Raw genomic sequence first — 144,179 nt, 5'->3', positions numbered from 1 at the left:
AGGATAGGAGGTAGAGTAGTGATGGCAGTGTTGAATTATTAGGATAGGAGGTAGAGTAGTGATGTCAGTGTTGAATTATGAGGATTGGAGGTTGAGTAGTGATGGCATTGTTGAATTATGAGAATAGGAGGTTGAGTAGTGATGGCAGTGTTGAATTATGAGGATAGGAGGTAGAGTAGTGATGGCAGTGTTGAATTATGAGGATAGGAGGTAGAGTAGTGATGGCAGTGTTGAATTATGAGGATAGGAGGTAGAGTAGTGATGGCAGTGTTGAATTATGAGGATAGGAGGTAGAGTAGTGATGGCATTGTTGAATTATGAGAATAGGAGGTAGAGTAGTGATGGCAGTGTTGAATTATGAGGATAGGAGGTAGAGTAGTGATGGCAGTGTTGAATTATGAGGATAGGAGGTAGAGTAGTGATGGCATTGTTGAATTATGAGAATAGGAGGTAGAGTAGTGATGGCAGTGTTGAATTATGAGGATAGGAGGTAGAGTAGAGATGGCAGTGTTGAATTATGAGGATAGGAGGTAGAGTAGTGATGGCAGTGTTGAATTATGAGGATAGGAGGTAGAGTAGAGATGGCAGTGTTGAATTATGAGAATAGGAGGTAGAGTAGTGATGGCAGTGTTGAATTATGAGAATAGGAGGTAGAGTAGTGATGGCAATGTTGAATTATGAGAATAGGAGGTAGAGTAGTGATGGCAGTGTTGAATTATGAGAATAGGAGGTAGAGTAGTGATGGCAATGTTGAATTATGAGGATAGGAGGTAGAGTAGTGATGGCAGTGTTGAATTATGAGGATAGGAGGTAGAGTAGTGATGGCAATGTTGAATTATGAGGATAGGAGGTAGAGTAGTGATGGCAGTGTTGAATTATGAGGATAGGAGGTAGAGTAGTGATGGCAATGTTGAATTATGAGGAAGATTGAGGTAGAGTAGTGATGGCAGTGTTGAATTATGAGGATAGGAGGTAGAGTAGTGATGGCAGTGTTGAATTATGAGGATAGGAGGTAGAGTAGAGATGGCAGTGTTGAATTATGAGAATAGGAGGTAGAGTAGTGATGGCAGTGTTGAATTATGAGGATAGGAGGTAGAGTAGTGATGGCAATGTTGAATTATGAGGATAGGAGGTAGAGTAGAGATGGCAGTGTTGAATTATGAGGATAGGAGGTAGAGTAGTGATGGCAATGTTGAATTATGAGGAAGATTGAGGTAGAGTAGTGATGGCAGTGTTGAATTATGAGAATAGGAGGTAGAGTAGTGATGGCAATGTTGAATTATGAGGATAGGAGGTAGAGTAGAGATGGCAGTGTTGAATTATGAGGATAGGAGGTAGAGTAGTGATGGCAATGTTGAATTATGAGGAAGATTGAGGTAGAGTAGTGATGGCAGTGTTGAATTATGAGGATAGGAGGTAGAGTAGAGATGGCAGTGTTGAATTATGAGGATAGGAGGTAGAGTAGTGATGGCAATGTTGAATTATGAGGAAGATTGAGGTAGAGTAGTGATGGCAGTGTTGAATTATGAGGATAGGAAGTAGAGTAGTGATGGGAAATGTTGAATTATGAGGAAGATTGAGGTAGAGTAATGATGGTGATGAAAATGACTGCAAAGGCAAATAATTTTCTGAAGCATATTGTAGTGTGATAATGAGCTTTCCAAAAATAATTTATGTGTCTGTGATGTGTAGGGTGCCACATGCGTTTTTTAGCAAGTAAAGCTGCATGTAGGATTCTGGGAACATTAGGCTTACCTATATTTTGATCGTTGCTATGACTATGAAGGTTTTGACAATGATTAATCACTGCCATGCTATACATCATTGCTCTGAGATTATAAAGTAAATTTGTGTGAACATAATTCATAGACGATGATAGAGTTTTATAAATAAGCTGCTTTATTTTCACTAGAATAACTTAAAGCGAGAGGGTTGTCACCTGTGTACACTCACGGGAATTGAGTCCTAACTGACAATAAAAACACACGCTAAAAACGCAAAGGCTCATGGGTAGACACTTGTTTGTAAACAATGACCTGCTCTGGCCATGTGACGCATGCACAGGTGACGACTCTTGGCTTTAAATTTAAATTTGTATATTTTTTAATTCACACTTTTTAATGCGTCATGATACATTTCCAGTGATTCCAACCAGAGGTTGCATTGTACCAGCAATGTTTTCCACAAAACATGAACTTCAATCTAACAATGAACTTTTATTTATTTTGGCGGGAAAACCAGACTATCTAATTTTTCGAATGTCCTATAACTTAGATGTCACAACTTATTTTTGACAGTTATGTGTACTTTCCATAAAGCTTTATCATGTGTGCTTGAAATTCTTGCTAAAAATGAATCGCTTTTCATTGAATCAAACAAAATTTATTCTTTTGACTATTAAAAAAACAATTACATTTACTTCTGCGAAATTGAGTTTTTACATAGTCATGTATAGTAAGATTTCAAGGTTATGGAATATGTTAATAGCAGATTTTGTATGGTTTCAGATATTCAGACTATGATGCAAGTAGTGATTATCCTCCTGCCCCACTGGTCTTTGATCATGGTCACATGAGTGGTACATCGTATGCAGAATCTCCACCGTCTGTAAAACAAGAAGAATCTATTGTAACTGGAGAAAGTGTACTTATTGAAAACATCTTGAATGAACCTGGTAGAAATCACCGACCCAAACAGATCGTAATTATTTTAAGAGGATTACCTGGCAGTGGAAAGACGTATGTATCCAAGCTGATAAAGGTAAATGTTATATCCTAAATTAGATGCCCTATTTCATTGGCTTCTGTATGTGCAGTGTTTTCTCCAGAATTTTTTAATATCGTTGTTTTCTTTTCAGGTATTGCTAATATTTATTTTATTTACTGTTTCACTATTACAAAACACATTTGATATAGATTGATTAGCATTATGTACATAGATGCATTTTCTACAGAATACCGAGTCTTTGATATGCAGCATGGTTCCAAAGCTATAAATAATAAATTCTCCAAGATTTTCTCACTCATCCTAACTCTCTCTTCACAATCTGTAAAACAAAAACAAAAATAAAACAATTTCAAAATTTAGTTTTTTCATTAAAATGCACAAAGGATACAGTGTATGTATTCAACATGCAGTGGACTTTACCAGATAGTGTTTATAATGTATACTTACATGTGTACCAGCAGTACTCATTGGTAGAACAAGGCCAATAGTTTCCAGCTTATATAGGTTTTGGAATATATAAAAAGCAAATCATTCTAAATCACATGTCTGTGTGGTGTACTTTGAAGAGTCATACAGGAAATGGCAGAGCATGTGCTACTGTTTTGGCATGACAGCTGGTCCATGTCCCGTAAAAACAATTTACCGTCGCGGAACAAGACGTTGCAGGGGTAATAGACTGCATCACAGGCTGCGAAGGTGATTTGGCCTGGGGAAACCCTGCTTCTGATGAATAAGTATGGCTTTGTTTTATGTTAAATACATGTAAGACCACTCTATGCATTGATTCATTAGGTTCGAGAAGCTAAAATGAGTAGTAGTAACCCAAGAATGCTATGTCTGGATGATTACTTTATGACAGAAGTGGACAAATCTGAAAGAGATCCAGAAACAGGAAAACAAATCAGAAAGAAAGTAAGTATATCATTTGCTGATTCAATGATGCTATCTCAATGACCTTACTTGACCCTGTAGTCCAGTTGTGTCAATTTATAATGATGCTTTCTCTATGACCTTACTTGACCCTGTATTCCAGTTGTGTCAATTTATAATGATGCTCTCTCTATGACCTTACTTGACCCTGTAGTCCAGTTGTGTCAATTTATAATGATGCTCTCTCTATGACCTTACTTGACCCTGTAGTCCAGTTGTGTCAGTTTTTAATTAGCTTATCACCTTGAGAGTTGAACATACTAACTTCTCTCAATTGCATGTGCATGAACATGCACTGAGATAGCATCAGCATAGTTAGAACAGTACTATTAGTACTGTTCTAACTTAACCTCTTATGTTTATTTTTACTAGGTTTTGGAGTATGAGTATGAATCTGAAATGGAAGATGCTTACAGAGCTAGTTTATTTAAAGCTTTCAAAAAGACTATTGAAGATGGATTCTTTGATTTTATTATCGTGGATGCTATTAATGAAAAAGTGAAACATTTTGAGCAGTTCTGGACATTTGCTAAACAGAAAGCATTTGAGGTATGTATTGTATTCTGATATCAATATTTAGTATATGTAATCTACTTGTAACATTTATCAACTATTATATGTAATGAACCTGTTAAATCTATCAACTCTTTGGTATAGGTCATCAACTTGTAAAATTTATTAATTTAGTTATATGTAATCAACATCAAATCCTACATGTACAGATGTATTCTGTTAACCCTTTGCGCCCCAATGCGGCCATATACGGCCGCTTATTTCTGACCAAAGATAACCCAATCCGGCCGTAAAAGGCCACCCGTTAATGCGCTGTCAAAATCCCAGTGCGGCCGTAAACGACCGGTATTTCATGGATTGAAACAGAAGTTGATTCTGATCTCCCATGATCTTTGCATGAAAAAATAAATTGTTGATGAAAATAATTAGAAATACAGGTACGTTCAGACTGAAAATTATATACGAATTGTCCTCGTACTTTTCTTGTACAACGGGTTTTTCGGACGGTGTCTGTGAAGAGCTGTGACAATTTGCATAAATAAACAAACACAGCGGCATGTTTGGTGAAAGTTCATTTATTCTACCGCAGTTTTTATCCAAAATAAACGCATAATACATATAAAATTTATATTCATCTGAACTGGAAACATTATTTAAATAAATTACCTATATAAAATGTTGTTTTTCCTTGTTGGCGAGTTTTTAATGTCGAAAAATCAGACTGTCATCGCAATCAGTCTTGCGTGCCAGCAGAGGTCAACACGTGAAAATTGCCGTAGTCGCTGGTTCCGTAAAAAAGGCATCCCAGTTTCGTTGCTATTTTTCACTGCAAGTCCTTATTTCGCCTCTGTTGTATTTCCACTGGATATCCATGTATTTTTTTCATTCACAGTGTTCAAATATCGCTTTAAAATGGGGGTTTTAAACAGGAATATCCAATGACCTCTGTAGGCCAAACGACACTGTCATCAATTACCGTTGGTTTGAATATTTAAACACGATCACTGTGTCGTTGCCCCGGTAATTCCCGCCCTACTGTTCCATATGTATATTCCTAATAAAGAATCCTGCCAAATAAGGAATACTTCTTCCAAATATATGAATAAATTACACACTAATTTGACTGTGGCTGGAATATGCAAGGTTTTTCAGTGGTTGACAGACACGATCATTCAGTTGACCTCCACTGCGTATTTGCATTTGTTTGTAAACACAGCTGACTTGTAATCGAACGAATTAAATTCCTGTCGAGTATTTTTGGATTTTTTATGCAATTATTCACAACTATTTGTGTGATACGTTTAATGTTTTAACTCAGTGATGAATTTCCAAACTGTGAGCGAACAGCAGACTGCGGGCCCCAGTACCAGGATGCAACAACAATCGGCCGACTCGGAGCTGTCATCGCAAACTGATCGTGACACAATTCTGAGATTTTTCGATGAGTCTGATTCAGACACTGAGTTTGAAGGCTTTACAGTGGAAGAAATAGACGAAGGGAGATTGAGATGTGAATTGCTATGCCAAAATACCAACTGTGGCAGTGGCAGTGACATCGATCCTAATGAACTGTTAGACTTGCTGAATGCCGATGCCGACAGTGACTCAGACTCTGATGCCGATGACATCGCCAATACACCAAACATATCCAGCACATGACGACCAGTTTTCAGGACCAAGACATGGTGTTGGTTTCGACGGGGAACCACTGGATTTTTTTAAATTATATTTTACGGACGATTTTTTTTGGATTTGTTGGTCGGGGAAACAAATAAATACGCTAGACCATGGTTTATAGTTCCATGGCTAGACATAGACAGGAAGTTACCGGGCGCGTAGACCGGCATTGGTATGAAACGGACAGAGATGAAATGAGTGCCTATTTCGGTGTTATCATAAATTAGAAACCAAGTGAATTGTAAATAAAATGTTTTTTTTTTTTTTTTTTTAAATGAAATGAAACTACAGTGTCCTAGTCTTCTTTTCCCTGTGTACATGTCAACCTACCTGGCTCACACTGAATTGGTAAAAAGTTTTGGGTAATGGGAGTACAAATATGCAAATTAGTAATGGGCCCTGCAACATTGTTGCAACAAAGTATCTATGGTGTGCAAAGGGTTAATGTTTCAATATGGCTGACTGGCAGTGATTTTAGCATAAGAACCACTTCTTAGTGTGTATTATAATGGTTGTCTGTTTCATGTCATATAATGGTGCAAACTAACACTCTTAAATAAATCTGTTTATTCAGGTGTACATTGCAGAAATGTCATCAGATATTTCATGTTGTGTAAAGAAGAATATTCATCATCGTACACAGTCTGAAATAAAAAAGGTATTTTAAACTTCTAAATTCAATTTTTTCAATTAACAAGTTCCTGATGTAATTTGGAAACGAGGACTAGTGGATTGACCTCTGTCCATCTGTCTTCATCTGTATCTCGAACACGCCTTAGCCAATCACATTCAAACTGCACACACACGATATTTCTTAGGATACATGAATACATCCATTTGTTTCATGATTTGATTCTCAAGATGGCCAGATGGTGGCTATTTAAATATTGAAATTTCATCTAAAACAATTCATTTCTGCCATTCTGGAACCTGATCTCAGTCATTTATGGATGAATTTTGCTCAAACTTGGTGCATACATTAAACTTAATGGGACCTTGATGGCACTCCCTTGTGTTTCCCAGATTGTTTTTAAAATGGCATCTGGCGGCCATTTTGTTTAAATGAAAGCTTTCAAAAGCTATAAACTTCAAACTTTAGATACATCATACATCTTGTCACACATATGCACATTAATTTGTTTGTTGACCTGTTTTCGAGATGGCCAACTGGTTGTTATTTTGATCTTAAAAATACATAAAAATCAAGCATTTTCTACCATTCCAGATCCAGATCTTGGTTTGTCAAATTATTCTGTTTTGGGAAACAGTAACAATAATTCCAAATTAAACATCTAACAAATTCTGATTCTAGAACAAATTTTACTAAATAATTTAACTTTGCTTCTGCACAAAAACTGCTATGTTACCTGTACATAGAAATATGGTTCCTAACTGTTTCCTTCCATCGTTTCAAAACTGAAATTGAAACAATTGAATGAAACAGAGATTGGTTTCTGAGTGGATTTAGAGCTAAAGCCTTCTTACTTGGAGTGTATAAACCTATTGGGATTGACTAATGTCTGATTTGATTTCTAGATACATGATGCTTGGGAATCTACACCAGTTCATTATAATAAACTTGATGTGCGATCTTTGCTGCAAGACGATGCGATTGCTGAGGTTTGTTACTTACCTATGTCTATATCGAAATCATGGTTTCTGTTGTGATGTTGTTTTAGTGATGGAATGAGCAATTTCTAAATTACTTTGATTTATTTTATCTTCTGATCAGAAACCACAAGATAGATAGCATTATTTGTTTGATATACAAGAATGCAATATTCGGGATGGAGATAACAACTCAAGTGGGCACACATGCATGCATATATAAGTGTAACAGCTGAAATAAGCTGTATGTTTAAGACAGATTTCGATGTGACCAGGGCTGATTACAGTGATATCACTTCCTGTTCCTTTGATTAGGTGGAAATGGAAGACCTTGATGAGGATGACGATGCAAAGAAGGAGGAAGAAGAAGAAGAGAAAACAAAACCCAGTGAGGAAGAAAAAGAGGGACATTCGGTAGGAATAAGCATAACATTTGCACCTATTTTAATGATAAGCAAACTGGAAATAACTAACTGAAAATGTCATTTATAAATTTGGTTGTTGAAAATAAGCTAGCCATATCAATAGAGAATAGTCACTTTTCCAGTTTGTTTTCCATTTAACCATTTTTTGTTAGCTAGAAGGTAAGTATGTGTGAGTATGTCTCGCTATCATCAGAGGGAGGGATGACACCTGATGTAAGTACTTGCATTCCTACTTTACATAACCCATCATTTATTTCAGCATATACAGGTAAGTCAGTCTCAAAGGATCCACAGATGGTTGGCATGCTGGGCAGTGGTGAGTTTAACTCTAAATTATTGTTCATATGTGTTATGTGTATTTAATGCATTAGATTGGTAATGTGTTAATGAGAGTGTGTAATGTATTAGCAAAAGTGCGTAATTTGTTACTGACATTTCGTAAATGTGTTACTGAAAGTGTGTAATGTGTTACTGAAGGTATGTAATGTGTTGCTGACAGTGCGTAATGTGTTACTGAAAGTGCCTAATGTGTTACTGAAAGTGCCTAATGTGTTACTGAAGGTATGTAATGTGTTACTGAAAGTGTGTAATGTGTTGCTGACAGTCTGTAATGTGTTAGCAAAAGTGAGCAATGTGTTACTGAAAGTATGTAATGTGTTAGCAAAAGGGAGCAATGTGTTCCTGAAAGTATATAATGTGTTAGCAAAAGAGAGCAATGTGTTACTGAAAGTGCATATTGTGTTACTAAAAGTGCGTAATGTTCTGAACATATAGCAATACAAGTATGCATATGTTAGTGAAAGTGTGTATTGTATGAGGGGAAAGTGTGTAATAAGAGAAAGTGTAATGTTATGGAATCTATGTAATGTATTGGGGAAAGTGTGTAAACGATGTAATATATTAGGGAAACGATGTAATATATTAGGGAAACGATGTAATATATTAGGGAAACGATGTAATATATTAGGGAAACGATGTAATATATTAGGGAAACGATGTAATATATTAGGGAAACGATGTAATATATTAGGGAAATGATGTAATATATTTGGAAAAGGGTGTAATGTTTTGGAGAAAGTGTTTTATGTATTGGGGAAAGTCTGTAATGTATTGGGGAAAGTCTGTTATGTATTGGGGAAAGTCTGCAATGTATTGGGGAAAGTCTGTAATGTATTGGGGAAAGTCTGTAATGTATTGGGGAAAGTCTGTAATGTATTGGGAAAAGGATATAATGTATTGGGAATAGAGTGTAATGTATTGGGAATAGAGTGTAATGTATTGGGAATAGAGTGTAATGTATTGGGAATAGAGTGTAACGTATTGGGAATAGAGTGTAACGTATTGGGAATAGAGTGTAATGTATTGGGAAAAGGATGTAATGTATTGGGAAAAGGATGTAATGTATTGGGAAAAGGATGTAATGTATTAGGAAAAGGATGTAATGTATTAGGAAAAGGATGTAATGTATTAGGAAAAGGATGTAATGTATTAGGAAAAGGATGTAATGTATTGGGAAAAGGATGTAATGTATTGGAGAAAGTGTGTAATTTATTGGGGGGAAAGGATGTAATGTATTATGGAAAGTGTCTCGCATTTTAGGGAAAGTTTCTCATGTTATAGAGAAAGTGGCATGAATTTAATTGTCATACATAACTCAGTGGACCCTGCCAATGGTACAAGTTAGGAATACGTGGTCCACTTTTTTGTACTGCCCAGTATTTGTACATAAAGAAATGTGATGTCTATATAGTGTTGAAATGAATACATTGATAGGATAGCTATCAATGTATAATGTGATAACTATATCTGGTACTTGTCTATAATTGTATAAGGGGATTGCAGGGGCCATGACTGTGGTACAAGGTACCAATTATAACAGGATTGCAGGGGCCGTGTCTAGGGTACTAGGTACCTAGTATGTATAATGGGATTGCAGGGGTCATGTCTATGGTACGAAGTGCCTATTATAATAGGATTGCAGGGGCCATGTCTAGGGTACAAGGTACCAAGTATGATGGGATTGCAGGGGTCATGTCTATGGTACAAAGTGCCTATTATATTGGGATTGCAAGAGACATGTCTATGGTACGAGGTACCAAGTATAATGGGATTGCAGAGGTCATGTCTATGGTACAAAGTACCTATTATATTGGGATTGCAAGAGACATGTCTATGGTACGAGGTACCAAGTATAATGGGATTGCAGGGGTCATGTCTATGGTACAAGGTACCAAATGTGATGGGATTGCTGGAGGGTCATTTTTATGATAAAGATACCAAGTATGATGAGTTTGGCAAGTATTGCATATATAATATGAAGTATCACAAATTGTTCTTTGCAAAAGTTTGAAATTTAAGGTTGTATAATCTTATATGTTTTTAGTTTTTAAATACATTTTTTTCAATAAAACATGTTCTCTCAGTATGTTTTAATGAATAATAATTATATTGTTGATAACTATACTATTTATTACAAGTTTTCTTCCCAAACCACAACCACAGCCAGCCCTGCAGTGAAGACTACCTGGAGCACCAGGGTCAGTGTTGTAAGATGTGTAAATTAAATAGATTTTACACACTGTCCTTTGTGTCATTTGTATGCAACTATTTAGAATATTAAATCATCCTACTAGGTAACAGTGGTCAAAAGTAAATGGGAGGATGCCTCAGAAGGAAAGCTTGGTAAGTCATGTCATTATCTGTCTCAACATACCGTAATACAGATTTTTTGTGATCTATACTTAATTGTTCAAATTAATATATTTAGAAACCTTGTTAGCCAAACCTCGTTAGTATGAATATCAAGGTTGTAATCACTGAATCATTAGAGGCCATTTTAGAAAACAAAACATTGATGCAATCTTCGACACTTGCCAACATTAAATGTACACAGGTAGTATTCAAATAAATGTTGCCATTTTTATTAAAATAATTATTGAAAATAGAGAATACAATTTATTGTACAATTAATAAATAAATGAATAAATAATTCCTGACTTAATGAATTGACTGAAGTCACATATGCGTACACATAATGTACGATTGCACAATTTCTCGATCAATAAAAAAATAAACAGGAGATAAACATCAGTTTCTTACAAAATAAGAAAATGACATCTCAGGCATCAAACTGCGAACTGACATCGAGATCTGGGACAAGTTATGCCACAGGCAATGTCCTGTTTTGGTTTTGACGCAGTCTGCAACACTGACTTCCTGTTCAGCCTGTTCAACATCTGGACTTAGTGCATGTGAAAATACAATGTTTCTGAAGCAGTTCGCCAAAGTGTTATTGTGACTTTTTCCAAGACAAATGAAACACATTGACCACGGTGAAATATTTGCCAACATTCTTTGCACTAATAATTGGCAGTAAATACAATTTCTGATCACACCATAGAACAATAGCTTTTCAAACAGTTTGTTTATCGTAACTGTTTTTTCGTTGTAACATACATTGTAGTATTGAGATTTGAATGTATTACTTAATGAAAAATTATGTTCCTTTATTTGATAACATTATTTATACCGGTAATCAAAGATTTAGATTTTTTTCTTATGGATTGAGTAGTCGTTACATTTGCAAAAATCAGGGATGAGTTCAGCCAAATGCTCTAGACAAGATCAATAAAACTCTTAAGTTTGCAGTTAGCAAATTTACTTATTTAAAAAAAATGTTTTGTAGCCTTAGAGCAGCATAACCTGAGAATGCTTTAGTGTTTTGAGAAGAAAACATTATTATACACTTATTACTTTATTCCATCATTTTATGAAAACACAATGTGTTCCAATATTGTTTAGTTTCCCACACACTCCCCATACAGTTAGCAGGTCACGGAATCCAGAAATCATCACCCAGTAATGGTGTATATGATTCCACCGTTTTTAACATGGATTACCTTAAACTTCACGCGATGCAGAAATCGGCGAGTCTGCTACGTTCCGTTTTGTTGCGTGTACGTTCTGTTTTCCGCTGTCACCTCTCGTTACTTTTGCGGCTCAAAGCATTTGCGTTGGCGCTGGTTACTGAAAAGAGCTTGTAAATCGTGTGCTAAATTACATTCAGATATTTTAGTACCTGGTAAATATTTTGATTTGCTTGGAGACATATTAACTCACACTGATGGGTGCTAATATGGACACATCAGTGTATAGTTAATATTATAAGGTGTTGTTGTTGACTCTTTTAATACCATCATATTGAGATTCAACTTTATTGATTTATGTTATTTTATTGGCAATTTTAATTATTTGGTATTTAGTTATTATACATGTGCTTGTGTGAAACGATTGCATGTTTTCTGTGAACTATCAAAGTAATTTGTTATTCCTCTCAAATTGTTGCATTTATTTAGACTTTGGGGATTATTTTTTGTTTATTTACAGACAAACTTGACGGTGTGATGTCTTATGGTAAACGTAAACGAGAGGACTCGGCTTCACAGAAGATAGAAGACTACCTCCAGTTATCGGATGACTATGCCAATAGAGCATCTCAACCAGGCAAAAAAAGGGTATGTTTAAACACCAACTTGTCTTTCAAACTTGATATTTTAATCCTATTGTATCTAGCGCCCCCTAGTGGTGAGTTTGTTGTGTTTATCCTCGGGGTTGGACATTCGGGTGTTTTCACCGTCCAGCAATCATTACGGTGAAAACAAAGGCCGATAACTCTCAGAAAACTGTACTTTGGAATATTTGTTGAAACTCCCCTGAACAGTGTAACAAGATTACATGTGCAACATATATGAATTTGGTTGCTCATGATTACTTCAAAGTTGTGTTTGTCCTGTTTCCTTGACTTTAGCTGTTTTCACCGGCTCTTCGACCGGCATTTTACAACAGCTCGCGCAAAAACCCATGGAAATACATGGTAGAGTGGTGTGTGTCTTAGCAACGTGGAATGTTCTGTGACGTAGCTGTAATGGAGATGTAATGGCGCCCTCTATTGTTCTCACATACTTGTACTTATGTAGAATCTTATGTAGTAGGGTCAGTGTTGTAGGTCCAATGAAGTAGTTCTACACTCCTTATATTATGTAAGCTTTCTAATGTTAATATGATTGGCAGATAGACGTGTCACATGTTCACATTATCCTAAAGATGTTTAATAAAATTCTTGAAAGTGCTTTTCTTAATGGTACAAAACTTTCACTTAACATGCAAGTATTTGATTCTGTCTGCACAAACATTACAATCACAGTTTGTGTTTTGATATCCAGGTTCGCTGGGCAGATATGGAGGAGAGGAAAGGACAGGAGAAAGCAAGAGCTTTAGGATTTGTTGTTGGACAAACTGATTGGGAGAAAATAACAGATGATTCATATGCGGATAGAGCTCTCAATAGAACAAAACTCATCTAAGGATGTCATACTCAAAGGTTTGTAATCCTAGATATTCTATAAAGCAGCACTAATTTTAAGGATTTTCATACCTTTTTTAACTTCATTATTTTTTGTAAATGTTTATCATCAAATCGCTGGCAATTAATTGCTGTTGTAGTAACTGAATTTGTTAGCCTTTCCTAGCACTGTAGGCTATGGAATGAGTTATAGCCACTGAATGAAGTATCACATGGTTTGGCACCACACTATTGATTTTGTTATTTCTACACCAAGTACATCATGTGTCTTGTATGCTATTGTTTTATTGGTGGTGGTTTTTGAAACATAGTAAGTACATTTGATGTGTTTCTTTTTACATTTGATGTGTTGTTTTTTTCTTATGATAGGTATGGAAGTTACTTGCTTTGCTATCACTGTAACAACACCGTCACGTTGACAACACTGGATGATTACAGAATAGATTAGATTCTTTTCAAGATAATTGACCCACATATTTTAGTATTGTCACCAACGAAGTAGCATTATGCAGTGGTTTTTAATGTGTTATGAAAAAAGTCAAAAGCTTTTGGTGTATGTGTATTACAGCTATATTTGTTTCCCAGCCAGATAACCAAAGTGATAGAGCTGAGAATTCCCCATCGACATCATATTGATCCAATGGTGTGTCAACCAACCACACAACAAACCCATTTATATACACTGCCATCCCCACAAACTCTACCCAAAGCAAATTTTTTTTCTTAACTGTACAATCTTAATATATTGCATTCATGTCTTGTGGGGTTCCTGTGGGATTTTGTTAATGGTGAGAATTCTCATCAATAGTGCACTTTCTGTCAATTTACTGATAATCTGCCAAGCCCAAAATAAGGTCACAAAGAAATGGAAAATAGAAATTCAGCAATCCAGTGTTGTCATGACAAAATGGACATCCAGTAATGTCATGAGGAAATGGGCAATCAACAATCAAATGTTGTCATGACGATATGGGCATCCAGCAATCCAGTGTTGTCATGACAAAATGGACATCCAGTAATGTCATGAGGAAATGGGCAATCAACAATCAAATGTTGTCATGACGATATGAGGATTCAGCAATCCAGTGTTGTCATAACAAAATGGACATCCGGTAATCCAGTGAAGTGGACATTCAGCAGTACATTGTTATCACCATGAAATGGACATCCAGCATGGATACACACGATAGTAATGCATCATGGTAATTTCGGGCTCTCTCCATGATTTTTACACCAAAATAAGATTTGATTTGTTGTATTTTATTTCAAAATGGTTTTAGCCTTTACATAAATGGAAATCATGTTACTAGCATTTTTTTTAAATTTCAGATCTGTCAGATTAGTGTAATAAAGTATTTTCATGTTATCTTGTATCTCAAAATCTATCTTTTAGTAAATATCAGACATCGATTCAGCCAGCACTATTTACCCCATAGACAACATATTGTATGTCAAAATCTATCTTTTACTAAATATCAGACATTGATTCAGCCAGCACTATTTACCCCATAGGCAACATATTGTATGTCAAAATCTATCTTTTAGTAAATATCAGACATTGATTCAGCCAGCACTATTTACCCCATAGGCAACATATTGTATGTCAAAATCTATCTTTTAGTAAATATCAGACATTGATTCAGCCAGCACTATTTACCCCATAGACAACATATTGTATGTCATAATCTAGATTTTGGTAAATATCAGACATTGATTCAGCCAGCACTATTTACCCCATAGACAACATATTGTATGTCAAAATCTATCTTTTAGTAAATATCAGACATTGATTCAGCCAGCACTATTTACCCTATAGGCAACATATTGTATGTCAAAATCTATCTTTTAGTAAATATCAGACATTGATTCAGCCAGCACTATTTACCCCATAGGCAACATATTGTATGTCAAAATCTATCTTTTAGTAAATATCAGACATTGATTCAGCCAGCACTCTTTACCCCATAGGCAACATATTGTATGTCAAAATCTATCTTTTAGTAAATATCAGACATTGATTCAGCCAGCACTATTTACCCCATAGGCAACATATTGTATGTCATAATCTATCCTTACTAAATATCAGACATTGATTCAGCCAGCACTATTTACCCCATAGACAACATATTGTATGTCATAATCTATCCTTACTAAATATCATACATTGATTCAGCCAGCACTATTTACCCCATAGGCAACATATTGTATGTCAAAATCTATCTTTTAGTAAATATCAGACATTGATTCAGCCAGCACTATTTACCCCATAGGCAACATATTGTATGTCAAAATCTATCTTTTAGTAAATATCAGACATTGATTCAGCCAGCACTATTTACCCCATAGACAACATATTGTATGTCATAATCTATCCTTACTAATTATCAGACATTGATTCAGCCCGCACTATTTACCCCATAGGCAACATATTGTATGTCAAAATCTATCTTTTAGTAAATATCAGACATTGATTCAGCCAGCACTATTTACCCCATAGGCAACATATTGTATGTCAAAATCTATCTTTTAGTAAATATCAGACATTGATTTAGCCAGCACTATTTACCCCATAGACAACATATTGTATGTCATAATCTATCCTTACTAAATATCAGACATTGATTCAGCCAGCACTATTTACCCCATGGGCAACATATTGTATGTCAAACTCTATCTTTTAGTAAATATCAGACATTGATTCAGCCGGCACTATTTACCCCATAGGCAACATATTGTATGTCAAAATCTATCTTTTCGTAAATATCAGACATTGATTCAGCCAGCACTATTTACCCCATAGGCAACATATTGTATGTCAAAATCTATCTTTTAGTAAATATCAGACATTGATTCAGCCAGCACTATTTACCCCATAGACAACATATTGTATGTCATAATCTAGATTTTGGTAAATATCAGACATTGATTCAGCCAGCACTATTTACCCCATAGGAAACATATTGTATGTCATAATCTATCCTTACTAAATATCAGACATTGATTCAGCCAGCACTATTTACCCCATAGACAACATATTGTATGTCAAAATCTATCTTTTAGTAAATATCAGACATTGATTCAGCCAGCACTCTTTACCCCATAGGCAACATATTGTATGTCAAAATCTATCTTTTAGTAAATATCAGATATTGATTCAGCCAGCACTATTTCCCCCATAGGCAACATATTGTATGTCATAATCTATCCTTATTAAATATCAGACATTGATTCAGCCAGCACTATTTACCCCATAGACAACATATTGTATGTCATAATCTATCCTTACTAAATATCATACATTGATTCAGCCAGCACTATTTACCCCATAGGCAACATATTGTATGTCAAAATCTATCTTTTAGTAAATATCAGACATTGATTCAGCCAGCACTTTTTACCCCATAGGCAACATATTGTATGTCAAAATCTATCTTTTAGTAAATATCAGACATTGATTCAGCCAGCACTATTTACCCCATAGACAACATATTGTATGTCATAATCTAGATTTTGGTAAATATCAGACATTGATTCTGCCAGCACTATTTACCCCATAGACAACATATTGTATGTCATAATCTATCCTTACTAAATATCAGACATTGATTCAGCCAGCACTATTTACCCCATAGGCAACATATTGTATGTCAAAATCTATCTTTTAGTAAATATCAGACATTGATTCAGCCAGCACTATTTACCCCATAGACAACATATTGTATGTCATAATCTAGATTTTGGTAAATATCAGACATTGATTCTGCCAGCACTATTTACCCCATAGACAACATATTGTATGTCATAATCTATCCTTACTAAATATCAGACATTGATTCAGCCAGCACTATTTACCCCATGGGCAACATATTGTATGTCAAACTCTATCTTTTAGTAAATATCAGACATTGATTCAGCCGGCACTATTTACCCCATAGGCAACATATTGTATGTCAAAATCTATCTTTTCGTAAATATCAGACATTGATTCAGCCAGCACTATTTACCCCATAGGCAACATATTGTATGTCAAAATCTATCTTTTAGTAAATATCAGACATTGATTCAGCCAGCACTATTTACCCCATAGACAACATATTGTATGTCATAATCTAGATTTTGGTAAATATCAGACATTGATTCAGCCAGCACTATTTACCCCATAGGAAACATATTGTATGTCATAATCTATCCTTACTAAATATCAGACATTGATTCAGCCAGCACTATTTACCCCATAGACAACATATTGTATGTCAAAATCTATCTTTTAGTAAATATCAGACATTGATTCAGCCAGCACTCTTTACCCCATAGGCAACATATTGTATGTCAAAATCTATCTTTTAGTAAATATCAGATATTGATTCAGCCAGCACTATTTCCCCCATAGGCAACATATTGTATGTCATAATCTATCCTTATTAAATATCAGACATTGATTCAGCCAGCACTATTTACCCCATAGACAACATATTGTATGTCATAATCTATCCTTACTAAATATCATACATTGATTCAGCCAGCACTATTTACCCCATAGGCAACATATTGTATGTCAAAATCTATCTTTTAGTAAATATCAGACATTGATTCAGCCAGCACTTTTTACCCCATAGGCAACATATTGTATGTCAAAATCTATCTTTTAGTAAATATCAGACATTGATTCAGCCAGCACTATTTACCCCATAGACAACATATTGTATGTCATAATCTAGATTTTGGTAAATATCAGACATTGATTCTGCCAGCACTATTTACCCCATAGACAACATATTGTATGTCATAATCTATCCTTACTAAATATCAGACATTGATTCAGCCAGCACTATTTACCCCATAGGCAACATATTGTATGTCAAAATCTATCTTTTAGTAAATATCAGACATTGATTCAGCCAGCACTATTTACCCCATAGACAACATATTGTATGTCATAATCTAGATTTTGGTAAATATCAGACATTGATTCAGCCAGCACTATTTACCCCATAGACAACATATTGTATGTCAAAATCTATCTTTTAGTAAATATCAGACATTGATTCAGCCAGCACTATTTACCCTATAGGCAACATATTGTATGTCAAAATCTATCTTTTAGTAAATATCAGACATTGATTCAGCCAGCACTATTTACCCCATAGGCAACATATTGTATGTCAAAATCTATCTTTTAGTAAATATCAGACATTGATTCAGCCAGCACTCTTTACCCCATAGGCAACATATTGTATGTCAAAATCTATCTTTTAGTAAATATCAGACATTGATTCAGCCAGCACTATTTACCCCATAGGCAACATATTGTATGTCATAATCTATCCTTACTAAATATCAGACATTGATTCAGCCAGCACTATTTACCCCATAGACAACATATTGTATGTCATAATCTATCCTTACTAAATATCATACATTGATTCAGCCAGCACTATTTACCCCATAGGCAACATATTGTATGTCAAAATCTATCTTTTAGTAAATATCAGACATTGATTCAGCCAGCACTATTTACCCCATAGGCAACATATTGTATGTCAAAATCTATCTTTTAGTAAATATCAGACATTGATTCAGCCAGCACTATTTACCCCATAGACAACATATTGTATGTCATAATCTATCCTTACTAATTATCAGACATTGATTCAGCCCGCACTATTTACCCCATAGGCAACATATTGTATGTCAAAATCTATCTTTTAGTAAATATCAGACATTGATTCAGCCAGCACTATTTACCCCATAGGCAACATATTGTATGTCAAAATCTATCTTTTAGTAAATATCAGACATTGATTTAGCCAGCACTATTTACCCCATAGACAACATATTGTATGTCATAATCTATCCTTACTAAATATCAGACATTGATTCAGCCAGCACTATTTACCCCATGGGCAACATATTGTATGTCAAACTCTATCTTTTAGTAAATATCAGACATTGATTCAGCCGGCACTATTTACCCCATAGGCAACATATTGTATGTCAAAATCTATCTTTTCGTAAATATCAGACATTGATTCAGCCAGCACTATTTACCCCATAGGCAACATATTGTATGTCAAAATCTATCTTTTAGTAAATATCAGACATTGATTCAGCCAGCACTATTTACCCCATAGACAACATATTGTATGTCATAATCTAGATTTTGGTAAATATCAGACATTGATTCAGCCAGCACTATTTACCCCATAGGAAACATATTGTATGTCATAATCTATCCTTACTAAATATCAGACATTGATTCAGCCAGCACTATTTACCCCATAGACAACATATTGTATGTCAAAATCTATCTTTTAGTAAATATCAGACATTGATTCAGCCAGCACTCTTTACCCCATAGGCAACATATTGTATGTCAAAATCTATCTTTTAGTAAATATCAGATATTGATTCAGCCAGCACTATTTCCCCCATAGGCAACATATTGTATGTCATAATCTATCCTTATTAAATATCAGACATTGATTCAGCCAGCACTATTTACCCCATAGACAACATATTGTATGTCATAATCTATCCTTACTAAATATCATACATTGATTCAGCCAGCACTATTTACCCCATAGGCAACATATTGTATGTCAAAATCTATCTTTTAGTAAATATCAGACATTGATTCAGCCAGCACTTTTTACCCCATAGGCAACATATTGTATGTCAAAATCTATCTTTTAGTAAATATCAGACATTGATTCAGCCAGCACTATTTACCCCATAGACAACATATTGTATGTCATAATCTAGATTTTGGTAAATATCAGACATTGATTCTGCCAGCACTATTTACCCCATAGACAACATATTGTATGTCATAATCTATCCTTACTAAATATCAGACATTGATTCAGCCCGCACTATTTACCCCATAGGCAACATATTGTATGTCAAAATCTATCTTTTAGTAAACATCAGACATTGATTCAGCCAGCACTTTTTACCCCATAGGCAACATATTGTATGTCAAAATCTATCTTTTAGTAAATATCAGACATTGATTCAGCCAGCACTATTTACCCCATAGACAACATATTGTATGTCAGAATCTAGATTTTGGTAAATATCAGACATTGATTCTGCCAGCACTATTTACCCCATAGACAACATATTGTATGTCATAATCTATCCTTACTAAATATCAGACATTGATTCAGCCCGCACTATTTACCCCATAGGCAACATATTGTATGTCAAAATCTATCTTTTAGTAAATATCAGACATTGATTCAGCCAGCACTATTTACCCCATAGGCAACATATTGTATGTCAAAATCTATCTTTTAGTAAATATCAGACATTGATTCAGCCAGCACTATTTACCCCATAGACAACATATTGTATGTTATAATCTAGATTTTGGTAAATATCAGACATTGATTCAGCCAGCACTATTTACCCCATAGACAACATATTGTATGTCAAAATCTATCTTTTAGTAAATATCAGACATTGATTCAGCCAGCACTATTTACCCTATAGGCAACATATTGTATGTCAAAATCTATCTTTTAGTAAATATCAGACATTGATTCAGCCAGCACTATTTACCCCATAGGCAACATATTGTATGTCATAATCTATCCTTACTAAATATCAGACATTGATTCAGCCAGCACTATTTACCCCATAGACAACATATTGTATGTTAAAATCTATCTTTTAGTAAATATCAGACATTGATTCAGCCAGCACTCTTTACCCCATAGGCAACATATTGTATGTCAAAATCTATCTTTTAGTAAATATCAGATATTGATTCAGCCAGCACTATTTCCCCCATAGGCAACATATTGTATGTCATAATCTATCCTTACTAAATATCAGACATTGATTCAGCCAGCACTATTTACCCCATAGACAACATATTGTATGTCATAATCTATCCTTACTAAATATCATACATTGATTCAGCCAGCACTATTTACCCCATAGGCAACATATTGTATGTCAAAATCTATCTTTTAGTAAATATCAGACATTGATTCAGCCAGCACTATTTACCCCATAGGCAACATATTGTATGTCAAAATCTATCTTTTAGTAAATATCAGACATTGATTCAGCCAGCACTATTTACCCCATAGACAACATATTGTATGTCATAATCTAGATTTTGGTAAATATCAGACATTGATTCAGCCAGTACTATTTACCCCATAGACAACATATTGTATGTCAAAATCTGTCTTTTAGTAAATATCAGACATTGATTCAGCCAGCACTATTTACCCTATAGGCAACATATTGTATGTCAAAATCTATCTTTTAGTAAATATCAGACATTGATTCAGCCAGCACTATTTACCCCATAGGCAACATATTGTATGTCAAAATCTATCTTTTAGTAAATATCAGACATTGATTCCGCCAGCACTCTTTACCCCATAGGCAACATATTGTATTGCAAAATCTATCTTTTAGTAAATATCAGACATTGATTCAGCCAGCACTATTTACCCCATAGACAACATTGTATGTCATAATCTAGATTTTGGTAAATATCAGACATTGATTCAGCCAGCACTATTTACCCCATAGACAACATATTGTATATCATAATCTATCCTTACTAAATATACATTGATTCAGCCAGCACTATTTACCCCATAGGCAACATATTGTATGTCAAAATCTATCTTTTAGTAAATATCAGACATTGATTCAGCCAGCACTATTTACCCCATAGGCAACATATTGTATGTCAAAATCTATCTTTTAGTAAATATCAGACATTGATTCAGCCAGCACTATTTACCCCATAGGCAACATATTGTATGTCAAAATCTATCTTTTAGTAAATATCAGACATTGATTCAGCCAGCACTATTTACCCCATAGACAACATATTGTATGTCATAATCTAGATTTTGGTAAATATCAGACATTGATTCTGCCAGCACTATTTACCCCATAGACAACATATTGCATGTCATAATCTATCCTTACTAATTATCAGACATTGATTCAGCCTGCACTATTTACCCCATAGGCAACATATTGTATGTCAAAATCTATCTTTTAGTAAATATCAGACATTGATTCAGCCAGCACTATTTACCCCATAGGCAACATATTGTATGTCAAAATCTATCTTTTAGTAAATATCAGACATTGATTTAGCCAGCACTATTTACCCCATAGACAACATATTGTATGTCATAATCTATCCTTACTAAATATCAGACATTGATTCAGCCAGCACTATTTACCCCATGGGCAACATATTGTATGTCAAAATCTATCTTTTAGTAAATATCAGACATTGATTCAGCCGGCACTATTTACCCCATAGGCAACATATTGTATGTCAAAATCTATCTTTTCGTAAATATCAGACATTGATTCAGCCAGCACTATTTACCCCATAGGCAACATATTGTATGTCAAAATCTATCTTTTAGTAAATATCAGACATTGATTCAGCCAGCACTATTTACCCCATAGACAACATATTGTATGTCATAATCTAGATTTTGGTAAATATCAGACATTGATTCAGCCAGTACTATTTACCCCATAGACAACATATTGTATGTCAAAATCTGTCTTTTAGTAAATATCAGACATTGATTCAGCCAGCACTATTTACCCTATAGGCAACATATTGTATGTCAAAATCTATCTTTTAGTAAATATCAGACATTGATTCAGCCAGCACTATTTACCCCATAGGCAACCTATTGTATGTCAAAATCTATCTTTTAGTAAATATCAGACATTGATTCAGCCAGCACTCTTTACCCCATAGGCAACATATTGTATGTCAAAATCTATCTTTTAGTAAATATCAGACATTGATTCAGCCAGCACTATTTCCCCCATAGGCATCATATTGTATGTCAAAATCTATCTTTTAGTAAATATCAGACATTGATTCAGCCAGCACTCTTTACCCCATAGGCAACATATTGTATGTCAAAATCTCTCTTTTAGTAAATATCAGACATTGATTCAGCCAGCACTATTTACCCCATAGACAACATATTGTATGTCATAATCTAGATTTTGGTAAATATCAGACATTGATTCAGCCAGCACTATTTACCCCATAGACAACATATTGTATGTCATAATCTATCCTTACTAAATATCAGACATTGATTCAGCCGGCACTATTTACCCCATAGGCAACATATTGTATGTCAAAATCTATCTTTTAGTAAATATCAGACATTGATTCAGCCAGCACTATTTGCCCCATAGGCAACATATTGTATGTCAAAATCTATCTTTTAGTAAATATCAGACATTGATTTAGCCAGCACTATTTACCCCATAGACAACATATTGTATGTCATAATCTATCCTTACTAAATATCAGACATTGATTCAGCCAGCACTATTTACCCCATAGACAACATATTGTATGTCAAAATCTATCCTTACTGAATATCAGACGTTGATTCAGCCAGCACTATTTACCCCATAGGCAACATATTGTATGTCAAAATCTATCTTTTAGTAAATATCAGACATTGATTCAGCCAGCACTATTTACCCCATAGACAACATATTGTATGTCATAATCTAGATTTTGGTAAATATCAGACATTGATTCTGCCAGCACTATTTACCCCATAGACAACATATTGTATGTCATAATCTATCCTTACTAAATATCAGACATTGATTCAGCCGGCACTATTTACCCCATAGGCAACATATTGTATGTCAAAATCTATCTTTTAGTAAATATCAGACATTGATTCAGCCAGCACTATTTACCCCATAGGCAACATATTGTATGTCAAAATCTATCTTTTAGTAAATATCAGACATTGATTCAGCCAGCACTATTTACCCCATAGGCAACATATTGTATGTCAAAATCTATCTTTTAGTAAATATCAGACATTGATTCAGCCAGCACTATTTACCCCATAGACAACATATTGTATGTCATAATCTAGATTTTGGTAAATATCAGACATTGATTCTGCCAGCACTATTTACCCCATAGACAACATATTGCATGTCATAATCTATCCTTACTAATTATCAGACATTGATTCAGCCTGCACTATTTACCCCATAGGCAACATATTGTATGTCAAAATCTATCTTTTAGTAAATATCAGACATTGATTCAGCCAGCACTATTTACCCCATAGGCAACATATTGTATGTCAAAATCTATCTTTTACTAAATATCAGACATTGATTTAGCCAGCACTATTTACCCCATAGACAACATATTGTATGTCATAATCTATCCTTACTAAATATCAGACATTGATTCAGCCAGCACTATTTACCCCATGGGCAACATATTGTATGTCAAAATCTATCTTTTAGTAAATATCAGACATTGATTCAGCCGGCACTATTTACCCCATAGGCAACATATTGTATGTCAAAATCTATCTTTTCGTAAATATCAGACATTGATTCAGCCAGCACTATTTACCCCATAGGCAACATATTGTATGTCAAAATCTATCTTTTAGTAAATATCAGACATTGATTCAGCCAGCACTATTTACCCCATAGACAACATATTGTATGTCATAATCTAGATTTTGGTAAATATCAGACATTGATTCAGCCAGTACTATTTACCCCATAGACAACATATTGTATGTCAAAATCTGTCTTTTAGTAAATATCAGACATTGATTCAGCCAGCACTATTTACCCTATAGGCAACATATTGTATGTCAAAATCTATCTTTTAGTAAATATCAGACATTGATTCAGCCAGCACTATTTACCCCATAGGCAACCTATTGTATGTCAAAATCTATCTTTTAGTAAATATCAGACATTGATTCAGCCAGCACTCTTTACCCCATAGGCAACATATTGTATGTCAAAATCTATCTTTTAGTAAATATCAGACATTGATTCAGCCAGCACTATTTCCCCCATAGGCATCATATTGTATGTCAAAATCTATCTTTTAGTAAATATCAGACATTGATTCAGCCAGCACTCTTTACCCCATAGGCAACATATTGTATGTCAAAATCTCTCTTTTAGTAAATATCAGACATTGATTCAGCCAGCACTATTTACCCCATAGACAACATATTGTATGTCATAATCTAGATTTTGGTAAATATCAGACATTGATTCAGCCAGCACTATTTACCCCATAGACAACATATTGTATGTCATAATCTATCCTTACTAAATATCAGACATTGATTCAGCCGGCACTATTTACCCCATAGGCAACATATTGTATGTCAAAATCTATCTTTTAGTAAATATCAGACATTGATTCAGCCAGCACTATTTGCCCCATAGGCAACATATTGTATGTCAAAATCTATCTTTTAGTAAATATCAGACATTGATTTAGCCAGCACTATTTACCCCATAGACAACATATTGTATGTCATAATCTATCCTTACTAAATATCAGACATTGATTCAGCCAGCACTATTTACCCCATAGACAACATATTGTATGTCAAAATCTATCCTTACTGAATATCAGACGTTGATTCAGCCAGCACTATTTACCCCATAGGCAACATATTGTATGTCAAAATCTATCTTTTAGTAAATATCAGACATTGATTCAGCCAGCACTATTTACCCCATAGACAACATATTGTATGTCATAATCTAGATTTTGGTAAATATCAGACATTGATTCTGCCAGCACTATTTACCCCATAGACAACATATTGTATGTCATAATCTATCCTTACTAAATATCAGACATTGATTCAGCCGGCACTATTTACCCCATAGGCAACATATTGTATGTCAAAATCTATCTTTTAGTAAATATCAGACATTGATTCAGCCGGCACTATTTACCCCATAGGCAACATATTGTATGTCAAAATCTATCTTTTAGTAAATATCAGACATTGATTCAGCCAGCACTCTTTACCCCACAGGCAACATATTGTATGTCAAAATCTATCTTTTAGTAAATATCAGACATTGATTCAGCCAGCACTATTTCCCCCATAGGCAACATATTGTATGTCATAATCTATCTTTTAGTAAATATCAGACATTGATTCAGCCAGCACTATTTACCCCATAGACAACATATTGTATGTCATAATCTATCTTTTAGTAAATATCAGACATTGATTCAGCCAGCACTATTTACCCCATAGACAATATATTGTATGTCATAATCTATCCTTACTGAATATCAGACATTGATTCAGCCAGCACTATTTACCCCATAGGCAACATATTGTATGTCATAATCTATCCTTACTGAATATCAGACATTGATTCAGCCAGCACTATTTACCCCATAGACAACATATTGTATGTCAAAATCTATCTTTTAGTAAATATCAGACATTGATTCAGCCAGCACTATTTACCCTATAGGCAACATATTGTATGTCATAATCTATCCTTACTAAATATCAGACATTGATTCAGCCAGCACTATTTACCCCATAGACAACATATTGTATGTCAAAATCTATCCTTACTGAATATCAGACATTGATTCAGCCAGCACTATTTACCCCATAGACAACATATTGTATGTCAAAATCTATCTTTTAGTAAATATCAGACATTGATTCAGCCAGCACTATTTACCCCATAGACAACATATTGTATGTCAAAATCTATCTTTTAGTAAATATCAGACATTGATTCAGCCAGCACTATTTACCCCATAGGCAACATATTGTATGTCATAATCTATCTTTTAGTAAATATCAGACATTGATTCAGCCAGCACTATTTACCCCATAGACAACATATTGTATGTCATAATCTATCTTTTAGTAAATATCAGACATTGATTCAGCCAGCACTATTTACCCCATAGACAACATATTGTATGTCATAATCTATCTTTTAGTAAATATCAGACATTGATTCAGCCAGCACTATTTACCCCATAGACAACATATTGTATGTCAAAATCTATCTTTTAGTAAATAACAGACATTGATTCAGCCAGCACTATTTACCCCATAGACAACATATTGTATGTCATAATCTATCTTTTAGTAAATATCAGACATTGATTCAGCCAGCACTATTTACCCCATAGGCAACATATTGTATGTCAAAATCTATCTTTTAGTAAATATCAGACATTGATTCAGCCAGCACTATTTACCCCATAGGCAACATATTGTCTGTCATGATCTATCTTTTAGTAAATATCAGACATTGATTCAGCCAGCACTATTTACCCCATAGACAACATATTGTATGTCAAAATCTATCCTTACTGAATATCAGACATTGATTCAGCCAGCACTATTTACCCCATAGACAACATATTGTATGTCAAAATCTATCTTTTAGTAAATATCAGACATTGATTCAGCCAGCACTATTTACCCCATAGGCAACATATTGTATGTCATAATCTATCTTTTAGTAAATATCAGACATTGATTCAGCCAGCACTATTTACCCCATAGGCAACATATTGTATGTCAAAATCTATCCTTACTGAATATCAGACATTGATTCAGCCAGCACTATTTACCCCATAGACAACATATTGTATGTCAAAATCTATCTTTTAGTAAATATCAGACATTGATTCAGCCAGCACAATTTACCCCATAGACAACATATTGTATGTCAAAATCTATCTTTTAGTAAATATCAGACATTGATTCAGCCAGCACTATTTACCCCATAGGCAACATATTGTATGTCATAATCTATCTTTTAGTAAATATCAGACATTGATTCAGCCAGCACTATTTACCCCATAGACAACATATTGTATGTCATAATCTATCTTTTAGTAAATATCAGACATTGATTCAGCCAGCACTATTTACCCCATAGACAACATATTGTATGTCATAATCTATCTTTTAGTAAATATCAGACATTGATTCAGCCAGCACTATTTACCCCATAGACAACATATTGTATGTCAAAATCTATCTTTTAGTAAATAACAGACATTGATTCAGCCAGCACTATTTACCCCATAGACAACATATTGTATGTCATAATCTATCTTTTAGTAAATATCAGACATTGATTCAGCCAGCACTATTTACCCCATAGGCAACATATTGTATGTCAAAATCTATCTTTTAGTAAATATCAGACATTGATTCAGCCAGCACTATTTACCCCATAGGCAACATATTGTCTGTCATGATCTATCTTTTAGTAAATATCAGACATTGATTCAGCCAGCACTATTTACCCCATAGACAACATATTGTATGTCAAAATCTATCCTTACTGAATATCAGACATTGATTCAGCCAGCACTATTTACCCCATAGACAACATATTGTATGTCAAAATCTATCTTTTAGTAAATATCAGACATTGATTCAGCCAGCACTATTTACCCCATAGACAACATATTGTATGTCAAAATCTATCTTTTAGTAAATATCAGACATTGATTCAGCCAGCACTATTTACCCCATAGGCAACATATTGTATGTCATAATCTATCTTTTAGTAAATATCAGACATTGATTCAGCCAGCACTATTTACCCCATAGGCAACATATTGTCTGTCATGATCTATCTTTTAGTAAATATCAGACATTGATTCAGCCAGCACTATTTACCCCATAGACAACATATTGTATGTCATAATCTACTGTAAAATGACTAATTTTCACTGGGTTTAAATTTCACTGATTTACCATTTCAGGCATATTCAGTGGGTTTTAAATTCACGGTTTTATCATTTAGATAATGTGTTCTATGCTAAATTTTACATATTCACTGGGTTTTAATTTAGCGCATTTTCCAGTCAGCGAAATAAGCTAAATTAAAACCCAGTGAATAATTACCCCCTTTACAGTATCTTTTAGTAAATATCAGACATTGATTCAGCCAGCACTATTTACCCCATAGACAACATATTGTATGTCATAATCTATCTTTTAGTAAATATCAGACATTGATTCAGCCAGCACTATTTACCCCATAGACAACATATTGTATGTCAAAATCTATCTTTTAGTAAATAACAGTCATTGATTCAGCCAGCACTATTTACCCCATAGACAACATATTGTATGTCATAATCTATCTTTTAGTAAATATCAGACATTGATTCAGCCAGCACTATTTACCCCATAGACAACATATTGTATGTCAAATTCTATCTTTTAGTAAATATCAGACATTGATTCAGCCAGCACTATTTACCCCATAGGCAACATATTGTATGTCATAATCTATCTTTTAGTAAATATCAGACATTGATTCAGCCAGCACTATTTACCCCATAGGCAACATATTGTATGTCATAATCTATCCTTACTAAATATCAGACATTGATTCAGCCAGCACTATTTACCCCATAGACAACATATTGTATGTCAAAATCTATCTTTTAGTAAATATCAGACATTGATTCAGCCAGCACTATTTACCCCATAGACAACATATTGTATGTCATAATCTATCTTTTAGTAAATATCAGACATTGATTCAGCCAGCACTATTTACCCCATAGGCAACATATTGTATGTCATAATCTATCTTTTAGTAAATATCAGACATTGATTCAGCCAGCACTATTTACCCCATAGGCAACATATTGTATGTCATAATCTATCCTTACTAAATATCAGACATTGATTCAGCCAGCACTATTTACCCCATAGACAACATATTGTATGTCAAAATCTATCTTTTAGTAAATATCAGGCATTGATTCAGCCAGCACTATTTACCCCATAGGCAACATATTGTATGTCATAATCTATCCTTACTGAATATCAGACATTGATTCAGCCAGCACTATTTACCCCATAGGCAACATATTGTATGTCATAATCTATCCTTACTGAATATCAGACATTGATTCAGCCAGCACTATTTACCCCATAGGCAACATATTGTATGTCAAAATCTATCTTTTAGTAAATATCAGACATTGATTCAGCCAGCACTATTTACCCCATAGACAACATATTGTATGTCAAAATCTATCTTTTAGTAAATATAAGACATTGATTCAGCCAGCACTATTTACCCTATAGGCAACATATTGTATGTCATAATCTATCCTTACTAAATATCAGACATTGATTCAGCCAGCACTATTTACCCCATAGACAACATATTGTATGTCAAAATATATCTTTTAGTAAATATCAGACATTGATTCAGCCAGCACTATTTACCCCATAGGCAACATATTGTATGTCAAAATATATCCTTACTGAATATCAGACATTGATTCAGCCAGCACTATTTACCCCATAGACAACATATTGTATGTCAAAATATATCCTTACTGAATATCAGACATTGATTCAGCCAGCACTATTTACCCCATAGACAACATATTGTATGTCAAAATCTATCTTTTAGTAAATATCAGACATTGATTCAGCCAGCACTATTTACCCCATAGACAACATATTGTATGTCAAAATCTATCTTTTAGTAAATATCAGACATTGATTCAGCCAGCACTATTTACCCCATAGGCAACATATTGTATGTCATAATATATCCTTACTGAATATCAGACATTGATTCAGCCAGCACTATTTACCCCATAGGCAACATATTGTATGTCATAATCTATCCTTACTGAATATCAGACATTGATTCAGCCAGCACTATTTACCCCATAGGCAACATATTGTATGTCAAAATCTATCTTTTAGTAAATATCATACATTGATTCAGCCAGCACTATTTACCCCATAGGCAACATATTGTATGTCTTAATCTATCCTTACTGAATATCAGACATTGATTCAGCCAGCACTATTTACCCCATAGACAACATATTGTACGTCAAAATCTATCTTTTAGTAAATATCAGACATTGATTCAGCCAGCACTATTTACCCCATAGACAAGATATTGTATGTCAAAATCTATCTTTTAGTAAATATCAGACATTGATTCAGCCAGCACTATTTACCCCATAGGCAACATATTGTATGTCATAATATATACTTACTGAATATCAGACATTGATTCAGCCAGCACTATTTACCCCATAGGCAACATATTGTATGTCATAATCTATCCTTACTGAATATCAGACATTGATTCAGCCAGCACTATTTACCCCATAGGCAACATATTGTATGTCAAAATCTATCTTTTAGTAAATATCAGACATTGATTCAGCCAGCACTATTTACCCTATAGGCAACATATTGTATGTCATAATCTATCCTTACTGAATATCAGACATTGATTCAGCCAGCACTATTTACCCCATAGACAACATATTGTATGTCAAAATCTATCTTTTAGTAAATATCAGACATTGATTCAGCCAGCACTATTTACCCCATAGGCAACATATTGTATGTCAAAATCTATCCTTACTGAATATCAGACATTGATTCAGTCAGCACTATTTACCCCATAGACAACATATTGTATGTCAAAATCTATCCTTACTGAATATCAGACATTGATTCAGCCAGCACTATTTACCCCATAGACAACATATTGTATGTCAAAATCTATCTTTTAGTAAATATCAGACATTGATTCAGCCAGCACTATTTACCCCATAGACAACATATTGTATGACAAAATCTATCTTTTAGTAAGTATCAGACATTGATTCAGCCAGCACTATTTACCCCATAGGCAACATATTGTATGTCATGATCTATCCGGACTGAATATCAGACATTGATTCAGCCAGCACTATTTACCCCATAGACAACATATTGTATGTCATAATCTATCCTTACTGAATATCAGACATTGATTCAGCCAGCACTATTTCCCCCATAGACAACATATTGTATGTCAAAATCTATCTTTTAGTAAATATCAGACATTGATTCAGCCAGCACTATTTCCCCCATAGGCAACATATTGTATGTCATAATCTATCTTTTAGTAAATATCAGACATTGATTCAGCCAGCACTATTTACCCCATAGACAACATATTGTATGTCAAAATCTTTCTTTTAGTAAATATCAGACATTGATTCAGCCAGCACTATTTCCCCCATAGGCAACATATTGTATGTCATAATCTATCTTTTACTAAATATCAGACATTGATTCAGCCAGCACTATTTACCCCATAGGCAACATATTGTATGTCATAATCTATCTTTTAGTAAATATCAGACATTGATTCAGCCAGCACTATTTACCGCATAGACAACATATTGTATGTCATAATCTATCTTTTACTAAATATCAGACATTGATTCAGCCAGCACTATTTACCCCATAGGCAACATATTGTATGTCATAATCTATCTTTTAGTAAATATCAGACATTGATTCAGCCAGCACTATTTACCCCATAGACAACATATTGTATGTCAAAATCTATCTTTTAGTAAATATCAGACATTGATTCAGCTAGCACTATTTACCCCATAGGCAACATATTGTATGTCATAATCTATCCTTACTAAATATCAGACATTGATTCAGCCAGCACTATTTACCCCATAGACAACATATTGTATGTCAAATACTATCTTTTAGTAAATATCAGACATTGATTCAGCCAGCACTATTTACCCCATAGGCAACATATTGTATGTCAAAATCTATCCTTACTGAATATCAGACATTGATTCAGCCTGCACTATTTACCCCATAGACAACATATTGCATGTCATAATCTATCCTTACTGAATATCAGACATTGATTCAGCCAGCACTATTTACCCCATAGACAACATATTGTATGTCAAAATCTATCTTTTAGTAAATATCAGACATTGATTCAGCCAGCACTATTTACCCCATAGGCAACATATTGTATGTCATAATCTATCCTTACTGAATATCAGACATTGATTCAGCCAGCACTATTTACCCCATAGGCAACATATTGTATGTCAAAATCTATCTTTTAGTAAATATCAGACATTGATTCAGCCAGCACTATTTACCCCATAGGCGACATATTGTATGTCATAATCTATCCTTACTAAATATCAGACATTGATTCAGCCAGCACTATTTACCCCATAGACAACATATTGTATGTCAAAATCTATCTTTTAGTAAATATCAGACATTGATTCAGCCAGCACTATTTACCCCATAGACAACATATTGTATGTCAAAATCTATCCTTACTGAATATCAGACATTGATTCAGCCAGCACTATTTACCCCGTAGACAACATATTGTATGTCAAAATCTATCCATACTGAATATCAGACATTGATTCAGCTAGCACTATTTACCCCATAGACAACATATTGTATGTCAAAATCTATCTTTTAGTAAATATCAGACATTGATTCAGCCAGCACTATTTACCCCATAGACAACATATTGTATGTCAAAATCTATCTTTTAGTAAATATCAGACATTGATTCAGCCAGCACTATTTACCCCATAGGCAACATATTGTATGTCATAATCTATCCTTACTGAATATCAGACATTGATTCAGCCAGCACTATTTACCCCATAGACAACATATTGTATGTCATAATCTATCCTTACTGAATATCAGACATTGATTCAGCCAGCACTATTTCCCCCATAGACAACATATTGTATGTCAAAATCTATCTTTTAGTAAATATCAGACATTGATTCAGCCAGCACTATTTCCCCCATAGGCAACATATTGTATGTCATAATCTATCTTTTAGTAAATATCAGACATTGATTCAGCCAGCACTATTTACCCAATAGGCAACATATTGTATGTCATAATCTATCTTTTAGTAAATATCAGACATTGATTCAGCCAGCACTATTTACCCCATAGGCAACATATTGTATGTCAAAATCTATCTTTTAGTAAATATCAGACATTGATTCAGCCAGCACTATTTACCCCATAGGAAACATATTGTATGTCATAATCTATCTTTTAGTAAATATCAGACATTGATTCAGCCAGCACTATTTACCCCACAGGCAACATATTGTATGTCAAAATCTATCTTTTAGTAAATATCATACATTGATTCAGCCAGCACTATTTACCCCATAGGCAACATATTGTATGTCATAATCTATCTTTTAGTAAATATCAGACATTGATTCAGCCAGCACTATTTACCCCATAGACAACATATTGTATGTCATAATCTATCTTTTAGTAAATATCAGACATTGATTCAGCCAGCACTATTTACCCCATAGACAACATATTGTATGTCATAATCTATCTTTTAGTAAATATCAGACATTGATTCAGCCAGCACTATTTCCCCCATAGGCAACATATTGTATGTCACGATCCACCTTGTAGAAAATATTCGACAATGGTACAGCCAACACCCTAAAACTAGTGGGAACAGCGCCACCAAGGTTCAAAACGTTTCATTCCCAAGTACAGTTCCAGTGTTAAAAATTCAGTGAAATCTCACTCGCCCGGTAAATTGTCTATAAATAACCCAAGTTGCAATCCCAGTTAAGTTTGTACTGGCTGATTACGTCACTGCCTTGCCGCATTGCTAAAACTTGGCCAATCAGACACTGCGTTACAAAGGGTCTTAGAATTCAGGGAAATATCAATTCATTATAAAGATATTGTAAATGGAAACAAGTGGCGAGTTATTCGTCATGTTATTTATTGTTAGTGTAAACTTTACATTTTCCACTTCTACGAAAAACAGCTACATATAGCCATTACGCTTTGAAAACGATAAATAAAATTTAAAAAAAATAAAACAAAATTGAAAGATTCAGCCAGCAGTTGCTCTTCCCTGCTGTACGTGATGGTGAGGAGAGTTTAATTTACATAAATACAAAAGAGCTATTGAACACGTCATTTGTTCATGAATAATTTAATACTTTGAAGAAATATCTTACTTATCAGCTGTTTATTGAGGGTCAAATTAGAATTTATTGGTTAGAATAGTGCTGTGTTGCTTCACACTGTTCATTTTTGTGTGATGATGAAAATGTACGATACACTACTCAAGTCACATGACCACCAACGTGACCCAATGACACACACGCACTACAGGAAATTAAATATTGTGTCGCGATGGTCCAGACTCGTATACCCCGTAGTTTAGAATATATGTGACCATCAAGGCACATTGTATTTCCCTTAGTTCGGAATATTCTGCGAAACCTGCACCTTCCCGTCAGTATGGGACCTTTTGTATAATACACTACATTGATAGCGACCAGAGCTGCTAATTCTTTGATTTTAAGATAATTGAGAATATTGTTGCAATTATTTTTTTTTTTTAAATGATAGAATTTTTTTGATATAGATGTTAATATCGTTCTTACTAGAGGATAGCCAATTGTGCCATATACTAGTATGTGTTTGAGTATATAAGGATAGTGGTAATTGACGTCATTATCTATCAATGGAAACCATTTACACTGGTAATAAAACGACGTCTTGTCTTTAGGGGCGGTGTAGATTACGATTGACACTGTTCTTAGGGTGTCCCATGGTGTATAGTTGGAAGGATTTCAGCTGATAAGAACCCAACTTCTCACTGCACTGAGCGTAATTGATGACTACAGACCACCGGCTTGGTGTTTACACTGGTCATTTTCAATCTAGCCCCATTTACAATTAAACACTTGTACTGTCGGTTTATGCCCTCCAAGAAAACAAGAGTTTGTTGTTTTTGAAGTGGAGTAACTTCTCGCACATCAATTTCAACTGGTAAATATCTCCCAGGCAACAACGTAACTTCACCTTCCATTGCAATCAGTTCTGTTGCCCTTGTGAGGTATTCCTACTTTACCTTTGATGTATATTTCACCATGAACCGTTTGATCTATGATTTCACTTATTATGTGTACTGGGCTTCATTACTGGTCCATGGGCAATTTAGTTTATTATTTCTCGAAAGAACACGTTATCTTTGTGTGCCTAAGTAGCTACATGCATTGAAATTGCGTTGTAAGTAATACCAGGAGAAAGCCGAACCCCTTTCTGATAAGACACGAATTACATTACGCAATGTACTAGTAATTGAAGACTATATGTATAAGTGTCTGTTATCCACGGTGCAGATTTCTTTCCTCAGGCCGTCCGTCTGCCATACCCACCATTTCTTTAGAGCACACGTCTACTATTTACCCTCCGTACCTTCGTCTACCCCACTCCCGTAGAACACCAGTATACTATACCCGCCATGCAGTCGTCTACCCCACTCCCACAGAAAATCAGTATACTATACCCTCCATACCGTCGTCCACCCTACTCCCGTAGAACACCAGTATACTATACCCTCCAAACCGTCGTCTACCCCACTCAAGTAAAACACCAGTCTACTATACCCGCCATGCAGTCGTCTACCCGACTCCCGGAGAAGACCAGTCTACTATAGCCATCATGCAGTCGTCCACCCCATTCCCATAGAACACCAGTCTACTATACCCGCCATGCAGTCGTCTACCCGACTCCCGGAGAATACCAGTCTACTATAGCCATCATGCAGTCGTCCACCCCATTCCCATAGAACACCAGTCTACTGTACTCGCCATGCAGTCGTCTACCCGACTCCCGGAGAATACCAGTCTATTATAGCCACCATGCAGTCGTCCACCCCATTCCCGTAGAACACCAGTCTACTGTACCCGCCATGCAGTCGTCTACCCGACTCCCGGAGAATACCAGTCTACTATAGCCACCATGCAGTCGTCCACCCCATTCCCGTAGAACACCAGTCTACTATACCCACCATGCAGTCGTCTACCCGACTCCCACAGAACACCAGTCTACTATATCTCCGTACATCCATCTACCCCATTCCCATAGGACACCAGTCTACTATACCCTCCATAACGTCGTCTACCCCATTCCCGTAGGACACCAGTCTGCTAATACCCTCCATAAAGTCGTCTACCCCATTCCCGTAGGACACCAGTCTGCTATAACCACCACGCATTCGTCTACCCCAAACTAGTCTACTAAATCCACGATACAATTGTCTACCATAACCACTCATAACACCAGTCTATTATACCCAGCTGTTTACCCAATATATAGTCATATGCCTCATCCCGTGCGACACCATTGTACTATAGCCACCATACAATCGTCTACCCACTAGGGCACCAGTCCGCCAACCCACTATGCAGTCGTCTACCCTACTCCACCCCATATGAAACCATGGTCAGGTAGTGCATGTTAAACCATAAACTGTATACGTTCTGTTGTTAAACCTCTGGCGAGAGATCGTGCTAACTAAAAGATACCTTGTTTTTACGACTAAATTTAGTTCTCTTCGCTCGTCCTTGTGTTCTTTTAAGTCAACGCGGTATTGTGACGTAATAACTCAGAGCTGTCACGTTATCGACTGTGTCTCATCTCATCTGAGTTTTATGGGTGTAATAATTAACAGCAACATGTCCAATCTGCCACCTTTAAGTAGAGGAAGGTGACATGTTCTGCCCCACTCTTGTTTTGATGTACATTTCTCTTGTCTATATCCGGCCTTAATAATTTGATATTGTATCAGTATGTTTACATTGACATGATATATACGGCTAGCTAATAATAAATATTTAGTTTAGCTTCTCTATTAGGTCTCTTTATTCGTGTATTATGGAGACAATAAATGTCAGATTTGTTGGGGAATGTTTGTGTTTGTCAAATAAAGTTATTTCAAGCTCAACAGCGGTGCAATAACATTTGTGCCAGTTCGACCTTTTTGTGAAATTTATGATGGTTCGATGGGGTCTGCGTCACTTCCCAGTTTGACCCCTCTACGCATAACGCCATGTTTGCTTTCACGGAGTATGATTTATACAATAATGTACGATTTTGCACGTTGATTTCAATAAGAGCCATTAGTACTCTGTTTAAATGTGCAGATGCTGTTCTGAAATGCTGTCAATCTTTCCTGCATCTCATGTTATTGAAAAAGTTAAATGACGTCACATTTAAAGGGTGGTGGTCGTCGCTCTGCGTCCTGTTCGATATGGGACTCGTAGCGACTTACGCAACGTATGTAAAATACCAACTTTTAATTTTAAAGTCCAAACCAGTCTCAATGGCTGTTTTTCACAGGTTTAAAAACAATTATCGATACTGTTCATTTCATGGTGGTATGAATTTGTTTCATGTAAATATTCAATCAATGGTGATTGAAAAGCATCCGAACAAATACCACACGTTTAGGATGAATGACCATGTGAAACGTCAATGATTGGAAGATACCCGATAAGACTCATGGATAATGTGCTTTACCAAATTGATTAAATTAATGAAAAGCACCTTCTGGATTTGAATGAAGGATCGCGAGGATCTTCCGGAATAAATGCTTTAAAAATATTTTATAAATTTCCATAAAACGAACTCGTACCTTCATGAAATTTACGACATAGTGAAAATTCGCTGAAGCTTGAATGTTTTTATATAAAATATTTATAAAACAGTAAATGTTTTATAAAATTTAAATGACTGTTGAAAACAAAATGACCATTCATTAATGTCTTAGCATGTATGGTAGTAAATGGAACAATGATTGAAAGAACAAAGACTCGTAGGAAATGACTGCTACAAAATGGATTGCCTTAGCTTGGATTTCCAAGGTAAATGTTTTTTTTTTAATTTCCATGAAAAGTTCATGAAATACACTGTATTATAATAAATTCAACAACATAAAATCGTTTATTTGACACCTGGTGGTATTCTCATAATATATACTGGTATATTAAAACTAGTGCCTGCCGTGCTTACCAACTATTGTTTTGGTCTACTTTTCAAAAGATATTTCTCCAACTTGAAAGTGTATACATTAGATGAGTTTTATCCGGGATGGCTGCCCCGTACTTCTGTGCCCCTACCCCACAATCTGCTACCTTCCTGGAATGGAAGATCCTACATTACGTACAATGCAAGTGACTGCCCGTAGTCCGAAACCTGTTGTACCAAGTGGTAGATGCTTAGCACACACCGCAAATAGTCGTATAATTATAAGTTTTGAATAATCATTGTGACCTTACTAACACAGACTTTATGCGATCGCTTGCTGTTTTCGATCTGTTTTGTGCCAGGTATGTTATTCGCGGCCAATTTCTAACAATCCTGTCAAATGTTTTATTCGGGGATTTTTTATGTGTATTGCTTAATTTCCAGGTGATGTAACTTATACAATTGATAGTAGTATCTACTGTGATTGTATCGCGTTCTTGGTGTTAGAATATCACTGTTGGTCGCGACGTCTGCGCGCGTTGACAAATTGGCGTATCTTATCAGAACACTGTGGGAAAGTCGAGTGGGCAAGGGGGCTCGGTGTTGTCGAGTTACACCACATTTCAGATTTTCGTATTACCATTTGGAAGTGTGTTTATGCATGCAATAGAGCAACAACTCACCCCGAACACAAACTTACAGCCCATCAAGACCAAATAGAAGAACGGGTTAATGGTTTTCAAGAAATAAAAACAACCTGAGCTTGCGAGATGAGGGGAAATCAGCCAACCGGACATGTTAGAAATTGTAAAAACAGACAGCGAATATGCGCGATCTGGTTTACATTCCCTGAAAGGTGACACTTCAGTTGACGCTTTCGGTTTGTTATAATTAAATCTGTGTACATATATTGTTCAGCCGAAGTATCGTCAACTTTAAGCCAAGGTGAGATTTCGTATCTTTCCGTGATGTGCCTCCAGTATGACCATCGCTCTTTCGACTGACCGTACATCATGGAAGGTAGCAGAGGAACCTTCCATACGCACATTGACGTATTATTTTGATATTTGGATTCAAATGTGATGTCCGAATATTATTATTTTTGTATATAATTTGTTTTATTCTGGTTTGTCTAGACTGTAGTAGACAGATGTCTCCGGTTACTTCCATCCCCAATTGATCGGACGGGTACGGGTCAGCGACAGTCATGTCGCCTGGCTGTACACCAAGCGTCTCTATATGTCAGCCAGCATACTTCCGTAGTGATACAATGGAGTGTTACTATTCTATCCCATCTCACTTTAAAACCTAATAGAAGCAGAATTGACGTCCCAAGTAGAACGGCGCTACTGCCTGTACGTGTACATACGCCAAGGTGAGGCAAATGTCAATCACTTTAGCCTATCGATATTTCCATTGCCATGGTAACTGGTATGGAACACGATGATCACAATGCCTTCTGATATTATTACCTGTACTTGAGTCTTGGCTCCTTAAAATTCTTGACTCGATCGCTTCAAGTTTTAATCAATCAAATAAAATGCAGTTTATATTATGTTTACGTGTCTGCGGAGGTCCTATGTAAACGCCAATTTCTGTAACGTTTCTTGTCACGAACTCAAATTTAATTGTTTGTGAGTTAGTTTTGATTAGCGTCATGTTACTTTTTCATCATGGATCGCATGCAAGCGTGTCTTATTGCTGTTCGTTCTACAATAGTCACTGATAGATCATTGTCAATCTGGCAGCACCAGATAGCCATTCAGACGTATTTGGTTTGTTTTTACTCACAACCAATACCAATTGGTGTAGTGGCATTACAATGCGATGTAGACAATACCGTATTGGACACGAATCACAACACATTCTTACAAGTTTAGCACCACTTTCCGGCCTGACATGTGAGCAAGTTCCAATGCATGTAGTTCCCACGGAAGTCATGGCCCTTAATCTCATTTCCTGTTGCTTTTACTGTACAATTTCTCTTCAAAACACTATCGATCGGCGTCTCTAAACGCCCCCCGAGAATCCCTCGAGTCGACACTTGGCGTGCAGAGCAAAGTTCAGCAAAATGGAAGGAAATCAGTCTGCACGCCACAACCTTAAAATTTGGGCGAATAAATAGCAACTATGATATCTCATCCAATAGCTGGCTGTTTTACTAGTTTGACAAATCACGGCTGGCATCGAGGTGAGAGTGTTAGTCCACTGCCAGTCAACCTTAGATAAACAGATAAATACATTAAGAGCCTGATAAAAATCACTTTGCAGGACGCCGCCCTGGGACACGCTGACATGAATCAATACGAATGTACTTTTTCGCTACGAACTATGACATAAGAATAAACAACTACATATTTTCCAGTGAAATGTATTTTTTTTTATCTAGTATCTGATTTGCCATGGCAACAACATCATAGTTGCATCTGTCATATTTGAACCAAACTACCAAATGATGATCACTGTATTACTATAGCTACTATTCCTGTGAATGTAACGATGACGTAATGCACAAGTAGCATTAACGTAGATATCTTAGACAATGAAACAAATGACGTAATACACACTCAATATCTACGTACGTCATGTATGTCAATATAGCGGGAACAATTCGATCATAATCACCGATTTTATATACAAATACTGGTTATTATTTTCTACTAAACAATTTCCTTTTAAACATTTTTGTTAGTTACATTGTATTACGGAATATACCATCTGGTAAATTGAAATAGTACCATATTCGTATTGCATTATTATCACTGCTGGCATGTACTATACAAAAACTAATTGAGATTTCACTTCATCAACTATTACTGTTGTCACTCTTATCATTACCAAGGAAACATTGATTCACAACGGCCCGGATGAGGGAGCACTGAGAATATATTAAACCATGCACACACCTGCGGAAAAAAACAATTGTTCGTTTCCAATGTTGCATTTCACTCGAAGGGAAAACAACATGAGTGGCTCGCTGTGGCGGGAGTCGACGGGACGTGATACATGGATATACCTTGCAACTGCCATCAAGCAGACCTATTAACGTAGCGAGTGAAGAAAACGACACGGCATGCATGACTGGTGTGTCTGCTCATAAAATGAAATTCAAGATCGATCTTTTCAGTTTCATTCGAAGTTTCCAAAAACAAGGTTTGTATTGTCAATGTTTTCTATCCGCGATAAGCTCGACTGGCAGCTTCAACTGGCTCGCCAATGAAACTTGACGAGGCAGGGTATCAATGTTTCAGCCCGTGTAACAAATCCCTTTATATGTGTGTAACACATTCACCTCGGGGACTATTAACTCCCTGGACCATCGTTTAGTATATTTAGAGAACGGGCTAGAAGAAATAATATTAAAAACGTGTACGCCACATTACTAATTGAAGTGAGTAGGTCACTGTCCCAGTGGATGCTTACCACAGGCTATCCGGTTATCACTGAATTCTATCTAAAAAGTACTTAAGAGTACCAGTTAAGTATTAACAATATTTCTAAGTATTTAGATAATGTTCCTGTATGTGTGGACGCAGCCAATCTAGCCCACGGGTTTGAAGCCGTGGAATTGAGTGGTTAAAGGCCGCTCTGAAATCACGGAATGGTTGGTGGCCGTTGAAATCTTGAGATGCATGGTAGTAGTTGTCAGCCGTTAAAATCAGAAGATGGCTTCGAGAGGTTTGCGGCCATTAACATCAAGAGATGCATGGTGATTTGTCGCTGTTAAAATCGGGAGGTGCCTGGGGTTGGCAGCCGTTGAAATCAGACAGATCAGAAGATGGCCTGGAGTGGTTTGCGGCCGTTAAAATCAGGAGATGCATGGGAGTGATTTGCCGCCTTTAAAATTGGGAGATACAGTTGGAGTGGTTGGCAGCCGTTGAAATTAGAAGAGGCCTTGGAATGGGTTGCGGCGTTGAAATCAGGAGATACGTGGACAAGATTGTCTATATTTAGAGTGGTTTATTAGGAATAATGTCAACGCTGATTTAAACCCTGTACTTTACATAATATATGATTGTGATACAAGATAAAAACATCTGGCAAAATCAATCTATGTTTCTTCTGACCTACAACGCATTGAGTGCGTATCAATTAAACAAGAAACTCCAACCTCATTCTGGTATATCGTTGGCTGTCTATGAAATGTGTGCGTTTTATAATTAAAGCTATTCTCCGTGGTCACTTATTGCTTTACACACTCTGTGTTTCTTATTTGCCAATTTGTGAAAGTACAGTGACTGATACATGAATATATATATAGATAGATATATAAATAGACACAACTGAAAAAGACAAATTCACTGAAACAGATAAAAGTTTGTTTTTTTCAGAAATACATTGCATTGCACATCACTTTATAATTAAATTGAAGCACCATATCTCGGCAAGTGATATATTAAGTAGCACCCATGGTAGACCAATGGCGGAGTTCGACGCGTCGTGTATATTCGCTGTAGTTCGAAAGGATCGTCCTTTCACGCTCGATCGTAGCACCAAATTTGGGCTCACTGTGTAATGCGAAGCAGTAAAATACAGTAGGTGGTATTTTGTGAAACCAAACCGTCACACAGACGGATTTCGACGCACGATGTTCACCGCAGTTTGTATTATATATACATGTGCAAAGATACAAAGCACGGATATGATCGTTATAGATACAGACCTCGATAATCACATACATCATTTCAATTACTCTGTACCACGTGATTTTCTGTTTGATGGTGTGTTGTCATGGTATTTTCTAGTTTTCGGATTATCCTGTTCCTTCAAGTTGGTATCGTCGTCGTCGTATTCGTCGTCGTGGTGGTCATGTTTTTCATTTTTATTCTTAGTTTGCATTTCCTTTGTGTGTCTCCATTTCATTCGACGGTTTTGGAACCATACCTTCACCTGTATACAATACATATAATTGTATATTAAGGACGAATGAATAAATTACTATATTTCCTGATCTTTCAACAGTATACTGTTGACTGTGAACTCAACTTTTGAGCACTTCCAAAGAAGTCCGCGGTAAAGCATTATTCCATAACAAATAAAAAGCATCCATCATAATTTCTCATTAATTAGTGACAACTAGGTACCCATCTTATAATAAATGAAATTGTCACAATATGTGACCCAAGGAAATGAAATACTTTTACCATAGGAACCAATGGTAAAATGCTCCTAGATGTTTTGCTCAATGTTCAAAAAGTAATTGAGTGACCATACTTTTTTTCATCTGGATGACAACAACTTAATATGGAGACGTATTGCAAAAGTCAGAGAAATCTGGCGGTAGGTTTTAAGCTGTAACAACTACCTTAATTGAACTATGCCACGGAATACGCCAAATTGAAACATGCTAGATTGTAATATCAACTAGAAAGTGTTAATGCACAATTGTTATATAGCAAAGCAGAAAAACCGTCAGATCTATGTTATCTATGTGATCAGTTTAATGTCATTCAACATTCTCCAATATATAGTATGATACAACAACACAGTGGCCATACATCACACTGACCAGTTTGTTATCAGTGTGGTATGTATTAATAAACATCGGTAAAATTCAAGTTAGGTTTTTCAGACACATTAATTACATTCGATGAGTAGTTTGTTTTGTAGTCAATATGGATGACGTTAGGTATTTAGTATTGCACGTGGCTGTGAACAGCGCGAACTACTAAACTTATTGGTTTTACTCTCGTATAAAATAATTCTTTGAAAGTATGCGCATTTGCGTGGTTAACGCAGATAATTGTACACAGTGACAACATAATCCAATGTATACAAGAACATTCTATATAGAATAGAAATAATAAATAAACAAACCGAAAATCTTTAAAATTGCTCATCTTTGGCGTGACAATATATTACCCTATATCTAACGTGTAACTCACATCGACGATTAGTGGTGTTTATACCACTCGTCTAAAATTATAAGTGTACATATATATGCTGCAGTACAAAATATATAGGTTACCTGTGCATCTGTAAGTCCAAGTGAGGCAGCGAGTTGCCGTCTGTCGGGCTTGGTCACGTACTTCTGTATTTCAAATCGCTTTTCCAGACCTTTTCGTTGCAGATTGGTGAAGACTGCCCGCGACCAACTACGTTTTCGTTTATGCTGTTGATGGTGCATTGGTCTCCATCCATCGTGGGGCGTCAGTACGGTGTATGGTCCTGTCAATCATAGAAAACTTGTAAAATGGCTTGCATTGTATAAACGCCGTCAATGATAATAATTGTACTGTAACACATGTACTGTATATCGTAATATATGCCGTCAAATAAAGTAAGTAGTAGTAGAAGCAGTGATGAACAAACATTGAAATTTACATCGAAGTTTAAAATGCTAACTAATTGCTTTTTTTAATTAATACTTAATTGGATGTCATGTTGCAAAATTCCCTTCTAAATTGAAACCATTTACATATACAACAAATGGGAACAGTTTTCAAAGCACTATTTCATCCGAAACTTTACATTTGCAAGGACGCAATTCCCCAGTTGTTGGCGGTTACTCTGCATTATCCCTAATTTACCCTAGCATAACATTGCTATATACACACACAGTATGTGTGTCTACTTTATGTTTACTATTGTGTCCAAGTATTCTCATCGAGCTAGTCTCGTTGACCACAAGACATGCAGCCACTGGCTGACAGGAAGTCACAGTGATTGGCCACTGTTGACTGACATTATACATCATGGTTTACCTAAACCAAACCTGCAAAATAAAGCAACTCGGTTACAAGGCAAATTGACTGAAATTTATGAGTTTATTCAGAAGTAATGAAGCGTCCCGTCAGTATAAACTGTTGTTTTTTTCCATCAGTTGTACAAATAAGAGTAGTGATGAAAATCCAAAACTACTACGAACGATATTACACGGTACATCACAAATCCATATTCCTTTTGCCACTTATGCGGTCGTTACGTGCCTTTAAACACCGTGGTGGTCGAGGCTTGTATTTTGTGGGTGGTTAGAGGATGCTGTTAATGAGTATGGTTTTAGTTTGGTGAAAAATAACGTTATTTCAGTCAAGTATGGTGACAAGTCATTACTGAATAATTCCGTAGGCGTTTTCTGCGCTGCCCGGAATGCATGGTGGGATATTTTCCTTTGTCGTACGGAATCACGCTTTTCATAAAAGATATATCGTGTTCTTACTAAGTTACGTCGGCGAAAGTTATGCCCGGTAATTAAAAAAAAATAATAATCCTTCGTTCACACCAGCAATTTTTACATTAGGCGTGATTATATGGCGGCCAATCGATAATGCGCACAATGGCGCTGACTTGTAGATAGACATTGTCTCGGCTGACTATATAGATTTGTCCTCTTTGTACTTCGAGTAATAACAATTCTGAACCATGTAAGATTTCATAATAATATTTATACATACACACTTGTTTGAATATGAGACTATTCTTTGTTCAGCTCTATGATGCAACCAATGGCGGATCCAGCAACATGTATTGGGGGGGGGGTCCAAACTTCGCTTAAGATATACGGAGCCTAAATTGCAGAAAAGCTATGCGTAATCCAGATTATATGAATCGTCATGCGTTGGGGGGGGTGTGGCCCCCCCTGCCCCCTCTGGATCCGCCACTGGATACAACCAATCGGCATATTTTCGAGTTTAACAACGTATGCAGTCAATACAACAACCTAAACTGCCTTAAAATTTGACACGCATTGTCAGCCTTCTTAATTTGAAAAAAAATGAACTTAAATGCATTTGACCGTGGAAATCAAATTCAGTTTAGAATGTCAATACAATACCTACTATCATGAATGGTCGCCGGTGTTGCCTTCTCCATATTTAGACCCCTTTGCGCCAGTGTAACGTGTTCTCAACTGTTTTACGCCGACGTAACTATTACATAATAGCTTTCCCGGTGCTGATACCGCTTCAAAGGGGTCAACCGTGTTTTTCTACGCCGTTGCGCGACGTAAGTTAAGTTATCGTAAGGGAGCGCGACAAACAGACGTGAACACGATCATGATAGTCTGATTTTAGAAATGACGTCACCTCGTCGACCGAGGTGGATATCATAAAAAAATACGGTTAAACGACTTCGACAAGGGATTGTATAAGAAATGACGTCATCTCGTCGATCGAGGTTGATATCATAAAAAATACGGTTATCCACCTCGACAAGGGATTATATAAGAAATGACGTCACGTCGTTGATGAGATTGATATCATAAGAAATACGGTTAAAAACGCTTCACCGATGGGATATTACAAGATGGTTACTTTGATTGAGTACTGGTGTATACATCACTAAACGAGAAGTTATCCAGAGTTTGTTCAAAAATCAACAAACTATTAATCTTGTACCTCATTCTCGGGAAGAAACTATTCAAAGAATGGCGATTTCTTTTTATAGAACAGGAGCTGTGATTTGGTTAGAGGACCGAGGACACTAAAACCCGTATGAGTGGTAACATTTTTGAAAGAAAAATAACGAACTTATGAATAAAGTCAATATATGTATAATAAATCAAAATTGTATTCATTCCCAAAAAAATCGAATAAAATAAATCTACATATGACTGTGTCTGTCAAGTTATACAGTGACTATGGACTTAACGTTACCCACATCCGGCTTTTAAAAGTGAGCGTTTAATAGTTTGACCATTGACGTCCGTAGTCAAACTGACCCTCACTCACGTCACATTCTGTGACAGATCATGTATCAATAGTGGCGTCGTATCAATTATATGACAATCGTTAATTACTATTATATAAACCACGTAACGGATATCAAAACGGAAAATAAGTCTGCTCTATCTTAGAAATGAGAATACGTTGGTATATCTGTACAGTAGTAGTGATGAAACCCCAATTACCTTATGGGTTACAACTTTCAATGTTTCAAACTGAAACCTTCCTAAAGTCGCCTGACAAACGATTGAGTTTTCGTTTTACGAACTATCAAGTGTGGCTAGGTTGGTTTTATTGGATTTCATGGGGATTTGAGATCTAAAATCAACATTCTAACTGTACAAAGTCAATAAAAGTCCGTAAGCATGCTATGCGTTGATTGATATCGGGTACGTCCAGGTGTGTGTATGTTTGGCTAAAGCGTACTGCGTGGCCGCTTGTATGCCTTATACCAACACACTGTAGCCACACCAACGTCTTCCCACGACTAAATTGTGCAGGTGTATTCACCATACAGATCGTCTGTTTAATTAGAAATAAGAACTAACTCGTGGTCCTTTTTAAACTGTAGGCCACATAATACAGAAATTGGCATTTGTGCCAGTGCATTTGCGAAATCAGATGGCCCACTGACCGCAACAAAATGTTCCCACCCTGGCTTCTCGTAGCTATCGGAAAGACGAAGTTACCTGTTTAGCCAAACTAATTGGCTTTTAAACTAACAATTCCGAGAAGTAAGCGAGTAAAAATCAGTCAAGTTACAGTACGCACATAGCATACGCCCCCATCGCCATATACAATTTACGCTCATTGTTTCTCTGAATTCACTTCAAGACAAATCATTTCTCCATTCACTATAAAATCCGGTGTGACAATGTAAGTGAAGTTTAACAGTGGCTCACTGTGTACCAACTTTCACAGGAAACATTCACAAAAATAGTCAAAGTCCAAGAAAACTTTACGTCCAATGATGATGTGATTTTGAACTTTTTGTTTGGACACAAATCCTCGCAAGCTGAATGATATCTACTAATATTACCTTGGTAACTGTAAGGATTGTGGCAGTCCTGACCATAAAGATGATGATAATGAGAAGACGATTCTATATTGTGTGAATACACCAGATGATTTGTTGTGTACATTACAGATGGTTGGGAGGCTGTAGACGGGTACATAATATTGGGCTGACAAATTGTCCGTGAATGATCGTTCTCCGATTCGTTTTCAGCAACATCTGAAACACAAAACACGCATACTTTTGGTTTTTACAAATATGTTGGTATTTAATTAAAGAATTGTCTCCTCCTTTATTGATCATGTTTTCTGTGTAGATAGATTTAAAACACTCGTTATGTATTGCTAAATTCTCTACCAATGGTTTAAAATATTTTTTTTTTTGATTTTCTATCATTAACTTCGGATGAAACAAGATTGACTGTAAAGCTGCAGTCGTTTTCCATCTAAGTATTTCATTAAAACACAAATGTGTTAAATTCAATTGATCGAACTGAAAACCTTCTTGTGTGGAGTATTAGTATGTTGACATTGATGTCAAGTGTCCACTAAACCATCTTATACCGGCCACTCTACCAGAATTCATTATACGCCTCAAAATAAGAACACGGGGCTTGTTTTGGGGCAAGTAATTATTATTTCACAAATTCTGAAATATTAGTACTTACACTCAAGTAAAAGAGATTATTTGTGATTGAAATTTAAGCATCATTTCAGTCAGATACGACCTCGCTTTGCAACTATTTGAAATGTCATATATGCTTAGATTGGAAAATAAGATTTACAGACATGATTTGTTGTAGATTAGCTGAGACGAAAACCGTAAATACCTATATCTTGACGAATATTGTGTCCGGAGTTTTTTGGTTTGACATCATCAGAAAGAATCTTGTCAATTCCAAATCCAAGGTGTATAGACTTAACGCTGGATATGCTGAGGGTTGGTTGGTCATAGTGGGTGGCCGCCGCTAATCGATGATCATCTACAGCTAACCTGTCTTGTTCCTGGTTCTGCAAAATGTCCGCTACTCCGTGTGATCTCACTTGTTTCACTTGGATCTGAATATCGCGGGGCATTGCGTCCAGTCGATGGGAAAGAAACATAGTTGGAGAAAATGCCGAGACGTGGCCGTGGTGCACACCAGTCAACATAATATCACTACCAGTCTGCCTGAGTACCAAATCCTAAACTTGAATGAGTGTACGCCAGCGAGAAATACGCACGGAAGAGTTTGGGTGTTGGTGAGTGAAACTAATCGACAAGTTTGGGGTTTTAAAAAAACTTCTGGTGGTACAGCATTGAATTAACGTGTGGGAGGAACCACACACTGCCATCTTGGCCCTGATTGGTCGGTTCGTATTATTGTTAGTATAAGGCACTTTCGTATGTTTATTGAGTAATTGTTAGTGATTATTGGTTTTATATACATGATATGATGAGACAGTCATCGCTACGGGGGAATTTCCTCGACATAGACTTTATCCTACTAGCTCCTTAACATATAGTGTTCGATAACAACGTAGCTCTGTTATTACTTGACATTATACTATCCATGCACACCGCACCCCGCGCCGTCACATCGCGTGATGGTAGCAAGTATTCTAAGTCTTCTGTTTTTTAGTGATATTATACATATTGGTATTCTGCCCCCACCCATGAAGTACACTGCAACAGCGGGAGTGGTAAAGATCATGTCTCAAACCATATGTATTAGTAATATTGGAATCTACCCATATCGCCGTGACACTAATGCCGCTATCTGTATCTGTCAGAGGTATAGAAATAAACAAACTGTCTCTCGCTGAAACATACATCAAAGCGTGAGAAGTCAGTTTTCATTTCCGTATTCAGTGTTGGCAATGAAGCCTTGTAAAAGGCCTCCTCGGCGCTCTCTCACCACATAGCTCCGTTTGCCATTGGCCTCGCTTCTGCATTCCCATGAGTCTTGGTTATCGCAGGCGAATTGGCACTGGTAATGTTTCAAAGTTATTGTAAGGGATGTACTAATGTGTTTTGATAGTCTCGCTTCATGGATATTGGAATTATCAGAAGGAGCGCTGTTACAAACATACTGGTGCCAGTTGTATCACTAAGGGTGGTCAACAGCTGTAACGTACCATTGGTAGTATTGATTCTGACACTGGCAAAATGTCGATATGGACAACTGTTACAACTTTGCGTAGCATGTAAACTTTGCTGAATACGTGCAACTCATCAACAGCCAAGGATGCAGTGAACAGCACCTTCGATAAAAAAAATACACATACGTGAAACACAGTACTATAATAAATAAAATATGTTGTCCAACTTCAATTTTTAATATGGTATTTGATTACAATTACAGAAAAATCAGTTCGTATTAATATATTTATAAATCTCAACGATAACAAAATATTAACTCAATGGATATGGTTGCATGGTCCAAGTCATCTGACATCACGTGACATGTCAACATGCAGATTACTGGCTCCGTTTGGTCACACTGATTATTTATTTGTCGTCTGAAGACTGAATTGCCTCCTGTGACGGTAGATGCCTTGATAGCCTCGCTCATTTGTCTCGCTACTTGATCACGTGGTTTCCCATGTAACAACGCTGGTGGACTTCCACCATTTGTCTCAGCAACCTGTTCGAGTTGACAGATTCAACCCAAATGCAGAACTCTTCCAACTGATTTGTTTATTGTTTAACAGGAACTGGTTATTTGTTCACTATTTTAGAGGTACGTTTATAATCTGGTTTCCTAACGTGATTTTAGCTGGGTCTGAGAGATTGGCGATTTTTGTTTCCGATTATTGCATATATTTGCATACATGCTTTTATAGAAACACTTCACGGTAGACTATATCCATGGAGATTGTAAATATGAAGTATACACCACAGTATATCCATTAGGATGCCAGAGGTATATATGATATAGACAATATAGTATATTCATTAGAATGAAATAAGTAAAAATTAAGTATACACTGTTATTATACATCTGTCACCGTAATGCCATAAGTTACAACATGCCGTAATTTTGCGGTATTGCACTGGGTATTTTCACCCTACCATATAAGGAAACGCGAATTCCAAATATGGAACGATTACGCGCGTAAGCGTCCTCTAATAATAAAAAGCAAACATGACTGTCCCCAGGGTTTTACCGAACCCACACAAAGGAGTTCACTAAATATGCTATAAACGTTTTAGATTTCAGCATTCCCATGATGTATTCCTGGGAGGAAAAGATGTATAATAATTAGGTTATTACAAGGATACTGCAAAGTATGCACTCTGATATAATAACCTCATATAATATATACCTGGGTATGGGAGATGTATATATGAAGTATACCCTATAGTACCCACTTTGGGATGGGAGATCTATGAAGTATGTGTCATGGTGTTTCAATTTGCATGAGAGATGTACATATGAAGTATACGATTTAATGAGAGAGGTAGAGTATAGGTATGAAGTATACACCATAGTTTATAAGTTTGGGTGGGAGAGGTATGTATGAATTATATATACTAGTAAACTATCATGGTATTGTATTGTTATACCTTATGCTTCTAAAGTCTGGGTAACATATTACTAGTACCTCGTTTATTTATGGTACAGTATTTGTAAATGGAATCGTCTTATCCGAAAAGTTCATGCGCTACATTCATGCACTTAATATCAGCCGTAATTGAAACCATTTCAAGGCGTTTTTAATAGCGCCCTCTTCAACGTGGTTCTAGATTGTGCAGAACGTTTTTATAGTTTATGCAATTTTGTATGGATTTGTTACCATTATTAATGATATGACGATTGATAAAACAGCCAATCTCTAATCCCACGGTAATCTGCTAATATCGTCAACCACTAATCCCATGGTAATCTGTTAATCTCGTTTTCGATAAAGATACCCGAGTATTGAGTGACTGGATAGAAATACAACGGGTGATTTTTTTTATTTGCATAACAATTTAGGATCCTCCAAACAAACAAAAAATTGCACGGAATATGATGACTCTCCCCATGACTCATGCATGACAAATCGTGACCCTCTTCTGACCAGACATTATATGATGTTCTCCAAACCCAAATACATTGGTTTAATTGAATTTTCCACCGCATTCTTATTATTAACCGCACATGTCCTTAAATCAGTGATCCACAACGAGTTCATGACAAGTGTTATTGAATTACAAATGTTAAAATCATTTATCACAATAATCACAATATGTATTTGTTACGAACTTTATCTTGACGATTATTGTGTCCGGTGTTTTTTGAAATATTTGTCAAAGTTGCAATATTAATTTTAAATACATATAATAATAGTATTTTAATCTCAGTATTCATTAAGATTACACATACTATCTTAAGTTGTTCATTAGGCCACACCGACTTAATTTTATGGATGACATCCGCGCGCGCATTTGTTTTCGCCTGTTCTCAAAAAAAAAAAAAATCTTTGACGACAAGTCTCCACACAACGGTTTTCTGTCCGGAACTTGCCGACTCATATTGTCGCAAAGCGCCGACTTGTCGTAAAACTCGTTTTGGACTACCTCAAAACCAAACTCCGCACAGTTAGATGCGCGTTACGTAAAGCGCAAAGACCTATGGGAAGGAGATTGTCACAAAACATGCCAATTTTGTCATAAATGATCCAACATGGCGACCGCACCACCAAAATACGCGAGCATAAAAGTTAAGGGGTAAAACGGAGGGATTGTTGTAGACTGGTACGCAATTGACGTTGGCCAGGGAGATGTGACGTTCACACAGCTATACGAGAGATTGGTAGCGGCAAGCGAGTTTTGCCCAGACAACTTTAAGGACATATTGTCCTATTGTAGTGGCTGTCCCGTGTTTCTTCTGCAACGATGAGAGAAATGGGAGAGAAGTGGAGGTGTATGGTGGCCTAAAAGTTGGTCAGGCGACAAGTCAGTTCGGTTGCTTTGTCCGCATTGAAGTCGACAAAAATGCAACAAAAGCAGCGGAAGCTCCTCGGCCGAAGTCCCCTTTCGGGGTAAAGAAAAGTTTCTTATTAATTTTTTTTTTCATTTTCTGATTCTGATAATTTGCTTACACACACAGTCAGTAATATTTTGATCATATGACAAATTTTCATCAAGATACATGTACATAATTTTCTGCATCCAAATTTTTTTTGACTCTCTGTTGGTGTTTTTTTTTTCAATATCGAGCCTCTTGTTACATAGTTGAAGTAGTTCTAGAGCATTTGTGTCTACACTTAGTCTATCTGAAGTGTCACTTTAAAATCTGTAGTTTGAATGTAAAAGAAGTTAATTTCCAGGTTGCTGTTGACAAACATATTGTTCATTTTTAATTATTTTTTTTTTCAATACAACACAGTAAGTTTTTCTTTATTATTGAGTTGATGTGCATGCCTTTGGCAAAGCTAACACCTGCCTTATCCTCTAGCCTTTTCAAAATCAAAGGTGATGATACCTGTGACAGCAATATAGTACGAGATGTGTACATCAACATGTGCCTCCTACAAATAAAGACTTGTTTTTTTGGTACACTGTGGTTAAATTCGTAATAACAGCTCCGTAGTCCTGTGGTTTTAGCAGCATTTTTTTTTTTTTTTTTTTGGCAAGATTTTTTTTTTCGCCCTCTCGCATTAGTTTTGGGGTCATCAGAGGATGTCATCCATAAAATTAAATCAGTATGGCCTTATCAAGTTCAGTTTCAGTGGATGCAATTACCCGGATCCAGTTAATGACGTAGTAGGTTTCGCAGCGATTTTTTTCAAACGCTGCCTATTCGTGTCTACAGGCACAAAGGCAACCCTGTTTTAAAAGCGATCTTCATTTGCTATCGTTGTGCCGAGTGTAACGAGTTTTAGAACCAACAACAACCAAGTCTTGTACTTCACTAACAACTGCGGCAGGCAGTCTTGGCTGACAGCTGCGGTGCGCCTCGATATGTGGCAGGCTCACAGCAAACATCTGGCACGCGTCGTGTGATCAGAGCAAAAGTTCCGAGCCGAGTTGAACGCCGGGTCACATTTCATTAATAAATGACCGTTTATTGTGATATGGAATAACACTCAAAAATAACCTGACGAATCAATAGACAACGTCATCAATTGAATCGATAACGTTGTTACAATATTTTTTCAAAAACGGCCATATTCACGTTAGATTTTGGTAAACAATCTATTTTTTCGACCATGTATCTAACGCAAAGTTTATAAAACTGACGCAATTATTTATCTAAAATAGCAAAAATTGTGTGAACTGAAAATATCTTCTTTGTTATGCTTCTTTCGTTTTTTTGTGCCTTTTCAGCAGCTAACTACTGGAAGACGAATAATTTATAGCGATACCATTATTAGAATGAAAACCGTATGCATATAAGGTCAGCGTACTCATCACTTTGGATTCAGACTTGTAATAACATGTATTACTAGTCTGAGCTTTGAATCTCATTTGCTTTTTTTGTTTGGCGCTTTGAGTTTGAGCTTTTTGTTTGAGTGTTCTGTCGACCTCCTCAAAGTAATTTATTAATAACGATAATTTTACCAAATTAAAGTGAATTGACGAAAGATATCCAGTCCGTCATCGTTGAGGGCAGCATACACCGCCTGGAAATCCAACATTTGATAGGGTGATAGTATGTAAACCAAACACAAAATGCATTTTCTAGTGTCTTTGTGTAAACATTCAGTTTTTATTGTGTTAGTGCATTTTCATTTGCAAAATAAACCGATATTTACGTAGCCTGGAATTACATCCAAGAATGTAGATTTCAAGTTATCAAATTAAGTCTCGCATTCATTAGTCAACGTTCAGGTTACACTATGTACAGGATAAGATTTAAGCTAATCTTGTTTGCTTGCAGATCGGATATATAAGTTAGTCCATGCTAAGGAGCTGTGCGCGAACACAACTATAGATGGTATCTAGTCTAATATTTACTCGACAACCTCATTTATAAGCAGCCATATAGTTCACCCATGGAGCTAAACTAACCCCAAAACAACAAATATTAATTCACCAATGTTCAAACTAAACCACAGTTACTAGTAACCGTGACTGAACCAAATTAGCTTTGCAAAAACCGTAAGCAGACTTCCTGTTACAATGCTCCTGATTCTGTCATTCGCACACAACTCCTTAGCACAGGCAAAGAGGTCAAAAACGTTAGTCCATGCTGAGAAAACGTGTGTGAATGCAGAAGCATGGAGCTTAATTCATGGTACGAGTTAAATCTGACTCGTTTTTAAGAGCTGGGTTAGACCTTTAGCATGGGCTAACGAAGTGTTCGTGAACGCTTGGCATAGGCTAAGCACCCTAAACACTATTGCATGTTTACTATTTTAAAAGAATTCTTGTCGCTATGCCATTCCCGACATGACAATCAATACGAACATTCTGAGACATTGAGAGAAAAATGTTCCTCTGCAATCGTCACTTTCTTAATTTCCATTGTTATACTTTTATTACCATACAAGTAACATGTATACCTTCCTGGTTAGTGTTCTGAGTAACACTGAAGATACGTGGGTGTAGTAGGTAATTATTCAAGCTTAGTTTCATGTTGGTTTGTTCTTTTTCTTTAAATAAATTTTAACACATATACTCACTGTGTTACATCAGTCATCACAAATGTCCAATCAATACTGGGATAGATAGACTTAAACAACATCTAAACCTAGACTGGCACAGTCCGGGCAATTTATTTCCATTTAAAGTTTAAATTAAATATGTGAAATCCCCTGTGATCGGTTGTTTTGTGTTCATACCAAATTTCAACTATTTTTTTAATATTATAATTTAACTGAAAAAAAATCACCAGAGCTGGGCCAGTCTAATCTCAACCGTTCATACTTCACTATACGGCCCCCTCTAACATAATATAACAGATAATTATTATTTTACACATTAAATTCAGTTTTGTTTATTTAAAAATACAAGATAATTTGTTTACAATATTGTACAATATGGTATATGATTGCTATTTATTAGGTTGAAATGTACTACAGTGTATTCTATAAAATGTATAGAAGGTAGAGTACATTACAATACATGTACATAACTCAACTATAATAAATATCCATCCAGAGATTCGTAACACAAATCTCACCTACCAATCACAACATGTGAAACAACTTGCATGAACAGAAATAAAACCCACTCTTATTTGTTTATATGCCACATAGTTTTGTGAGGAAGTGTTTACTGGTTTTTAACGAAAACTGTTTGCCTCAAATGCAAAATCTTCAAAAGTAGTACTAGTATTCTGGTTAGAGAACACAAAACATAAAAATTTCCTTGATATGAAACAATAATTCTGACAAAGAAATCAACACAACTTTGCAATAGGATATGTAAACAACAACAATAGAATTTATAATATTGGTCTGGTAAATTATATTAAAAATATTGTGGCTTATAACTATTGTAATATTAAAAATAATAAAGCAGGAAGTACAATGCATTCAAATCTTGCTCACTATTAGTCAAGATATAGATAAAATACATGTACCACTTCAGGTTTACATAATTGTTTTGACTCGTAGATTGAATTTAAAAAAAGATTAACTAAAATGAATCGCTTTCAATTTACAAGAAAAAAAAAACAGTTCTGTACATATCTACAAATAGCTGGACATTATATATTAAGGCCAATTGTCATTTTAGATAAAATAATATCAAGACAAATAAAAATGGCAGTGACAGTGTGAGGTAATAGAGTAGTGTTTATGAAATGTGCTTAGGTTTAAATAAATTCATATGAATATAAACAGTCTAAGATCAGCCACAGAGGGAAGTCAACAGAACAGATGAAGTCAGTCACAAAGGGCAGTCAACAGAACAGATAAAGTCAGCGACACAGGGCAGTCAACAGAACAGATAAAGTCAGCCACAGAGGGCAGTCAACACAAGAGATGAAGTCAGCCACAGAGGGCAGTCAACACAAGAGATGAAGTCAGCCACAGAGGGCAGTCAACACAAGAGATGAACTCCGCCACAGAGGGCAGTCAACACCAGATAAGATAAGCCCTGAAAAGTTAGCTGGTTTCTGCCTCAAGTGTCATGGCATGCCAAGCCACAAAAGACAGCTAACTAGTTATCGTATCAATATTCTAATTGAAAAATCAAGTTCTTATACTTTGTTCTAGTTTTCTTGGTTATCCAATTTCAGTGTTTGTGGTAATTCTAAATACAGAGTAGGATTATTCTTTTAAACTCCAAAGTTGTTATTACTTCACACATAGCTATGAAGTCTCGGCATTCAGATAGGAAAGACTATTACTACAGTATTACAGATCAGTAACGGAACTTGAAATTTTTTTATTAAATTATACAACTTAGTCGTGTGAATTCAGGGCAGGAATTCACACCTAGTGGAGCAATTAATAGTTACCCATGTCCTACTTTCCATTTACAATGGATGCCAGGAAGCGGTGAACCACAGAGGAATGTATACATCACACAAGCAAATTTTGAATGAAGTTTAGAAGTCTGATTTTGACCTACATTACAGAGAAACATAATTGTGAATGCTGCTAACCGTTTCTGCCTGTTCTACATTTTGGCAATCCAGAACCATAACCATTTCTGCCCGTTTTAAGTTTTAGCAACCCAGAATTGTAACCCATTTCTGACTCTTCCTTATGTTGAATCACTACAGTAAGCATGCAGCGCGTTTTCAAAATTTGTTCAAACAATGTATATTACATGTGTTGTATAAGTTACCATGGTTCCCATATAAAACATGACACAGTGAATTTTACAAGCCAGTGAAAAATGTGAAATTTTGTAAGTGTAAATTTCTTAGGGTAAAGAACACATACTGTAAAATGACTAATTTTCACTGGGTTTAAATTTCGCGGATTTACCATTTCAGGCATATTCAGTTTGTTTAAAATTCACGGTTTTATCATTTAGATAATGTGTTCTAAGCCAAATTTTACATATTTACTAGGTTTGCAGGACAGCGAAATAAGCAAAATTAAAACCCAGTGAATAATTAACCCTTTTACAGTACTTGACTAACTTAGCACCCACTCCCTTTGGTGTGATTTCTATATTTGGGGTCGATTCTCCTACGTATCCAACCCTTCAGAAGTGTCCTAGCAATAGGTGCCATTTCAACTATGAAGCTTAAGCCCTGTAAATACAAATAAGTCTATTTCACTTAATTTATTCCATGGTTTGTCGTTGGATTACCGTTACTTGGATACATGATATAATACATGGTATAATTAAAATCATATATTAACTACTATAACATGATTTAAAGTGGATTTCACAGATTGCTCTCTTCATTTCTATGAAAACACTTTGTTTCAGTCTAATTATTGAAATATGAAAAAGAAAATTGATGTAAATTGAGAATATTACACTATTCACCAGTAGAATCTTTAAACTGTCACTAGAGGGCGCTGTGTTCAAGTTAATGTAAGGATGTCTACGCTTTTCAATTCCTCAGCATCAGTATCATTTACACTGATGATGTTTTAATGAATGAATCATCAATTTTATAAATACTACATCCATCATACAGACATTTCATCTACTTTAGTATTAGTAACTTTGGAAATGTTGTACGGCATTAGGTTCAGATAAATAACCAACAAAATTGTTTTTATTGTGAGAATACTCTTCCTCTAGGTAATTGCTGGCGTGTGGGACTTGTACTTCTTCTATCAGTGCCACTGCTGCCAGTCAGTGTGCTTGTTTTTCTATTTGTAGTGTTGTCACCTAATTTACGCCATACAACCTAACAGGAAAGAATACATACCAACTTGTTATTATATTCAACAGTTGTAAATTTGAAACACAAATAAATATATATAGGCCAAATGAAAAAAAATGTGTTTTCGAAAATAAAGTAGGTAGGTTGGAATTATTTTTCTTGGTTATAACAATTTTTTCTCTTGGCCTTTAACATGTTATGATCGGATTTTTCTGTCATGTATAATAGAAATATGCATGCACATGTGACCCATGATATGTACTTACCAAGTGCAAATGTAAATTGTTCGTGTAGTGCATTTGAGCCTTAATTGTGCTCATCGGTTGTTCAGTGACATCAACACCGTGATCAGAGACATCACCAAGTTGATTAGTGACATCATCAAATTGATCAGTGACAACACCAAGTTGATCAGTGACATCACAAGTTGATCAGTGATAACACCAGATTGATCCGTGACATCACCATCTTGATCAGTGACATCACCTAGTTGATCAGTGACATCACCAAGTTGATCAGTGACATCACCAAGTTGATCAGTGACATCACCAAGTTGATCAGTGACATCACCTAGTTGATCAGTGACAACACCAAGTTGATTAGTGACAACACCAAGTTGATCAGTGACAACACCAAGTTGATCAGTGACATCACCTAGTTGATCAGTGACATCACCTAGTTGATCAGTGACATCACCTAGTTGATCAGTGACATTACCTAGTTGATCAGTGACATCACTTAGTTGATCAGTGACAACACCAAGTTGATCAGTGACAACACCAAGTTGATCAGTGACATCACCTAGTTGATCAGTGACATCACCTAGTTGATCAGTGACATCACTTAGTTGATCAGTGACATCACCTAGTTGATCAGTGACATCACCAAGTTGATCAGTGACATCACCAAGTTGATCAGTGACATCACCTAGTTGGATCAGTGACATCACCTAGTTGATCAGTGACATCACCTAGTTGATCAATGACATCACCTAGTTGATCAGTGACATCACCTAGTTGATCAGTGACAACACCAAGTTGATTAGTGACATCACAAGTTGATCAGTGACAACACCAAGTTGATCAGTGACATCACCAAGTTGATCAGTGACATCACCAAGTTGATCAGTGACATCACCAAGTTGATCAGTGACATCACCTAGTTGATCAGTGACATCACCAAGTTGATCAGTGATAACACCAGATTGATCCGTGACATCACCTAGTTGATCAGTGACATCGCCAAGTTGATCAGTGATAACACCAAGTTGATCAGTGACAACACCAAGTTGATCAGTGACATCACAAGTTGATCAGTGACAACACCAAGTTGATCAGTGACATCACCAAGTTGATCAGTGACATCACAAGTTGATCAGTGATAACAGATTGATCTGTGACATCACCAAGAAATCTCAAGGTCATACTTACATTGCACATTTCTCGAACAATAGCTATCTCTTTATCATTCATGTGTTCTTCCTCTGTAGATTCTGAGAGTCTGTCAAGCTGTTCATGAACTTCTAAAACCTAAAAACACATGTACATTGGATTGTTATTGAAAAGCACACTGTATTATGATTTATCAGTGACGCAACTCAAATCCACCAAGGTCATAGTTCAGTATCTTAGCAAACCAATATTAGATTATGTGAGTAAAACAAGGTGTTCCTACATGATAAATCCACCAATAAAATTTATAGTGCAATTATTCATATATCCTAAATGGACACACCATGACAGAGCATGCATTCAAACTGTCACCTGATACACAGACCTTTCAACTTATTCAACGCAAAAGGAAATATGTCATTTGCTAATTTTAGTTTAGTCTACAGGGCCATCTGAAACTGATTCTAATCACACTTACACAAATTGCTCAATTAAATTGTATTTTTAGCAACATTTTGAATTTGAAATGACATTTTTGAGCAATGATACACTGTATACAACAGGCAACATGATTCTGTTATTTTGCTCACATGTGATGGCTTGTTATTGCAATTGCTTTTTTTTATTTAACCTACATGTTTTAAACATTGTTATCAGATGACCTGGTTGCAATTTATATGACCAGTACTCACAAACCAATATATTTATTTTCCATTGTGCAGGTTATTTTCCCATGTACAAGCTTACTGAAGGTGGATTTGGTTCAATGTCACTAACTTTTTTTTGTCATTAGTTTGGTAAACCTACTTTACAGCTCACTCATGACATGCTTTTTTTTCAGACAGCATGTCTATTCACTGACCAAGAAAGATGTATCTACCTGTCAGGCACTTGAATTCACTACAACACTGATTCATAGAGTTTTAATTTCATCAACAAATGCCTATTTCCAATATGGCTGACATGCATTCTCTTTTTTTGTAACCGGATATATTTTCTTGTAGGTGAAATATCCATAAACCACACAGCCATTTGAGGGTAAGACAATTGTCATAAAAATTGCGTAATTATCTATTTTTAGTGTACTATTTATTATTAGATCATTATTGCTTACATTCATTCCTGAGTTGGTTTGTAGCAGAGTCGCTTGTGTCTTGGTTGAACACTAAACACATTGACATGGGAGGTTAAGGCATATCCTGCTTCACTTAGTTTTGAACTAAATAAGATTTCCTCAGACAACATGCACTGTCAACTAACTGAGGGAGTACTAGTATGTAATATCCAATATTCACTCAGATGTACCATGAGTAAGAGTCATTCTTTAAATTGTTACACAGCAAACAAATGAAGAATCTGTTGTACATTGCTTTACATCATATAGACATGTTATACACTCAGCATGAGATTTAGTAGCTTCATATCTTTTAAGATGTTGCAAACTTCACCACAAATTAATCTACGAAAGTGCTCGGTTTTTGGAATACCTGACGTGGGTATCATGCAAATACCATAACTGTTACATTCATTATTTTTCACATAACACTTCACAAAATAGAGATGACAATACATAAAACATTCACAAAATACAGACACATTTACATATAAGAACAGTTTAGTGATGCAGTGATAGGGAAGGGGATACACCTTAACTGATTAACCCATGTTTGCATATTATACACCAGCCACACAATACAGAATGCTTATTATTATTCAACCCTGCCTTCATTACCTTCATAGCACGCACAACAGCCTCAGGTTTTGTTGGCAGATTTCTAGGTGAAATAGCACTGTCACAAATGTTTGGTCTTTGGGAAGACTACAATGAAACAGATATATTCCATATAATGTGTGTGTCTTCATAAATGATCACTATTTAGCACTAATGCAATACTACTACTAGCTTGGGAGGTATATTTCACCCAATGGTTAGCTACGCTGACCAACATGCTACACACTCAACACACAAGACTTCACCACATTTCACCAACAACAAGTGTATTAGGCTCATGCACATTTATTAACTAACAGGATAACCCAGATTAAAGCTTATACATGCACAAATATATTCAGATTATACATTATGCCTGCAGTGAAAATAATGATTCTCTTTCAGTGTGTATTGAGTGATATGTATGTAACATTATTTTTAGTTTTGCATTGATATTTCTTACATGTTATATCTCACCAGGCAAACTCTGATCTATAGATGCAGCCTTGTCGCTGTGTCAGCTATTTGCTTATACAAGGATATGTATTTACTAAAAAGAATGACAACTTACTGCTGATGATAAATCCCTATAGTTTGTAGCACTGTAAGATTTGGGAAGACATCTTCCATTCATTCTTTCAGCATCCCCATAGCCATTCCTCTCAGCAAACTGTGTCCAACAAAACAGTCAGTTGACGATGCAAGTGATTAGTTACAGTACATCATCAGATCACAAAATGTTGTGCAATTAAATTGCTTTGTACATGTCTTAAATACAACTGGACAGTTGGCTGCCATGTACATGAAAAAATACAACTGGACAGTTGGCTGCCATGTACATGTCTTAAATACAACTGGACAGTTGGCTGCCATGTACATGTCTTAAATACAACTGGACAGTTGGCTGCCATGTACATGTCTTAAATACAATTGGACAGTTGGCTGCCATGTACATGTCTTAAATACAACTGGACAGTTGGCTGCCATGTACATGTCTTAAATACAACTGGACAGTTGGCTGCCATGTACATGTCTTAAATACAACTGGACAGTTGGCTGCCATGTACATGTCTTAAATACAACTGGACAGTTGGCTGCCATGTACATGTCTTAAATACAACTGGACAGTTGGCTGCCATGTACATGTCTTAAATACAACTGGACAGTTGGCTGCCATGTACATGTCTTAAATACAACTGGACAGTTGGCTGCCATGTACATGTCTTAAATACAACTGGACAGTTGGCTGCCATGTACATGTCTTAAATACAACTGGACAGTTGGCTGCCATGTACATGTCTTAAATACAACTGGACAGTTGGCTGCCATGTACATGTCTTAAATACAACTGGACAGTTGGCTGCTATGTACATGTCTTAGCTACAACTGGACAGTTGGCTGCCATGTACATGTCTTAGCTACAACTGGAAAGTTGGCTGCCATGTTTTGCCAGACTATAATGATGACCATACATTGTAGATTCATCTTGCTCACCAAGTGATGCTATGAACAACATATGGCCATCAATTGTAATACACAGTAAGTACATACATGGAATGGAACCAGTTGCCATATACAACACATATAGCAGTCATGTACGGTAACACATCTGCTGTTGTATTATATGACAAAGTAACAAATATGTGTTCATGTGATGGCCATTGTTCGATGGTAACAGCCTTCAATGACACTGTTGTTGCTTTGTACAATCCATAGGCATAACCACTTACAGTGTCATGCATCCAAACAATCAAATGTCACCATTTTTATCAATACTTATTTATCAAGATAACAAATTCACCTGTGCAACTTGTTTTTTTTCGTCTTCCAAATGTCTAACATGTTCTTCAAGTTCTTTGATATAGTGCAGCGTTTGTTCTGAGAATCAACAATACAAAGAGCAATTAAAATATAATTTTCACTCAGCAGTGCTGTTTCCATGACAACCAACATTGACAAATATGCAGGTAGTGATTAAAGTTAGGCAGGATCATATCTAGTGAGTGGATTATTTTAAGCTGCACTGTGTATTCAAAGTTTGGCCTTAGCTGTAATGAAACAAATGTATGACATACAAACAGAAATAATTACAAAGTAGATTATATATGTACTTGTAAAAAACATCACATTCAGATTAATTCACCGATGTCCAAAAAATTATTACATTATTTACATTAGCTGATCATTTAATTCTTATTTGTATACATAAAATATGTATTAAAGTATTAGTAGGGAGAAGCAGATCTGTGAAGCATTGATAAAAACAAAAACAACAAATTTTGGCATCAAATTTTTGTGAATTTTCGTCAGCAGTCATAATGCCTGTATTTCAATGTAATAATGAGTATGGTATTACATTGATAAAATTGGTACAAAGACTTTTCCAAAAATTAAACAAATTTCCAAAATGAGTTTGGATATTGTTTACAGTTCATACTGGATGTTCGTGTCAGATTGGAATAGAGCTCAAAGGCAAGTTAACAGATGTACACACATTAACATAATAAAATGGTGAAAATAATCCTACACTGGCTGTAATTGAATTAACTTTTGTATCAGATTTCAGTAATTCTAATCAAGTGACAACAGTTGGATAATCCTTTCAACTGACATTTGGAAATTCTACAGTTTATAACCACAAGGTTCCAACACTAAATGGAATGCTTCAAATAAAAATTAATAATGTGACACCAATCAAGTGTCCGGTAGTTGTTTTATTTTCCAATCAACTTGTTGGCTGGATGCTTGTGGTTTCTATTAAAGATGGAAAAATGGTGTAATATGAGATGATGTCTGCAAGCATATCAACAGACATGTAGCCTGCATCATTGAAGTCAAAATAATCTATTAATTCAAAAACAGGATTATGAAAAGCTCAATGCTTGCATTTTTCACCCTCCATAGTTTTTTGGCATACATCCAATATGGCTGCCTGTCTATATTATGTCATGCAAGCCAACACATGTAGTTCAAATGCAATATTTTTATTTTTATTATGAGTAATATTGAGCCTTTCACTGAGACAGTTTATTAAAAACACCATGTGTTCAAGTGACTAGCAGCTCTCACACTTTAAAAGACATTTGTAAATGTAAACATAATAATACATTTTTTTTTTAATTGTATTTCTTTTTTCTCAATATCAATTTTTTGTAACCATTCCTATTTTTTGATACTGTAAAATACCGGTACTTTATTTTCGCTTGGAATTTATTTCCACTGAAAATAGGGAATATAACTTTTTTTTAATATTTTACAACTCATCAAAAATCAGTAAAAATAAATTCCATACATAAACACCCAAAAATGTCTTTTCAGCGAAAATTAATTCCGGCTGAAATAAAGTATTTTACAGTAATTAAATAAATAATAATGTGTATACATTTAAATGTAGACTTCATTAATACCTGCATATCTATTTTTAAATAGTTTATATTTATTTTTCTGTTGTTCATGGTACTGTAATTTGCATACATATTTTGTTTTCTATTTAACCATTTTGATTCCTCATAGGGAGTTTTAAGTGCTTAATAAAAGTAAAATTAATAAAAAAATGTCATATGTTTATTTAGTGATCCACCAGTGTCTCAGGCAAGATTTGAAAAATGAGTGAAATTGCACTATTAAAAAAGTATGGTCTTTTAAAAATAAAGTACCTCGGTTTTCATGTTCAGTACACTGTTGGTATTTGCATAAATTTTAATTGCAATGTTCTGAATTAACATTATTTCCAGTTTGCAGATCAGACATTATTTACATGTATGTGAAATATGCCACAAATCATGCAAATAGTTGCAAATACTCCATGATTGGTTATTCCACAAAATAATAATCCAGGATATAAATCACATACTGTAGAATACGTTATTTTCGCTTGGAATTTATTTTCGCTATTTTCGCTGAAGGCTTAATTCCGTGAAAATAAAATCCAGCGAATATACTTTTTTTCCTATATTTCACATTAAACTCATCAAAAATCAGTGAAAATAAATTCCATACAAAATGCTCAAAAAGCCTTTTCAGCGAAAATTAATTCCAGTGAAAATAAAGTATTCCACAGTAGTTACAGAGGAATTACAGCAGTGGATATGGGGGTGTATGTAAATAATTGTCCCTTATAATATTAACAACCTGAACCATTTAATCCCTGTCCTTCATTTCAATATAACATAATATCTCAAAATGTTGAAAAATTAACACTAACAAGTTGTAGGAAATGGAATAGAACAAACATTGTTAATTTTATTTATGCATTTATGAGCACACTGTTCAACACATTCACAAACAAATTATTTGTGAAAACTAAATGACCCAAATTCCTCCAACTGAAAAAGTGGTTTGTTTGTTTGTTGTTCAGTTGATCTGTCTGAATGTGTGAAATAGTTTATGTTGTTAGTTCACACAAGATTTGTACATCTGTTATTCTGGTTCAATCAGGTGACAGAGTACATTGACCCCAGACAATATACAGCAATAGAATGGCATCAATTGACCAATGAGAATACAGTATCATATGAACACTGCACCTGCTATTAATTTATCATCATTTGTATGGAACTTAAAATATTTATGTTCACAAATCACCATGAACAGTGCCCATTTCAAATATCATGTAGAAAAATTAAGTATTTCACACAATCACAAACCCCAAGATTTGAATGACATTTTGTAGTGTGTAGAGTACACAATATACTGTGTTGTCTTTTATCAGCATTTTGAATTTGTACAAGATAACATTATTGGTGTCAAGACATAAAGAGCCTAACTACTCTTTGTACCATACTTCAAAAACCAAAAAAAACACTTGAAAGGTTACCAAACTCACTGACCTTCATAGTAAGTGAAGACCATGAATGAACTGCAACCAACTGTGTTTGCTTTATTAGAAGCGCAACTTCAAAAAAGCACATGTAAGCCATTTAGTGCATAGATTATTAAAATACTGAAGAAGACTTATTGTGCCATAGCCATAGACACATCTGAGCTCTGCTACACTGTATTTGTGTAAGCACATGTGCTACTAATGGAGCAAATACGGCACTGTACGCATGTCTCCACAGTAGTGCCAACAATCCCAGTACAACAATCCACACTTACAGTAAACTTCACAGTAGTGCCAATAATCCACATGTCTTAGTTAGCAAGCTAGCTTTCTAACACTAACCATGTTTAGTTCAAATCGGCATGTCTTAGATCATGGATGTACTAAACCATGTTTAGTTCAAATCGGCATGTCTTAGACCATGGATGTACTAAACCATGTTTAGTTCAAATCGGCATGTCTTAGATCATGGATGTACTAAACCATGTTTAGTTCAAATCGGCATGTCTTAGATCATGGATGTACTAAACCATGTTTAGTTCAAATCGGCATGTCTTAGACCATGGATGTACTAATCCATGCTTAGTTCAAATCGGCATGTCTTAGACCATGGATGTACTAGTCCATGTTTAGTTCAAATCGGCATGTCTTAGATCATGGATGTACTAAACCATGTTTAGTTCAAATCGGCATGTCTCAGATCATGGATGTACTAAACCATGTTTAGTTCAAATCGGCATGTCTTAGACCATGGATGTACTAATCCATGCTTAGACCAAATAGAACAAAAATAATGAATAGGTTGTTACATTCTAAAAAAATACTGGATAGGAAGGCAGGAAATATTTTTTTTCCTAATGAGTTGCACTCTTTGGTTTTTGTGTGAACAGATGAGAAAAATTACATCTACGTTAGTTTTTAAAATATTTTTCCCTGATACAATTAAGTGACTAACCAGGTAGTCAATCACTATGTACATGTCAAAGGGAGTACCTGTGAAATCAACATTTGATGGAATGACCATAGCTAATTTTAATAGAAATAAATAAATTTGAGCTCATTTGCATGAAATAAACTTTTTGATTTTCCACAGAACATGGTTACTGGAAACACAGATTTTTTCTTTATTTGGCCTTTAGCATGCACACCCCTCCACACTCGCCCTAGCCTTGTGGATTGTCCAAACTGATGGGTGAGTGGACCAGAAACAATGCCCAACCAATGTGTTATTTGAATAAGTACATTGTGAGTAAGTACAATCATGGTACAATGTACAGGTATTTGCAGTTATATCTTAACAGAAATGTATGTAGCTTAGAGTAAACCAATCTTGCTTGGGTTAACCCCATACATGTATAGACTAATTTTGACTAAATAAATATTATGTTCCTAGATTTAATTTAATGTAAAAGCTGGTAAATAACTCCCTGTTGGGAATCTACTTGGTAATAAAAATAAACAATCTTGACATCAAACCTCTGATCAGTGTTTACAAAATGCAGCATCAGAGCATGAATGGATTTAGTCAGATGTTAAACACAGTTCCTCCCTCATAAATGTTCTATTTCTACACTATTGTACTTTGGTGTACCATGGAGCTAAAAAAAAGCTCCATGGGTGTACTAAATCACCTCAAATTCACCAATAAACACAGGTGTGCATGCTGTTTGAATACCAAACAAGCAAAGTTATTAACATGACAATAGGGTAAGACAAGCCAATATTAAACCATCTATAGTTTCTGTAATGAGCAGACATAGTCAGAATAGTTGTGAACAATAACTGGTATGGTGTACTAAAATTGCAGACTACTATGGCTCTTGGGTGATTCATCGTATGGAATGCATACTAAACTAAGAGAAACCATACAAATATCTGCTACAGTGAACGTTTTGTAAACCAATGTGCAATTGATACCTCTAAGAATTTCCCCCATCTCCACTTCCCACTATTGCTTGGATGAACTCAGGCATATAGCATGAATTTCAAAACGAGTACATGGTAGCATGGGGTGATTAGCCTCATGCATAGAGGAATTTCACTTAACGAGTGTATCATATCAATACATATGACTCCATGCGGGATATAATTCCTCAACCCAATGTTTAAACATCCAGTTTGAATATTATTTAAAAAGCATACAATTACGATAATATATTTAGTTTATGAGAAAGTAAATGACACATATGGAATTTTATTATATTTCCAACTAGACATATAATATAATAAATGGGACCCCTACAGCTAAAATAGACCACTTTATCACTTGCTGCTGGTTATTTGTTGTATTGTAGCGAATGGAAAATTGTTTTTAAGATTTGTTTTCCTGCCTCAAACGTGAAAAACAATACTTAAGTTGTACACAAAACTTGGGTGGTTGGTATTTGCATGCCTGAAACAACATGCATCTCATATTTCACAGTTACAAAGTTTAAGGAATCATTCTGCGTAGCTCACAGTGGCAACCGTGGTATCCACACTGTGGGGCTCGCTTTCTCATTTCACGTTTACAAATTTGTGACCTCAGATAACGCCCAGTGCGTACGTCAACAACGCTCACACACGTGTCACAAATTTGTTGTAGTTTCTACGTTACATCATGGTTACAATGACGTTAAAAAGTACCTACCATTTATATTGGCACCTCGCTGACCCTTCTGTCGCAATTCCGAAATTTCCCGTCTGTTTTTACTTGACAAAAGCGTGTCCCGCTTTGTCTCAGTGGGGCTTGAATTGCTTCCAGCACTTGAGCTACCATCGCCTTGATCTCTCGTCGCAGAGTTCAAACTAGCACTACATTGACTACACAATGAATTCCGGCACCCGACTCTTTCTTGGTCAAGAAATATACAGAGTTCCTTTAATTCCTGGTTATCCTGGAGTAACTGTTCCTGTTTCGTTTCCAGGTCCTTTAGTTTGTTTTGGTAGGTTGAAACTTCACTTCGCATAACACTTGCCGTGTATCGTCCGAATCGTTGCCACTCTCTTGCTAGTTTTCTTCCTTTTTGTCGATCATCGTCCAAAAAACAACACAGATCTCTAAGTTCTTGGTTGTCATCCTGAAGTCTTTGATTGACCTCTTTCAAACCTCTAATTTCCAACAAATGTACCTGCATCCTGCGATTAACCTCTTTCATCAGACTTCCATGGTTAACTATCAGAGCCATCTTTTCCTGTTCACCTTTCCACAGTCGTTTCCTCAATTCATCCACGTTCATGCGGGAAAGTTCTTCCTCGGTGAGTTTAATCTCACTCTCCATTTTAACGAGTTATTAAACAGTGTATCAGATCGATCACATTTAAACAAACTATAAAAGATATCGTAGCATAACGACAAACGTTAACATGGATATATCGGCCTCGATGACTTCTTTTTCCGGGCTTTCCGTACTCGATTGCGATTACGATACCGAATGATAGAGCGCATTTACCAGCGATGTGAAAACAGCTTTCAACCTCAGACCACGGTCTTTATACTAAGCTTCAGGTGGCTGGTCATAAATCATGGGTTACAACGCTTTACCAAACCTTTTCACGATACATTACTAGAGTCGACAATTCTCACGATTTCAAAGCAAGACAGGTAAAATGGCTGATCACAAGGACCTATGACACGCTGTTCTTTCAAACGTCATCACTCCCGCCTAATAACAAATGTTTTAATTGGCTCTGTTCGCAAAGTACACTTCAGATAACTATCACAGTTATTATATTACCACAAAATAAATATTACTCAGATATATAACTAATACATAACTCATATTTAATTGTTATGATATCATGCATTATTTCAACAAAAACAACTTTATTGTGTACTTTGGCATAAAGCATGATATAGCAAGCACAAAATGACAAAAACATTGGCTGCTGGACGTAAAAATTAAAGAAAATATTCTATGATTATTCATTAGTGTCAGATATTAAATTCATAAGGGCTCATTTTATCTGATTTGAAGATATTTATAAAGTTATCAGTTTATATCGGATGCAATGTGGACGAGAACACATTTTTAGTATTGTTTGATAGATACATTCATTGGACCATGGACCTACCATGATTGGACTATGATTTCTGTTTGCACTACATATCTGAGTACTAGTATTCGTTCATGAAACAAGGAAGTTTTCTAATATACTGGACCGACGATGGACTCGATTTCCAGTATCTGTTTACTGTTGAACCTGTTCCTGTTTTTGTTATACTGCCCTCAACGGTATGTATTATACGTAGCAGCGGAGAAGCGAAAGTTTCACTCTGTGTCGCAGTAGCACATCGGCAAGGGACAGAAAACTGAAGAGACTGGAACCGAGTATATATTACGCATGTGAACTGGTTTCTTTGGTATCTATAATAACTTAAAGTATACATGTGCTTGCTGTACTTACAGTTGACATTTGACATAGTGTGATAAGATGGCTTATAATATAAGTTATACAAAACGTGTTAATGCCAAAATGAAGGAAATCATTCGGAATGTGCTGTCAAATCAAGTATGTTCAATTGCTAACAGAGGTGCTACCTCCATGTTATACAGTATTAAAAACAGGTAGTGAGACAAGAGGAGTTATCTCAATTTTTTTTCGATTTATTGGATGATCTGCATAATAAACCTGAGAAGATGAATTTGTGGTGCTCTCTTTTGAGTGTGTATGCTGGATGCCCAAGTTTAGCAGACGACACGCCATTGATTGTTACATCTGCGTGACAACTTCAGGAAATGCTCGCTGTTGTCGAAGAAATCTGTGCCAATTGGAGAATAACGATAGCTACTAACAGGATTATGGCTTCGGAGGGAAACGAGACGTGAAAAAGCGTTTTATAAAGATGAAGTAGACCATTGACACTCTGTACAATACAATATAGACGATATATGTTCGTTTGGGTATTTTATCAGGTGCAGTCAACGAGTAAATTTGCAAAAATGTTTGGTATTTATGTTTGATCAAGAGTAACCTAATGTATGAACATTATTAAGGCTTAATTTAGTTTGGAGGGGAGAGGCCAATCTGTTCGCAACTCCCCTCCCTCTCAATCAAATTAAATTGCCCTCCCACTGTTTTTTGCTCCCACTGCCCTCTCCCCACTCAGTGTTTGTTCCCCGCTGCCTTCTACCCACTCAGTTTTTGTTCCCCTCTGCCTTCTCCCCACTCAATTTTGCTACCCACTGCCCTCTCCCCGCTCATTTTGTTTTTGCCTGTCCTCTGGACACGCAGTTGTATCAACTCTCTCCCATCCAGTTGGTTCAGGTGTCTCAATTCTCCCCTCTCAACAGTTTCTGCCTTCTCCCTATCATTACCCAGAGAAGACGTTATGATCACCAGCTCCAATCCTTAAACCCATGTGAATTGAATTTAACGTTTTTCTTTATAGCAGGCGAATTTAATGGTAATATAATACCTATATTTTCCATGAAATGACAAAATGCCATGACCCATTTCACCGGCAACACTCTTTATTAAGAGAGTTGTACCCAAGTTCAAATTTTGCACTTCTGAACATACAATGCATTATGGGAGACAATAAAAAATCGAAGAAAGCTTAGAAAGAACTTGGGATCGGGGTATTCTCAGTCTAAACATTCCTCCCCTTTGGCAATTTGGTTTTTGATGCCCGCGGAAAATTCTGCATTTTGCCCTTACCCGCTCAATCTAAAAATGGAATTTGCCTGCCCTCTGAATAAAAATCTTCTCGTACTGGAATTCCCCTCTGAGAAACCCTGTTTGTAATGCCCTTCCACTGAAGATGTTTTATTTTGCCTGCCCGCTAAAAATCCCTTGCGAACACATTTTTTCACGAACAGCTCCGTTGACTGCACCTGTTTTATTAGACTCAAGTATGGATAGTTTCAATCGGACGTCAGATTGGCTAATTCACTAAGCCTATTGGCCTTCGTTCAACGCAACTAAATCCAATTGTGTACACCAAATTATGGAACTGTATACCTTCGTTTCTGCTACTCATACAGAGAATTAGCTATACATAGTTACTGTAATCTACTGATCACGGTTACTACTATTGTAGTTATCGTAACCTACTGATCACCGTTACTACTATAGTTGTTACTGTAATCTACTGATCACCGTTACTATTATAGTTGTTACTGTAATCTACTGATCACGGTTACTACTATAGTGGTTACTGTTACCTACTGATCACAATTACTACCATTGTAGTTATCGTAACCTACTGATTATCGTTACTACTTTAACCAACTGATTACATGTACTACTATTCTAGATACTGTAACCTACTGATTACGTTTACTATTTTTGTAGTTACTGTAACCCACTGTTCACGACTACTACTAAGTCGGTTACTGTAACCTACTGATTACTACTATTGTAGTTATCATAACCTATTGATCACCGTTACTAATATTGTGGTTACTGTAACCATAGTCACATAAAATCTATAAACATGTATTACGTATTTGTAGTATAGATAGGTAGAATAGACCATTCACACTGGACTGCCTGCCATTACTTCGATACAAATGACAACGACGACACTTTCAAACTAAACATATTAAAATTTATCATTAGAATTTTGTCTCTGACACCCACTGCTATTCCCGGCTACGTTATTAACAAATACACATTCTCTTGAATTAACCCAAAATATTACCAATTAATGAGTACGAGATAATATATATATAATCGCTTTTTACTACTTTGAATACTCAGATTTCTCCTTAATCCATTTGTGACAGTAATCGGATATAGGTAGGCAGTTTTAATTATAAACGTGTCAAAGTCGTATTCCAAATATTAAACACGAATTCAGATTTCCAGTCAAGTTTCACCATAGAGGGCGCCCAACACGCAACTTATATGTGAAGCTTGTTGAGTTTTTAAATAAGTACTTACATTGTGGAAGTTCCGCTGTTTGTTGATAAACAGTGTAATTATTACAACCTTGCCCGTTGCGAATCTAAATATTAAATAAATAGTTATCTAGACAGTTATACATGCTAGTTACACCACAAATGAAATTTGGTTGATAATTTAGTGATTGATAATATTTCCAAGTTTGTTTACGTTATATTGTAACCACAAGAGAAAGACAATTATAAAACGTACCAAAATCGAACCGAGATGCCACACTGGAAAATCAAGTATCCATGTTTGAAAAAGATGGAATAAAAACCTGTATGAGTTATTGTAACCACAAGAAATAGTTGATGCCGGAGATGACATCAGACAAGTCCCATCAAACTTTATCTATGTGAGCGCCCCCTAGAGTTTTTCTATTTCATTGGGTAACGTCTATTGGTTGCGCTAGCATTCAATAAGTTTGTCTTTTAGCTCCAACGTGGGCTGTGAATTTCTAAACCTCATCTTTTGTCACAATATTCTACACATTAATTTTCAGTGGAGGAGTAAAATTTAAATCATTTTCTAAGTCTCCTGCACAATATACAACATTTATTATCAGATGTTGATTACCAGAAGGCACTCCGAGTGCAGATTACTACCACAGCTACAAAGCACTTTGATCTACAATAACTTTATCTGGCAATGGTTAACATTCTCATTTCCATGGTAACCTCAAAGAGATCTCTCCTATAAATGTCATGAACACAAGAGTTCACAACGTTTTGAGTGATATTTCAGAGTATTGGAGTAATTTCTATCAGTCGGCGGGCTGACCAGTTTGTTCCTTCATTGAATCAAAAAGATTCTGTTTAGCTGAATTACTATGAAAATGGTAACATTTACATAAAACAGCCATCATGAACTTGGCAATAGCAGAAAGCCAACCACTCGTGTAAACAAACACAATGTCATTTTCAAATGTCGTATACCATATTGAAGTCGACATGGTGGCATGTTGAATATTTCCAATTGTTGATCACACTTAAATAAAATGAACGCAAAGAACATTTAGTTTCATTATCAAGTTTTATTACTTTCAGATTTTAGTAGTGAATAGTATAGAAAACTAACTACTGTGGAAAAATCGGAATCTTTTTCATTTCAAAATTTATAAATATTTACAATGTACAGAAGCTGTGATATGAGAGTATTGTTCAGGCAATGAGTTGGCAATTATGTAATTTCATTAATGGTCATACATGTATAGTGAAAACCAATCCATATTTCACAAATAAGATTTCAAAAGTTTTGTAGCATACAACAATTTTTCAAAGGTATGTAACATATCACAAAGTTCTAAAGGTAAGTAGCATAACACAAATTCCAAAGATATGTACCACACAAGAACGTATAAAAGGAATGTATCATACAAGAATGTTTCAAAGGTATGTAGCATACAAACATATTCCAAAGGTATATAGCACATAAAAATGTTCAAAAAGTATGTAGCATACAAGAATGTTTCAAAGGTATGTACCATACAAAAATGTTGTATGTAGCATACAAACATATTCCAAAGGTATATAACACATAAAAATGTTCAAAAAGTATGTAGCATACAAGAATGTTTCAAAGGTATGTACCATACAAGAATGTTGTATGTAGCATACAAACATATTCCACAGGTATATAGCACATACAAATGTTCAAAAAGTATGTAGCATACAAGAATGTTTCAAAGGTATGTACCATACAAGAATGTTGTATGTAGCATACAAACATATTCCAAAGGTTTATAGCACATAAAAATGTTCAAAAAGTATGTAGCATACAAGAATGTTGTATGTAGCATACAAACATATTCCAAAGGTTTATAGCACATAAAAATGTTCAAAAAGTATGTAGCATACAAGAATGTTCTAAACGTATGTATCTTACAAAAATGTTTCAAAGGTATATAACATATAAAAATGTCTTAAAGGTATGAAACACATAACACAGTTCCAAAAGTATGTAGCATTCAATAATGTTCCAAAGGTAAGAACCGTAACCTAGCATATAATAAACTTCCAAAGACATAAACATAGCAGTGATCCTAAATTATAGAACATAGCAATGCTCAAAAATACAAAGAACATGTGTTACGGTATGTAAAGAACAAAGCAATATTCTAATGATATAAAAATACAAAGAACATGTGTTACGGTATGTAAAGAACATGTGTTACGGTATGTAAAGAACATGTGTACGGTATGTAAAGAACATGTGTTACGGTATGTAAAGAACATGTGTTACGGTATGTAAAGAACATGTGTTACGGTATGTAAAGAACATGTGTTACGGTATGTAAAGAACATGTGTTACGGTATGTAAAGAACAAAGCAATATTCTAACGATATAAAACTCATACCAATGTTACATACAATAAAGAACACAATGTGCTCATCATATCACAATATTATGTATTATGATCAATTTATAGATTTATCCTGATTATAAATACTTAACTTTTTGTAATTTACTACATCAAGTTTACATTGTATGTCAATTGTCTTTGAAACCATAAAAACACAGAACATCTTTCTGAAACTCCTGTTCAAATGAAACTGTTTTTAATAATTCAGAAATACTTTATAAAGTCACATTGTTACATTGCTGCATTACTTCATGTGATCTTGACTTTTACTGACGCACTTACTCATTTACAGTTAGAATAAAATTATTTTTATCCAATTATACAATAAAATCCCCTAAAAATAAAAACAGGATTTAACTAAGTTTTAAAATGGCTGTGAAAAGTAGTCTCATAATAGCTAACCAAAATCCAACCCTGTAAGAGTTGCAGCAACCACACTAAATGGTTAATATAAAATAAATCAAATCAGTTAAATTACTATATCACATAATTTGATATTTAACTTACAAATTTTAATTAAAACACTGGAGGGCAATATATACTTTTAAAGATTATTATAACTGTACTAGAATCAGTTAATTAAGGAAAGACAATTAAAACGCATATTCCAACATTGAGTGTAGTGTGATATTGTTTGTTTGGTCTGATCACTAGTGTTCAGATGCTTTTGTGTGGATGGGAATCTTCAGAATAATCCATCATATTGCATCAACTTTCATGAATCATCATGCAAAAAATGGATTGTTAAATTGTGGGCCTCTGAACAACTTGTAGAACTGGTAATATTGCACTTGAGATTAAGACTGCCTGGAGGGAAAAACATGATGTTTTGTTTTGGTTATTTTCATAATTCCATTTATTGTGCAGCAACCATGGTAGCTTGAGTATCATAATGTCTTCTTTTGAAGGAATATAAGGAAGTACGTGTACAAGTAATTTTCATTGACAGAAGTTTTTATAAATAACCTTTTTAGGGACTGCATGCCAGAAATGCATGTCTGCTCAATTTAATAATATTGATTTAGAAGACCTTTTAGAAAAGTCAAACATAATGTAAAATTGAATTCATTATCACTACTTTTCCATGTGGGGATGACTTGAATAACCAGTGGCTATTTTTACTCTACTTATGAGTGGGTGAATTACATGACGTAGGATTGCCTAATTGTTACATCCGAACTACGTTGGCGTTTTGTTTAATGGTTCAGTGAACTGCAGCAATATAAAATATCATCAAATTACAGTATGTTTCAGGGAAACAATCTAAATTATTCTACAGAATAGAAAACAAGGTATACAAATGTTTTATAAACAAATAAAAAACGTTTTAAGTCACTGATATCGAGAATTCAAAGCTTGAATCAAATTTGTACATAATAACTGTCATTCTTTTCAAAACGTGATTGCATAAGAATATATTTGTTTCAAATCAATGATAATGTGTAAATGTGTCTTAAGCCGAGGTAAAAGTAGCTCAGTATGACTAATGTCTTGAATCTAAACTGTTAAAAGTAATACCCAAAGTAATACCAAAGTATATAAACTAAGTCTTGTCCTAGACAGTATAGATTCATCAATTCAGAGATTGTTTTATTTGAATAATATATCAACGAATATTTTTCTCTAAAGTTGCAAACAAGGCAACAGAACAAAAAATTATGTTTCTTATTTGCTGAATTTTAATTGTTTTCCAAAAATTTCATTTCAGTACCTTTTCCCTGGCATAGTACAAGTTTACCTTTCAATATCTGCATTTCCTAATCAGTTTTAACAGAGCGGTACTCAACTGACAACACTGATATGGAATAGAAAGTAATACATCTAATGTTACGATTTCACCATGCATGACCATATGTCTATTAAATTGTCTAAACCAAATAGATATCCATCTTCACGATTGCCTTCTATCCAGGGTGTTCGATGATCATTAGAATCTCCTTCAGGTAATGGTACTGTCTTACCAAAGTCAATCATCCAAACACTAGCTTTGCCATTCTTGTCATGGACAAAAAGTAATGAGCTACCAATCACCTGAACAAAAGAGTTGAGTGGATATCAATCAAACACTGTCAACACAATACAACACAATATAATTAGAAATAGAGTTTTCACAATTCCACAATAAAATTTTTCAAATGTGAAAACGCTTTCAATCCATGTATTTTTTTTGGTCTTTGTTTTTTTAATTTATTTTAAGTTATAATTATTTTTGATATTTTATTCAGAAAATTTTAATTTGCTGGCAGATTATTTTGAGTGTAACAATGATCTGACCAAATTAAACTGACTAAACTAAACTAAAATGAAAGTTATCAAATGAATGAATATACATATGTGTGAAATAATATACCCGTATGTATAAAAAGTTTGAACATGATTGAGCAGAGCATGTAAGAGATATATTTATAACAAAGACCTTTTTTTTTTATTTGGCTACAAGACTCTTATTGAATTAAAATTGAATGAATGAATAAATAAATCATATTTAAACAGGCAAACCCAGACAAGAAATGTATGTGATGATGATTTGAAACATGAACAAAAGGGATCTTTACCTTTCGTAAACAAACTTTCTTTTTGAGGCTAGGAGAGAAACTTTCATTCCCAGTACAACAGTTTGAATGATCTGCTGCATATTCTAAAACAAAAACAACTGAAGATACAAACCTCATGTGAAGAAAAAAATGGTGATGCTTCAAGTGTAGCTCGGATTGCTTTTAACCTTCTGATATATTTAGCAATAACAATTTGATCGCCTTCCACAAAGTAATTCAGTGATTCACCAATCTGTTCTTTAGTTTTGACAGTTTTAAAATCACGACTTGAATGGCCATCTCCTTTCTGTAATAAAGAAAGATTGACTATAATGTTCAGTCACGTTCCAATTCAATTTATCTATTTGTAGACAACTTCCACAATAATCCTCTGATAATAATATTGTACAAAGTACAACTACGTCTAGGTAATTACCGGTGATGCATACATGTTATATAACCTTACCATGGCAACACACCCTTGACAATTTTATATTTACATCATCATCTAACACTTGAATGGAAGTAATTATCTGTCAAGCCCCTTGTTTGCTGCAGCAGTCAGCTATATGTTTGGCTAAAAATACCACACACACCTAACTACCATGTGTAAAAGCAGTTCAAGCTAAATTTCAATTTTACACTACTGAGCATAAATGCAATTCATTATGAAAGAGAACTTTCCATACAATAGCTTAGGTAGGTCAGTATTTCCTGAATTAAGGAGTGACCATCATTTTAACAACAAGCTAGCAATGCACAGTTCCTCTATTTTACCAGTCTACCCATTTTTATCAGTAGTTGATCTCAGTGTTTAGTACAAATTTCATGTGGTGGTTTATAATCGCACATACAGACATAGAAACTTGCATGTACACCATTAAACAAAAAATCATATGATTGCCAGTTTTTGTTTGAATTTGAAAAAAATATGACCTGTACATGTAACCTAGTATGTATGATTCTGATATGAGGCTGTGCTCACCTGCGAGAAATAAATGATTTACAGACTGCCATTTTAGGAATTTAGACAAAAAGGCAATCAATTTGATCAAATCACAAAATGACCTTCCTGAATCCTAATCAAGCTTCCACCATTGTACCTTACCTTGACATCTTCTATCCTGAATCCTAATCAAGCTTCCTCCATTGTACCTTACCTTGACACCTTCTATCCTGAATCCTAATCAAGCTTCCTCCATTGTACCTTACCTTGACACCTTCTATCCTGAATCCTAATCAAGCTTCCTCCATTGTACCTTACCTTGACACCTTCTATCCTGAATCCTAATCAAGCTTCCTCCATTGTACCTTACCTTGACACCTTCTATCCTGAATCCTAATCAAGCTTCCTCCATTGTACCTTACCTTGACACCTTCTATCCTGAATCCTAATCAAGCTTCCACCTTTGTACCTTACCTTGACACCTTCTATCCTGAATCCTAATCAAGCTTCCTCCATTGTACCTTACCTTGACACCTTCTATCCTGAATCCTAATCAAGCTTCCTCCATTGTACCTTACCTTGACACCTTCTATCCTGAATCCTAATCAAGCTTCCTCCATTGTACCTTACCTTGACACCTTCTATCCTGAATCCTAATCAAGCTTCCTCCATTGTACCTTACCTTGACACCTTCTATCCTGAATCCTAATCAAGCTTCCTCCATTGTACCTTACCTTGACACCTTCTATCCTGAATCCTAATCAAGCTTCCTCCATTGTACCTTACCTTGACACCTTCTATCCTGAATCCTAATCAAGCTTCCTCCATTGTACCTTACCTTGACACCTTCTATCCTGAATCCTAATCAAGCTTCCTCCATTGTACCTTACCTTGACACCTTCTATCCTGAATCCTAATCAAGCTTCCTCCATTGTACCTTACCTTGACACCTTCTATCCTGAATCCCAGACAAGCTGATGAGCTAACATGCTCTCTCCACTGCATATATCTGGGTTTTGTAATAGCACCTAGTTTATTTTCTTCATCTGTTGGTTCGTTAGCATCTATGTCTATCATTTTCTGATACATGTCCTGAATAGAAATAAAATGAGTTATAGAAAACATGATATGATGGCCACCAGGTGTCTGAAAAACAAAATGGCCACCAGGTGTCTGGAAAACAAAATGGCCACCAGGTGTCTGGAAAACAAAATGGCCACCAGGTGTCTGAAAAACAAAATGACAGCCATCAAGGTCCAATAATGTCCAATGTTTAAATTGAGTTTGAACAAAATCTGTGCATACTGAGATCTGGTTCAGCAACAGCAGAAATGCATTTTGAATCAGATCATGAAATGAATGCATGTGCATATGTGTTCTAAGTTGAATGATGTATGTGTGAAGTTTGAATGTGATCGAACTCAGAGGTCAAAGCTTAAGATGTATTACCTTTCTAAGCTTGGGTTTTTCTCTTGCTTTGCTCAGTTCATCTTCTAAATAGGTTCTGGAAATAAGAAATATTCAACTGTTTTATTATTAGTGACAAAGTAATGAGATTCAGAGAAACACCCACAGTACAACGACAGATTCAGACACTGGGATAACATACTTAGGATTTTCTCTGAAAACATTTTCCATTTAAACACTTTAATTTTCGTTATTTGATGATTTATTGGTGTGAGGACATTTCGCAAATTGTGATGTTACTATTGCTAATCCAGTATGTGAAATTGGTGTAATGTTAATGATAAAACAATCACCCAAATGCATTACTGATACAGTATGTGAATTGATTTACTGTACCTTGTTCCAAGTTTACAGTCCATAACTGAAGGTGAATCAAAGTCTTGAAGTAAATCTTGCATTTGAATATATTCTAAGGCAGCAGTTAAGGTGAAACACACATATAACACACATAACACACAAATATACATTTCATCTATTTCATTTGCTATGCTATGTCACTTGCTATGCTATGTCACTTGCTATGCTATGATGTCACTTGCTATGTTATGATGTCACTTGCTATGTTATGATGTCATTTGCTATGCTATGATGTCACTTGCTATGCTATGATGTCCCTTGCTATGCTATGATGTCCCTTGCTATGTTATGATGTCACTTGCTATGTTATGATGTCACTTGCTATGCTATGTCACTTGCTATGCTATGATGTCACTTGCTATGCTATGATGTCACTTGCTATGCTATGATGTCACTTGCTATGCTATCCCTTGCTATGCTATAATGTCCCTTGCTATGCTACGATGTCACTTGCTATGTTATGATGTCACTTGCTATGTTATGATGTCACTTGCTATGTTATGATGTCACTTGCTATGTTATGTCACTTGCTATGCTACGATGTCCCTTGCTATGCTATGATGTCACTTGCTATGTTATGATGTCACTTGCTATGCTATGTCTCTTGCTATGCTATGATGTCACTTGCTATGCTATGATGTCCCTTGCTATGCTATGATGTCACTTGCTATGTTATGTCACTTGCTATGTTATGATGTCATTTGCTATGCTATGATGTCACTTGCTATGCTATGATGTCCCTTGCTATGCTATGATGTCCCTTGCTATGCTATGATGTCCCTTGCTATGTTATGATGTCACTTGCTATGTTATGATGTCACTTGCTATGTTATGATGTCCCTTGCTATGCTATGATGTCACTTGCTATGTTATGATGTCACTTGCTATGTTATGATGTCACTTGCTATGTTATGATGTCACTTGCCATGTTATATTTCTGACAAACTATTTGTTTAGATAACCCTCATTTACTATCAGTCAGTACAGGAAAAAGCCATAACAAGCCAGATTTCAGAAATGTAAAAATAAATATTGCTTGGTTATTTCAAATTGATGACCTGGTTGTCACAACAAATTGAAAATAACAATCAGCCTATGTGCAAACATTTTACACAGTATTCATTTGATAATGTTGAGTGCATATACAAAGAAGCAACTCAGAATCCTACAAATAATTGTTTAGTAGATACTGGTATGTTGTCAGTAATGAAAATTTATCTAGACGAGTCCTAAATCAGTTGCTTATTTATTATCTAAACTGTATATTATGCTTCTTGTATTATGCAGTCTAAGCATATGAAGATAACATATACCACAATTGAACAAAAAAGGATACTTTCTCCATTCTTGTCGACTTCACCTTTGTACTCAGGTATATAAGGTCTAAGTATATCTGTCATCAGAGACAAAAGACACCTCTGTTCTCTAGGGCAGTGTTTCTTTAGAACAGTACCAAAGTCACCAGCTTTGAAATTACCTACAGAATACAGAACATGGTTTTACTAGGAAGTTCCAGAGAGAAAATGTAGACAGGATGAATGAACAAACAAATGTTGAAGATCAGTAGATCAGTCCAGGTAAATAGATAAAAGGAGTTCACACACACACTGATTTGTGGAATCGAGAATTGAGCGGAGGTCGGGGGGGGGGGGAGCTAATGTACTTGTGTACTTTTTTTGTAATGACAGTGTCTAAAGGTCATTCACAGGCAAAACAATGGTATTGTTTGTGTCCAGATTAATAAAACAATGTATTTTGTAATACACATGTAAGAGCGCATGATTGTTAGCAAAAACAACTGATGTGACAGGTCAATGAACACAATAAACTGCCATACATACCTTGGTGACCGGCTAATTGAACCCATGGGTATTTCTTTTTAAATGACTGTATGAATGGTGACCAGTGTACCATATTACGTATTTTGCGCCATGAACTTGACTGTAAACAAACAAAGAATGTATTTAGTTTTTGTGGATATCAACCCTTCACTGTGTAATCGTTACAATATCAACTCTTCACTGTGTAATGTTACAAAATCAACTCTCCACTGTGTAACCGTTACAATATCAACTCTTCACTGTGTAACGTTACAAAATCAACTCTCCACTGTAACCATTACAATATCAACTCTTCACTGTGTAAGGTTACAAAATCAACTCTCCACTGTAACCGTTACAAAATCAACTCTCCACTGTGTAACAGTTACAATATCAACCCTTGACTGTGTGACCGTTACAAAATCAACTCTCCACTGTGTAACAGTTACAATATCAACCCTTGACTGTGTAACTGTTACAAAATCAACTCTCCACTGTGTAACAGTTACAATATCAACCCTTGACTGTGTGACCATTACAATATCAACCCTTCACTTCACAGATGAAGACAAAAGCTTAGATGAAAAGAAGTTTCAGATTATGCATAACGTGGAATTATTACATAATTCAGTTTGTCTTATTTTCCATTAGACATTTTAGAATTACATATAAAAATCAAAAATAATCAACCATCATTGCATAAAATACAGCATTTGTAGTGTACCATAATTAAACAGAACTTACAGTGGTGTGCAATGTTTGTTTGTTCTGTAATATTCATTTAATTATTTTTGTTGTCTTGTAATATTAATTTAATTATTTTCAAAAGCTGTCTTGTACAATTGAAACTAAAATAGAAAATTCCTTTTATTATTATGGTAAAAATTACGTAATAATGATTGTATGTGGGTGTTGACGTTCACTATTAGAAATAGAAATCTATCAGACAGTCAGTTTGAATTCATTTTATCACAGTCCCTGTTGAACTGATTGTATGTAGGTATTGAAATGCACTATTAAGCATAGAAATCTATCAGACAGGCAAATCACAGCTTGAATTCATAGCATGCTTGACATAATATTAGTGTCATGCTGTGTGATTTTAATTTGTAGCACACCACTCACAACAATCGTGAATTGAAATGCTTGTGACATTAAATTAAATCCCATCGATGTCATGTGTGATTCTAATTTGTACCACACCATTCACAAGAATTGTAAATTGAAATGTTACATAAAATTAAACCCCATCGATGTCATGTGTGATTCTAATTTGTACCACACCATTCACAAGAATTGTAAATTGAAATGTTACATTAAATTAAACCCCAATTCGCATGATTTTAAACCATAATAAATATTCGCATATAGTTGACATGTATCAACTGGAACTACGCAGAATTTTCAGAAAAGGCACAAAGAGAGTAGTAATTGGAATAAAATTACACTTATGTAAGTACTAGACCTATTTAACAATAGAGCCTAATGTGTAAACAGCTGACTTCAAGAACTCTTTGAAGATCTTGCTTTGACGTACATTCATTGACGTTGCAAGAAGGACAATGACTATCCTATTGGTTTAATAGTATAGTAGCGGATATTCAACAACGTCAGTAGCAGGTAAGACTGTGTACATTAGTCACACCTATAAAACTACTCAACCATGGTAGAAAATGAAGTTGAAATAAGGTAGCCAGTTATTCAGAAAACAATACATTATTACATCAACCAAGGATCAAAACAGTGTTCAAAGTTCAACGATGTAATATGAGCAGTGTATCATTCTGTCACTAGACTCTGTTAAAATACATTTAAGAAATTTACATGCACATTATGACAATATAATTACTAAGTTATTGAAAGAAAGTCTGTGTGACAAATAAGTATACAAGATTTTCAGTTATGAAAACAACAAATGCAACATATCATACCCTGACTGATAAAATCCTAAATATAGTTTCACTGAAAAATGAAATGATCTTCAAATTAAAATCTTACTCTGAATTCTTCTTTGCTAGTAATGCAGTTAATATCACCCTTCATGTCCGTGGAGATGGCCGAGATATAGTAACCCTTTTCCAATACTATTGTACATTCAGAAGTCATTGCCTTCATTGTGATGATACATATCCAAATGTTCAACAGTTCCTGGCGTTACCCGATATATATACAGTCATCAAGTCACAGTGGAGACTCAACACAAAAGAAACCCTCACATTGGGCTTCCGGCATTCTAACAAAGTGAACCCCTTAAGTTACTGTGTATTATGTAATATGGCTGAGAGGCCAATGTTCTCATTAAATCATACACAGCTGAGTAGAATGGAGTACTTTGTCTTAGATAGGGGTACAAGGTATGAATGGGATGGGCAATCAGTACATTTACAAATTGTAATAGTGGTTGGGTTCTGGAATTACACAATTTGATCATATTATAATTAAAAATTTGACATTGCAGACTAAATATTCTTAATTAATAAATTGCCTGCTTACGTCATTATAAACCATTCATATCCATGGATGCTAAGACAGCAGGTTATGTGTCAACTGATGTTGCGTTATAGCGCTTGGTCAAATAATTATTTAATTTATTTAGAATTTGTTGAAAAACACTGGCAGCTTAGCAATTTGTCATATTTTTGTTAAGGCTATTTTGTTAAGGCTATGATATCATATATATATAGTTAAAATTTTATATTACTCAAGTATAAACTCTAACCAGCTCAAATATTATGTTGTTTGACGTGAGAAATATTTGCCTTATTTATTAATTATAGATGCAGTTCACATCAAGTTCATCTAAGCTTATACAAGACTGACCAATAATAGCACCAACTAATGAAAAATAACTAACACTGTCAATAATGCACACATGACCTGTCACCAGGTTTTATGGATAGTCAAATTGTATAGAAAATACTAAATTACTGTAAACGAATATTCATTAATCAAATAAAGCTTTAAAGGAACTTGGGTATGCAGAAGAGAACAAAATTAAAAGCATGAAAGGGATTTTATAAATAATTAAAATTAATTTAATAGTGTATTGAATAGACATGCATCAAGAAACAAGATCATAGTCTTAAAGGAACAGGCACATACACGTATATTAGTGTACATGTACAGGCAGAAAAATCAAAGACATGTTATGCATACAGGAATAAATACCACTGACCCCAATACTTCTGAAGAAATAAATAAGCAGCTCCTCTCTTATATATTTTATATTTTAAGCTGAATTTTATATGGGTCTGTAGCGAGACTTAATTGATATATATGTATGTGAGAGAATATCAAGTGGTAGAAGCTGAGTTGTAAAACAAGTACCAGTACAAGCAGACATGTACTTGAAATATAAACCAATGGTCCATGGTTGAAGTAAACATTAACCCATATGTAGGTCAAACACCTACTAAATTTAGAAGTTCAGTTAACATTAAAGAGAAATATGTAAGTATAGTAAATAATTTGTTTCAAAGGTCAAATGCCATATGGGCCATGCTGTACACTCAAATAAAGCAGTGATACTCCCACAAACTTCCCCTACATGCATCTGAGGCCAACATGCAACAAACAAACAAACACTGCAGTACATCAAAAAACAATTATTTTATGAGAATACAAATCTATAAAGGTGAACTCAAACTGCTATTTTAATTTGACACAGTGCAACCAATTTTATATGACACATATAGTAAATATGGCTGACTGCCACAGGTGGTCATTCAAGCCACAATGTGACACAGTACAATCGTGTAGGTGAAGTTCATATGACACGTATGGTAAATATGGCTGACTGCCACAGGTGGTCATTCAAGCCACAATGTGACACAGTACAACTGTGTAGGTGAAGTTTATATGAAACATATTGGAATATTGAATATGATTAAGTGGTTATTCAAGATAAATATACAATGTGATAATCCAAATGACACATAGGTGGCTATCCTCAGCATTTAAGATGATCAGATTATCACAAGTGTAGGTAGAAGCAATGTACTTGACAGTGACAACTTTGGTTGTGGTGACATTCACCTACACCGTATAACAAAATTCTCTGAAACATTTGTTATTTACGAACTACAGATCAAAACAGTAGTAACTAAATGAAAGCTATTGTTTTACACAAATAATCACCATTGCATGTTGTTTGTTTCATTAATACATGTGTATTCCGAAACCAATGATTGCGTTGGCACAATGCAAATAATTTCATTAGTTTGGTTTCAACCCACATAAAACTATTATTAGTTTAGCATTTAAAAGATTTCTTTTTGTGAATTCTTTGTTACATCAACAAAACAAATTTTATTTTAGTTGTTGAATGAATTTTATTAACTCATTACAATACATAGTAACTTTTATTTTTTTACTTTTTAATCATAAAAACTAGCTAAAACTGTTTATGTGTTAGCCGACACAAGTCTGGTATAAAGTTATTATACAATTTTAGAGAAAATATAACAGAACAGTGCTACATGATCAGCATACATGTACAAACTTGGTGAGTTATTCAGGGTTGAAAAATGTATGGTTCAACAAGCAGTTAGATTGTATGAATGCTATTATTGTATTGATTAAGTTGCAGATCTATGTTGCCAACTTCCCACGGATTACAAGTATTGTCTTGACAAAAGTTATTGAAGTGGAGCTTTCTGAGACTTGATATGGCATGAACTGTGTTACTATGTGTATCTTCAGCATTTAAGCTTTCTTCCCTCGGGGGATACCTGTTCAAGTGATGACAATCATCTATACAGATTTGCCATCTTTGCTCTAACCCTCATGCAGACTGATCTGCCCCGAACATCTCACATAACAAGTCAGCCACAGAACAAGTAAACATTATTATACAACATCTTTTATAGTATAGACACAGATTAAAATAACAACATCCTGGGGGGCATCTATAAGCTCCACTTGACTTGGTTTTGAAGACAATGGCAAGTATTGAAGTCAACTTATTCTGTGTGAACGCATCACAACTTTGCTTTATTCAGAGTTACCAGTAGTGCGTGACACACTATTTTAAAAGACACGTTATTACTGACATTTATCAAATTTATGTCGTGATGATCACATCATGTAGACCAAACTAGTGAGATTATAAGATTTCACACGCATTTAGACATTGCCATGGTGATTACTAAAATATAATGAAAATAGCTCAAGTGAACATTCTCAGTAATGAAATGTTTGATAGACTAAACGAGAGCAATGAGGCTAAATGTTACAGAAATGCCCTTTTTACTTCATCAATATCACCTCAAATTTTATTTCATTCTGTTTAAAAGTATATGATGTCAGACATTTTTCAATACAAAAGATACTCTTGTTAGTGAGAAAAACAATCAAAATATTTACTTTTAACTACAAAAGACTTATTCAAACAGTCTGACATGTACAGAGTAGCCAATAGCCAGCCACCCATCTACGGATACATTATTATGTTTTTAGAAGAGATATGAAAATGTCTTGCGAGGTAAGTAGCATAATAAAAGAATTTGTTAAAAATAAAAGATATTGTCGCATAAAAAAAAAATCTAACTAGGTCTACTCAAGGTACCTACTTTAGGTATCAAAGCAATCAGGCTGGTTTTAGTTTTTCATCTTGTGAAAACCTTATGCCACATAAAAGTAGAAACTAATGTGAAAACATGTATGCCACATAAAAGTAGAAACTAATGTGAAAACATGTATGCCACATAAAAGTAGAAACTAATGTGAAAACATGTATGCCACATAAAAGTAGAAACTAATGTGAAAACATGTATGCCACATAAAAGTAGAAACTAATGTGAAAACATGTATGCCCCCTGCAAAGTAGAAACTAATGTGAAAACATGTATGCCCTCCTGCAAAGTAGGAACTAATATGAAAACATATATGCCCTCCTGCAAAGTAGGAACTAATGTGAAAACATGTGTGCCCTCCTGCAAAGTAGGAACTAATGTGAAACATATAGGCCCTCCTGCAAAGTAGGAACTAATATGAAAACATGTATGCCCTCCTGCAAGTAGGAACTAATGTGAAAACATGTATGCCCTCCTGCAATTAGAAACTAATGTGAAAACATGTATGCCCTCCTGCAAGTAGGAACGAATGTGAAACATATATGCCCTCCTGTAAAGTAGGAACTAATGTGAAAACATGTATGCCCTCCTGCAAGTAGGAACTAATGTGAAACATATAGGCCCTCCTGCAAGTAGGAACTAATGTGAAACATATAGGCCCTCCTGAAAGTAGGAACTAATGTGAAAACATGTATGCCCTCCTGCAAAGTAGGAATTAATGTGAAAACATGTATGCCCTCCTGAAAGTAGGAACTAATGTGAAAACATGTATGCCCTCCTGCAAAGTAGGAATTAATGTGAAAACATGTATGCCCTCCTGCAAAGTAGGAACTAATATGAAAACATGTATGCCCTCCTGCAAGTAGGAACTAATGTGAAAACATGTATGCCCTCCTGCAATTAGAAACTAATGTGAAAACATGTATGCCCTCCTGCAAGTAGGAACGAATGTGAAACATATATGCCCTCCTGTAAAGTAGGAACTAATGTGAAAACATGTATGCCCTCCTGCAAGTAGGAACTAATGTGAAACATATAGGCCCTCCTGCAAGTAGGAACTAATGTGAAACATATAGGCCCTCCTGCAAGTACATGTAGGAACTAATGTGAAAACATATATGCCCTCCTGCAAGTAGAAACTAATGTGAAACATATAGGCCCTCCTGTAAGTACATGTAGGAACTAATGTGAAAACATATATGCCCTCCTGCAAGTAGAAACTAATGTGAAAACATATATGCCCTCCTGCAAGTAGGAACTAATGTGAAAACATATATGCCCTCCTGCAAGTAGGAACTAATGTGAAACATATAGGCCCTCCTGTAAGTACATGTAGGAACTAATGTGAAAACATGTATGCCCTCCTGCAAGTAGAAACTAATGTGAAAACATATATGCCCTCCTGCAATTAGAAACCAATGTGAAAACATATATGCCCTCCTGCAATTAGAAACTAATGTGAAAACATATATGCCCTCCTGCAAGTAGGAACTAATGTGAAAACATATATGCCCTCCTGCAAGTAGGAACTAATGTGAAACATATATGCCCTCCTGTAAGTACATGTAGGAACTAATGTGAAAACATATATGCCCTCCTGCAAGTAGAAACTAATGTGAAAACATGTATGCCCTCCTGCAAGTAGAAACTAATGAGAAAACATGTATGCCCTCCTGCAAGTAGGAACTAATGTGAAAACATGTATGCTCTCCTGCAAGTAGAAACTAATGTGAAAACATGTATGCCCTCCTGCAAAATAAGAACTAATGTGAAAACATGTATGCCCTCCTGCAAGTAGGAACTAATGTGAAAACATGTATGCCCTCCTGCAAGTAGGAACTAATGTGAAAACATGTATGCCCTCCTGCAAGTAGAAACTAATGTGAAAACATGTATGCCCTCCTGCAAGTAGAAACTAATGTGAAAACATGTATGCTCTCCTGCAAGTAGAAACTAATGTGAAAACATGTATGCCCTCCTGCAAAATAAGAATGTGAAAACATGTATGCCCTCCTGCAAGTAGGAACTAATGTGAAACATATATGCCCTCCTGCAAAATAGGAACTAATGAGAAAACATGTATGCCCTCCTGCAAGTAGGAACTAATGTGAAACATATATGCCCTCCTGCAAAATAGGAACTAATGTGAAAACATGTACGCCCTCCTGCAAGTAGGAACTAATGTGAAAACATATATGCCCTCCTGCAAGTAGGAACTAATGTGAAAACATGTATGCCCTCCTGCAAAGTAGGAACTAATGTGAAAACATGTATGCCCTCCTGCAAGTAGGAACTAATGTGAAAACATGTATGCCTTCCTGCAAGTAGGAACTAATGTGAAAACATGTATGCTCTCCTGCAAGTAGGAACTAATGTGAAAACATATATGCCCTCCTGCAAAATAGGAACTAATGTGAAAACATGTACGCCCTCCTGCAAGTAGGAACTAATGTGAAAACATGTATGCCCTCCTGCAAGTAGGAACTAATGTGAAAACATGTATGCCCTCCTGCAAAGTAGGAACTAATGTGAAAACATGTATGCCCTCCTGCAAGTAGGAACTAATGTGAAAACATGTATGCTCTCCTGCAAGTAGGAACTAATGTGAAAACATATATGCCCTCCTGCAAAGTAGGAACTAATGTGAAAACATGTATCCCCTCCTGCAAGTAGGAACTAATGTGAAAACATGTATGCCCTCCTGCAAAATAGGAACTAATGTGAAACATATGCTCTGCCATATATTATGAAAACATAAATGATCTTTGATATGAGGTCGCGATATGATGGGAGCATTCTGAGACAAATTTGAAACACTAATAAGTTTTAGTTATAGCGGCATTATGAATAATGTAACCTTGCTAAATTTGTAATTATCTTATTTGATTCTATTCTATTCTACTCTACGCTACTCTACATGTATGAGTGCAATCTCATTATACAACTGAAATTCACTTTACTCTGTTTCCATGGAAGTCCATGCTGTATCCAACTAGAGTAACATGCAGCAAATCCTAAATTTAGTGTTGATTTATGTCCTACATGCATGCATGTTGGGTGGACCTGGATCCTGGTAGTAATACCTTATACAAGAATACAATACTAGTACATCAGACAATGAACATTATTCAAGTTAAATATACAATGAGAAATGCCATTGCTGTGACACAGTGACCTAGGAGGCAGTATGCAAGTACATGTTAGTATATAAACATCATATATCACTTAGAAAACTTTAATTGCAATACTAGTTGTATTCATGCTACAAGATCTCAACATTTTAACCCTTCATGACTACCACAGTTACATTAATGTTCATCAGAATCTACTTGGGATCTGCTTGAGCCAAAATCATAACATCATTCATTGATTATTTCATTGACCTATAACATAGCAAGTGAAATGCAAGTTGTACATATGATATCGACACGTGTTGAGCATTCACACACTCACCAACATTTATGTGTCAAGAGTGTGAATTACAATTTACAAGTTGTTCCCCGTAAGTACTATAGCAGGTTGCAACTCATAAACTTTCCTTTTCTCTCCTTTTTTTTTTTCTTTCTGTTTCTTTGTCAGTAAACCATTATTGATGTTATTATGTTGACTAAAATAAGTCAAGGTTCAAAACAAAACATGGAGGTGCTTTATTTACAGACAACCCAAAAAACTATATGAATACAGACACAGCATTTTCTTTAGAGCGAATAGAATAACCCAAGACAATTACTTTTGTTAACGGGAAAATCTAGAATTAACTGAGACAATTTATTTTTATGTACCCTGTAATTTCATCACAAAGTGGGGCCACTCTATAATCTAGGGATCGATCTGGAAAGCAGAATTTGAGTGACAGTGAGTACGAATATATGTGATGTACATAATATATACAATATATGTACTGTACCGTTGCATATAACACTATCATGACAAATTAACAGGCAGAATTTGTCAGAATACAAAAAGGGGAAGTAGATCAGAAAAAAACTGACTACTTATTACAAGTACACCAAGTAGTTTACACATGGTGTGCATATGTCTGTCCAGATGACCCAATTATAGAGTAAGCACAACATATGTAAAAGAAATTCACACAAATAAGATAAAAATCTTGTGAATTAATTATAAAGAGATTGTGGTTACAATTATTATCTGGCTAAAAACATGAAGTACATTTTAACACTATGGGGAATTTTGTGAACTCAAACAGTTTATGTGAATGTGTTTTCATTCTCACAGTTGTTAGTAAGAAACAAATTATTTTCATTTATCAATGGCAAGAACACAATCAACAGATGATAGTGTACTCTGCTACTGAATTCTCCACTCTTGAGAATAATATTTTGGAAAAAAAAATTTAATATGGTATTGTAATATTTTACTGATCCATATCCATAAATACATAAAAAAAATAGTTGGAGATGACACTGAGAATTCTATAGCAGGCTAAATTTTCCTCAATTCCGCTACATTGTATCTCTTTTCAACTGTTTTCTCATCCACATAAGTGAGAATGAATGTAAACTGTTCGAAAGTGCCTGGTTCATGCAGAATGCACCTCCCCCCCCCCCAATAATGAATACGGATTGACAACTGCTCCCAAAAGTATCAAATCACATTGGTACAATGGGCAACCAATTAATCATTTCGGTGGACTTTGAGAAAGAACAACTAGTAAAACATAATATCAAAATTATAGACGTTCTAGGAATAGACTGAAATAAACGATGTTATATTATAAAACTATGAACGACATGTTACAAAATTTGATAGAGCATTTTTTGTTGTTATATACCAAAGCATGTTGACTGGAAGTATAATCCTAACAACTGCAATTAATGAGTGTTAAGGGTTAAAGGTCAAGTAATGGGACATCGGCTCGGCTATGTAGATAAAACTCCTACAACAGTAAAATTGAATAGAAAACTATTTACCGAATCAGCCTGTTTACGAATTTTACGCATACAATCCTTACACATACAGACTATGGAACATTCCTCAACCCAGGAATCATCACTGTCCGAGTCCTCCCCATTGTTGTTATCCCGGTGGGTAGGCACTGTTGGTTTCTCTGTCTGTTGGTTTTGGTTGGACATCATCGCTATATAACAGCTTGTTAAACAACAAATATCTTTACAGTTGACTTTTTAGATGTACAGGTGCAGTGAATAGAAGAATGGATGCTTACAACCGCATAACCTTCACTGACACAATAGGAAGAGAGTTACTTGGTATACACGTTGAACAAAACACAGCAGAAGTAGAAGAACTTAATATCTAACCGTGAGACATTTTAAATAACTGTGTATGTGAGGTGGTGGGCTGGTTGAGTTGAGTGATTTCCACCCACTTCTGTTTGGAAAAAACAGACACGGAAAAGAGACTCTCTATTCACAGTCAAATTGGTTGTAAAGAAAGTGGACTATTCCATAATTATGGCAGGGAAGGAAGCTAAATGGTGTTGAAGGGAATATTACAATGTGATATTAAGCACGTGACTAAACAATTGATAGCCTTGTAATGGTACAAAATCAAGTGTGATTACTTGTATCGCTCTAGCATTTAAGTCTTTTATAACATTTTATAACACTTGAGATATATTAGGCTTAACCATAAAATTATATAATTACAACATTTCATCATAAAATATCAAACTGTATCTTTTGAGTACATGTATGGAGGCGAGCCAACAAAGTCAGGAGTGGGATTCGTTGTTGTCGCTAAAGCTTTGAAACATGTACAGAAAATGGATTGTTCATCACTTGAAATAACAGTGAAAGACAACAGGCAATGGAACAACAGAACATCTTAAACACCAACACATGGTTCAGTCAACTCTCTTTCATATATAGCGCTACCACAGATAAGAACCCCCCCCCAATGCACAATTAGACTTTGAACAGAGGGTACGTCATTCAACACGTCATAGCATAAGATGAATGATTGTTAGACGAATAAATTATATTGCATGTGGTTGATGTGCACTACCGAGTGGGTAGAATGTATAATCACAATGGTACACTGTTCAAACTAAGGCAAACTACTATGCTAACAATGGTGATGGTCTACTGTGTGCATTTATTTGTATAAACCTGTATTTCTAGTACCAGTTCAATAATGCTGATTAACCAATAAGAGAGTAGCTTGAAAACAATGGTGGACTACACATACATTCAGGTTTGTAAAATGGATTCTGATTGGTTGTTGACAATGTAGATAAACAAAGCCTAAAAGTTTATATTGATTTTTATGAGATATACATTCTGCTGGTAAGTCACCTGAATGCCCATAATAAAGCCATGTTCATGAAGGTTATAAGCAGACTTTGAAAATAGTGTTAATCCCTAAGTTTGCAAAAGGATTATCGCTGTTGCATTGGGATGCAGCCAAAATCCCACCCTTAGTCGTCAAGCATTTCATATTTATCTCAATGTTTCACATCACAAAGTGTATATACCCACTCCACATTTTCATATCTACATTTGTTTTTCATTTAATTAAGATAAGTGTACATATTACAATCTTTAGAAATAAGAAAATTATTATAATTTTCTGTCCTGGGAATTAATGTCAATATTTTATATAATATTCTGCTTAAAGTTGGTCAGTTAATGAGATATTTACACGCATGGAAATCAATGTTTGATTTTACAATGAATAATAATTTTTTTTTATATTGTAGAAAAATACAGTGTTTTATAGCAATAAAATAGACAAACAAAATTATTTTATTTTTTGTATCAGTGCCTGTGCCAATGGTATATTTGAGCCGCAAACTACAAGATGTATAACTTTGCCATTAAAAACATCTTGTATGGAAAAAAACGTATTAAATAAAAAACAATGTTGGAAAATGATTTCAGCAGCTATGTTTCATAAGCGTTCACACATTCCATACTGGGACATCCATAATTCATTATTTAGAATAATTCTCCTGTGCCACTCAAATACAGTGCCATCAGTAGTGGCAGCCAACGGCCTCGGAATGAGGTAAGCCAAGAGATAACCAGCAAACTTGTGGTTTCATGATGGAAATTGATCAAAATTTGTAAATACAGAATGGATTTTTATTTTATTGCTGAGTTCACACATAATTTTGATATTATTTTTTGTGAAATCACTCCAACAACTGGACCGCGCCTATATGAGATGAGTCAAGTGTTCATATGGACAAATCATTTTCGGCTTGTGCCACAGCGTTCAGGACATGTTGATTAGCACATGACAAAAGCATTAATATGAACGTGCAATATATCATGAATGCTACAAATCCAATTACTAAATTATATGATTAATTATTCAAAAGTAATATAATAGGTATACACACATTTGATGAAAGAATAACAGAATTTTAGGAATTTAACTTGAATGAAACCACAAATCAAGACAGCATGTAGTATAGATGATAGGCAGAGTTGCTTTCTAAGCCAATATGACGAATCACTGATGACACAACTAGCAATGCTAATTCACTGGCGCAACAGAAAATCATACATTGATTATAGTGATCTTGAAAAAGATCTTACTATAAGAGAACAAAATAAGTGTAAAATCAAAGAGAATCAGGGGTCCCAACATTTTTGTTTGTGCCTTAAGTGACATACAGTCACATAAAAATTTTTCTTGAAGACCCATTTCTCCAGCAGTCCACAAGCTGATTCAACTGTATTTTGGAGGATTCCCATTTGATTCAGGATCCCTACAAAATCGGTTCTGCGAGAGCATAGCCACAAAACAGATATTTTATAACAATTGCTTGATTAGTCAGTGATAAAACCTTATTTTCTATTTCGAAAACCACAAATGTTTTTCTCACTTACTGAGGCTTTACATTATAATTACATGAAATAAGAAGATACATGTAGTACCGTACATTATATAAAAGATAAAGACAAGATTTCAGTCTTACCAGCCAAACATACACCAAATGGTATACCACATGTATGCAGAGATAATCAGAGCTAATAATGAGGACAGATGCACTCAATTATAAAATGAAACAAGATTATAACAGATTAGATTATTATAATACACATACTGCAGAATGTGCTTGTCTGTAATTGTATAAACCCATTTCTTGTTTGAGTCACAGCTGTATAGCAATTTACCAAATTCTGTGCAACTTGAATGTGAAGCATTTGAACAGATGTATATTAGCAAACAATCTCCCGTATCTCATTCAAAACCAAACTCAATTTTTTCATATTTAAAAAAAAAAAATTTTATCAAGAAATATTTGGCAATCAAAAAGTTGAAATGATAAGTAAATAAACAATTGATGTATTTCGCACATGTTTTGTCTGTTACATGGGACCTATATTCAACACAATGTAGTGATTTAAGATAGACACCTACTCATAAATGCAAATACCCATTATTCATTTTGCAATAATAAAATGTAGTCCCGGGCAATAAGGATATTGAAAAGTTTGGGGTCACCAGCCATTTTGTAAGCATTATAATGATTTAACAACAGGTTTATATATGGCAGAGATATTATGCTATATCTCAAACTGTAGCCTGAATTATTTCAAAAATCTGGGTTTTAAAAAGCGTCAAATATGCATTGTTTCTTTAACGTTGTGTTCTATGGAATTATTCTAAAAATAGAAATTATTGAAAAATTCTCAAAATACCCCACTGTAACACACAAAAGAATTCTAATTCAAGGTGCCATGGGACAATAGCTCCATGATTTTACATAATTTTACATAATAAACCATGCGATTTATGACCAACTTTTTCAAAAATAATGATTACTTCCGGTAGATCTTGCTAAAAATAAAACTGTTGTGACATGATACAGCACATGAAACAGATCAAATGAGGACAAAGTGTAAAGATAATAAAGATATATTCAACTCCCAACTGCATTATTTTGCTGTGATTTTCGGTGATTTGTTGGAAATATCCAAAAAATTTATTGCCCTTGAATCTCAATATGAACTATTGCTTATTCCAATGATTCTCGAAAAACTACTGCTGGATTTCCAACGCCAACTCGCGAGGGCCCACGGAAAAGAAGCGTGGACATTACCTACACTGAGCGAAGCTGTATCAAATTAGGAAATTAGTCAAGAAGGAACTTCTTTGATTAATCTAACTTTTATTGTGAAAATAACATTTCCTACAAATACATTTATTTTACAAGTCTGACAACTAACCTGTGTGTATATATACTCGTAGACTCCTTTATCATTATTTGTTTTTGTTTTTGTACATGTATTCTTATGAACACATTCTGTGAACTTTTTTTATTACCGTATATTCATATATTTTTCTTTCAAGAATCAATAATATTTTTTTTTTTCCTATCGATAATTGCCAGGAATTATCTTTCGTCCCCCGGGAGCATATCGGGAACATTTAGTCACAGTTATTGATTCGTATTCTTTCCACATATATACACATCCTTTTAGTGTTAGTCCAATGTGTTTCTGTTTGATATTACCCGGTACAAGTAAAGCTATGGAAAACTAGCACAACCTTGCTTTAAGCCATTGTAATGATCAAGGCCACTTATACTAATAGGAAACACTCATAATTATATAATCAGCACCAAGATTTGTTTACACGACGTGAATCCTTGACTGCCTATAAATACTGTGATTTCTTTGTAATTACCAGTTGTTACCAAACTCTCGATGATACATGTTATGTTCTCCAGAATAAATACTCTCCGTAGCTGAAGTATATCGTCTCGCTGTCACTTTATCCCGTAACTGCGTAGTGTGTATACATTACCAGGCTCGTTAAGTTTCGTATCCTGTTTTCAAGTGTGATATTCACGACAAATTTTCATATTTTGTCTGAGTGACAACAATTTATTGCAGAATATTTATAATTATTTGAAGATTTTCAACTGAAAACTGCTCAAAATATCAGTTTTGGATACATTAGTTTTTTTTAATAAAACACCTCATTTAATTTCCTGTTCTGGTAAGCATGTATTGCACAATGGAAATTTAGGAATTATATCACAAGGCTAATAAAGTACCGGTACATCGATTTTTTTTTAAATGAAATTTTCCTTGTTTCATTATAAGAGTACATTGTCACTGGAATACACAGACAAGTTGGGCCTGCTTTACTGCACATGCTAATACCATTGGGACTAGGATGCCAAATATATGACAAAATTTGCCAAAAAGGAATCTATATACAAGACATTCTATAAATCCAATGTGATGTTTTCGAGATCAAATCTATGACAAACCCCCACACATTCCAAGATAATAAATGATTTTCTAATTTTCTAGTCACTATGAGATATTGCATATTGCGTGAAAGGCACAGGCCAAACGTCTGACACAATCAAATGAGTTATTTTTGATCAATATTTCTATAGCTCAATGTCTTTTTAGATACCCTTACTTCATCAAAATTGATCATTATCAAATTACACATTATTAAGCTTTGAAATAACCCCAAAATATGTTTGCGTTTGTTGAATCCTACGCGACGTTTTCTCACCACAACGCAATATTAGTCCTGTTTTTACAGCCAATGTTATACATAACGAGGCAGTGAATGTAGCGATCTATATTTATAATTTATAATAATATAATTTTCCTTGCAAATAGAGGTATAAATAGAAGAGATTACGTACAATAATATCTGGACATAAAACTGCCTGAGGGACGACACTATCTACCATTACAGTAGTAGAATTTCCCTAAAACTGGAACAGCATGCCAATTTACTCAATCGTTTTCAAAATAAATTTGTAAAAACATTTCAAAAGTGTCCCATAACAAAAAATGACAACATTCGGCTACACATGGTTATACCGGTAGATGAATCTGCAGTCACAGAATTTACTATTGTTCAATTCAGCCAATCAAATTCATTCCTGGTCATGGACGAGATGATACAATTAATCCAATTTTTATAGCCTGATTAATTACGACAACAATCAGATGGCAATTTAATTTAATGGCTAAATTTAACTAAATAAACATCAGTACCATATTTGCTCCATTAGCAGCGCATACATACTTACATATATGACAAAGGTACGTGTATGTCTAAAATAAGTTTTAGTTTTGATCATTGAGCATACAGTAAATGCCATTCATTGTTCACATGCACTTCTATTTAACCTTCTAATAATATGGTTTGATATTATCAAGATTCATATTAAGGCAAAAAAATAAATAGAATAAATTATGTGGTTCCAATAAAATGCACTTCAAACACAGAAAGGGTACAGTTTAGAATTGATATTTTTCATCTGACATTCATTTGCACTAGCACTAGCTTGAGTGTTTAACACATGCCATGTTTAATGATGTATAAAGTCTTCCTAATTCTAGATAATAAATTCTCCTTCATTCAAGTCTTGTTGAAATCTTGCGTGTTTTTTGCACTATTTAATCATATTTGGCCAAAATGAATACTGGTAAATTCTGGGTATTTTAATTTATGAATGGGCTTCTACCTCAATCATATTTGGTCAAAAACAGTTTAGAATATGCAATGCACATTGGATCCACATATATTTAAACATTAATGAATAAACATTATGTATTAATAGTGCTATTAATAGTTTTATGAAAATTCTATGTGAACTGCGTCATATCCAAACAATGTTTATTGGTTGTTGGGCAAATATTTCATAAAATATTCATTAATTTCAGTAAAGCACGTCATTTTGACTGAAAGTACATATACATGTATATTATTAATTTACTGTCAAAGGTAAACTTTGTCAATGATGCAGATATCATCATTTATGTAACTAAATAGAAAACTCCTAGGTAGCCAACAATAGGATGATGTCAGACAACCTATTTATAATGCAAGAAATCAATGAAAAGGCACATATGGCCATGACAACATAAAACTAGAGAGAGATAACTTATCTTTAAAAACTGTATGTGATGTCGTTAGTTAAAAACTAGACATACAATTGTCAATTAGTTAGATTTGGCAATAATACATCATTCTGGCACTTTTATCACAGATTTGTCCCACGTCTCTTTCTTATTTTTTTCTGTCCCTTGAATAATTCAGATTTCTTCTTAGTTGTCCATTAGAGTTCAATAATCCTGTTGAAGTTTTATTGAAGTCAGCTTTTTCCCCCCAAGTCCACATATTCAGCTTTTAGTTCCACAAAATGATAATTACTTTATTTTGCTCAGTCGGAACAAAATATTTACCTCACTCCTGTCATGACAACCAACACATCCTTTGAACAATTTTAAAAATTGTTCAAATCCATTACAATCCTTTTTCTACAATTCAAATGTTTTTTAACCTTTCAAAATATATATTCACTAATTGATAATTACATCTACTAAATGAGAATTCTAAAGGTTCCTTGGGAACCAAACAGAAAATCTAGATTGCTAAATTTATAATGAAAGTAAATATGGAAAATGAGGACAATTAACACAAATATTGGAAGGTTTCATTTTATGACTTGTAATTTTATATTACTGAGAAATAGTAATTAGAAATGTTTTTTAATACCTATATATAATTATGACACTGGTGTAGCTAATAATAACATTTGGCAATTTAAATGTCAACTACCTTATGAGATCTAAAGAAATCAATAAAAAGAGAGCAAATATTGAAATAAGTAACAATGCATACATTTATATTCAAATAATTATATTCATTTTTAAATTCAAAATAGCTACCAACCAGAGACATAAGCATACCTTATCTTATGACAGTAGAAATAAACTAATGTGCAGATTTACAGCAACAAACTAGCTACCAAGCTATTTTAATCAGAGCATTACTTTTCAAGACAAGATTCAATAAATCAATCAATCATATGCAATCAATCAATCACTGAATGAATGATAATTGTAGTTGGTTGTCATGACTACATAATGGTGGATTATCAAGGTTGTGTTGTCTGATGAGCTCACCAAGTGAGGAAACATATTTAAATTACATATGGGGCCCAGAACAGATCCATGGGGTACACTGAATTAATGAAAGATGTAGAAAAAATTCCATTCATTGTTACTGTCTCATTTCTGAGACACAATGGAAACCATTTCAATGGAATATTTGTGATTCCAAGATTGGATAGTCTGGAGAGAAGGCTGTTGTAAATTGAATCTACGCAGATTTCTGTGGTCTGAGATCTGGTCTGCTACAAGTTTTTGAAATATCTGCAAAATACTTAATACGCAATATGTATAGGCCATTATATATTCTCACAAAAAACTAATCACTACATCCATAATGGCATATATTCACCAAATTTTAACAAAACTAACATGTATATTTATATACCACTAGTTCTTGAGATAATATTACACTGACTAATTAGTTTGAAAATTATCTGCATTTAATGACGAGCCTTTAATACTACCAAAAAAGGAATCACACCTTGTTAAAAATATACATTTACTTCCAGCACAATGAACACCTTTCTCCATCAAAACAAACTCAACAGCACAGAGAAAACACTGTATTTGTTCCATTATTTAAGTACATTACAGTAGTGAAATATTTAATTATGACGTATGCAATGTTTGTAAGTGTGGAGAGGTGCTTTTAATAGAGCAAATACAGCGTTCTCTGCTTAATAAAATCTGTGTAACTCAATATCTCAGTTCATTTATCAATTAAGCAGATATCTGTACCAGATGTTAGTTAAGTGAATTAATGTAACATATATGGGGATGTTATGGGGGAATAAATTGTATTTGAAGCTATTTCCTGAGCTCAAGTCTGTGATTGATGTTGCCAAGTACAACAAAAATATAACAGCATCTTCTGCTGTTCACTTGGAATAGCAGGTAGAATACTGATGTTCATTCACTAAAACTTCAGTCATATGAACTCATTAATAATGTAACCATTGAATTTGGAGCAAAAATAGTTTGGATTTCACTGTTATTCAATGGCTAAAACGTCTGATAAAAACTTTTTTGCTGACGTGCAATAACTTGTCTCTTGTGAAATGAAAGCGGTTTACAAACAAATCACCAGATTGCCATGACAACTTACAAGTTACAATTATGTTTTTTTATTCACATAATCAAGCACTTAGTGGTGCTCTTTTGCAATGATTTAAAAACAACTACTTGACATATGAGACAACGCAAAAGAAAGAAAATTAAATTAGAACATGACAGAAATATTAAAAAAAATACAAGATGATTGTATTTTCATACAGAAATGAGGTAAAAAAGTATTTTCATTGAATTTATCAAATATAGAAGAAAAAATCCATCAATTGAATTTTGCACAGTCTTCCCTTCTTAAAATATATAAAGCTTGTTACGACAAACTTTAAGCAAACGTTGATTCTGTTTTTGTATTTTCAAAAATCAACCACTTGGTGAAAGAAGAAAAGTTCTCACTTGTCATACTATTGTTTTTTTTTAAAGAAGCAGCCACTTGGTGGCACTATTTTAAAATCTAAATTCAGCTACTTGGGAGGCTTTGCAAATTTGCCAAAAAACAAGACTTTCAATTTATAAACAAGACAGACATTCATATAATTGTTTCAAGTACATTGTTAGAAGAACTTAAATCCACAAAAAATTCAAATGCTTGCATTAGTGACTTTCAAGTATTGAATTGTACACACACAAAATTATGACACAGAAACAAAGAATTATCCAATCAAAATGTAAATTAATATATCAGGCACAAAATGGCAATGCTATTCATTGGAATGTACAATATATGCATTGTGTTCGATACTTGATTCAGATGAAGTATGCCCTCACCATGGAGTGTTTGAAAAATGACGCATAGAACCGAGAACAGCCACTGGTGGTGCTGTTATAAGAAACCTATTTAGGCTTGCCAGCACTCACGCCAGCGATCAGAATAAACACTTGTTAAATTTGGTGACCAGTTTTGTATGATAGAAAGAGTGTACAGACTTCATATAACCACAATAGACAGGTCCGCTGTTTCATAATAAATGCTTTCTATTAATAATTGCACTTTAAAATAATATTCATGATATGTCTACGTCATAACCTTGTTAAACTTATTAGCATATTGTGTACGCAGTGCACATGCTTTGGGCACTTTTCCCATATTCCACAATGCATGAGTCATGACAGCAAGGGAAAATGCAGTTTACGTTCATACAAGGTTACGTCAATCAAACCTCACTGATGGTGCTGAACATTGTGTTCGTATTCGAAGCCACCACATCAGCTACGCTGCCAGATATATACACCAGCTAACAAGCCACACCAACACAGTGACTGCTCAGATTGCAAAAGAGTTGTACACACTCCAACCTCCAACCATGTCACATGCTGTAATATACAATCACAATCCTGGTTCCCCCATAACTCTGGGTTTAAAGGAAAGGTCAATCATGTCAATACTGTAGGACAAGTAGCAGCAGTTATCTATACGTGTTTTAATAATGAAAACAAAAATAATAGATTTATAAACCCATAGAGTTATGCGCCCTCTATTGGCTCAACTGAGAATGAAAGCAAGAATGCTTAGTGCACTGGGATGACAATTGTATTATAATGAGAGAAAAAATAATCACTTACTGAGTCATAATTTACTTTCAGGAAAATAATGTTACTTTGCAAGAAAATAGTCAAATCGATATTGTGAATATAAATGTTGAAAACAATTTTCTAATCAGAGCAATGTGAAAATTGTGGAACAATTGTGATGATGTATTTTTTTTTCTTTCGCTGGGAAAGCAAAACTGAAACTAAATTAGTTTTCCTGATAGCCTGGTGAGATTTTATGACACCGGAAAGCATCAGTATGTTTAGTTTTGCTGTGTATGTCAAACTGATAATGAATACGTCCATTGTTAGGAGCTTGTTTACATACCGCTACCCACTTGCAATACATCCGCTGCAAAATTACAGTCATTATTCATTCAATCAATCATAAATACGTACAAAGTGCCTGGATCCAAAACTAAGTTCTATTCAAAGACGCTGAGGGAGATATTCCATAAATGTTTTCAGATGCTTTCTAATAACTTGAAGCATGTCAGATGGAAAGGTGTTCTAAAGTTGGGGAGCAGCATGTGAAAAGGCACGTTCCCCATTAGTAATTTATATTTAGTGTATGCAAAGAATGTTTTTATTTGAAGAACGAAGCAGTTTGGAACAAGGCTGTTCAATTCTGTGATGAACAGAAAGCCAATGTAGTTTTTGTTTTTCATTGGACAATCATTTATTTTAGTTTTAATCACAAACACCAAGAACGCAAAACAGAAACTTCACGTAATTTTGTATTTGATTGTGCTATGCGTAAACATTGTGACGACTGACTCAGCAGGGAAAGCCATGATGGGAAACGCGTCTTCTTGTTCTCTTCTATGTATATTATTGTCAGTGATTCACTGCAGAATGAAAGAAGAGGTCGTGATTGTGTTAATTACTAGACAATATGGATTATGATAAATTTTGTTATTTTTTTTTTAAATATGCAAATGTTGGACAGCTCTATCATGAATCATTGTTGCTGTAATGTCATTCTTAGTCGTTGGAAGTCATCACTAGAATCAGAATTTAGATCAGGCAAATCAGGAATTTCACTTTTATAATACTCTGAGACTGGCACAAATATGCAAGGTACATGTACCAATCTACTAGTAAGTTCTAAGTGATCCATAGTCAAAAAAAAAAAAAAAAAATGCAATCTTAGAAATTATACACCACACACTGCTGTGTTCAGTGAACTGACAATGGTCTACCTTTAAATGAATCTAGCCTAAAACATGATAGTAATGCTCGGATGTAGTATATATAATTCGTTGCTATTTTTCATTGTTTCTTGTCTCCATGGTCTCACATTGTCTAATTCAAGACGCTTTTAAAAATCACCCACAGCCACATGGATATAATGCTATTGGAAATGGTAAAATTGATACAGCCCACAATGTTTGCCACATTGACCTTTAAGATGCTGTTAAATCAATGCACATTTCAATTAGATAATTGAAGTTATCATCAAAACATGAACAAATCTGAGAGAGGTCTACCAGAGGTACCTATATGTATAATATCAAAGCAATCAGACTTGCGGTTTTTAACAAGTCAAAAATATCACTTACAAAAATGACAAAAATATTCATCAAAATTAAAGATATCATCATGAAATGAACAAATGTAAGAGGTCTAGCCAAGGTACATATACACCAAGTATCAAATCAATCACACTTTCAAGAAGACGTTGAAAAAGTAAAAAGTTGACGTGGATGATGGACAATCACTCGAATGATTAGCTCCGCGAAGCTAAAAATGACAAATTCAATTATAGTGAGACATCCAGACTGAAACTGTATTCGGTAAATCAAAAAAACTAAATTTATTTTCATTACTTTGAAAACTTCTGGTAATTTTTAATCTTTCAAGGTCAAAGGTTGAAGGAACAAGCAGCCTCTCGGCTGAGATAGCTCCGCAGTTAGCAATACACATTTCAATTAAAGAACAGAAGATATCATTAGAAAATGAATAATATGCATAGTATCAATGCAATGGGACTTGCTGTTTTCAACAAGAATTCAAAAATATCATTTTTCACCATAAATGATTGTGATTTTTAACAAGAAGTTGAAAATATCACTTTTTACCAAAAATGACAAAAATATTCATCAAAATTAGAAAATTAAAGATATCATCATGAAATGAACAGATTTGAGAGTGGTCCACATGTAGTACCTATATATGTAATATCAAAGCAATTGGACTTGTGGTTTTTAACAAGAAGTCGAAAATATCACTTTTTACCAAAAATGACAAAAATATTCATCATCAAAGAAAGCTTAGAAAGAACTCCCGTGTGCTGAGAGTATTGGAGACACATTAATTCAAAATTACTTGAACTTGAGATATTGATGGAAATGCAGAAAACTAATTATGCAAATAAGGTAACTAATATGAACACATTTAAGTGTAAAACTAATAAGGTCTGCGCAATGTAAAAGTAATACGATCTGCGTAATGTAATATCTATGTACCAAGTTTCATTGAAATGTGATTAGAACCAAAAAAATATTAATTATTGGGCTAATTAAGAGAATTAATATGAACAGATTTTAACCCAAAATTAATCAGGCTGTCTATTGTCCTAGAGCATTTATGTACCAAGTTTTATTCAAATGTGATGATCAATACTTGAAATATCAGTATTAATTAATTATGTTAATTAGGTGATTAAGAAGCATAAATATTTACCAAAACTAATATGGTGTACAGTCCTACACATGTAGGTTCATTGAAATGTGATGAGTATCGGTACTCTTTAAAAGTTTCATTAAAAATCAATGAGTGGTTCTTAGGACAAATTAACTAATTAAGCAAATTAGTACCGTAGTTAATATGCACAATAATTTATCCTAAAATTAATCAGGTCTCTGCATAGTCCTAGAAGATCTATGTCGCAAATCTCATTGAAATGTGATGATTAGTACTTGAGATATCAGGTGAAGGGCTGAAAATTAACTAATTATGCTAATAAGGTGATTAATATGCACAAATATTTCTCCAAAAACTAATTAGGTCTCTGCACAGTCCTCAAGTAACTATGTACCATGTTTCATTGAAATTTGTTCATTACTACTTGAAATATCAATAGCTGAAAATTAATTAATTATGCAAATTAGGTAAATAATATGTACTGATATTACCCTAAAAACTATCAAGTCTGTGCAGTCTCATATGACATCTATGTACCAAGTTTTATTGAAATGTTATGATTAGTACTTGAGATATCAGTGGAAAAGCCGAAAATTGATTAATCATTAAGCAAATTAGGTAATTAATATAAACAGATTTTTACCCAAAACTAATGACATCTGTGCATTAGATCAGAGCATCCATGTGCCAAGTTTCATCAAAATCCAATGAGTGGTTCTTCAAATATCAGTGGAACAGTCATGGAACAGCTTAAAATCAGGTAATTATCATGCAAATTAGGTAATTAATATTCATAGATTTTTACCCAAAACAAATCAAATCTGCGCATTAGTTCAGAGCATCCATGTGTCAAGTTTCATCAAAATCCAATGAGTGGTTCTTCATATATCAGTGGAACAGTCATGGAACAGCTAAAAATCAGCTAATTATCATGCAAATTAGGTAATTAATATTCATAGATTTTTACCAAAACCTAATCAACTCTGCGCATTATCCCAGAGCATCTATGTACCAAGTTTCACCAAAATTTAATTAGTGGTTCTTGAGATAACGGTGGAACAAAAAAAGTGACATACATACATACACACAGACATACAGACAGGGTAACTGCAAAGACTCCCTTTTGTGCTTCGCACACGGGAGTCAAAATTTAGAGAATTGAAGATATCATCATGAAATGAACAAATATGAAAGTGGCCCACATGTAGTACCAATATATGTAATATCAAAGCAATTGGACTTGCGGTTTTTGACAAGAAGTTGAAAATATCACTTTTTACCAAAAATGACAAAAAAATTCACCAAAATTAGAGAATTAAAGATATCATTAAAAAATGAACAAATCTGAGAGAGGTCCACATATAGTACCTATATATGTAATATCAAAGCAATTGGACTTGCGGTTTTTAACAAGAAGTTGAAAATATCACTTTTTACCAAAAATTACAAAAATATTCACCAAAATTAGAGATTTGAAGATATGATCATGAAATGAACAAATCTGAGAGAGGTCTACCCAAGGTACATATACACCAAGTATCAAAGCATTCAGGCTTGTAGTTTTCAAGAAGAAGTCGAAAAAGTAAAACATTGACACGGACGACGACGACGGACAATCACTCATGTGATAAGCTCCGCTCGACAAAGTCGACAGCGGAGCTAATTATAAAAAGCTACAGAACATGTACAGTCTAGGCATTTTATTTCCCTAATTAAATATAACATTCAAATGTCAATCTTAATATGGACTACATCATTCAGCAGTTTCTGAAACTTGAATGAGATGTCTCAAGGAACAGTTCAGACATAATACTAATATTGTAAAAGATTTAAAAACACCATTGATGACATTTGAAAGTCTATCCTTGACACCTGTGTAAATATTGATATACATGTATTTATTGATGTTTGAAATTAATAAATTATAGCCACAAAAAAGTCATACATCATAATATATTACTCATGCAATAAACCAATGCTTGATCAGTGTGGTATACACATGAAGGTATAGATCTCTATTCCTATCATATACACACAGTAACAGCAAGCACATGCACCAAAGCAAGGTTTTCACCTTTTTATCACAAATACATTTTTCTATATTGTTATTACATGAGTTATCAGAATACATGTCATCTTCCACCTTACACCATACATGTAGATAGTGGTGAACAAACAAAATGGCTACCAGCCATCTTTGATGCCAAAATGATGTGTATATACATGTAGGGCAAAATGCTTATTCATTTATGTTTGTTCATTTATTTATTTACTTATTTTTCATACTAGTTTTATATGAACTTTAAAATATTTGACAGTCTGAAAATAGAAATAAAGATAAATAAATAAATAAAAACTCCATATTGGATTTTGCTAAGGATTGTGGGATAGAAAATTGAACTATAGAGTGCTCATATCATTTCCATTCAGCCCAGTGCTAACAAACTGTAAACCTCTCCTGTTTTCAAGCAAAACATTATTTTTTTTTTTAAATGTATGGTTACACTGGTATTGTTGGACTTTCCATTAATTTCACTGGGAAGGTTGTTTTGGGAGAGTAATTTGGAATAAAATATTTCCCTAGGATGTATACATGTAAATATGAGCAAGACTGCATTGCATACATCAACGGTTGTAGTATTTCATGCCTTAGGAAAATTCAGCTTTTTGATCATTTTGTAACATTTAAAGCAGCATTGTTTCCATGGCAACACTGATTTTATATGCCTTTATGACAGACACAATAAGTATTCAAAGAAATCACCAAAAGTCAAACACAACAACAGCAAATAGGAAAAGAGGGTTACAACTTAGAGTGATTAGCAATTTAAAACATGCTGGATGATAGAGAGTAAGATTTCATAGTAATATTATATTTTACATGAGTATATATTTTTAAAGACGAGATAAAATTAGAGATTTTAAAACATACATGTATGTACAGGTATACATAGTATGCAATTTGTGATGTACGTGATCATACGATGATATAACAAGGTAGTTTACTATAGTGGAAAAGGGTTGCTGACTTTTTGATATTCTACACAGCCGGTTGTCATGCCAATACATTATAGATAACGATGACAATGAAAAGCAGATGATGGGAAAGATTATACTGAGCTCTAAGGCATATGTATACCATACATAGATTGAGAATCTACCTGAGTGGTTCTCAATATTGCCATAATTCATGAAATATACGTTTTTGATTTAAAATATTTAAACTCATAATCATTATGTTTTAATTGATTAAAGAAGTGGAAACTTGGACATTATGTGTGGGCAGTATAGTCAGTCTGAGATTAATGAAAATAGAAAGGTTTACAAACATGAGGAAGCTACGGGCAATATTCAAACTACATTGTATGAGGTTATTGAAAGATACTGCACAATACTAGTATACACTAAGATAATACAGCAAGAGTATCAACTGATGCATCATGGTGAACGATGCGTGTGCACACTTTACCCTATTACTGTGATTAATATTATCTTCCCAATCAAACCACTTAGTGCAGGAATCCCAGAACTGAGCAAAATGATGAAAAAGATTGGAAGTTTCGCTCTATGAAATTTGTTTTAAAAAATGCCTGCCATTTTGAAAATACTGCATAATCATTCAATATTTTGAACTCGCACTTCCTAATAGGTTAGGAAGCAGATATCCCATGCAATACCACAAAATACTGAATACACGTCACATTTGTCCATCAAGTCGCCCAGGAATATTTAAAGAATCACCTCAGGCTACTACATGGTGGTTTAGAAATATAAAATAGGATTGGTTTCTTTGGAACCACAATTATTGTAATTAGAGACATGGTGTAATGAAAAAAACCATTACCAGGTAGGCAGGTTTTCAATGGCATGGTATTATGAAAACAAAACATTAACTTGGTTCTCAATGACATGGGAGAATGCAAATAACATTACCTGATTCTCAATGACATGGGAGAATGAAAAGAACATTACCTGATTCTCAATGACATGGGAGAATGCAAATAACATTACTTGATTCTCAATGACAAGGGAGAATGAAAATAACATTACCTGATTCTCAATGACATGGGAGAATGAAAATAACATTACCTGATTCTCAATGACATGGGAGAATGAAAAGAACATTACCTGATTCTCAATGACATGGGAGAATGCAAATAACATTACCTGATTCTCAATGATATGGGAGAATGCAAATAACATTACCTGATTCTCAATGACATGGGAGAATGCAAATAACATTACCTGATTCTCAGTGACATGGGAGAATGCAAATAACATTACCTGATTCTCAATGACATGGGAGAATGCAAATAACATTACCTGATTCTCAATGACATGGGAGAATAAAAATAACATTACCTGATTCTCAATGACATGGGGGAATGAAAAGAACATTACCTCATTCTCAATGACATGGGAGAATGAAAAGAACATTACCTGATTCTCAATGACATGGGAGAATGCAAATAACATTACCTGATTCTCAATGATATGGGAGAATGCAAATAACATTACCTGATTCTCAATGACATGAAAGAATGAAAATAACATTACCTGATTCTCAATGACATGGGAGAATGAAAAGAACATTACCTGATTCTCAATGACATGGGGGAATGTAAAGAACATTACCTGATTCTCAATGACATGGGAGAATGAAAAGAACATTACCTGATTCTCAATGACATGGGAGAATGCAAATAACATTACCTGATTCTCAATGATATGGGAGAATGCAAATAACATTACCTGATTCTCAATGACATGAAAGAATGAAAATAACATTACCTGGTTCTCAATAACATGGGAAAATGAAAAGAACATTACCTGATTCTCAATGACATGGGAGAATGCAAATAACATTACCTGATTCTCAATGACATGGGAGAATGAAAATAACATTACCTGATTCTCAATGACATGGGAGAATGCAAATAATATTACCTGATTCTCAATGACATGGGAGAATGCAAATAACATTACCTGATTCTCAATGATATGGGAGAATGCAAATAACATTACCTGATTCTCAATGACATGGGAGAATGCAAATAACATTACCTGATTCTCAATGACATGGGAGAATGCAAATAACATTACCTGATTCTCAATGACATGGGAGAATGCAAATAACATTACCTGATTCTCAATGACATGGGAGAATAAAAATAACATTACCTGATTTTCAATGACATGGGGGAATTAAAAGAACATTACCTGATTCTCAATGACATGGGAGAATGAAAAGAACATTACCTGATTCTCAATGACATGAGAGAATGCAAATAACATTACCTGATTCTCAATGATATGGGAGAATGCAAATAACATTACCTGATTCTCAATGACATGAAAGAATGAAAATAACATTACCTGATTCTCAATGACATGGGAGAATGAAAAGAACATTACCTGATTCTCAATGACATGGGGGAATGTAAAGAACATTACCTGATTCTCAATGACATGGGAGAATGAAAAGAACATTACCTGATTCTCAATGACATGGGAGAATGCAAATAACATTACCTGATTTTCAATGACATGGGGGAATTAAAAGAACATTACCTGATTCTCAATGACATGGGAGAATGAAAAGAACATTACCTGATTCTCAATGACATGAGAGAATGCAAATAACATTACCTGATTCTCAATGATATGGGAGAATGCAAATAACATTACCTGATTCTCAATGACATGAAAGAATGAAAATAACATTACCTGATTCTCAATGACATGGGAGAATGAAAAGAACATTACCTGATTCTCAATGACATGGGGGAATGTAAAGAACATGACCTGATTCTCAATGACATGGGAGAATGAAAAGAACATTACCTGATTCTCAATGACATGGGAGAATGCAAATAACATTACCTGATTCTCAATGATATGGGAGAATGCAAATAACATTACCTGATTCTCAATGACATGAAAGAATGCAAATAACATTACCTGATTCTCAATGACACAAGAGAACAAAAAGAACATTACCATATTTTTAAGGACATGGGAGAATGGACATAACATTACATGATTCTTAATGACGTGGGAGAATGAAAAGAACTTGGTGCGCTAAAAGCAGATGACAAGAATGACCTCCCTTTTACAACTTCATTGGCCGTTTAAATATTAATTGTTGAACTTGTTGACTACCTCTCCACTTTATTACCATGGATTTATTTGCTCAGCATTGTACTATTGCTGCTTGAAAATACATACATGTGAGAAGCATCCTTGAATATGTTTACCAGCATATTTATACTTGCACTGCACCTACAAGTCAGGCTAAAAATCTAGCTGGATATCAAAGCTAATGAATGAATATGCATTGAGAATAATGTTTGAAGTAATGATTTAGTCAATTTGAAACAAAAGCATCTGGCATAGTCAATCTGACCCCTTCTCATTTTAAAATTACATAAATTACAAGTCTAACAATCTCAACTTATATACAGCTTGTTACATGTAGGTCAGTGTAAACGGAAGACACACCCCTTACATAAATGACCTTGTCTGTGGAGAAATGATCACTATCAGTAAACCATATATACTAGTACCACGAATAAAGTTAAAGTGTTTTAATTTAAAATGCGACTGAAACCCAACAAACACTTTTGTGTTTTACTTAACCATTTAAAAAGAGCGCAAGATTTCTGTTAATGTCTTGGAGAAATATTGCCACTAGTTGCTGTAAAATTTTATGCCACAAGTTTAGTTTGATTGCATGTATTTAATTATCAATAAGTAAAAGGTGAGACAAGGTCACAAAAGCACCTGGTGATGCTCCACTTATTTGAAACAATCAGTCAGTGTAAACTGACCACATAAATGGTATTTATGCGTTATTTACATCATGGACACATACAAGTAGATAACATTCTACAGTTACCTGGCAAACTAGCCACTCTTGGCATGGAATGACGTCAATGCAGCTGTATTTTTAGAAATACTACAGCCATTTGGCATGTGTCCACTAACATTGCTACCTGTGATTTGTACGGTGTGTTTACATAATGATACAAGTATATCGTTTGATTCACCACAAAAGCGTATTTAAATGACTGTTAAATTTAGGAGATGTATTCACAATTGTTCACCACTAAGTTTAGCTGAATCCTAGACTTGTACACTGCATGGGATGATGGAGTACAGTGCAGAGACTGTGAAACTATCCGATAATTGGGAGGAAGTCTTATTTACGAAATTGTAAATAATATTTGAAATTCATGAAAAAGAAATGAATTTGCCAAAAAAGCAAATTTCAAAGTATGTCACCATATTTGCTCTAATAGCATTGAATGTGCTTATGTAAATGACAGAGGTTTATTTATGGTCTGAATAAGTCATATTTTATTGATCTAGCATGCAATAAATATAACTGTTGGTTCAAACACGCTTCTAACAGAGCAAAAAACGTATTTGAGAAGACATGCAATATAACGGTAACACATACTTATAATGATGGATGGCAATATTTTCAGAAAAGAAAATTAAACCACACTACAGATGAACAAATTGTATGATACAATGTCTGTGTCCTTTATTGTATTTTTCAAGTCAACATCCTAATAAGAACACAATTACAATAAAGTTATTATTATTATTACATGTTATTAGTATCAGACATAGAAGATGAAATGCATCTCCTCATCAAATGCCCAAAATATCACACACTGCGAATGGATATGTTCTCAAATATACAGTTTCCTGATGAAACAAAAACTGACCAACAGAAATTTACATACTTAATGAAAAATTCTAACACAAATGTAATCAAACTTGTTGGAGAATTTATACACAGCTCGTTCTTAATGAGAAACGAGAAAGATACTTAACAAAAACACTAAAATCTATCATTTATTATTTGCTATAGTTATTTTGTTATTTTGTTTTTTAATATCTTACTTTTGTTGCTATAAACTGATGGAAACACTGTATTTCTAAGGATGCAATAAATTATCTTTATTATTAGTTGATAATATACTAATATAGTAATAGTAAATTCATGAACATTTGTAGAACTTTAAAATCATATTTTGGAGTCAAAGGCTTTCAAGAATTACCTATATGGTAGTTACCGGTACTGGGCATTTGACGTACCAAATATTATCAGATGTGGAATGCTCAAAACAGTTAGCACATCAACTGTCTACGTCAATTCATTACCTGTGTTACTGGCTACTAAAAACATTTGTTTTGGTGACATAGCAAAAATTATTGTATGTACCCAAACAGATAGTGATAAACTTTAGTTCCAGAATGAATGTCAACTCCAAGGGGAGCAGTGTGCAATGGTAAATCCATCAGACATGATCTAGGAAATTTAAAATTACAGTGATGACATCAGAGCCAATGATACAGACAGAAAGCATTCCCCATAGACTTGGTACAATGGATAAACAAATATATGTATTAATTTGAAAGGTTAAGTGTATCCAGGATTTGGAAGCATTATTTAGGATGGCAGGTCAAACTTGTACATATTGGATGTTGAATATTTGGAGAGTATGAAGATGCAACACCCACATTATTGCCACCACTCAACTAAACTACAAACATGCCAAACTCAATCAGAGATGTGTTGATGTGTGTAGCTACAACCCAACACCAAAAACATTCAATCACGTTTATAGAATTAAACAAGGTTTTACATGCTGAAGTGTGATTTCTGACAAATAATTTGTATTACAGGTGAGGGATATATGATCGGATGTGTGATGTCAATCTGATTAAAATCTGATGTACTGTACAGCGTGAAATTTGTTTTATATATTTATTTTACTTTTACTATTTTGTGATTTGGTATATTTTTAACTATCGCTACATGTATGTATAAAGTATAAACTTGCTTCGTCTAGACATGTATGAAATATGGCTTGTGAAACTGCTTTCATTTAAACAACATGACCACCAGGCAGCCATTTTGAATTTGATGGTGACAAAATTGGATGCGAGTTTGTTCGATATGATGTACGGGTATGTGTGAAGTTTGAACATTATCAGTCCAGGCATGTCAGATATATGGATACGGAACTACCTTGTTTAAAACAAAATTAATGCATCAAGAACCCATTGTGTTTAATTATTAATGTATGTAGGAAGTCTAAACCAAATTCATCCACACATGACTGAGATCATCATTCACACGGATGTTGGAACCATTTGGGTTTGTGATAAAATACAACCATAATGTAAAAGTCTAGGAAATCAGCTGATACGATTTAATGGTAACAACAACCGTGAGTGCTTGGATTGTTAACATTTCTAATCACTGAAATACCACACTATTCCTACCATGTTGGTAATTATTTTGCATATCATTATATGTATTTTTCTAAAATAATCTGGTTAATTTTGAACCAAGTGCCTTGATTAAAACTTTGGAAAGACGTATAAAAATTGTAGGTTTATTTTGTGAAAGTTGAAAAAACTTTGGCATTTAAAGTGTAAACTTCTAGGTATGTACTTTGAAGAATAATAAATGTTACATGAAAACACATTTGAATTGGTATGTTTCATAATCAGGTCTGTAATAATTAACCTTTTGAATTCCATAATTTTCCCGCTATAATTTAAGTGCTACTCATTGTCTAACTTGATAATATTTTCAATAATTTTGGACCAAATGAACATAATTGCCAACTGGCTACAGGTCTTTACCAAAATTTTGAAAAAATATGAAAAAAATTATGTCGGATTTAATTTGTGATTTTGACAAAAGTTGGCATTGGCGCTCAAAGTATTAATTGTTATGATCATGTTAAATAATCTCAAAATATTTTTTTACAAGTAGCGAAGTACAAGCAACTATAGATTACAAAAGTCTGGTGAAGTGATTTAACCTTGACATGTTATTTTGAGAAAGTAATTTATTTGTACTCACCATTACAGAGATTTGATTTGATTTGCTCACCCAAACAAAACCAATCATGGGACGGAACAGGTGGATGGTTTACATTATAGGAAACTTTGCATGAAGTTTTGTTGCAGAGTTTTACACATGTAGTATGATAGGGGATACCAATGTATAGTTTATATGCAGAGAAGTACACACACACCACTGCACGGTGCTACAATGTGGGTGTCCTAAAAAGGCACCATGTGTGACAAGTTACAGTCATAAATTACATCTACTCATCTCAAGTCAATGGCTGACAGAAGTCACTTTGCAAGAGTCTGGCAAAATACTTAATGCAATGAAGTTAATTATTGATTATTAAAATAATCTAGAAAAATAAAAGGAAAAACCAGACTCCTTATTACCATGGGTATCTAGGTATCCTTCTGTATGATTGTGTCTCAAATGGCAGCCATGTTATGTGAAACTGGGTCACATTGCGAACACAGCAAAGGCCATATATTTAAATACATGCAGATGGTAGTCAAAAGTTCAGAATAAAATACAATCATTTCCCATGCATTATCATTCTACTTTCTCAGGGCTAATTAGTTGAACTTGAATTTTAGTTTATCATTTTTTTCATTTATTAATTTTATATTTTCATATATCTGCTTTTGAACCAAAGAATGTATAGGCACACTTCATTTCTGACAATTCTCCATAAATATGATAAGTAACAGTCAAAACATTCAGTGTGTTTATATAAAACATATTCTCTACTGAAAAAAATAATAATTTAAAGTCAATTTTCATGATAAGACCCTGAGGGTGGGATAGATTGATTATAATATTTTTAGTAGTTTCTATTTTCCCATATTCAAAGAAATGGGAAAGCGACAAAGGTATGGAATGTGCCATCACCACACAAAGTCATCATATTTGAAAACCGAGGTTTATCAAAATAGAAATCAGTTGCTTACTTCACTGGAGGTACTCTTTCCAATATGATTGAGCTGATTGCACACATTTGTAGCAATATTAGATCAAAATGTATCCTTTAACTCAATTGTGGGATTATAACTAAATTTCCCATCACTGAAATTTACTGGAATTTATAGTTCATCATGTTAAGTCGTCTAATATCGAGATTAAAAAGATTTCTTGATATATTTCATAAAGGTTATTTTTATACGTTATATGTACATGTACCTCAAATACACACAATATACCTCGGTTTCACACATTAGGGGTAAATGCTACTGTCAACTCAAATCTGAAAAAATAATATTTTCTGATACAGACATAGAGCAAAATAAAAAATATTGCACCTCATGGGTATTTGGGTATTTTACCATGTAATTCATGATTTCAGCACTACTTTCTTACAATGAGATTGTTGGCACTTTAACTAAGATTCTATTTTAAAAGTGGCATTTATGAACAAGCTTTCAGAGTTTGATTAAATGTGTTAAAAGTCACTATCCTAAAAACCAAAGTGATATTTTTGTTGAAACAAAAGTTTTTCAGACTATTTCTGCCTGTCTAGAAAGAGGATGGCTGCTTTTACCATACAAGGAACACATACAGATACGTGCAATCACTGCCCCACCATTTATGATAGAGGAACTGGGATGCAAGCTACAATACCGGTTTACTGGCAATATAACATACATGCAAGCAACTGCCCCACCATTTATGATAGAGGAACTGCGATGCAAGCTACAATACCAGACTATTGGTGAATATAACATTCATGATGCAAGCACTGCCCCACTATCTATGATAGAGGAACTGCGATGCAAGCTACAATACCGGACTATTGGTGAATATAACATACATGCAAGCACTGCCCCACTATCTATGATAGAGGAACTGCGATGCAAGCTACAATACCGGACTATTGGTGAATATAACATACATGCAAGCCACTATCTATGATAGAGGAACTGGGATGCGAGCTACAATACCGGACTATTGGTGAATATAACATACATGCAAGCACTGCCCCACAATCTATGATAGAGGAACTGCGATGCAAGCTACAATACCGGACTATTGGTGAATATAACATACATGAAAGCACTGCCCCACTATCTATGATAGAAGAACTGCGATGCAAGCTACAATACCAGACTACTGGTGAATATTACATACATGCAAGCACTGCCCCACTATCTATGATAGAGGAACTGCGATGCAAGCTACAATACCGGACTATTGGTGAATATAACATACATGAAAGCACTGCCCCACTATCTATGATAGAGGAACTGCGATGCAAGCTATAATACCGGACTATTGGTGAATATAACATACATGCAAGCACTGCCCCACTATCTATGATAGAGGAACTGCGATGCAAGCTACAATACCGGACTATTGGTGAATATAACATACATGAAAGCACTGCCCCACTATCTATGATAAAGGAACTGCGATGCAAGCTACAATACCGGACTGTTGGTGAATATAACATACATGCAAGCACTGCCCCACTATCTATGATAGAAACTGCGATGCAAGCTACAATACCGGACTATTGGTGAATATAACATACATGAAAGCACAGCCCCACTATCTATGATAGAAGAACTGCGATGCAAGCTACAATACCGGACTATTGGTGAATATAACATACATGAAAGCACAGCCCCACTATCTATGATAGAGGAACTGGGATGCGAGCTACAATACCGGACTGTTGGTGAATATAACATACATGCAAGCACTGCCCCACTATCTATGATAGAAACTGCGATGCAAGCTACAATACCGGACTATTGGTGAATATAACATACATGAAAGCACAGCCCCACTATCTATGATAGAGGAACTGGGATGCGAGCTACAATACCGGACTGTTGGTGAATATAACATACATGAAAGCACAGCCCCACTATCTATGATAGAAGAACTGCGATGCAAGCTACAATACCGGACTATTGGTGAATATAACATACATGAAAGCACAGCCCCACTATCTATGATAGAGGAACTGGGATGCGAGCTACAATACCGGACTGTTGGTGAATATAACATACATGCAAGCACTGCCCCACTATCTATGATAGAAACTGCGATGCAAGCTACAATACCGGACTATTGGTGAATATAACATACATGAAAGCACAGCCCCACTATCTATGATAGAAGAACTGCGATGCAAGCTACAATACCGGACTATTGGTGAATATAACATACATGAAAGCACTGCCCCACTATCTATGATAGAAACTGCGATGCAAGCTACAATACCGGACTATTGGTGAATATAACATACATGAAAGCACTGCCCCACTATCTATGATAGAGGAACTGCGATGCAAGCTACAATACCGGACTATTGGTGAATATAACATACATAAAAGCACTGCCCCACTATCTATGATAGAGGAACTGCGATGCAAGCTACAATACCGGACTATTGGTGAATATAACATACATGCAAGCACTGCCCCACTATCTATGATAGAGGAACTGCGATGCAAGCTACAATACCGGACTATTGGTGAATATAACATACATGCAAGCACTGCCCCACTATCTATGATAGAGGAACTGCGATGCAAGCTACAATACCGGACTATTGGTGAATATAACATACATGAAAGCACTGCCCCACTATCTATGATAGAGGAACTGCGATGCAAGCTACAATACCGGACTATTGGTGAATATAACATACATGAAAGCACTGCCCCACTATCTATGATAGAAACTGCAATGCAACTACTGGTGAATATATATTATATTTATATTTTTTTATTAGACGCATAAAATCCTTAGGAAAGGATAAAAAGGGTCTTACAGAAAGAAATTAAAAAAAACAAACTACAATCTAAAAAAGAAAACAAAAAATAAAAACTTTTCTTAAAAACAAAACAAAAAAACAAGTCAAAAACAAAAAAATACAATTTGCAGCCAATGGTGAATACAGAATAAAGAATGAACACAAAATGTGGCCTAATGTCATATATGTAAGTGGTAATACTCGACTACTGGTGAATTTATCTCCATAAATATTAATATAGATATTACTTTTTATATTCAGTGCATCAGATATGACCTGAATGTGCTTCTATATGTTAATTAATTGCTAATAACAGATACATTTAATTAGTAAATGTATGCATATTTATCTGCAGAAAAAGCATGTACAGCATACCAGTACCTAGTTTCAACCTATTTGATCAAACTGTATGGATGAAACAAAACACAATGGAAACGGTTAATTAGTATACAAAGGGTATTATGTATAACATTAAAATAACAATCAAAACAAATTAATGCAAGTATGTGTGACATGATGCATGATGTATCTATCAAGTTTGAACAACATTGGTGAAAGCATAAAAAAACACCAAATCAGAAAGTGATCGAGGTCTTATAAATTCCAATTGTATGTACATGTACCAAGTTTGAATGAAAACCATCCATGCATAACCAAGGTCTTTCAGACTGGAAGAAAAGCTTTAGTATGATGAATTGTTAATTTAACATTAAACTGGCTACCATGTGGCCATCTTGAATCAGACAGACTGATGAACACATGGAGGTCAATTCATAAGTACCTCTATTCAGACTGCATCCGATCATGAACAAAAATTTGTAGATACAATGTACTGTAGATATAGTAGATATTTGAATAATTGTGGGTACATTTGCAAAGGGTGAAAATGACAATTTTTAAAGCAGAGGTTTCTTTCCCCTATTTACATCACAAACTGTCTGTTGTTGGAGGGCATGACTAATGGATGCAAGACAGAGTTACTACTGCACTATAGCATTTTAGTTAAATTCATAACTAACATTTAGAATATGAAAAGTATGTTTGTACATGTACCAGACACATATGCCCTTCAGCTAACAGAAGTCAAACCGGCATTATGACTGTATTTTTAGTGACATTCATAAGCATACCAGTAAGACTGACTTGTCCTTTTCATACCCTTATATCAATATTCATACAATACATGCATGCATGCAGAGATCAATATTTGACATATTTCACTGTACAGGTACATCAATTCAAAATTGTTTACAATGATTGGTGAAATATGACTCAGCTTAATACATACGTACATGTAATATATATAGAAATGTAAACAGTTTTCATTTTTCATTACAAGTGAGGATTAATCAAAAACAGTGAAATATGATGTTCTTAAACAAAAAGCTTATTCATCCTAATCCAATTACAATAATGAATTACCTATACTTTATAACAATACATGCAAAAGTAAAATGACAGTTATCTGTACGCTGTATTTGGTTCATAATTAGGTCATAGAAGTTTAATATTATTTCTCAATTATTCCATCCTTATGCTGTTAAATATTATTAAGCCTTTTATGCAAGAGATCATTTTTTTTGCAAAACATTTTGGTGTTATATTTGAACATTTTGAATGTCATATTTCCCACCACAATTTTGCTCATTTTTGTGTATTTGATGAGAGTTTCTTTAATTTTGAACCAAATGGACATAATTTTATGCCGTCTACAAGTGTTAATCAACATTTAAAAAAAATGAATACAATTATGTGGGTTTAAAAAAAAGTCAACTTTGACACTTAAAGGTTTAAGTCGTATTTATTTTGGACCAAATGGCATGTCTTACCATGGAAGGTACTAACGGAAGGAGCCACGACGCTATAGTTTTAGCTTTGCCCCATGATCGTTTGTCAATGTTTGTTCACAAACATTGGTTCTCCTTAGCTCTTAGCATCTTCGTACAACGGGTTACGCTAATCTTGAGCATTCGTAAATATTCAGAGCATATTCAGAGCATGTTCGGAAGCAATAGACGAACCACGCATGTACAATACTGAAAATGACGTCTAGTTTGAATGCTGTTGTTTCCGGAGATCTTGGCAAACTTTAATGAAAAATTGGCAAATATATCATCGATTGAAGAAGAACTGATGAACTATCATGAATCTTTTTGTATTTGTAATGGTGATGAGACTAAATCAATGATTGCCTGTGACAATAACGATTGGATTATTCAATGGAACCATTGTCATTGCGTGGGTATGATGCCCGAAACTATTGCATTTTTGACCACCGGGCATCGGCGAACACCACCAGTAAAGATAGTATGTCTAGACACTTTCTCTGTGATAATATTTTTTAGGAGTCCTTAGGAATTATTGTTGTATACACTCAAAATCTTGTTCATTTTACAGTTGCTAATAATTAAAACATGTCAAGTCAAATGTTCATCCGTTGAATTTCCGGTTGTGAAATACTCATTTTGACTTTTCACACCTAAACAAACCAAGTGCGCATATGTGATGAATGTAGTTTCATAATGCACATATATTATATGATCACATTGATCACAAATTGGCGGGGTTGTATCATATTCAGCTAACTCTTTACGTGTGTTAACAATCACAAACTATCATCGACATCAAAGGTGAGCTAGACAATGTCCTCATCAGGATTAACCTGGGTTGAAACAAAAGAAAATAAGTCTGTTAAGAAGCTTAAGTGGCCACTTGAGAGGCATCGTGGCTTCTTCTGTTAGTACCTTCCATGGTCTTACTGACTTATTCCTTGACAAAATCTCAGCAGTGTTAAATTGAGAATAATTTAGAATTGTTGTACAATCTGTCATTAGCTCAATTTTTCTAATGTGTTTATTTGCCGATTATGCAATAAAGATTATTATTATTTAGGTGAGAGGTCTAATCACATCAGCACCTTACAAGACACATACAGTTAAGTTAGCATACACAAATATACGACTTGTGTGGATTTACAGGAATAAACGTATGACCAGAACAATGGATCACATGACCAATCAGGGTATAAATACTGTTTTTGCTCCATTAGTATCGTACACGTTTACGCAAATTACAAGATTATTTCTATGCTATATACAAGTAACATTTTAATTATTTAGTATACAGAAATATGATTTTTGCTTTATGTGCACTTCTATTGGAAATGCACTACTATGGTATGTAAATCAAATATTTTTTCCTTCACTACATGTATATATTATAGTTTGGAGTTCCATGGTGCTTCACACATTACCATTTTTGCAAGGTTTTTATTATATAAAGTTTGTTTTTTCTCGTCTCAGTAGGATCTTAAATGGTATTTGACTATTTAAATCAATGAGCAGTTAACCTGGATTTCAAGGGTAAGGGGTCAATTTATAAAATTAGGTTTCATTCCTCAACTGAATTTTAAATTTTCAAAGTAGCTGGAAAATGGCTGAAATATTTTGGTTGTGTATTGGCTACTTGAAAAGCCTGGTGAAGAAATAGTCGATCTGATAGTGAATATCTACTTACTGTTCAAAAACTTGATACTAAGGGGCACAGTCCTTATGCTAAATTGATTACTCATAATGAAGGTATAATAATAATTACATATTTCGTAATTATTTATAATTTAATAACCATGACCATGGATCTCATGGATTATTTGATATAGTCATCCCAATCTGATTAGTTCTTTCAAGAGATGTTTGATGTCAGCAGCTATTGATAATGGTGGGCAGGCTCGGTTCACACACTCTGATAGATAAACATTGTACGTATACTAGCGATGGACATGTTTTAATCATGTTTTCAGTTTACCCAACAGCTCAGTGGTTACATATGTTATTAGTTTATTTAAGACTCAGTTTAGAGGTATCATATTTTTATTCACAGTCCCTCAATCCCTAGAGGGACTGTACTTTATTGTATAGTTTCTTTTATTATAGCAAAGAAACAAACATGTAGATACAAGCAAGCAGCCTTGTATGGCCACACTTATTCAAGGGCATATACATGTAAGGTTTCCTATTTTATTATCAAACCTTGCTAAAATTTAATCCTGATTATTTTATTTTAAAACACATCATGACACCATACACCACCACCCAACCCCACCCTACCCAGATTTGGACATCCACTCCAGACACACATTAACAACATACACAATTTGTTTTCCCCCAAAAGGGATGCCACCTGAACTGTGTTCATACAGTCCACATTTTACACAAAATAAAAGATTTACCTCAAAAACATCACAGGTAGGGACAGTAGTGTGCCTTTCCATTACCACTATAGATGCTACAAAGTATCCGGCCCCATTCTAACGTAATTTCCCTTTCCTGCACGTATAAAGCCGGAAATGAGGAATATACTTTCAACACAACTCCACTGTTGGAAAGTTTCACACTCCTCCTTGACTAATGTCGCATACAACATTTCATACTGACATAACAATACTCATGCAAATCTTATCTACAAAGCCAGACATAATGTAATTTGCTTTTGAATAATATGATAGGGCCTACGTGTCTGTGTAGGCACCTGCTTTGTATAACTAGAGTAAACAGGTAGACTATATGTATATATGTTAACCATGCACTACATAGAAACTATGGGAAACATAATATAGCTACCAGTAGAACTGCTTCCAGTTTACAACATAAGTAGACATACAACTAGCTATACAAGCTACATTATATCGGGCATAACTACAGGAAGACTTGGCTGGTTGGCTCTGAATAATGGCAGCCAAATACACAATAGCAGTGCGTACTACCAGTGACATAGCATAGCTTACAAACTTAGTATACAAAGAGAGTACTGTTGTACACAAGCCATTCATGATATGATCACCTATCAGATAGACAACAGTAAATTATGTCTGTTTGAAGCATAACATCTTAATTGCACTGAAAATTCAACCATTCAAGCACTAATTTATATTGGGCAACAAATATAATTGTTTTGTGTACAAAACACAGATTTCAATATAATACTAAAATGGAATCAACTTTTAATAAAAAATGTTCTTGTTTAAATAATTTCACTTAAAGGGTGATGCTGGACAAATAAAAATAGTTTTATCCATGGTGAATAAATACTACATTGTTTTATAGCATAAATGCCAACCTGTTTTGTGGGAAAATATTGTGTTAGTGTGTCTTTAGGAACCCAGTAAAATTGTCAAGATATGCTACCCCACGTGTATTAATGCATTCACTCTTTGTTCAGTTGTTACATGTATGGTATATGCAGCAAACCTACAAATGATTACTGTGAAAACTGAAATCAGTTGGTATGGCTACAAATCTAGCCCTGCAATATAGGTTGTGGTATTTAATTAATCACCAAATCAAACTTAATTTACACTGTTGTGATTACAAGGCCATATAAATCTATTATGAATATACATGAGTATATTTCTCAATCTTGATTTCAGAATTCAATTAGAAAGCATGATTTTTCATGAACTCCCAAAGCCCTCATGATGCTTAAAGGGGTCGGTGAAAGGTTTTCTGCAGATTATACAAAGTGAGAAAAACAAATTAAAAATATAATATCACTGCATGACAACGGGTGGTAGTTTAATATTTAGTTGGGATTAAAGGAAATAACAGCAAAGGAGAGTCACATCGATTAAAACACTAGTAGCTTACTTAACAGACCTCAAGTAGGCCAACAAATCTTAGTGTCACCTAGCAATCGAATTAGTCAACCTAATAATTAAATTGTAGGTTTCCGTGGCACAAGTATCTATTAATAGCCAGATTTATATTACAATTATTACTCTGCTCTTAAAAGGACAAATGGATACGAGTAAATAATAGAATAATACATGTTTGAACTAAATTATAATATGGGTTTCAATAATCCGCATTGCTGAACTAATTATGCAGAATGAAGAACACAAAATTGAATTATTAATAGGATCAAAGTAAAGAGATATTCAAGAGCACATTATTCTTACAGTTTGCAGTCAACAAGAGAGTGTGAACATGGTGATTCAAAAATAAAATCAGTAACATTTAAAGCAGACATAGCCAAGTCATGTCGGAATACACGCTGCAGTGCACTCAATATTGCATGACCACCTGTTAATGCATTTCTAAAGCCAGAAATCATGATAAAATATTGCAGAAAAATTTAATTTTGCAAAAAGAAAATATCTCTTAATAATATATGGTGATATATTAATATAATTAACATTTGGTTAGCAGAAATATATTAATTTTAGTGCATTTTATGCTGCATGAATTTATTCACTAGGTTTTAAATTCTCCATTTTGTTTAGGAAAAAAACCCATTTAATTGACAAGGCAAATTGTGCCAGTGAAGTAATTAAGTTCAAATTAAACCCAAGGTCTTTATTGCATCTGTCTTAGTCACACCATAAGAAACAACATAGTGTATGTTTATGGGTATCTGAGTTGAATAAACAAAGGTCAATGTATGCTTTTGTGGGTCAGTGACTAGTCAAATAAATGGTTGACCAAAAGATTGGTAGATGCATGTGATTATATCAGTCCCACTGTATACATTTTATGAGGCTTTATAATGATAATATTTATGTAAAGCCCAAATTCTTGACAACATCATGTTCAAGGGGAATGCACATTATTACCCTGGTCATATACAGTCAAACTGAGTTAAACTTATTTACTGTTTCAACTCCTGGTGGAGCATACAACCCCGGCTGCTATATACATACATAGTTTGGTGCCAAACATTCCATTCTATACCAGGTTTACTCTCAAGTAGAGAGAGGCAGTAGGAGTAAAATATCCTGCCCAAAAATATAGTCCCATGGTATAGCCAAGACTCAAACTCTAAAGTGACCAATGTACCATGATATCTTCGTATTATTGAAACCATGCTGGTTATGCACTGCAAGCCATAAATTTATTTTAAATACCGTAGAACACTTTATTTTCGCTTGGAATTTATTTTCGCTGAAGGGGTGATTCCGTGAAAATAAAATCCAGCGAATATACTTTTTTTCCTATATATCACATTAATCTCATCAAAAATTAGTGAAAATAATTTCCAAGCAAAACACTCAAAAAGTTTTTTCAGCGAAAATTAATTCCAGCAAAAAAAAAGTATTCCACAGTACCTACATTGTATCTAATTAAATTAACCTTATACAAGTCCCAGTTTTAACCTTGCTTTCCCTGGCAATAACACAATAATTATTAATAACAACTCACTAACAGATGGCTTGGACTACACTTGTATGATAATAATCTGTAACATGCTGTCTCTAGAAGTAGCTAAAACACACCTATGGTGTCAATGTGCATCCTAACACCGGAAATGCATGAGAACATAATAGTTGTCATAGTTACTCCTATTTTTAAGAGGATGATAAAAATACATGTATGTATATAGGGGAGGAATACAAACAATTATGAATATATAAACACACCAGTTGTCATGATTATTTTGTACTTTTTAATATTCAAAATAGATGTGCCTACTTGCAGTTTCAACATGAGAAGCAGAACACCTAAATTTGAAAAGCTGAAAACCGATTACCGGGTATGCACAAAATATGAAACTGGTAAGGTTGGAGATGAATTATGGTATTTCATTTTAGACTGTTCATTCTTTCACACTATGTAACAAAACACTATTGCAGGAATGTGAAATAATTGCAATCGAGAATAACTTTTCAGTAAAACTGTAACATTGCATTTTCAAACTAATTTAAAAATGTGAATCACTAATTAAATAACACAGGTATGCTTAGCTGTTTAGCTATATTGGCAATATTCAAATTCAAAGACGCTTCCATTGGTATAGAAGACATTTAGTCTTCAACCATTCATTTCATCATCATTTTCATAAATAAACTACCAGTAAGGTACAGATTTCTGTCTTTTACTGCATAAAACAAATTCATACCTTTAAAATTATGAAATCCACAGTATCCTATGATTATATAGTGTAATGATTATTGTAACTTATTATATAGTAATTAGTTAGTTTTGCAGAATTTTTTCTGTCACTGTTTTCAGCAGATTCCCTCTCTTCCCAACACACATTTTCTAACAATCTTTGTTTACAAGTGCATACAGATACAACAAAGACAATTTTTACTTTGGATAAAACTACACAAAATGTGTTTATGTATAGTATTGAAGTGTGCAATGTTGACATTCCTGTAATACAAGAAATTTACTTTTTTGTAATATATATTGATACATTGTTTCCACTGGAATGTGTTTTAGAATACTTGTAATACAAAACAAATGCTAAACACAACCATGACCATAATTAGTTTTCCTTAAATGTAATACCAAAGTGAGAAATTATTTTTAAAAAATCACTTCCTGTAACCATAATGACAACAATATTGGTCTGTGTAATAATAATTTACTTACCATTCCAGATCTTTGTCCGTAAACTGATGGGAAAGCCAGGAAATCATCACTGCTATAATCCTCAGAATCATCCCTACTTAGGGTGGATATTGTGCTTGTACTTGAAAGCTTTCTATTAAGACTACGTGGAATGTCTCTCCAGTCAACACTAGGTCCCAACATCCCATTCCTAGTGCAATCATCCTCCGATGGTGTACGTTTCATTTTGTTATTGTTTTCAGGTTCATCATGGCAGTGAATGCTGATCACAACCGATGGAGTTGAAGGTTTCGCATCCTGGCTTTGCTGTCCAGCCATATGTGACGAATCCAATGAGATCTGCTCTAATTTGGGTATTGGTCTTTTGGTGAAAATGTCTGTACTCTCCTGGGGTACTAGTAAGCTGTCAGAAGTCTGTAATTTGGGTCTGGCGACTGCATTACATGGAGAAGAATTGTTGATTTCAGTCAGCTGAATTTCAGATTCCGGCTTTACAAAAACTGAGCCATCACTGTCGGTATTTAGACTATCAACTCTCTCCATAGAGGAGGCATCGTCTAAAGAGATGGATGACTGCATCGGAGAGGATGGGCATGGTGAAATATCTAAGTCTAAACTGTCTTCATAAACATTGTGAGATCTGAGGAGTGTTTTACAATGTTTCAGGCGTTGACACGATTCAGTACTCAATGATGTCTCATTATTGCTCTGAGTGTCCTCTTTCTCAATATTCTCATCTTCCATTTCTATTTTTAACTGCTTTGCATTTTTACTTTCATTGTTAATGGTAGTATGACATTCACAATGATTGATAAAAGACTGTGATTCTGCAGGCATTTCTGTACTCTCTTGGCAAACTTCATTAGGTTTGTTTTTTGCTTGCACACTATCCTCAGATTGTAATGCTTGCCTTGGCATTGGTATGTTATTGTCAGGCACTGAAGATGGTACAGGTGAACTTGGTTTATTATAAACTGTTAAAAGATTATTTTCATCACTGCTGTTTTTCCTGAATGGTTTTGATAATTCTAGAGGCACATGTGATTCAGTCCCTAAGAATTCAGAATTGTGGATTGGTGAGACACACCTCGGGCTAAGATTGGTAGGTGTTCCAGAGTACTTACTGCTTCCGTAACCACTACTCAGGCTGTTAGTCGGTGAAACTTTAGTCTGCGAAAATCTGGTAGGGGCAACCGATTCATAGTTTGTGTTCACAGAGTCACAGGAGTCGAATGTGAGCTTCAAAGTATATGTACTATTTGGAGGTCGCCCAGGAAAAGACGGGTCATATGAGTGTGTACTCACATAGGTTGAAGGCGGAGTTGAAAAGTCGCTCAGATCATTCTTTGAATTCATATAGTACGATTCACGACTGGGCGAAGAGTCACGACTTTTAGTATGATACGTACCGATATCTACACTTTTAACTGTAGTCGTACTGTTATCAGAGGAAGGCGGCCAACATTTAGGACTGGTTCCGTAAATTCGCGATGGAATGTGGTGTGGTGATGTTGATAGTACTGGTACGGGCGAACGGCTATCCGGACTTGGAGACTGTCTACTTCCAGTGTGTTTCTGTTCAAATACTTCTCGTCGTTTTAGCACAGTTCCCGATCCGATGGTTACGGGCGAGCTGTTCATGCGTCTCGACGTGCTTTCGGGAGTCAAACGGTAGTCAGCCGAAGTAAGTCGTCGTCTTGGTGAGGTTGGAAGGTAATCATGCGGTGGCGATAGCATGGATAGTAGAGGTGACCGCCTGCCTGACCTGAACGTTGGTGTCGTTGACCGTTCTTCCATATTGTTACTCTAACGGTTTTCTCTTGTCTTTCAATAAAACAGAATTCGATGAATGATTATTGAGTAAATCTGAACGACGAACAATGTCAATTAGGATAACTAAAATCCGCTAAAATAAAACTACTTCAAGCCTACCAAGGAATAAGCATATTACAGTTCAATAACTCAGTGGGTCATTATCAACACGCGAATATTAACAGACGACATGTAATTTTTAAAAAGATATGAAAGAAGAACGCTTAAACATGTCACATAGTAGTCGCCAAAATAAAAAGACTATGCAGGATGCAGCTTTTCATAAATGAAATATGATATTGCATGAGCTGAGTGGATTTTAATAACACGCCTTGTTCACATCCGCCAAAGTAGTATCATGAATTCAGTTTCAGGGTAAAACCATCTACTGACAACAGCTCGCGACAGTAAAAATACAAAACTTGCGTCTTCTCTTTATTCTAACTGCTGTTATAAATCCTCTATTCAGAGTCAGTGTAGAAAATCTGGCTTGGTTACTTACAATAACAGGAGCGGCTTCAAACAGCTCCGTTGTTCAGACCATTTTGTCTTCCGCGTATGCAAGCTGAATTACTATTGTTATGTAAATAGTTCACCTTTTCCATTAAAACTGGCCAATAGGGGGCGCAATTGACTTCTGTTCAGAAAATGGTTCTCTTTGCTCAAACTTGAAAAAAGGAATAGCAGTTATTATTTGTCTAAAGAAGGATATTGTTCCCCAAACAACCGAAAGTAATTTATTTGTAAGTACACCGTGTGCTATTGTTATGCAAATAAAGTCATGGTATCCAAAGTTTCTGTAAGTGTTTCCACATCTATCGGATAGAGGGACTGTGGTGTTTCCTATCTCTGTTCTATAGAACTTATGGTGTAACAAGCCTCTAGTTATCATCTATTTAGTGTTTATTTATCGCAAAGAAACATTTGTTTTCAGAATATGAACAAATCAATGATAAGTTTTATTTAAATAAATGACATCACGATGTCAAAAACGGCTAATTAAAACGGGAGAATAGATAAGCTTAAGTAATGACAATACTAAACAACTGTTTATAAACAACTAGCAAAAAGAAATCAATAAAGGGCAAAGGGCTTATTAGATATGAATAAAATAACCATATGCACGAAGTGTTAACATGGTAGTATTGGCCACAAACTCGGCTCCATGGCTACTGTGTCCGTGCCTCGGGGAGCCGCCTGCGGCGTATAATAACGTTGAAGGCAGTATAACACTCATGAGGCAGGAATTCGAGTCTATTGTGACCTGTACGTGGATGACATAAAACATCAAACGACTTCAATGTGGAGGTGACCTTATGTTATATACAAATTGAATATTTTAACAGATCTCAATGGTGTAACGAAAATAGAGTGTGAGGATAATGTAACGAACACAGAGTGTGAGGATAATGTAACGAACACAGAGTGTGGGGATAATGTAACGAACACAGAGTGTGGGGATAATGTAACGAACACAGAGTGTGGGGATAATGTAACGAACACAGAGTGTGAGGATAATGTAACGAACACAGAGTGTGAGGATAATGTAACGAACACAGAGTGTGAGGATAATGTAACGAACACAGAGTGTGAGGATAATGTAACGAACACAGAGTGTGAGGATAATGTAACGAACACAGAGTGTGGGGATGAGGTAAAGAAAATAGACTGCGAGGATAATGTAACGAACACAGAGTGTGAGGATAATGTAACGAACACAGAGTGTGGGGATAATGTAACGAACACAGAGTGTGAGGATAATGTAACGAACACAGAATGTGAGGATAATGTAACGAACACAGAGTGCGGGGATGAGGTAAAGAAAATAGACTGCGAGGATAATGTAACGAACACAGAGTGTGGGGATAATGTAACGAACACAGAGTGTGAGGATAATGTAACGAACACAGAGTGTGAGGATAATGTAACGAACACAGAGTGTGAGGATAATGTAACGAACACAGAGTGCGGGGATGAGGTAAAGAAAATAGACTGCGAGGATAATGTAACGAACACAGAGTGTGAGGATAATGTAACGAACACAGAGTGTGGGGATAATGTAACGAACACAGAGTGTGGGGATGAGGTAAAGAAAATAGACTGCAAGGATAATGTAACGAACACAGAGTGTGAGGATAATGTAACGAACACAGAGTGTGAGGATAATGTAACGAACACAGAGTGTGAGGATAATGTAACGAACACAGAGTGTGAGGATAATGTAACGAACACAGAGTGTGGGGATAATGTAACGAACACAGAGTGTGGGGATGAGGTAAAGAAAATAGACTGCGAGGATAATGTAACGAACACAGAGTGTGAGGATAATGTAACGAACACAGAGTGTGAGGATAATGTAACGAACACAGAGTGTGGGGATGAGGTAAAGAAAATAGACTGCGAGGATAATGTAACGAACACAGAGTGTGAGGATAATGTAACGAACACAGAGTGTGAGGATAATGTAACGAACACAGAGTGTGAGGATAATGTAACGAACACAGAGTGTGGGGATAATGTAACGAACACAGAGTGTGGGGATAATGTAACGAACACAGAGTGTGAGGATAATGTAACGAACACAGAGTGTGAGGATAATGTAACGAACACAGAGTGTGGGGATAATGTAACGAACACAGAGTGTGGGGATAATGTAACGAACACAGAGTGTGAGGATAATGTAACGAACACAGAGTGTGAGGATAATGTAACGAACACAGAGTGTGAGGATAATGTAACGAACACAGAGTGTGGGGATAATGTAACGAACACAGAGTGTGAGGATAATGTAACGAACACAGAGTGTGAGGATAATGTAACGAACACAGAGTGTGAGGATAATGTAACGAACACAGAGTGTGAGGATAATGTAACGAACACAGAGTGTGAGGATAATGTAACGAACACAGAGTGTGAGGATAATGTAACGAACACAGAGTGTGAGGATAATGTAACGAACACAGAGTGTGAGGATAATGTAACGAACACAGAGTGTGGGGATAATGTAACGAACACAGAGTGTGGGGATAATGTAACGAACACAGAGTGTGAGGATAATGTAACGAACACAGAGTGTGAGGATAATGTAACGAACACAGAGTGTGAGGATAATGTAACGAACACAGAGTGTGAGGATAATGTAACGAACACAGAGTGTGGGGATAATGTAACGAACACAGAGTGCGGGGATGAGGTAAAGAAAATAGACTGCGAGGATGATGTAAAGAAAATAGACTGCGAGGATGATGTAAAAAAATAGACCGAGGATGATGTGACGAACACAGACTGTGAGGATGATGTAAAGAAACCAAACTGAGGATGATGTAAAAAAAATAGACTGCGAGGATGATGTAAAAAAATAGACTGAGGATGATGTGACGAACACAGACTGCGAGGATGGTGTAAAGAAAATAGACTGTCAAAAAACAAAACAATGAATAGGTATAAAAAAAAGTCAATGACTAAGTAGGTGCTGCTGTCTAATAGCAAAGCTGTATTTCAGATATTGTGCCAGAGGAATTGCTAAGTTATTATTTGACATTATTTTTATGAATTTATTTTCAGGTGTGAGATTAGTAAAGTCAGGACACAGTCCCTCTATCACAGGGACTGTGGTCAGGAATATATCTTTTCAGCTTCATTGTATAAAACGACCCTCTCTTTACGATATACTGGGCATATTATGAGGAAGTGATGTTCATCTTCAATATCATTTTTATTACACAATTTGCAGATTCTGTCGATACTTTTGATTCTGTTGTGTCTTCCTTTTTCAATTTCTAAACTGTGATTGCTCAGTCTGAATTTAGTTAAGGTACTTTTCAGTTCTTTATTTTTTTTAGCTTAATAGCTTAATTAAGTAGTTTTCCAAAATGAAGTTTGTTTTAAATTTTTTGTAAGTCCTCAGTTTGTCTTTTGTATTAGTGTTTTGTCTGTTATCATCATTAATCGAGTTAATCCAATGCTTTATAAATACATTTAAGTGTATTGACGACTCAAGTGTGTATTCCGCGGTAAGTATAAACCATCCTATTTCGCTGCGTTTTCCCAAGGAAAACCGGCACAACTTTTATTGTCGTTGAATTCCCAGACTTTTTCTCTTGCCATGTTGTTCTTACTCGACCTATTTCACTGTTTTTTTGGCGACCCCGATCACACTGTACGCCGATTCTGTTTGCCTAGGATGACGCGTATACAACCCAGTACATACAATTGCATTTCTCGGCGAGTTATCACATAATAATGTGTAGGCATTAGTGATTTTTATTAAAAGCATTGGAATGAAAGTTGTGTCATATCGCTCGTACGGACACCCGTCATGGACTTTGTCAGGATTCCCACGGATGACGCTTGTATTGAAACAATATCAAGCGTATCTTCAAATTGCTATCAATGAGCATGTTTTCTAAAACAATATCCGTGTGGCTTTTAGCACGTATGTGGTATATGGGCAGCTGTCAGTGTATGACACCACTTGTAATAATACAATTCGAAAACATTATCACCTGCGATAAATCAGCCCGTAAAGCAATTACCCACGATGTGGAGGTGCTAAAATCACTTTTGTATTTTTTATTCAATGTATTTTATTTCGGGAAACTTATGCGGGTGTATTGAATCACTGTCCTAACATAAAAGGTGTTTTGAGTCATGTAACGTGTCAATTTGGATCACGTGATTTAGCTTATAAAAAGACACCCGCATAAGTTTCCAGAAATAAAATACATTGAATAAAAAATACAAAAGTGATTTTAGCACCTCCACATCGTGGGTAATTGCTTTACAGGCTGATTTATCGCAGGTGATAATGTTTTCGAATTGTATTATTACAAGTGGTGTCATACACTGTCAGCTGCCCATATACCACATACGTGCTAAAAGCGATACGGATATTGTTTTAGAAACCATGCTCATTGATAGCAATGTGAAGATACGCTTGATATTGTTTCAATACAAGCGTCATCAGTGGGAATCCTGACAAAGTCCATGACGGGTGTCCGTACGAGCGATATGACAGTTGACTAAATTATTTTCGTTATTTAGCTCATTGGTCGCTGCCACTGTGTAGCTAGCGATGGAAAGGGATGGAGACATGGAATTGTATATAGAAGTATAGAAATTGAGTATGCTGCAACTCTTTTGACAACGTTTTGAACAGCCTAGGATGAATTATAACTCACTGCTATCGTTATGATACGTTACTATACTACTCCATTGTTTAGTCATGGTTGCTAGAAGAACCGTGGTTTATTTATAATTAGTACATATATTTTATGGACAGAAAGTTTACTTGATTATGAAATAAACCATGTACTTTATGTGAAGGTCATGGTCACTATTCTGCATGAATTACATTATCTGCCAAATCTACTATTCAGGCACCAAATTATTTGTACATGTAACACAGATAAGGATGACCTGAACAAAAGAGGCTGAAAATTAAACTGTAAATCCCTACACCTAACAATGCTATGCTGTAAAATACTTTATTTTAGCTGGAATTAATTTTCGCTAAATATATATATATATTCTAGATGTTTAAGCTTTAGTATGGAGTTTATTTTCATTGATTCTTAATGAGTTGAATGTATAATATGGGGGAAAAAATATTCGCTGATTTTTAAGCTGTAAACTTATCCAAGCTTATCATATTAGTGATTGTCCATCGTAAAATGTGATATTTTTGACTTCTTGATAAAAACCAGAAGTCCAATTGCTTTGATATCATACACATATAGGTACTACATGTGGACCTCTCTCAGATTTGTACATTTCATGATGATATATTCAATTATCTAATTTTGATGAATATTTTTGTCATTTTTGGTGGAAAGTGATATTTTCTTGTTGAAAACAGCAAGCCCGATTGCTTTGATACTATACATATTGTTCATTATTTGAAATGTACCGACAGGCTGCTTGATTTCAGAGAATCATCCGTTCAGTATTACGTCAAAAAATGGTCAGATGGTTTAAACAATTACTACTGCATTTTCTACAGGCATCGAACAGTTCTCTAGACACAACAAATGGTGAAAGTGAGCCAGTTCCATATAGAAGGGGGCGTAGAGATATAGGTTGTAGCCGTGGAAGAGGTAGTTGTGGAAGGGGAAGAGGTGGACGTTGTAGAGGGCAAGGCCAAACTGTGAGAAATGCTCATGATGCTTTGAGGCTTCTTCTTCAAAAAAAGAACAGAATACGAGTGAGTATATTTTCGTAGACAGAAACATATATTTTATTTAGCAAATGCAATTTCAATGTGTACTTAAAGGCCCAGGTATACTATAAATACGGTTCTAAACAATAGAGATTATTTCCTTGCTTATCACGCTGTAGTAAACAGCTCCAGCCAAGCCCCGGTAATAGCGCGTTTTCTCGAACTTACAGGTCGATTATGTCATGCCAAAGTGGATGCATGTGACCATGAATATCACAGCAGTGACTGTGTGTAGTATTTATGACAATAGATAGTGTACAAGCTGAGATTTTGGCGGATAAAAGTCAAAAACTCGAACCGGGGAAAGGGACGCGCTACTAATCTTGAATAATTAACTACTGTCAATCAAAGTCACGTGATGTTGGACCGCTGAAACAGGATGTGTCATAGGCTATGCAAGTGATTAACAACACTCATTAGCATAGTCACACCTCCAATTCACACTTGCCTGGGGCAAGTGAATTGGGCCTTTAAGCTGCCACAAAATATAAAAAAATAACCCAACAAAGTGCAGACTGATTTTGATTTGAAATGCACTTTGCATTCATAGCCAAGCTTCAAGGGGTATTGGCATTACCGAATGGTTTCTACAGCAAATGAAATCATCTTCTTTGAATTGGAATGAAGTGCAAGAATCTTTCTGGATAAATATTTTATAAATGTTCACCTTCATAAAACCCAGTGTAGTAATACATAAAAACTGTAAACATTTAGGAGTGAACAAGCAATCAAAGAAAGTCATAAAAAAGAACTTGAATATAATTAAAGATTATTCATTTATGAAAATTACCTAACTTGTGTACTACATTAATTAAGCATTCGTAGCACAGGCTAATAGGTCAAACAAGCCTGGGGCAAGAAAACTTGCAGAAACACATGTACAAGCTACAACTGTACAAACAAAAATATATGCTAACACATTTTGTTTACTCTGCCATCTGCATTGTTTTTTAAACATATACACATTTTAAAATAACCATAGTTAAAAAAGATTTAATTTCATTTTGTGTGTTCCTATAGTTTGAGTGTTACATAAAAGCATTGAGCAATAATGGATATGCAGACATAGGAGCTAACAATGAGAAGGAAAACCTATTGACAGGTTTTTGATAAGCAGATCATTCCATTCTCTAAATAGGTGACAGAGGCCATTGGCAAATGAGAACAGTGGCTATAAAAATAATGGTTTTGCCTATAGTTTTGCAAGTCTTGCATATAATTAAAAAGTTTTTTTTTTCACTTGTGTTTCAGACTATAATTGATGAAATGACATGGGGAAATCCAGGCTTGATGTTTAATCTTTTGTTACCAGTTGTGCCACATCCAGGTGGCTATCATTCGTCCCCAGACATATGTATGCTGCATGCGACAGCCTCCACAGAGCACCACAACCTGGCCAGTGAGTATCACAGAGTTTCAAATAGGCATGATTTCTTTCTGTGTTATACATGCACAATGAGTCATGTTTTATCATTTTTCATAAACATGTATTGTACATCAAAAATGCTACATAACTCTACAAAGTAACAAATGAAATAGTGTGTCTGGTCACATTGAGAACAGGGTACCATGTTACCGGTACTTCATGTAGACCCTACTGCTGTGGGAATAATTTTAGTAAATTGCTTACTAACAATAAAAATATACAAGGTTCATATGAAAGGGTTTTTCAAAAATACTTTTGCATGAAATCATGCTACACGTGGTTCACAGCAAAAACTTTGGCCTCTCAAACAGGAACCAAAAACAAGCGAACATTGTAAAATATATTTTAAGCTAAAATACACTTCTTCTTTTAGGATTTTGAACTACTTGTCCTTGATGAAGCTGTACTTGCTTTGGCGCGGTACTATCACAGAGATATTTTAGTACTGGATGACTACGATGATATAAACAAGGCGAATCGTCATGCAGCATATAGGCAGTAGTACTGCCGCAGTACACATTATAGACACATGGTAGACTTGGTGTTGGTGACAGACTGGTAATACCTAGCTGTTGCGTTTAGAGCATCAGGGATAAATACCCGGATGCTAACATGCAATACACAAGGTTTCTGCCTGGTAGACTGGTATAATTATGTGCGTCTTGAATTTTTTTTGTTCAACAACAGTAGCAGTTGGAGGTGGACTAAGTGGAGTAGGATGCAGTGATATTCTTCTTGGATCTTGGGGTTCCAGCTCTTTATTTCGTTGCATTCTATGTCTATCTGTCAACATCTTCACCACAACTGATTTCATCAATTGTGCGATGTGGGGATATGTCTTTTGTACCCTGATTATCTAAGTGTCTTTTTTTGTAGCACCTATGATACCTACAAATAATAAATGTGTAAACGTTATTTCTCCAAGCAGTTTATAATTCAACAGTGTTTACTTATATTATGAAATTATCACAAGAATACAGCAAAGTATAAAGTGCATACTTTGTGGTATTCTCATGATAACCCTATGAAGAATGTTTGCATTCAGTGATGGAACTCCATTTCCATTGTGTGACAGCACTTTTGCATCCAATGTAAATAAATGGAAAGTGTTTGGATGCAATGTGTCAATGTGATGTACTCTTAGTATTAAGATCTGTAAATCAGTGTAGTATATAGTGCATTTTATGATTAGACAGTCAATTTAGGGGAATTTCGAAGAGTATGTGTGCTTAGTCAAACGTGACCCTGAAAATAGAAATGTTCCAAAAGTGTGTGTGGGGGGGGGGGGGGGTGAGCATGGATCTTGTAATTGTTGCTGTTGTGATATACTTTGCCACAGGGGGAAGTGTTTTAAAAAATAAAAATGTTTTGTTTTTGTTTACTCTGAATCTTTAGAGCTCTGTTTAGCAGTTTGGTCAATCCAAGACACAACATTCCTAAAATATGAAATAACAATATAAGTCTGTATTTCATAAGACATAATACATGCATCATGAAGATGACAATATATGAAACAACTACACAGAAAATATTGATATAATTTTTGAGAAAAAACTCACTTTTCAGATTCAGCAGAGGATATTTCTGACACTTCCGGAGTTCTTAGTATAGGAACAGTTTTACTGGGGCCTGGAGTGGACGATGAAGGGATAACAGACTCCTTAGAATGGTATCTCATCTGACCAAGTAAAAATTAAGAAGTATTAAATCATGCACTGTACATACAAAAAACATGAATAGAACACATATTTTCTGACATTGTCTAGAAGTGAATATAGTAAATAAGACATGATGATAGCAAGAATCATACCTTTAAGATTCAACAGCCTTTTTTCCAAAAAATTCTGTTGTTTTCTGTAGCTGCATAGTTTGAACACTGGCAGTACTGGGACCTGCAGCTGATGTTGAGGGTACAGTCTTACTAGCATGATACCTGCAGCAAGAGAATAAACACATAATTAAAAAGTCGAAACGGTTTCCATTAGTCGGTGTCTCACATCTTTTGCACGTGTCCTTTTACATTGGTCATATTTTTTGTTATGTGGTAAATATAATTATGAGCACCCAGTAGTAAAACAAAATACATAGAAATGATTGTTTCACCACAAAAAATTGTGAAATACATATTCTGCAAAGTATCCCTTTTGTACATGTTTCTCTAAAAACATCTCGCATCCAACTCATAAATGCACAAATAACAACAAAATGAATACATTGAAGTACAATACTTTCTTAACCCTGGCTTGGATAACATTTTTGTTTTGTCTTGTAATTCAGGGTAGATAATCAAATATACCGAAATTTTCCTTCTTATAGTATCTATGAATATATCCCTTTGCTATAGATATGCTAATTTTGGTTTCAATTGAACATGGAGCTCCATGGAAGTGCTCTGTTTCTGCCAAATGATGACATCACATGTTCAAACAATATTTTATCAGTACTATCTATCTTTAAAATTAGTAGGATGTGTCTCACAGTGCTAACATGACTATTTAGGCCAGCTTTATTGTTTATTTAAACACTTAAAATTCCTCAGGAGTAAAAATGGTTACACTAGAACACATATTTAAAATTAATCATACAAATTCTCAAAAAATTACTATCTAAAGCATGACAATAAGTTTAAAAAAAATAAAAAAACTTAAAAAAATTAAATGAAAACAATTTGTCATTAAACAATTTTAAACAACTTATAGATGGAATAATACTAGTAATACACTCATCCACATGTGTTAAGGCATTGAGCTAAAACATTTTTTTTAGCTCCATGGCTAAGGTAACAAAGAAATGAACAATGTTATCTAAATAACCATTTGCTTACCAAGGCACATCAGAACAATAATTCTCAAATACGAAGTTACGTCCGGGGTTACTTCACGATCCCCCAAACGTTGCCAGGACCAATCACAAACAAGAATAGACAATGAATTTTCGGATTAACACTTCTGTTGTGCCCAATGCTAACCAACTTCCCCCCACGCTAACGAAAAATATCTGTTGTTTCTACTGACTTCCTGTTGCGTTCCGTCTTGTTACAATGCGTCATACATGATTCCTGAATCCGTAGTGGCTATTTCTGATAAACTAAATTCAATATAGTCACTTGAAAGTTTTTCATACCAAATCATTTGAATTCATGTACGGTTCCGTCACAATGAATGAATATCACCTTATATACAAACCACAACGCATGGCGCCGATGGATTTATTTTACGTTTCAACATATATTATTACAAGCTGCTCACACTTACGGTACATTATATTATTATTCTGGCCTAAAAAATAAACTATACATATGCCAAACTTTCCCAGAAAATGCACAACACATGGATATAAACGGAGGATACATAACCCATGTAATGTTACAGTATTGTACTACGCGATAACACATTGAACATAACTCACCTAGCGATTAAAAACTTGGCTACATTTGCGTCTGAACCAAAAGAATGCTCCAATTTTATGGCAATCCATCTGTCAACCTTTTGGCCAAAATAAATCTTCGTCGCATTCTTGCTTGTCTGTCGTCGTTTTTTCGCAGATTCGCTCACACTTCGGCGACCGAGCTTCCTACACCCAGTCTGATTTGCCATTTTTTTCTGAGATGGTACTGTGCATGCTTTCAGATTATTCACCATTTTACGGCATTTATCGGGACGTCCCGAAATAAATTTAACTTGATATTTGTGCGTTTGTAACACGTTGATAATTTTGTTGCTGCCCATCACAGTTTATAGCTCTCTCGTCGCTATGATAGTGAAACAAAGCTAAATATAAGAAAAATACGAAAAAAAGCTTGAAAACGCCGCTAATGGCCCTTTAATGGATGTACTATAACTTTGGTCTAGTTTGAAATTGAGTTTTCTAGGCAAAACTTTATCATAATTATTTAGTACAAATACATATTTGCATATAAATACTAATTTAATTTCATTCAAAACTTGGTACGTAGTAGATGAATAATCGTCTTGATCACATTCAATGGGCATTATTGGCACTTTTGAGATGGATTTAGTAATTTAAAGACAGAAAGTGATCTCACAAACTTATACATGCGAAGTGAGGGGCGAAGTGATAACTATGCGGAAACAAAATGATGACAAAGATAATAGGGACCGTAGGTGTAATGTCATATTCCGTGGAATAGAACAAACGAATTCGTCTAAAGATTGGGATACGACTGAGAATATAATCAAGGATTTGATTAGGGATAAACTTGGCATAGTCAAGGAAGTTATATTTGAACGTGTGCACAGACTTGCCGGAACCCCGTTCTCTCGTGCTGGACGTCCAATCATTGCAAGATTCTCTTTTTTGAAAGATAAAGAACATGTCCTACGTAATGCCTTTAATTTGAAGGGATCCGAAATTTCCATTGATGAAGACTTCTCTCCAAGAATGAGAGGAATTCGCAGTAAATTACTAGCAAAAAAGCGTCAAATTCTAGCTTGTGATAGCAACGCCAAAGTTAGACTCAGGTTTGATAAGCTTTTTGTAAATTCGGAGTTGGGTAAACGCGTTTATATCTTTGACGACGAGTTAAACGTCGTCAAAGAGTTAATAAGTATTAACCAACCACAAAGCTGGGAGAACGGCCGGCCCCGACAGAGTGACAAGCCACTGTCAATATTTTCATGGAATTGTCAAGGATTAACGAAACAGCTCGGCAACATTGATAATCAACACTTATCCGATTGTGTGTTTAAACGAAACATGAGCAAAATCGGAGAGCGAGTTTGAAAATGCTATCCACATGTACAAAAGTTTTTCAACATTTAATGTTAAACGCAGTCGTTTTGGTCGATACTCTGGCGGGGTATGTATATTTGTTGCCGACTATATAGCTCCCCATGTAAAGCGAGTCTTCGAGAAATCCAAAAATGTAGTTTCAATTATTCTAGACAAAATTGTTTTTGGTTCAGACACAGATATTCTGTTAGCAGCTGTGTATATACCGCCAGAAAACTCCCAGACGTACGCGTTGAACTCTCTGGTATTGAACAATTAGAATTATTTTTAATTGATGCATATTCTAGTCTAGATGAATTTAATTTAAATATTGTTGGTGATTTTAACGCCCGCACAGGAAATATGCCTGATTTTATTGTACAGGATAATGATTCTTTTCTGCAGCCTGGTTATCAAACTGATGTTTTTGATTGGCATAGAAATTCAAAAGACAAATGTGTAAATTCATATGGAAAACAACTGTTGGATCTATGTAAGAAATTAGATTTACATATTGCGAACGGTCGTTTTCCTAGGGATAAAAGCGGTGATTTCACGTGTTACGCTAACAATGGCGTCAGTGTTGTTGACTATGGCATTTTATCTTCAGAGTTGTTTCATATTGTTGACGACATGTTTACTATTATTTTGGATGCATTTGACCATCTTCCAATCTGTCTTAAATTTAAACTCACTCATACTAACTCGCCCCAAAATAAACCGGGAAGTGTAATGAAAACTACACCCAGGTGCCGTTTCAACTGGAAAATCTCGGGACTTGAATTATTCATTAGTCGTATGAATGATGAGTTCACGCAACAACATCTTGCACAAGCCTCTGAATATATCACACTGAATAATCACGACCAAACCATACATGTACTGGGTGAAATATTTGATCACGCT

The 144,179-nt window shown here is 34.9% G+C and overlaps 4 protein-coding genes across 7 annotated transcripts in view; 1 reads left to right on the top strand and 3 right to left on the bottom strand.

Annotated features, from left to right (window-relative positions):
• Positions 1-14,608, top strand: part of LOC144344452 (uncharacterized) — a 25,660-nt gene extending 11,052 nt beyond the window's left edge. For 2 of the 3 annotated variants that reach the window (XM_085490989.1, XM_085490987.1), the window contains 10 exons: positions 2,508-2,760; positions 3,520-3,639; positions 4,030-4,206; positions 6,422-6,505; positions 7,384-7,467; positions 7,771-7,869; positions 10,514-10,562; positions 12,267-12,394; positions 13,103-13,260; positions 13,612-14,608. In XM_085490989.1, the coding sequence (XP_085347115.1) occupies positions 2,508-2,760; positions 3,520-3,639; positions 4,030-4,206; positions 6,422-6,505; positions 7,384-7,467; positions 7,771-7,869; positions 10,514-10,562; positions 12,267-12,394; positions 13,103-13,243 (1,135 nt within the window). In that variant the 3' untranslated portion in view covers positions 13,244-13,260; positions 13,612-14,608. Of the gene's footprint in view, positions 1-2,507; positions 2,761-3,519; positions 3,640-4,029; positions 4,207-6,421; positions 6,506-7,383; positions 7,468-7,770; positions 7,870-10,513; positions 10,563-12,266; positions 12,395-13,102; positions 13,261-13,611 lie in introns of those variants that run through there. The other variant, XR_014926609.1, reaches the window with a different exon arrangement.
• A 28,073-nt stretch (positions 14,609-42,681) lies between these two features.
• LOC102804087 (uncharacterized) lies at positions 42,682-49,665 on the bottom strand. Its single transcript, XM_006816183.2, has 4 exons — positions 49,249-49,665; positions 48,444-48,638; positions 44,710-44,909; positions 42,682-43,631 (listed from the first exon to the last, which is right to left on the bottom strand). The coding sequence occupies exons 1-4, from the start codon at positions 49,568-49,570 to the stop codon at positions 43,431-43,433; spliced, it is 918 nt and encodes a 305-aa protein (XP_006816246.2). The 5' UTR covers positions 49,571-49,665; the 3' UTR covers positions 42,682-43,430.
• A 6,395-nt stretch (positions 49,666-56,060) lies between these two features.
• LOC100377309 (coiled-coil domain-containing protein 85B-like) lies at positions 56,061-70,697 on the bottom strand. 2 transcript variants are annotated; one of them, XM_085490977.1, is made up of 6 exons: positions 69,687-70,697; positions 64,037-64,113; positions 62,807-62,905; positions 62,257-62,343; positions 60,564-60,662; positions 56,061-59,157 (listed from the first exon to the last, which is right to left on the bottom strand). In XM_085490977.1, exons 1-6 carry the CDS (start codon positions 70,315-70,317, stop codon positions 59,023-59,025), a joined length of 1,128 nt encoding a protein of 375 aa, XP_085347103.1. In that variant the 5' UTR covers positions 70,318-70,697; the 3' UTR covers positions 56,061-59,022. The 2 variants fall into 2 exon arrangements, with proteins under 2 accessions (XP_085347103.1, XP_085347108.1); XM_085490982.1 differs by lacking the exon at positions 62,257-62,343 and having other exon boundaries at positions 69,687-70,696.
• Positions 70,698-74,940: 4,243 nt separating this feature from the next.
• LOC100374225 (uncharacterized) lies at positions 74,941-131,511 on the bottom strand. The gene is made up of 9 exons (XM_002734522.4): positions 131,402-131,511; positions 129,109-130,911; positions 83,435-83,534; positions 82,930-83,070; positions 81,573-81,645; positions 81,219-81,273; positions 80,712-80,861; positions 78,957-79,130; positions 74,941-78,320 (listed from the first exon to the last, which is right to left on the bottom strand). Exons 2-9 carry the CDS (start codon positions 130,882-130,884, stop codon positions 78,117-78,119), a joined length of 2,673 nt encoding a protein of 890 aa, XP_002734568.2. The 5' UTR covers positions 130,885-130,911; positions 131,402-131,511; the 3' UTR covers positions 74,941-78,116.
• Between the last annotated feature and the right edge of the window lie 12,668 nt (positions 131,512-144,179).

The sequence above is a fragment of the Saccoglossus kowalevskii genome, chromosome 2, assembly GCF_978046115.1.
Source record: "Saccoglossus kowalevskii chromosome 2, keSacKowa6.1, whole genome shotgun sequence".
Classification (NCBI taxonomy): Eukaryota; Metazoa; Hemichordata; class Enteropneusta; family Harrimaniidae; genus Saccoglossus; species Saccoglossus kowalevskii.
Note: the sequence above shows the minus strand (reverse complement) of the source record. Positions and strands in the feature narration are given on the sequence as shown.

Coding starts and splice junctions, on each gene's coding strand:
- LOC102804087 (XM_006816183.2), bottom strand. CDS start 49,570: ATGTTGACTGGTGTGCACCACGGCCACGTCTCGGCATTTTCTCCAACT. Junction 48,639..49,248: donor CAATATTCGTCAAGATATAG/GTATTTACGGTT, acceptor TTTGTGTTTCAG/ATGTTGCTGAAAACGAATCG. Junction 44,910..48,443: donor CAATCCTTACAGTTACCAAG/GTAATATTAGTA, acceptor TATGATTGACAG/GACCATACACCGTACTGACG.
- LOC100377309 (XM_085490977.1), bottom strand. CDS start 70,317: ATGGAGAGTGAGATTAAACTCACCGAGGAAGAACTTTCCCGCATGAAC. Junction 64,114..69,686: donor GCGAGGTGCCAATATAAATG/GTAGGTACTTTT, acceptor GTTGATTCTCAG/AACAAACGCTGCACTATATC. Junction 60,663..62,256: donor CTGTTGTGCGTGCTATGAAG/GTAATGAAGGCA, acceptor ATGTGTTTTTAG/GTTTTAGAAGTTCATGAACA.
- LOC100374225 (XM_002734522.4), bottom strand. CDS start 130,884: ATGGAAGAACGGTCAACGACACCAACGTTCAGGTCAGGCAGGCGGTCA. Junction 79,131..80,711: donor TCAGGATAGAAGGTGTCAAG/GTAAGGTACAAT, acceptor TCTTTATTACAG/AAAGGAGATGGCCATTCAAG. Junction 78,321..78,956: donor CATTTTTTTCTTCACATGAG/GTTTGTATCTTC, acceptor TCTTTTGTTCAG/GTGATTGGTAGCTCATTACT.